This window comes from Lepus europaeus, chromosome X, assembly GCF_033115175.1.
Source record: "Lepus europaeus isolate LE1 chromosome X, mLepTim1.pri, whole genome shotgun sequence".
NCBI lineage: Eukaryota > Metazoa > Chordata > Mammalia > Lagomorpha > Leporidae > Lepus > Lepus europaeus.
In genome coordinates, this window is record NC_084850.1 from 122,012,185 (window position 1) to 122,156,363 (window position 144,179).

At 37.1% G+C, this 144,179-nt stretch overlaps 1 pseudogene; it reads left to right on the forward strand.

Moving 5' to 3' along the window:
- The first annotated feature begins 32,183 nt into the window (after window positions 1-32,183).
- Window positions 32,184-90,458, forward strand: LOC133752857 (G2/mitotic-specific cyclin-B2-like; annotated as a pseudogene).
- Window positions 90,459-144,179: the final 53,721 nt, after the last annotated feature.

Genomic DNA, 144,179 nt, shown 5'->3' on the forward strand with positions numbered 1-144,179 from the left:
CCCATGCAGATGCAGGGCCCAAGCACTTGGGCCATCCTCCACTGCCTTCCCAGGCCACAGCAGAGAGCTGGACTGGGAGAGGAGCAACCGGGACAGAACCCAGTGTCTCAACCGGGAGTAGAACCTGGGGTGCCAGCGCCACAGGCGGAGGATTAGCCAAGTGAGCCACAGTGCCGGCCTAACTTTCATGTATTGTTATTGGATGGATTAAGTTTGCCTTATACTTTTAAAGCAAGAATTAACAAAATTAATTGTTTCACTGTAGACCAATAAGGATAATTTTAAGAAGTTGTAGTAAAAAGAGCTTATTTCAAAATTAGAATAAAAATATAATAAAATATTTTAATTAATAAGAAAGCTGCAGAATCTTTATTGAGAAATCACTCAACTTTGCTGAAAAACTTAAAGGAAGACTTTAAAAATTGAAAACTCTACTCCATTCATTGTAGGAAAAATTAAATGTCATAAAATGCCAGATTTTCTCAAAATAATCTTTACTTTTAAAGCAGAGATATATTTGATTCTGATCCATGCAGTTGAGAAAAAAAATGATTAGGCAAGATGATTTTTTTTTAATTTTTTGACAGGCAGAGTGGACAGTGAGAGAGAGAGAGAGACAGAGAGAAAGGTCTTCCTTTTGCCGTTGGTTCACCCTCCAATGGCCGCCGCGGTAGGCGCGCTGCGGCCGGCGCACCGCGCTGTTCCGATGGCAGGAGCCAGGTGCTTATCCTGGTCTCCCATGGGGTGCAGAGCCCAAACACTTGGGCTGTCCTCCACTGCACTCCCTGGCCACAGCAGAGAGCTGGCCTGGAAGAGGGGCAACCGGGACAGGATCGGTGCCCCGACCGGGACTAGAACTGGGTGTGCCGGCGCCGCAAGGCGGAGGATTAGCCTGTTGAGCCATGGCGCCGGCCGCAAGATGATTTTTATAGATTAGGACTTGTTATCCCAATTACTAAGGTTCAATGGAAGCTATAGTTGGCAAAATAAGGCCCACCCCTCAAGATTGTACATACACCAATCCCAGGAACCTGTGTGTATCTGTGTGTGTGTGCATGTGTGTGTGTGTTATGTTATTTGAATAAAGGGATGTTTCAGATGTGATTAAGTAAAAAATCTTGAAACTGGGAGATTATTTTGGATTATATGTGTGGGCCATGCTGTACAAAATAAGTCTTTTTTTTAAAGGATTTTATTTATTGGCTGGCGCTGTGGCTTTACAGGCTAATCCTCTGCCTTGTGGCGCTGGCACACCAGGTTCTAGTCCCGGTTGGGGTGCCGGATTCTATCCCAGTTGCCCCTCTTCCAGGCCAGCTCTCTGCTATGGCCCAGGAAGGCAGTGGAGGATGGCCCAAGTGCTTGGGCCCTGCACCCGCATGGGAGACCAGGAGAAGCACCTGGCTCCTGGCTTCGGATCAGCGAGATGCTCCAGCCGCAGCGGCCATTGGAGGGTGAACCAACGGCAAAAAGGAAGACCTTTCTCTCTCTCTCTCTCTCTCTCTCTCACTAACTCTGCCTGTCAAAAAAAAAGATTTTATTTATTTATTTGAAAGGTAGAGTTACAGACGGTGAGAGGGAGAGACAGAGAGAAAGGTCTTCCATCCGTTGGTTCACTTCCCAAATGGCCTCAATGGCTAGAGCTGCACCAATCCAAAGCCAGGAGCCAGGAGCTTCTTCCAAGTCACCCATGTGGGTGCAGGGCTCCAAGCACTTGGGCCATCTTCTACTGTTTTCCCAGGCCACAGCAGAGAGATGGATTGGAAGAGGAGCAGCCAGGACTAGAACCGGTGCCCATGTGGGATACTGGTGCCACAGGTGGAGGATTAACCTACTGAGCCATGGTGCCGGCCCCACCATATAAGTCTTCAAGATGATGGAAACTGTGTTGAGTCAAAAGGAAAATGTGGAAAACAAAGGAGGGGAGATTGAAAGAAATCCAAAAATGCATATAAAAAACACAAAAGACACCAAATAGACAGTGATCTTGAAGAAAAAAGAATGAAGTTGGCGGTATTCCCTGATCTCAAAATATGCTACAAAGTCCTGATAATAAGAAGAGCAGGGTACTGGGAATGAAATAGACAAATGGACCATTGGAAGAGAATAGAGAACCAGGAAATAAAAGTCCACATATTATGGTCAATTAATCTTTGACTTATGTACCATAAACATCCAATGTGGAAAGAACAATTTCGTCAATAAAAGATGTTGAGAAGACTAGATATCAACATGTAAAAGAATGAAATTGGAGCCTTCTGACCCCATATGTCATAGTCAACTCAAAATACATTAAAGACTTAAATGCCAGTACTGAGATTATGAAACTCCTGAAAGAAGTCATAGTGAAAAAGCATGTTGGCATTGGTCTTGGATAACTGTATCTGTATTGTCTTTGCCACATTAATTGTTACTTTTTCAATGAAGCATACTCTAACTACTCTATTTAGAATTTTAATCTCTCTTTGGATCACTCTTCCTAATGTACTCTCTTTATCCTGTTCTTTGATTTCATTTTTTTCTCCATAAAACTTATCATCTTTAATATTCCACATTGCCAATGTGTTTTCATCAGCTACATGTGTTTATTTTTTAAAATTTTATTTAAAGTATACATATCATGTATTTCATATATACAGATTTAGTAGTGTAGCGATACTTACCACCCTACCCTCCCTTCCTGCCCATGCTCCCACCCTTCTTCCTCCTCCCTCTCCTATTTCCACTCTTAATTTTTACAACATCTATTTTCAGTTTACTTTATACTCATAAGGTTAACCCTACACAAAGCAAAGAGTTCAACAAATACTAGAAAGAAAAAAAACATTGTTCCTCAACAGTAGAGACAAGGGCTATAAACAATCATCACATCTCAAAATGCTGATTTCACTCCAATATATTACATTTGAGGTGCTCTGTTAGTTACTACATTGGCTATTTAAGTACAGATTTTAATTAACACATTTAGTTGATTAAATTATTTCTTCAGTTTCAGTGTCCAAGTTTCAAGCACTCAATGACCATTGTGTATCAAGTTGAATAATGTAGATATTAAAGATATTTCCAAAATTATAGGAAGTTTTATTGGGCAACACTGTACTATATTATTTATTCTATTCACTGTCTTTCAATTAGAATGCAAACTTCAGAAAGACATGCCCCAGGAACGTAGCAAACATTGAATACATTTTTGTATAGTGGATGAATGTATGAGCATGTGGAGGGCTAGAAACTTAGGACAAACAATTCAGAAAGGGAACGGAGGTGGATAGGAAAGGGTCACTCTTTTCACCTACATGGTTTGCAAACTGAGAAATGACTCCCAGAAATCTGTGAAGATCCTACAGTCCTTAAAAGCAGCTCCAGAGTTAGACTCTTGAACGGTTCAAGATGTTGTGGGGACTATACGGCCTGAGCTACCATAATTGATTGTTCATTTCCATCAGACTGGTATAGTCTGATGAAGAAGATGTGCATAACCATAATACCTCAAATATGTGTTTTATATGTAGTTTTTTCAGCAATATACAGAGGGGTTTGGGATTCTACAGTATCTGTATAGGTGGACTCATTTTAATAAGGTTATTTTATCATTTTGTTTTGGATGACTTAATGGTTATGATACTGTTTATGAGAACAATCTTGTGTTTTCAGTACTTGGAGGTGTCTTGAACATGTGAGATGTAAGGTAACAGGGTTTCTATTTTAATCTACATATCATTTTTACCTGTCCTGTTTTTTTCTACACTTTATTTAATGAAAAAAAGCTTTCAAAATCATCCATTGTATACTTGCAATCAAGAGGTAGTAAACTCGAGTGTTACCAAACAGATCACAGATAATGTGCTTAGGGTCAATTTATTGTTTATTAGGAAATTCTTTGGGTCTTATTTATATTTTTAAAATTTATTCATTGTTTATTCATTTGAAAGCCTGAGTGATGGAGAGACAGAGCTAGAGCGAGAGAGACAGAGAGATCTATCTTCTTGTTCACTCCCCAAACTGCCACAATAGCCAGGGCTAGGCCAGGACAAATCCTGGAGCCAGGAACTCCAACCTGGTCGGTCTCCCACATGGGTGGCAGTGGCCCAAGCACTTGGGCCATCCTCTTCTGCCTTCAGGCACATTAGCAGAGAATAAGATCAAAAGCAAAGTAGGCAGGACTCAGACTGGCGCTATGATATGGGATGCTGGCATCGCAAGCGTCAGCTTATAGCCTGCTACTCCACAACACCAGCCCCTTTGGCTCTTCATATTCAGATGATAGAATATATCCTACAGAAATAAATGCTTAATGTAAAATTATCTTAATTATCTGGGAAGTAGTTATTCTCTTACACTGTTCATTTCTTTCAAAAAGAAGTTATGGGAAGAGTGACAAATTAAACAATCTGGGCCTGATGAGATTGAACACAGTAAGCCCACAGGAAATTTCAGATATTTGGAGTTAATATGAATTCTGAAAAGAAGAATTACTTTTATGAGGTAATTGTAATGGAATGAATATTGAAAAGTCTGATTTGTAAGTCACTCAGAAATAAAGAATTTGTTAAATCTGTCAGGTTGATGCCAGTTTGATTCAGCATTCTTAGTAGTGAGTTGAAGATTGCCAGATTTGGAAATCACGGTAGAGCTTTGACTTACACACCCTGGGGACATGAGCAAATAACAGCATGCTGATGTAAAGCAGAAGAAGGTGAAAACAGACCTTTTGGGAAGTTATTACATACAAGACCTCTCTCTCTCTCTTTTTTTTTTTTTTTGACAGGCAGAGTTAGACAGTGAGAGAGAGACAGAGAGAAAGGTCTTTCTCCTGTTGGTTCACCCCCCAAATGGCCGCCATGGCCGGCGCGCTGCGCTGATCGGAAGCCAGGAGCCAGGAGCCCCAACCGGGACTAGAACCCGGGGTGCTGGTGCCGCAGGTGGAAGATTAGCCTAGTGAGCCGTGGCCTTAATAAAGGATATTTTTCTTTCTGTTTTAAGTAGAAGATTTTGAAAGATCATTTGAAATAAACATCATTTTATTTATTCTATTAATTAGTTCCATTATAAAATGTGACCGCAATAAAAAAAAAGAATAAGACACACTATGCTTCTATTTCAAATGCTTCATAGTTATTGGCTTTGTGTCTTTTTAAAAAATTGTTTACTTATTTATTTATTTTATTATTTATTTGACAGAAAGACATACCAGCTCATCCCTCAAATACCCAAAAATTCCAGGACCGGGCTGGGCTGAAGCCACAGGCCAGGACCTCATTTCTGGTCTCCCACATGCATACTGGGAACCCAATTACTTGAACCACCACTACTACCTTCTAGGATCTGCATTAGCACAAACTGGAGTCTGGAGCCATGGCCTGATGTCCAACCCAAGCACTATTACAGGATATACGGGCATCCTAAATGGCATCTTCATTGCCAGGCTAAGCACCCACCCCACAGTTTGTCTCTTATTGTTAATAACTTATAAAGAAAGGTAAGAAAAAGCTTATCTTTAATTTTATTTGATTAGTCAATAGTTTTAGTTCTGTTTATTCTTATGATCTTATTTGGATCTTAAGCACATTTTTAACAAACCTCCAGTACTTCATCTAGTGTCAGCAATGTGAAAAATAGAGAATATTTTAGTAAACAAGTGTGAGATCTACCTTAAGATCAACACAAAAGAAGCACTTACTTGTTAGTACAGTCTGTTTTTTATTAACATTCGAAGGTATTTTCTGGAGTTAAAGCAAGGGACTATTATCTGGTACATACACTTCATAATAACATAATGCATGCAGAGATCAAAGCTTGGGCAGAGGTTTTGAATAATAATTGAATTGTTCCACTTGAATCTGGCTTACATTCATCAACTGAGGGACAGGATTTGTCATCATCTATTTCTTCAGGGCAATGGAGAATGGTGATTGAGAACTTGACTCCTGGGGCTGGCCTTGTGGTATAGCAGGTAAAGCCGCCACCTGTGCTGCCAGCATCCCATATGGGCACCAGTTCATGTCCCGACTTCTTTGCTTCCAATCCAGCTCCCTGCTGATGTGCCTGGGAAAGTAGCAAATGATGGCACAAGTGCTTGGGCCCCTGCACCCACATGGGAGACCCAGATGAAGCTGCTGGCTCTGGCCTGGCCCAGTGCCAGCCATTGAAGCCATATGAGGAATGAACCAGCAGATGGAAACTCTCTCTCTCTCTCTCTCTCTCTCTCTCTCTAACTTTCAAATAAAAAAAAAAATCTTAAAAAAAAGAACATGGCTTCTGTGGCCACATTATGTGGCTTCAGACCCTGGTTGGTAATTACCAAGCTGTGCAATTCACAGAGGTTACTTCGTGACTTTGTGTTTTGGTTTTCTTATCTATATACAGGAGATCTAAATAAGTACTTTCTAATAAAGCTATTTTAAGGATTATAAATGGCAGAACATTGTCTGGAATACTATATAAACTCTAGATAAATGCTAATCATTTTATCTTGGAACTTCTTTTTTTGAGATTTATTAAGTTGAAAGGCAGAATTATAGAGAGGGAAGGACATACACACATACACACACACACACACACAGAGGGAGAAAGAGAGGAAGAGAGGGATCTATCTGCTGTTTCACTCTCCAAATGGCCACAAGGGCAGGGCTGGGCTATTCTGTAACCAGGAAACTAGGATCTTCTTCTGGGTCTCCTTTGTGGGTGCAGGGGCACAAGAACTTGGGCCATCCTCCACTGATTTCTCAGGTGCATTAGCAGGGAGCTAGATTGGAAGTGGAGCAACCTGGACTTGAACCAGTGTTCATATGGGATGTTGATTTCACAGGTAGTGGCTTAACCTGCTGTGCCATAAGGCTGGCCCCAGGAACTTCTTGTTCTTATCCTCAAACTGGCATTTAGACCCAACCTCCTCCAATCATCTACAGAAATGATTTTTATTCTACTGAACTTTCAAATTCGCATTCTAATTAACAAATAAGCACTTCTACTAAAAAAAACCTCTAGATGCTAAATACACTCTCAGCTATGGTCTAGCTGTATCCTTTATTTAATATCTAAGCTTATAGCTTCATACATGCTTATTTCCTCACTTCATAGCAACTGACTGGCAAAAAACATATCCTCCATCTCCCTACACACTCGCTCTGAATTCATCATTCTTGACTCACTTCTTAAATACCAAACCAAATGAGCACTTTGTTTTTAATTTTATTGAGATTTTACCAGCCTCAATACTCTTTATTTCTATGATATTGCTTCCCCTGTCTGTTTCTTGGTTTTATTAGTAGCTCTTTCTCATTCAGACTTACTGATTTTTCTTTTACTTGTCCCTCACACTCTGGGCCATTCCAGACATATCTTTTAGTTGTATCCTATATAAAAATTCCTGAACAAATGTGTGATGGAGACTCAAATTCAGTTTGCTTCTAGAATGTAAAAGGCAGAACATGTCTGATTTTGATGAGGATGATGAAGAATGAGAACTGTTACACCCTTGTGAAGCAAGTGTACATTAGCACAACCTTTGTGCGAAACTGCATGTGTGACTAATTGCTAACCCATTTTCTGAATTGTAAATACATGTAAAATAGTTTCAGGATTGCTATGCCACACCATTTTAAAAAGTAATTCCCCAATCGAGTTCACTGTCTTTTATCATTCTGTAGGTGTGTGTTGAAATGGACATACCTGGCCGGCGCCATAGCTCACTTGGCTAATCCTCCGCCTGCAGCACCAGCACCCTGAGTTCTAGTCCCGGTTGGGGTGCCAGATTCTGTCCCGGTTGCTCCTCTTCCAGTCTAGCTCTCTGCTGTGGCCAGGGAGTGCAGTGGAGGATGGCCCGGGTGCTTGGGCCCTGCACCCGCATGGGAGACCAGGAGAAGCACCTGGCTCCTGGCTTCGGATCGGCGCAGTGCGCTGGCCGTGGTGGCCATTATGGGGGGTAAACCAACAGAAGGAAGACCTTTCTCTCTGTCTCTCTCTCTCACTGTCTATAACTCTCTCTCTGTCTCTCTGCCTGGCAAAAAAAAAAAAAAAAAAGAAAAGAAAAGAAAGAAAGAAAGAAAAAGAAATGTACATACCTAAGATATAAAACTCTTAACTGTGAGAATGTGAGAATTGATGTTTTGACCAATGCACATACTTGCATACACTGTGAAACCTACACCTACATCAAGAGACATAAGACTTCCATCATTCCACAGATTTTCCTCCTGTCTCTTCCCTGTCAACTTCTTGAACACTATCAATCACTTTTCTGATTTATTTCCCAAATGAATTAGGTTTTTCCTGCTATAGAATTTCATTTCAATAAAATCATATATTTTATGTATTCCTTTGAGTCCAGAGTCTTTCACTTATTGTAATACCCACAATGTTGAGTATATCTGTAATTCATTCATTGTCATGTACCCTTATATCCCTTATATGATATATCAGATTTTATTTATCAATTCTCTTGAAGAAAATTTGAATTACATAAATTTTGTTTTATGAATAGAACTATTACTAACATTCTTACACAAATATTTAGTGAGCATCTTTAAAATTTGCTTTTGGATAGTTAGAATTTTACTTCATACAGTATATGTACATTTAACATTTTTTAGAAATTTTCACACAGTTTCAAAAATAAGTGTGTCATTTTACAAACCAAAAATCTTTGCAGTTGGCTTTATTTAGTTGTTCCACATCATTGCCAGTATTCAGTGATGTCAGTATTTTTTAATTATTATTCATGTATATCTAGCTGTTGTGTGCCAATTCAAGACTTTTGCTTATTTTCTTGAGTTGTTTTGTTGCCGGATTTGTAGAATTCCTTATATATTCTGGATACCAATACTTTTTCACATATATAATTTGCAAATAATTTCTCTAGGTCTATAGCTTATCAATTATGTATCTTAATTGTGTCCTTTGATAAAATATTTTAATTTTGAAGAAATCTAAGGTATAATTTTAAATATATATTATGGTTATTGCTAGTGAACATCTTCTCTTACATTTTCTTCATGAAGTTTTTTATAAAAGATTTATTTATTTATTTGAAAGAGTTACACAGAGAGGAGAGGCAGAGAGAGTCTTCCATCCAGTGGTTCACTCCCAAATTGGCCACAATGGCCAGAGCTGCACCAATCTGAGGCTGGGAGCCAGGAGCTTCCTCCAGGTCTCCCACACAGGTAGGTGCAGGGGCCCAAGGACTTGGGCCATCCTCCACTGCTTTCCCAGGCACTAGCAGAGAGTTAGATCGGAGGTGAAGCAGCCAGGTCTTGAACTGGCACCCACATGGGATTCCAGCACTTCAGGCCAGGGCGTTAACCTGCTGCGCCACAGCACTGGCCCCAGTGAAGTTTTATATTTTTAGCTTTTTTATAGTTAGGCCTATGATCCAGTTTGTATTAATTTTGTGGACGTTGTAAGATAAGGGTAAAAGTTCATTTATTTTCCATATCTTAGTGATTCTGACTCCTTTTGTTGAAAATGTTTTCCTTTTACTATTGTTGGGTATATTTACATGTGTGCCCATGTGCAAATACATATGTGTGCTTTGATCAAAAATCAGTTATCTTCATTAATGAGTGTCCTTTTCTACACTGTCTATTCCATGTCATTGAACGGTTGTCTATCATTATGACATAATTACCATAACTTTATAGTAAGTCTCAAAGTCATAGTTTTACTTTAGAACTACCCTAATAAATTGATTATTCATTTTTTAAATGTTTTAAATTATTTTGTCTGTTCAAATTCCCTGTGCCTTCCTTTGTATCACCCTGAACTTCATAGGAGTGTATTATCCTAGGGGCCAGCATTGTGACGTAGTGGGTAAAGCCACTAACCTGTGACACTGGCATCTCATTGGGGCACCAGTTCATATCCTGCTGCTCGACTTCTGACCCAGCTCCCTGCTAATGGCCTGGGAAAACAGCAGAAGATGGCCCAAGTGCTTGAACGCTTGTCACCCACATGGTAGACCCAGAAGAAGCTCCTGGCTCCTGGCTCCTGGCTCCTGGCTCCTAGCTTCAGCCTGGACCTGCACTGGCCACTGCAGCCTTCTTGACAATGAACCAGTGGATGGAAGACCTCTCTCTCTGTCTCCTTCCTACCTCTCTGTAACTCCGACTTTCAAACAAATCTTCTAAAAAGGGAGTATATTGTCCTATTTAAAAACTAGCTTGAAATGATTAGAAATAGGAAACGTATGTCATTCATATTTTTATGTCATCATACTTGCGATATACATATGATCACTTTACATGTTGGGTATGCTCATTAAATAGATTTTCTTTTTTTTCACTCTCAGAACGTCAATGCTTTCTATCTGACCAATTTTTGATATTATTTCTACCTATCAGAATCACATTCCTTAAGACATAGGTGCACCAGAAAACAATTATATATATCTCAAAATACATACATTATGTATTCATACTTTGTTAAATGAATTTTACTGGGAAATTAATATACTAGTATGTTATCTGTTTTAATATCAACATTAAAGGTTATCCATTTCAACCATTTCATACTCTTTGATTCAGTCTCATTTTCAAAACCTATTACATCCAAAGATAAATTATTACTATCAAAATGTATTCTCAGTGTGTATATTATAATTCAAGTACTGAAATTCAAATTACCCATTGCTTTCTTATGGTTTCATAATCATAACATTTTTTATCTCCAGGTCAAATGCCATTGACTTCAACTCATGAGATTATGAAATGAATTGATTTAATGTGTCGAAGTGAAAGGGAGGGTGGTAATGGATAAAGCTGAGTTACACTGTGAAAATAAAATCATGTCAGAGTGAAGAAGAGTTAAAAATATGTTGAATTCCTTTCCATTTTGGGTTTAATATTAGTTCAGCTCATTAAGTAGAGAATGGATTAGGCTAATCCCAACTGTAATTATACATTCTATCAGGCATATAAAGGTAAACGAGAGAGTGGGTCTGCAATGCCATAAAATTCAGGTTGGAGATAATCAGCACAACAGAATTAAGCTGTCACTGAATGACATTCATTATGCAGCAGAAGTCTAAAGCAGATGGAACTAACTCATTGTTGGCTGTATACTAGATGTCAAGAAACAAATATATTTAGCTAGCTTCTCAAGTTTTAGGAAAATACTTATACGGTAACTCTACTGCTAGTCTTATCGATAATATAAATCAAAATATAGAAACCAGTATTTTCTAACCTCTGGAGGGGACAAGTATAAATCAAGATGATCATATTAGAATACTAGGCTATTTAACAGTATATATTTAAAACTGAACTTTGAATTTCTATCCTTGATTTGATGACTCTTGGGAATGTTTTCCTATTTCTCAAGGTTTGCAGCAGGAATTAGAAAAAATAAAGGAACATTTAATTTTTAGTTGGCTGTAATTTATTTAAAAAATTCTAGATTTATTAGACTGATCAAGATACAAAGTTCAGAAATACTTCAGAGATGCCATTGTGGAGATGCAGCAAGTTAAGCTGCCACTTGCAATGCCAGCATCCCATTTGAGTGCTGGTTTGAATACCGGCTGCTCCACTTTCGATCCAGCTCCCTGATAATAGGCCTGGGGAAAGCAGTGGAGGATGGCCCAAGTACTTGGGCCTGGGCCAGCCATGTAGGAGACCCAGATGGAGTTCCAGGCTCCTGGCTTTGGCCTGACCCAGCCTCAGAAATTGTGGCCATTTGAAGAATGACCCAGCAGATGGAAGATCTCTCTCTTTCTGCAACCCTGCCTATCTTTCAAAAATATAAATAAATCTTTCTGAAAAGCTACAGAAATGTGAAAGTACTTGTTTGACTTTTCTGACCATTTCATATACTAAATCTTTATCACTATAGCAGTTGAGGCAGATAATTTTCTGGTACTTTGATATGAAAATTCCTCTTATTTCAGTGACTACTGCCAGTCCATTCCAAATCCCCAATAACATTATCATATTTCAGATCCTAATTGAAAATGTTACAACTGAATATTTCAGGAAAATTCAATGAAAAAAAGTGAGAAAAATTAAGGGAGCATGTAAGGGAGTTATTGTAATTCTGTATTATATAATCTGAACACGATGGGAAGCAAGGGCATTGTAGTGGGTTAGGAAAAGTGGGAAGAACATATACATTTGGTGACATTAATAGATTATTGGTACTTCTAGGTTCCAAAGAGTTGCTGAAGTTGGTGTTGTGGAATGACTAGTTTTCAGATAGTGAAATGTGAAATACAGGTTATTCAAGGATAGTAACCATGTATAGGAAATGACTAACTTAATGTGTGATCATGGAATGACAGGCTAAGGAGAAGCTTATGGAAGGGAAAGAGGTCCACATAGGAGCCAGGGTTAAGAACTATCCATATTGATATTAAAATGACCAGTAATTGTAAAAGATTTTGTTGACAGTATCATACACATGGCTTATGAATAGACAGATATGTATGTGTGAGTGAATAATTGAATATTTGTATGTGTGTATGTATGTATGTACATGTGTATGTACTCCCATTCAGTATTATCTGGTGCATTTAAAAGTTTGTAAAGGAAATTAAAAGCACAGCCACACTTCAGATACCAACCATATACCGTTTTGTATTTTGGTTAGATGAATACATATTTTAATTTCTCCTGCAAAATAATTATGATGGCTAATTCTTCTTTATATCTCTCACAGCTATTTTATATAAGAAGCACACTCGAGGTGAGAAATTAAATGGTCAGTGAGTGAGTTTTGCAGCGGTAACATTTGTTTTCATGATATATTGACATTTTGGGCAAAAGCTGGTATGCATATGTGAATAGTGGAATAATTTTGATAATACACTATCATCTAAGTCTTCTTGAAATTTCTTCTTTGTGCCTGATATAAAAAAGTGTTTTGCATGCATTGAACAATTCCTATTGTTTTGCCCTATTGTTTTCCCCTATCTTGGTTCCTTATATTTTATTACAATTCAATGATTTTCAGTAACTTTATCAAATGAAGCAATGTTACCATCAATCAGGTTTTTTTTCCTTTTTTTTTTTTTTTTTTGAAAGGCAGAGTTAGACAGTGAGAGAGAGACAGGGAGAAAGGTCTTCCTTTTTCCGTTGGTTCACCGCCCCCAAATGCCCGCTATAGCTGGTGTGTTGTGGCCGGCGCGCTGCGCTGATCTGAAGCCAGGAGCCAGGTGCTTCCTCCTGGTTTCCTATGTGGGTGCAGGGCCCAAGCACCTGGGTCATCCTCCACTGCCTTCTCGGGCCACAGCAGAGAGCTGGACTGGAAGAGGAGCAACCGGGACAGAATCTGGCGCCCCAACCAGGACTAGAACCCAGGATTAGCCAAGTGAGCCATGGCACCGGCCTACCATCAATCAGTTTTAGAACATTCTAATCTCCCCAATATGTTTTCTAATACCCATTTTTAGTTAATGTCCATGATTATCACCAGCCCCAGACAACTGCTAATCCAATTTCCATCTCTGTAAATTTGCCTTTTTTGGGCATTCATACAAATAGAAGTTTACCATATGTGGTCTCTCGTGTCTGGCTTATTTACTTATTTTTTTGCTTAGAATAATGTTTGAGGATCATTCATGTGATTGCATGTATCAAGCTTTCAATTGTACTGCTGAATAGCAATCTATCATATGGCTATTCTGCACTTTGTCTCCATTCAGTGAGTCATGGACATTAGCTACTTCTCAGTTTATGGCTATTATGAATAAAGCTACTATGAACATTATTGTCCAAACCCTTATGTGGACACACGCGTTTATTTATTGTTGATAGATATCTAGGAATAGGCCTCAGATCGCCTTGTTCTTTATTTTGGCTTCACTGGGAAAATGATGCCTAAGTCAATATCAGAATATGAATATGAGTGAGCTAGTTGAAGAGACGATAAGAAGCTCATGTTTAGCGAGAACAGCATGTGAAAGTCCCTTGGTAGAAGGGATCATGAAGATTTGGCGGAACGGGAAGAAATCAATGTGACTGGTGTTTGGTCTACCAAAAAAGCTAATTGAGTCTATACCTCCGAGGTTTGTGTATTATCCCTAAAATCACTGAGAGTCACTGAAGTGCTTGAAGCAGTGAAGTGACAAAATCAAATAATCTTGCCCGCATTGGAAAACTGATTGATGAGGTTCCAAAGTGAATCTGGGAGACTACTTATGATGTAGCTGATTTTTTTTTATTTGAATGTGAGATACTTATCATGTTGTACACTGAGAAAGAAGACACAGTGATGATCATTGGTTTGTTATGTGCCCTGTGCCCAAGGATGTTATAGTTAGAAACTTAGTGAAAAATATCTAAATATTTGACAATGGATCAATTAAGAAAAATGGTTATGCAAATATAAAATAAGTTCCAGAGCATAAAAATAAATATATTAACTTTTTTTGTAAGTCATAAAATTATATGCTTCGCAATGAATAGAAAGAAGCTATATAAGAACTCAGCAAAATATAACATTTTCCTTTGGATAACTTCAATTTACAAACATCATCCAATATTTGTACTGTTTCTAAGCATATTAGTAATATTATTAACTACCAATTATCTAATGTAAACTATTACAGTTTTTTTGAATTACTCTATATAGGTTATCCTCAAATAACACTAGTGAATAGTCATTTTAAACACTGTTCACGAGATGAGAAAATTAAGGTTCAGGAAGACAAAGTGTCTTGCCCAAAGTCTCATGGGTAATAAATAATGGGATGGGTTTTCCAGTAATGTGCCATGTTTAACCACAGGAAGTATGCTTACTGGATGTGCTGTGTCACCTCCTTCCAAGCGCTTTGCAAAGCAGAAGTTATTTATTTCAAAACCTTTGCTATAATAAATGGAATTTAAGTCATAGAGAGGTTTATAAAGTGGCATTTCAAAAGCCTTGCTTTCATCTCACTTTTCTCTGCCAGGCTTTCTACCTTGGATGAAGTAATTCCTACACAGAAAATATAGTAACCTATGCTGTCATTAATGAGTAAATGGACCTTTAGAAGTGAGCAATCTTTTCCCTTCCTTCCTATCAGTTTGACAAGGCCAACTATTTAACGGGCAATTTGTTACATGTCTAAAATTTATCTTAGGGGTATAAAATTGGGAAATGATGAATAGAATCAAAGGAAAATGACGTCAAAAGGAAACAAGACTGAAATATTCAAGTTAAAAAATGAACCTTGTTGGATCCTACAGTTAAAAGGAAATAATTGAATATCTCATGGTCATCTTAACCCTATTGTTATTAAATATTATATTAATGATTACACTTAATGTTACATGATATGCCACTTTTTCTCTTCTTGTTAATATTATTCATTGAAGAAAATATTTCTTGCACTAAAGTAATTCAGATTTTTCTTAGATTTGCCAATGGATTTAATTTTTTCTGTGGTCATCAATAAGGTAATATTCATGATAAGAAAAAAACACACATTTTGTAGCTCTTGGTTCCATTTTTGTGAAAAAATAAAAAAGCCAAATAGTGTTTGAAACAGCTTAATATTGAAGAGGCCGCTTGACCCATTGTTCTACAACACTGGCATCCCCTATGGGTGCTGCTTCCAGTCCCAGCTGCACCAATTCCAATCCAGCTCCCTGCTAATGTGCCTGGGAAAGCAGCAAAAGATAGCCCACCTGGGAGACCCAGATGAAGTCCTAGGCTCCTGGCTTTAGGCTGGCCCAGCCCCAGCCATTGCAGCCATTTAGGGAGTGAACCAGCAGATGGAAGATATCTCTCTCTCCCTCTCTTCCTCTCTCTCTTTCTTCCTCTCTGTTTAACTCTGTTTTTCAAATAAATAAAGCTTTGAAATAAAAACTTAATACGGAAGTTCTATGTTAGATTTTGCCAGTGGACTTTCATGCAAATTGCAAATTGCAGTCATAATGGCTAAATAAGAAATAAAATATTAACAGTTAACTTTAGCAATGTAAATGAATGTTCCTTTTGACAATAAATAATGACAGATGGTTACCTTCTTAGTGACAGTTGCTAACTAAAATGGTCTGACACTTTAAAAGAACACGTCCCTAATGATGTGAGTGCCCTTTTCTGAAAATTATTTGGACATCATCCTCATTATAATAAGACTAATAATGTGTACACTAAATGAGTTATTTTCAAAAAGAGTGTCTCAATTTAACCTCATGATCCTAGGCAATCTATAAGAACTGCTGCAGGACGTGTGTGTCCTGTCCTTACAAAGAGGTCAATGTATGTGTACTTTTGCCCTTATGTCACTGACGTGATAAATTTTAAGGATTCATTCATAAAATTTAAAAAAGAAAACGTCTGATGTATTGCATAAAATCATTAACTAGCTATGAGAGCTGATGATGCCAAGATAAATAGAAGATGAAACATAGACATCATGATTGTGGTTAAGGATCCTTATCCATGCTTCCTCATGTAATTTGTTCACCCATGTTCGTCCACCCCAAATTGGCAGCCTACCAACACTTGTGGTAAGCAATGTACTGTTTATTGGCTGCCTCCTAGATCAGATTGCTCATTTTCTTGTCACCACTCTTCTTGGGACTGGGCCTGCATACTTGCTTTTTATAATGTCATGTGGTCTTACTCATTGGCCTTATAACCCTTTCCACCACTGAGTCTTTTCTGGGTCTCACTGCTTTCTCCTGACAGTTTTCAAAAACTTTCTATCTGACAAGCTTTTTCTGCTAGAGGCACTTGTGTTCCTTATGAAAATTTTCCTAGTTCCTCGCAAAGAATTTTAAAGTCTCATTTTTTTCAGTATACCATCAATCTAAAGAATTTTCGACTGATTAGCACAGAAGAAAATGGCACTGATTAAAGTCAGAATAGAATTTGAGCTGACTCTATAGCTGTCAAAGCACAAATACAGGAACTAAAATTTATTTTAATATTTTCATACTTCCAGGATTACCTATGTTGAAAAGTGAATATATAACTCTAGGGAATTGTTTGCAAGGTGTATATACATCAGTTGGAGATAAATTTAGAAAATGGCCTTAAGTTATCAAATTTATTATGAGAAGTAGTGCCTTTATTTATATACTGAAAGTTATCCTTGATTATAACATTCCCTCCAATAACTGTGTAATTGTATTCTTACAGCAAAGCCATAGTTATTGAAGTAGAAATCATTAGGTTGCAAATAATAAAAAGCTAAGTGAATCCTATCAAATGTAAATATTGTAAAATTTTTGCACAAAAATATTAGTGAGTATAAATAGAGTATAAATGGCTTGAAATTACTTAACTATTAATATCTTGTAAGTTTGAAACTTTTATGAATATTTTAAAAATACGAATGTGACTTTTTGGTGATAAGAGGACTGCTAGATGAATTTTCAAAAGCAAAGATACAATTCTTACATTTCTTTTAAAGTTTTATAGCCAAAATGTTGTGTGTGCACTATGTGCTCATGAATGAATATTTTTTTCAAGTTCATACATGTACGAATTTATAGCCTAGTGCAAGCATAGGACACAGTGGTGAAGCTACCACTCACAGTACCCCCATCCCACAACACAGTGCCTGGGTTGAACTCCTGGCTCTGCTTCCAATCCAGTTTTCAGCTAATGCACAGCCTGGAAGGAAGCAGATGACAGCTCAAGTACTGGAGCCTTGCCACTAATTTGAGAGACCCAATTTGAGATTCCACTTGCTGAGTTTGGCCTGGCTCAACCTGGCTATTGTGGGCATTTGGGGAGTGAGCAGGCAGATGGGAGCCCCCTTCCTTCTCTCTCTTTCCCTCCTTTCCATTCAAATAAGTAAATAATTTTATTTATTTATTTATTTATTTATTTATTTATATAGAGGGAACTGATTTCATATGTACCATTTTAAAAACATAATGATACTTACCACCCTTCCTCCCTCTTCTTTCCTTTTATATTTTTAAGTTTTCCAATGACATTCTTTCAATTTGCTTTAAAATCACAAGCTTAATCTTCCACTAAATAAAGAATTCAGCAAGTAGTGAATAGAAAGATCCCTGTTCCTCAGGAGTATAGACAAGAGCTGTAAACAATAATCAAGGTTCAAGATGTAAGTTTCATTCATATACACCACAGTTTTCTACAAATCATAGAAACAAATCATAGAAAACATATGATATTTGTCTTTTTGGGACTGGCTTATTTCATTGAACATAATGGTCTCCACTTACATCCATTTTATTGCAAAAGACAGGATTTCACTCTTTTTATGACTATCACATATACATATGTTATATGTATATATATACATCTCACATTTTCTTTATCCAGTCATCAGTTGATGGACATTTGGGTTGATTCTATATCTTAGCTATTGTGAATTGAGCTGCAATAAATATGAGGGGGTACAGATAACTCTTGCATGTGCTGATTTCATCTTCTTTGGGTAAATTTCCTGGAGTGGGATGGCTGGGTCATATGGTAGATCTGTTTTCAGATTTCTGAGGAATTTCCCTGTTGTATTTCATATGAGTAAATATTTTAAAATTTTTTAAAAGAACTTAAAGCTTAAATTTATTAATTTTTCATTTTCAATTATCTTTATATACAGAAGATCAATTGAGTATATGTTAAGTAAAGATTTCAACAGTTTGCACCCACACAGAACACAAAGTATAAAATACTGTTTAAGTACTAGTTATAGCATTAGTTCACATTGTACAACACATTAAGGACAGAGATCCTACATGAGGAATAAGTGCACAGTGACTCCTGTTGTTGAATTAATAAATTGACAATCTTGTTTATGGCATCAGTAATCACTGAGGCTCTTGTCATGATTTGCCAAGGCTATGGAAGCCTTTTGAGTTCGCTGACTCCGATCTTATTTAGACAAGGTCACAGTCAAAGTGGAAGTTCTCTCCTCCCTTCAGAGAAAGGTACCTCCTTCTTTGATGGCATGTTCTTTCCACTAGGATCTCACTCACAGAGATCTTTCATTTAGGTGTTTGGTGTTTGTTTTTGTTTGTTTGTTTGTTTTTTTGCCAGAGTGTCTTGGCTTTCCATGCCTAAAATACTCTCATGGGCTTTTTAGCCAGATCTGAATGCCTTAAGGGCCGATTCCAAGGCCAGAGTGCTGTTTAGGACATCTGCCATTCCATGAGTCTGCTGTGTATCCTGCTTCCCATGTTGGATCGTTCTCTCCTTTTTAATTCTATCAGTTAGTATTAACAATGCCATCTCACTAGTCAAAGTGATCAGTTTCAGTTCACAATTGATCATAACAATAGGATTAAGAGTCAAAGGGATCACATAAACAAGACTAGTGTCTGCTAATAGAGATTAAATTTATAACACAATTTAAAGATCACATGGAAATTATTGCAGATAGCAATATTGAGTGTCTTCTTTGTGCCATACAGTTAAAAGCCCTAAGAAATGAAATAAAATAACTGAGATAGATTAAATAAATTCCACTAAGACTCACAGTTCCAAAATTAACTCTGTAGTATAATCCTAGTCATATTTATTTTAGTATTGCAATTTCTTCTTCTGTTAAATATTATGACAACTTATAAAATAAATTTTATTGTGTGTTTTTGAAGTATACAAACATGATGTTGTGATACATATATAGCTTAATGGCTGCTACAGTAAGTCAAATTAACATACTTATTATCTCCTGTATTTTCCCACCATCCGGAACCCCATGACAAGATAGCTATCATTTCATATAGCAAAAATCCTGAATAAAATCTATTATCATCAACTATAGTCCTCGTGTTGTCCATTAGATCCTTTGATTTCCTTATCCTACATATTTTCTCCTTGGGAAGTAGAGGAGGAAAGAAGAATATGTAGGTCAAAATATTGGGAGATTTAAATGAGACAACACAGGCAAAATATTTAGATTAATGACTGATGAAAAAGAAGTGTTTTATAATCTTTTGATGTTATTATGTAGCTCATAATAGCTAGTAGATATCAGAGAACATAAAGTCATTCAAGGTATCACATGCCTATATAGATCTGAGGCTAATTAAACTGATGGTTTTTGCTATAACCACCTTACTAGTCTTTTCCTATTACACTTAACTTGCGTTGGAAGGAGACAAAAGAGTGAATGGTAGGGCCAGCGCTGTGGTGTAGCGGGTAAAGCTGTACCTGCGGTGCCAACATCCCATATGGATGCCGGTTCAAGTCCCAGCTGCCTCACTTCCAATCCAGCTCTCTGCTATGGCCTGGGAAGGCAGTGGAAGATGACCCAAGTCCTTGGGCCCCTGCACCCATGAGGGAGAACTGGAAGAAGCTCCTGGCTCCTGGCTTCAGCTCAGCTCAGCTCCAGCTGCTGCAGCCATCTGGAGAGTGAACCAGTGGATAGAAGACCTCTCTCTTCCTCTTTTTCTGCCTCTGCCTCTCTGTAAGTCTGCCTTTTAAATAAAATAAATAAATGTTGTTTGTTTTTTTTTAAAAAAAAGAATGAATGGATGTTAGACAAGTCCCTCATATATCTCTCCTGCAAGGTGGTCTGGATGTTTAATTTTTATGTGGATTCCTCTGGATATGATTAATTCCTTGGGCATGAATTCTTATTTGTCCAGCCTCTTCTAGATTCACTGAATTTGTATATTTATAGATCTTACAAACACTTGTGATTAGAAGAAATGTCAAGGAAATATTTGGTATGAAATTAGATACTCACTTGAGTGGATAATTCCGTGTCTTATCTTGAACAGTAATAGAAGAAACTAGTTGTCCAATTGTATCTTTCTGTCACATTATTGTTTGAGTGTTTCTGTGAGTGTGGAGAATGCCTGCTCAGCCAAATGAGACTTTCTCTGATGAAGTACAGCCAGTCTCCCTGATGGATCAAGTAGTCTCTTGGCTACTATTAATATTTTTCAACCAGAGACAAGTCCACCCATTTATAAATCTTGAATGTATATATGTTCTGATTTCAAGGAATGTCATGCTTCAATCTCTTTCATGGAAGTTACCAGAAGTCCAAGTCTCTCAAGTCATCCATTCTTCAGTGACTCCAGTCCATATCCTGTTCTTTACGATCCCTAAAATATTCCTATCTCCCGTGCCTTCCACTTCTTCCAAACCATCTACTATTTCCGTAGAAAAGCATGGTCTGCCTTTAGCAAACCCCTCAAGATTTTTCAACCACTTTTCTAAGAAAACTTTCCTCTGCTTTCTTTTGTTCTATGTATAAAGCTACTGCCTGTTGTTCTTTCCATGGCTTTCCTTCAAGTGAAGAGAGTTTTCTCTCTCAGGTTCAGGGGGTGGTGTTGTATATGTCTTGCCCCCCCATTGCCATTTCTTAATAATCTATCCACATTCTTTTTGTTTTGGAGGGAAAAACATTCATTGGAATGTACTATGCATCACCCTTCCTTGCTGTTGATGGTCATAGTATCTCATAGTCTTATCTTTGTCCATGCTTGGTTCTTCAACAACACCTCAGTGCACAATGTGCCCACCCCTCAAAGTCTTGACCTCCTTAGCTCTAATGACCTTACTCTACAACTTCTCTCAGCCACTGTTCCCACTGTGAAACCCTAGATTTGGTTGTGGCCAATAATTACACTGCATATGAAGACTCACTTATAAATATCCTATCCTTTTACTACTGTCTCATTTTCATTAATGATCAGGTCAAAACTCATGATCTGTTGTAAGTGCTCATTTTCTCTAGCACTTTTACATATCTTTAATTTCATCTGTATACATCAGAGTCATTGGCCCAATGAAACAAGTATTGTTCTACAAATACTCTTCATTCTTTTATACCTGCTTCTCTAGCAGAATGCTGACTAAACCTCAAGGTGTGCTAAAAAATCACTTAACTGAAACGAATGGATATGTTTCAAATATATTGACATAAATCTCAAGATATTGTCCACATTAAGCTCATTTCTTCATTTTTTGCAAAATGACAGTTTTATACATTTTCTTGTCTCAGCAAATCTTTTTAACACTTCCTTCACTGACTTCTTCTGATGATCTGACCTAGAAGACATTTGGAAAGTGTTGAGCAATCTAAGAATGATGTCATGATTCCAATATTTTTTATCCTTTGATTTATTTAATTTTTTGATATTTCTTTTCATTGAAACTATGAGCTTAAAAAAAACTAAGCTTTCCTAAAAATCATAAAGATAATGGTTATATTTTAGTCAAAAGAATACTTGTTTTCTGTCAAATATTATTCTGATGGAGGAAATAAGAGTTATGTTACTTTAATAACTACACATTGAAATAAATATGCCATATGCCACTGGAAATGATATAACTGCAGTCATAGCATAGCACATGCAAACTTATTTTCAAATTGCTGAAATACTTTATATGTTGTATTCAATACAAATTATTCTTAAGTTATCAGATAATTTTTTCTTTTTTTTCTTTTTTCAAACTTTTATTTAATAAATATAAATTTCCAAAGTACAGCTTAAGAATTACAGTGGTGGGCCGGCTCCGCGGCTCACTAGGCTAATCCTCCGCCTTGCGGCGCCGGCACCCCAGGTTCTAGTCCCGGTCGGGGCACCGATCCTGTCCCGGTTGCCCCTCTTCCAGGCCAGCTCTCTGCTGTGGCCAGGGAGTGCAGTGGAGGATGGCCCAAGTCTTTGGGCCCTGCACCCCATGGGAGACCAGGAGAAGCACCTGGCTCCTGCCATCGGATCGGCGCGGTGCGCCAGCCGCAGCACGCCTACCGCGGCTGCTGTTGGAGGGTGAACCAATGGCCAAGGAAGACCTTTCTCTCTGTCTCTCTTTCACTGTCCACTCTGTCTGTCAAAAAAAAAAAATTACAGTGGCTTCCCCCCCCATAACTTCCCTCCCACCCAAAACCCTCCCCTCTCCCACTCCCTCTCCCATTCCATTCACATCAAGATTCATTTTCAATTCTCTTTATATACAGAAGGTCAATTTAGCATATATTAAGTAAAGGTTCCAACAGTTTGCACCCACACAGAAACACAAAGTGTAAAATACTGTTTCAGTACTAGTTATAGCATTAAATCACAATGTACAACACTCTGTCCTTAATGATTCCAATATTAATTCAGTACCCGTGCCTGCTTGTCTAACTCACATAAGCCACCATTCTATTTGTCCTTCTCCACATAAGGCTGGCCTACGTCCTGGTGTCCTGATCCTTTCCCCTTTTCTCAGGCGGTTTGAACTGTCCTTTGCATACATTTCTCTCCTATTAAAATATTAAAGAGAATTGCAAAACATGGGCAACAATTCCAGTCTTCCAGCTGACGTACTTTTAAAACAAACTTTATCAAAAAGACAATAATAGCAATTGTTGCTGAAGACATAGAGAAAAGGAAACTCTTGCATGCTGTTGGTGGGAAAGTAACTTAGTATAGCCATTGTAGAAAACAGTATAGGGGTATCTGAAAAAAAGCTAAAAATAAATTTAATATGTGGTCCGGTAATCACATTACTGGGTGTCTATCTAAGGAATATGAAAGAAAAGACATCTATATTTCTATTGTTATTGCTGCAGTATCCACAGTAGCCAAGATTGGAAACAACATAAGTGCCCACCTATTGATGAATAGATAAAGAAAATGTGGTACATATACACTGTGGTATACTATTCAGCCATTAAAAATGATGGCATCTTGTCAAGGGCAAAAACAGATGGAACTGGGAGGTCGTTACATCAAGTGAAATAAGCCAAGTACAGAAAGACGAGTACTACACAGTGGTGTTATGAAAGTCCCAAGTATAATGGTGGTTACCAAAGGCTGGCAAGAGAAGGGAGATAGAGATAGGAAAGACTGATTAACTGATATTAAATTATAACTAGATAAAAATAATAAGTTCTGATATTCTCTTGTACCTTAGGTTTACAAAAGATAATGTACTATATATTTCTCCATTTTAAAAAGCCCAGAAGATAGAATTTTGGATGCTTTCCTCTAAAGAAATGTTAAATACTTGAAAGGATAAATGTATTTACTCTGACTGGATATTACCCAATATTTACATGTAATGAAACATCACATACTACCCATAAATATGCACAATCTTTATATATCTGTTAAAATGTTTTAAAAATTAAAAAAAATGAAAACTCTTTCTATGATGAAGAGATGTTTACTGGAGTCAGGTGGCTCCCTTCAGCATCACTCCTACTCATTTCTTTCATTAATATAAATTAAAATTATATTCAATAAATTGTGTTAAAATTTTCAAGAGGATTCCTACAAAAAAAGGTCCCATCCAGGATACTATTTTAGATACATTTTCTCATCATGTCTCCTTAGTCTCTTCTTGGAAATGAGATAGTTAAGTTTATTTTCATTATTAACTTTAAAACTTACTGTTTTAAACATGTAATGACTTTATTGTTGTTCTTTTTAATGAAGTAATACATATATTTAGATTTTCTCACTTTTAGTTTCTATTTGAAAAATACTAGATATAACTGGTATAAGCAAAAGCTCTCAAATTTCATCAATAATTCCAAGAGAGTAGAGAGTTCTCATATCAAAAATTTAGGAGTATAGCAAGTATAATGCTAGAAATATGTTGGATACCTAAATCAATTTCCCACCAGTCTAGAGTGCTCACACAGTTATATTAGAGCAATACACCTCTGCAAACTATTGGACATGTACGCTTTCTTTGTCAGAGCCACTTACCATTTACCTTTAATAATTAATGACTCATCTTGCCATACAGACTTTCCAACACAGCCAAAGTTATTTTTTGTGTGCCTTCTCTGAGCAAAGCATTCAGCTGAATGAGGGTACAACAAAAGGAATTAATTTCTTGCCCTCAGCACGACTAGATAAAATCAACTATTATTTAAGTGGGTGTGAAAGGAAAAGTACAAATTATGATAGGAACAGAAGTCCAGAGTGCATACTTTTAGCAGCAGAAGAAAAAGCCTCTTGGAGGAAGGGAACTCTGAAATGGGACCCAAAGTTGAGAAGGAATTAGGCCTGAGAACTGAGCTGGCGGAAAGGGTGATGGACATCAGGAAACAAGACAAAGTGGAAGACATTTTTTTCCTGCATTAAGTAGGAAGATGGACATTAGCCTATGTTTGAGAGGGACAAAGGAGGTGGGGGGATAGGAAATTCCTGAGGACTCTTCCTGGTCTGCCTGTACCATAACCCCTAGGAGGAATTTCAGGAACTTCATGCCCAGAAAACCCTTCACTCAGCAATATCCCAGAAAAAGGGAGAGAGGAGGAGTACTGGCGGGAAGAAGTGTGCCCTATACTCATATAAACCCCAATATAAATGCAGATCTGTCTCACATTTGAAATTCTGTTTTTATGGAGACCAAGAACCTCTGTTCCAGCCATGTCTAGTAACACACATATCAAAGTCTATAGGAGAAAAGCATATTTGAGGAATTGTAATAAACATTGTGTTAGGAGGATTGGAAAAAGTAGGATTGGGAGAGATAGCAATGCACAGGTAGAATATGATGCATAGACCTAGTTAATGAAGAAAAGGTTTATTATTAAGAGAAAAAATTCAGTCACAGACATTGCGAACAGGAAAGTGGGACTTTTCAAAGTGTTTCTATAAAAGCTATCTTAACTGAATTTGTGGACAATAGAGGAGAATAGGCCACATGGAAAAATATTCATTAAAAGGCTGCTGTGATAATTAATTTGAAAAACCCAAGGGACCCTTACTCTGGTGTTTGGTGTGCTTTATGGCGAGTGTGGCTAAGAGCTAATTGCAGATCTCTTGCTTCTGTACACATCAGCTTTGCTTGCTAACGCTTGGGGGTAAGAATGTTGCCAAACTAAAAACAAGGAACTAGGCCTGAGAACAAGAAACAGGGCCTGATCCCAGGCAGGTTTCACAGACGCCCTTCCCAGATGTTCCACCAAGATTAACGGGCAGAACATTTCTCGGGTATTCCGAGAAAATAGCCCCCTTACCCCCGCCCGGGGAAGCCACTCCCCATCTAAAAGGACCCAATGAGTACCCATGGTAACCTTTAAACTAGCCAATCAAGCCAAACCCCACAAAATATGTTAATCCTGTGGTTTTTGCCTTTAAAAGATGCTTGTAACTGCTGCTCGGGGCTTCTCTTCGCCTCTGGTGACAGGGAACCTGTTTGCGCAAACGCCTAATAAAAATCCTCTTGCTTTTGCATCTACCGGTCTGGAGTTTGGGTCTTTGGGCAACCACCCAAGCGCATTGGATTCCCAAACTTGGGGTCCATCAAATTCAAATAAGCATTGATTCTAGGCTGAACTTTGCAGTTGCCAGTGAAGATGGAGATAGGCAAGTAGCTTCATTCAGAAACTTGAAATGTAAAACGGTAACTGATGAGATGTGGAGGATGAAATGAAGACAGAAATCAAAAACTTGCTAGAGTTCTGCCTTGAGCAGCTAATTAGATGGTGATGCCATTCACTAAGAGGGAAACATAGGAGTGAGAAGCAGTTTAGGAGAAGAAATATAATGATCTGCCTTCTGAACATGATGAGTTTCATGGGTCAGTAGGACAAGGAGACAAAGCTGTCTGAAAGGAAGTAAATAAACCTGTCTAGAAGAGAAGAGAGATGTAAACTAGAGACATATCAAGATGTGGTCAGCCTAATGATAGAAACTTACCCAGCAGTGAGGAAAATAGACCAGGAGAGTGTGAAAATATAATCAAAACACAGCAGAGAGCTTAGAGGAGCTCCAGCATTGGAGGTCAAGTTGTAAGTGAGCTCTAGAAGTGTTCTTTCTCCCCCGGCACTATCTAGTCTTTTATGCTTATTTTATTTCCTTCATAGTATGTATTATTATTTGGAAGGATATAATTTGTTAGCTTCCAAGATATGACTCTACTACTAGAATGTAAATTCCATGACAACAAGAATTTGCTCAATCATTTTTGTTTCTTCATTGTAGATTCTGGGCCTGGGAAAAATCAGGTATCCATTAAACCTTAATGGTTTCAATAAATGTGGTTTTTCGATATATGAGGGGGAAAGGAGGAAGAGAGGAAGGAATAATAGAAGAAAGGAAAGAAGAAAGGAAAAAAGAAGGAAGATTTGAAAACATTAAAACAAATGGAAAAATTGTGACACCATGGAAGCCAACAGAAGGCATTCGAGAAAGATAGGGCCAATAGCATCCAAAAGCTGCCTGTGTACATTTCTTTATATAGTGAAAGGCATAGAATAGACCCTCTGTAAATATTATGAGTGGCATGAATATAAAAAGTACATATTTATTTAACAGCAATTATTTTAAAATATATATTTCCTAAGTGATTTTCTTCAGTATCTGAAATACATAGAAATACTTTCTCTGGTTTAATAACTGACATACACACATAAATATAAATTATTAGTAATAAAACATCCTGGTCATGTCATTGGGGTACCCATTTATTGATTTTTGTATTTCTATTTTTTGTTACTAATTGTGTTCCAATATTTTTTGAGTTTCTGTATCATGTAATCTTCATACATGTGTAATTCTTGACTCCTTTTCAGTCATAAAATAGGCTTATGGCCCCAGTCAGATCAATTAAGATCTCATTTCTGAGACTCTGAATCTCTACAAACAAAAGTGATGCAAAGATAACACCAACAAAATTTGGAGCTGCTTCATTGAAGTAAGGGTGTCTTTGATAGGACTATGAATTACTTCCTGCTACCTTATTTCTAGAGTATTTCTTGTTTCTGCATCTTTCTTGCTGGCTTTTTGGTACTTTGTCTAATTTAATAACATTCCTCATGCCCTTTCAAATTTTTGCTTATGCTAGCCAGACACTCAAAGCTGTTACTGAAGAAAATAAGCTGAACCATCATAGTTGTGAAAAATGGTAGGAAGAGTTTTCTCCAGTTTAACAAGTGGTAGTATAGCTGGATAATACAAAAAAATCAGAGATAAATTCAAATAAGACAGGCCCACTAGTAGAGAATATTGAGCAAGTATGTTTAAAGCTACATCTCTTACTATTAAAAATAACATTAGATGAATGAATAATCATGGCTCCTCTCTTAGTATTTCCTCTAAAGTCTCTATTCGATGTCTCCAATGAGACAGCATAGAGTTTAGGCAGTATACAAGATAATTTGAATATTGCATGACAACTCCTAAGTTCTTACTAGAAATATTTTCAGAAGTATGATATGTTTTTATCAGTAAATATGGAACAAATGAGTTACAGATTCCAGCCAAATTCTGTCAGTAAATAGAATTCTACAAAATGTCACTTGAAAATATAGTTATTTGTGTGAAATCTTGATACAAACATGTCCTTTGAGAAGATATAAGTTTTACTTAAATGTTATTGAATTAGTTAACATGAGATCCATATAACCATGGAATCCATTGACTCAGGGTGTTGTACACACATACGTACACACAACACACACAATTACATAGAGCAGCTCAGTATGGCATATTGTATAAATAGTATGCTTAAGCTAAGAGTGCAGAAACAAGACTTTTTATACAAAATAGTGAAAGGTAATCCAAAGAATTCAGTACCAGGATGCTTGGGTTTCTGCCCAGGTCTTTCACTAAAATTGAAGTATCTTGAGAATGGGACTTGTCCTTTAACTTTTTCTGAACCTCTTCATTTGTTAAATGTGAGGGTAGAGAAGAGGGTAGTAATTAGAGCATCTAAAAAATCTCTTTTTATTTCTATTATTCTGTATCATTTTCCAAAAAAAAAATCTTTTGTTAAAACTAATTCATAATTGGGAACATCACTTGGTGCCAAGAAAGGGACTTTCAGGGAAAGCTTTAGTTGTCATTACTTTATGGAAAAGAAGGAAGTATATTAAAATGTGTCATATAGTACCTTAAAAGTTTCAATTTAATCATGTTCAGAACACTCCGCTATAAGTGTGACAAACATTACTGTACTCCACATTACAAGTGTAGGCTTTGGATTATTTTACCCAATATTCTGTTTTGTTTTAATATTGTTTTTCTAGTATCATTTTGGGAGCTTATCTAAAGTGATAATTCAGTTTTAGATGTTTTTATTCAAATACAATATTATATGCATGGATAAATGTAAAATATTATGGCATAGTACTTCTTATCTCCTACTACCCAGTTGTGAGTAATGAAAATGTCTGGATAAAAGAATCCATTGAATGTTATAGATAACGAATGCTTAAAATATATTTTGGAGTGATTAAAGTCACTCATTTCAAGCTTTTTTGTCCAATATAGTTATTAATTTGGGTCACCATAACAGAGGCAATGACATGGAATTATTTCCAAAGAATCTAATTTCTCTGAATTCTATGTACTGGGAGAAATTAAATGGAACATTTAAATAAGGACATTTACATACACCTGAACTATCTTCACAATATGGCATTAATAGGTTCCTAATACTTTAAAGAGTAGGGACCTGAGAGAGTTATTGCCATGTTGGGAAAAATAATAGTTACAGTTATCAAACATTAAGTTGCTTATAAGAAAGTCTGACTTCATATAATATAGCTTCATGTTTTAAAAGAAACAAACATAGAATTCATTGACTTTTCTTCTTAATAATTAAACAGTAATCTTTTAGAGTTACTCTTCTGGAATTTACCACAGCAATAGTAGAACAAAAACTACCTTGTGTATGTATAAGTTTTAAAAATAGAATTTTAAACAGCAAACAGTACAGCCCTAAAACATTTTACTAGCTGGGCTTCAGCAAATCCATAATAAAAGCTAAATCAGATTAATTAATATAGTTATAAACTACTTGAACTCAGAATTAAATTTAGCAAATAATTAGCCTGAAACATGCACAAAATATATTTTAAAGAATGTCTGACTATGATCAATCACCAGGTGTCTATTTGCCTGTAAGGACGAAGCACATTCTAACATTTAACTGCCTGTCAGTCAACATTATTTATTGAATACCTGCTGTGTATGGAATAGCTAACCTTAAAACAAATCAATCATACAAAAGTCAAGATTTTAATACTAAATACAAGCAAATGAAAGCAAATTACATCAATTTTTGGCCTACAACTTAATAAAAGGTTGCTCCATCCTTTTTCACTTTTACTCTATAAATACTCTTGGAATGTGTGATTCACCTATACTATGAAGCTAATATTCTTTAATTTAAAAATTGAAATGCATTTTAAGTGTACTGTCAGCAGCTGTCAAGTACCTAGGCTTATTCCACTGTCTCAACACAGCCTTGTAAGTGGAAGAATTTTCCTGAATAGCTGAATAAGTTCTTAATTAAAGGTTTAACAGTGCCCTAAGTAAACATTTATCCTTAAATTAGAAGTGATGTGATAACTTCTCTGTATCACATCTTATTACCAAGATTCTGAGTGACCAATATAGAGAAATCCTTATTTAAGGGTTGTGTTTTTGTTTGCTTCGATGTGGACATAGTATTTTTCTCTGAGGTTTCTAGTAGGGTCTATTAAGAAAAGAGAAAAGTGGAACTATTTTAGTTTTAGCTAGGGTAGGAGAAAGGGTGGAGGAAAGAAAGGAAGAAGACAAGAAGAAATAAAAGGACAGGTAAAAGGAGAAAGGGATGTATGCTTCAAATGTTCAAAGTGCCTCAGAATAGACTTAATATTAAAATCATAGTTTCATATAAGGAAATAATTTTCAAGTAAAGTTTCATCTTATTAACCTTTAAATGAGAAGTATGTGACTTTCAGACGATTTTAACATTCTTATCTACCAAAATTAAATACATCCAGATGACAGAAAAAACATACACTGACAAAAAACACACATTGCCAAAGATCTAGAAGATCAATATGATAATAAATTTATCACATTATGTTTCTGCTTTGTGGCTTCTAGGATTATGGCTTAAAAAGAAAAAAAAAATGGTTAGGTGGATATGTTAGCCATTCTCATAGTTAAAAGTATTTGAGATAATAATCACTTAGAAAGGAGTCATTTTGAAACTTTTCTAAACTTATGCAGAAACTTGTTTTCATGTCATAGATTAGTGATGTTGTCATTTATTGGTCTGTAACTGTTGTTTTTACAGAATTTTTCTCTAAGCTCCTAGAATAGTCATGTTGCATTTTTCACTACATATAAGTTGTAAATAAAGCCAGGCATAAATTGATAAGTTAAAATTTCAATTTAAGAGAATAATACCTTTTATTCTTCTGGATTATTCCAAGAAAGATTGAATCTACACTGATGCAAAAAATCAAAATGAATTATATCCATTTTATTGGGCTCTTTAAATGCTAATTAAGAATTAGTGAGAATATTGTTCAAAACTTCTTTGAATATTCTGAGCTCTTTTTTTTTTATTTGACAGGTAGAGTTATAGACAGTGAGAAAGAGAGAGACAGAGAGAAAGGTATTCCTTCCATTGGTTCACCCCCCAAATGGCTGCTATGGCTGGCACTACACTGATCCAAAGCCAGGAGCCAGGTGCTTCTTCCTGGTCTCTCATGCGGGGGCAGGAGCCCAAGTACTTGGGCCATCCTCCACTGCCCTCCCGGGCCACACCAGAGAGCTGGACTGGAAGAGGAGCAGCTGGGACTAGAACCTGGTGCCCATATGGGATGCCGGCGCTGCAGGTAGAGGATTAACCAAGTGAGCCACGGTACTGGCCCCTTGAGCTCTTTATTTAGTTGGATACACATTTAGAATTACCATGTTTTCTTAATTATTTAATACTGTTAGAGCTTTGAAACACCATCCTTTAATTCTAATAATATTCTATATTTGGAAGTCTACTTTGGTATAAAAGTAACCACTCTGTTTTATGGCTAATATTTTTTTTCTTTTCTTTTCTTTTTTTTGACAGGCAGAGTGGACAGTGAGATACAAAGATCTTCCTTTTCCTTTAGTTCACCCCCCAGTGGCCTCGGCAGCCGGTGCACTGCACTGATCCGAAGCCAGGAGCCAGGTGCCTCTCCTGGTCTCCCATGCTGGTGCAGGGCCCAAGGACTTGGGCCATCCTCCACTGCACTCCTGGGCCACAGCAGAGAGCTGGCCTGGAAGAGGGGCAACCGGGACAGAATCCAGCACCCTGACTGGGGTTAGAACCCGGTGTGCCTACACCGCAGGCGGAGGATTAGCCTGTTGAGCCACGGCGCTGGCCTATGGCTAATATTTGTAAGTATAGCCTCTCCCATTCTTTTAATCTATGTATTAATGTTCAGCTCTTGAATTCTACAGATAGTTATGTCTGTCTCTGTATGCAGTGTAACAACCTAATTTTATAGGAATACTTAGAAGTACTATGGTTTGAACAAGATTTGTCTCTCCAACTTACGCAGACATGTAAACACCAAAGACCTAAGTTAGTGGTGCTGTAAAGGGTGGAGACTTGATCCACTTATGATGTCTGAAGCTGACAGCCTTTACACCCAGGAAAAGCAGATGCTTCAGTCCAAGTTTGATGGGCAGAAAAAACCAAGGTATCTACTGAAGTAGTCAACCAGAAGTTCTCATTTACTCAGCCTTTTTCGTAGGGATCAGGTCTTGAAATGATTGGATAAGGTCCACTTACATCAGAGAGGGTAGTCTGTTTTATTCAGTTATACCTATTCTAATGTTAATCTCATTCACACACACACTCACAAGAGACATGCAGGATAATGTTTCTACAAATGTCAGTACTTTGTGGCATCTTGGCTATTTCCAAATGTAGAAAATTATGAATGAAACTTCTATAAACATTCAAGCATCAAAGTGTTTTCAAACTTTCTTAGGAATGACTGTACAATTTTGCATTCTCACCAGCAATGAATGAGTTTCTGTTGCTCCACATCCTTATCAATGTGTTTTAAATTTTATCCATTATAAAATTAGTGTTTTAATCTATCCATTATGAAAGTGTGTAGTAGTATCTCATGTTGTTTTAATTTATAATTTCTCAATACATATTATGATCACATCTTTTCATATGTTTATTTGCCATCTGTGTATCACCTTTGGTAAGGTATCTGTTCAGATCATTGGCTGATTTTATTTATTTATTTATTTATTTATTTATTTATTTTCAGGGCTGAGCTCAGTTGCCTGGCCGAACGCAGGGCAGAATGCAGGCCGTGGCTTGAGAGAGGCCCATGGTCAGGCCAGCAGGCCTGGCCGTGTTGGGCTTGGTCTGCCTCTCGCCCACCCCAGGGCACGCAAGAGGCAGCCCGGTGCTCCATACGGGCCCCAAGTCCTACCTAGAGGCTGAGGCCAGCCTCTGGAGGCCTCAGGAACACCCATTTGCTGATTTTTAATTGTCTTTTTTTCTTATTGTTGAGATTTAAGAGTTAGAGTATTTTGAATATTCTTTATTATATTTGTGCTTTGAAAATATTTCTCACTCTATAGCTTGTCTTTCAGCCTTTTAACCATGTCAATTGCATTTAATTTTAAGAAAGTCCAACTTATGCATTGTTTTCTTTATGGACTGTGCTTTTGGCATTTGATGTCAGAGTTTTTCTTATGTTATCTTCTAGTTATTTATAGTTTTTGTTCTTTATTTACATTTACATTGGGATTTACATTAAGTCTAAGGTAGTTTTATGAAAGGGGTAAGAACTGTGTTTATATTTGTTAGTTTTTTAATAAATATCTAATTTTTCTAGCACCATTTATTTGAATAACTTTCCTTTATCCACTGAATTGCTTTGTTCCTTTGTCAAAGACTGGTGAACTAAATTTGTGTGTCTATCTCTAGACTATTCTATGACATTGATCTAGTTGTCTATAGTTTTAGCAACACCATGCTGTCTCAATTACTATAGATTGACGATAAACCTTGTAGTTTGGCAGTGTCAGACACCCAACTTTATTACTCTCCAACACCATGGCAGCTATTCTTTGTCCTTTACCTATACATGATTTTAGAATCCATTTGTTGACAGTCACAAAATAATTTACCAGATTTTAATTTGAATTGAGTTGAGCCTCCAGACACTTGAGAAGAATTGACATCTTAACAATATTGAGTCTTATGCATGAATGTGGAATATCTCTCTACTGATTTGCACCTTCTCTGTTTTCCCTCATCAGAGTTTTGTAATTTCCTTCTAAAGTTATTGTATTAGTCTGCTCTCTATTTTTATAACAAAACACTTAAGCCTAGGTAATTTGGAAAGAAAAGAGATGTATTTATTTCACAGTTCTATAGGTTAAAGAGCGTAGTGCTAGCTTCCGCGAGGCCCTCGCGAGGCCCCCATGGTGGATGGCATCACAGTGGTAGGAGTGCATGTAGTTATGTGAAGCCAGAGAATGATACTTAGGGCAGGCTCACTCTTTCATAACAAGCCACTCTCATGGAAACTAACCAGGGTCCCACAAGAACCCCTTGTCACTTCTAAGGGTAGCACCCCCCATGACCTAACCACTTCCCACTAAACTGCACCTCTTGAAGACCTCATCACCTATCTACATCCCCATATTTGGAATTAAGCTTCCAATGCATACATCCTTAAAGAATATAAACTATATCCAAACTACAGCCAACCTTACACATATTTGTTTTATCTATAACTAAGTATAGATGGTCCCTGACTTAATGGATGTTCAACTTATGATTCTTCAATACATAATGGGTTTATCAAGACATAATCCCATTGTAAGTCAAGATGCATCAGTTTTTCAGTTTTGAGTGCTAATATAAATTGTACCTTTTTATTTTAATTTCAAATTCCAGTTGTTTCCTGCTGATATATAAGAAAGCAATTTACTTTTGTATATTAACCTTGTATCCTGAAACCTTACTAAAACTGATTATTAGTTTCAGGAAGTTGATTATTTACATTTTGTCCATAAACAGACATCTAGGAAAAAAAGACAGCTTCATTTCTTTTGTTTCCAAATAGAATATCTTTGATTTGGCTTTCCCACCTTTTGCATTAACTAGAATTACGTGCATGATATTGAATAGTAGTGATGAGAACAGACCTTCTTGTGTTGTTCTTCACCTACTTTGTTCCAAACTCAGTTTATACCTTAAAGAATTTTTAAAAAAATAGTAAATTAAAGCCAAAGGTAGCCAAATTAAGGAAATAATAAAGATTAAAGCAGTGATCAACAAGAGTATAATAACGAAAAAGGAAAAAGTATTGTATTTTTTATGCAAGTAAGTCAACAAAACCATGTTATTTGTTTTTAGCATGTTAATAAACTTAATAACTAAAAACAAATCAGATTTTCTACCTTAAGGTCAGAAGGTGAGAATTCCAATATGTACTTTCCTGGGATAAATTACACAGTTGGCAAGACTGATGTTTTCCTGGAGGATTTAGGCAGCAATCTATTTCTTGCCTTTGCCAGCTTCTAGTGGCTACTTGCATTTCTTAGCAGCTCACGGCCCTCTTGGATCTTCAAAGTCAACAATTTTATCGCTCTAGCCTCTGATTCCAACATCCTCTGACTCCCCTGCTACCCTTTATACTTACAAGGACCATCATGATTACTCTGAACCCACTTGGAAAATCTAGAATGTTCTTTATATAGCTGATTATCAACCTTAATTGCATCTGCAAATCTAATTCTCCTTTGCTCTGTAACCTAACATATTCACTGGTCCCATAAATTAGGATATGGATATCTTTGAGGAAACAGGGGAGGATTATCCTTCCTATCACAGTAACATTGGTGAATTGGAAAGTCTCAAAAGCTAAACTTTCTTTACTTTTTTCCCCAGGTGCACTTGAGCATGTTGTATTTGAATTCCAAAGATAGTATGAATATGCAGACTTAATTAAAAGAAAAGTCTTAAAAAGCTTGAAGGACTCTATAAGAATTTGTTTGTATTTTGTAAGTATTAGTAAACAAAACCAGATATATTTAGATACCTGATATATGATAAAAGTGTCCAGGTGACTAAGCAGACCTAGGGAGATTAAACACATAATTGAAGAGAAACAAGTGAAAGGAATAATTCTCTTCCAAATGAACTTCTTCCAATAGTAGACCTGTAAAACCAAATAGAACTATAATAATTCTCTGAATTAATGTAGATATGGACACTATTGAGCTAATGACCCCACTAACACCATGATATATTATATAAACTATCATGTCATTAATCTAACTTTGTTCCCCAAAAGGCAAAAGTAGAAGAGAAATAGACTTTTTCTTAACCTTTAAAATCTTCTTAAATGCAATTATGCATTTCCCACGACAATGAGAACTTTCATTTTTAAGTCTGTACTTTCCTGCCCATGTCCAGACATAACATTTTCTTATTCCATGCTCTACTCATCTGTGCTTTTTCACCTTGTTAAAGAGTTCTAAATCTTTCTGGGAATTGAAATCCCTAACCCTAGTCATTTGTAATTCATTTTTGCATACTGCCTTCTCGGTAATCTTGCAGATCTTAGTATAGGTAGTCAGTCATTAATACCAATGCCCCTAAGAAGCTAAGTGGCCAATTTACCCCAATTTTATAGAAAAGGGTAGAAGAGAATCTAAATGATTTGATTGAGTTAAGTTGCTATAGTCACAGAAACAGATCCTTATTTCTTTGCCATTTCTATCATAAAATATGCAACTCACAAGAAACTCCTTTTTTTCACATAAAACTAATATAAATATAAATAGAATATTTGACATGGAAAGAAAGGAAAATATGTCATTCTCTTCTTTCATGCTATCTTGCTATCTTGATGAAAGAAATTGGGAGGCAACATGCCTAGTAAGTTACGAGTATAGATTCTAGAAGAAACATAGTACCAGGATTTGATTTATGACCCTTATTTAACAGCAGCATGATTAGTTGAGATAATTCCAGAGACTGAGATTCAATAAATGTGAAGTGGGATTAAGAAAATGACATATGCATTATGGAGTTGCTATGAGAAATAAATAAAATGAGAAATAATTAGCATGTAGTATAGTCTTTATTATAATCTCATAACCCAATTTCTTGCGTTTTGAATTCAACATCAATGAATGATTACTGAGTGTCTAAAATACACCATCCATTCAGATATGTGATTCATAAGCATTTTTAATAAACAACTTTGGTACATTATCTTTGAGCTAAAAAGGGCCAGCAGAAATAGGTTTTTGTGGGCTGGCATTGTAGTATAGTGGGTTAAGCCACTGCCTGCAATGCCAGTATTTCACATGAGTGCCAGTTCCAGTCCCAGCTTCTACTTCTATTCCAGTTCCCTGCCAATGTGCTTGGGAAATTAGCAGCAGATGACCCAAGTACTTGGGCCCCTGATACCCATGTAGAAAACTGGGATGGAGTTCCAGGCTCCTGGATTTGGCTTGAGCCAGAGTGTTGCAGTCATCTAGGGAATGAACCAGCAAATGGAAGATCTCTCTCACTCACTCACTCTTGCTTTCCCTCTCTATCCATAGCTTTGCTTTTCAAATAGATAAAATACATCTTTTTTAAAAAGAAATAGATTTTTTTCATTGAATAAAAAATCACGATGAACCAACCTGACATCTCCAACTGGCCTCAGATAATCTGTCAACCAAAATCTTGTAGAGTTGCAATAGCCCCTTGGATGTTCAATTATTAAATACAAGTAGAGCTTTCATCAAGGCTCATGTTTATCTGACTTTGTAAACTGGTGGACGCCCACTTTTTAAAATAGATATGACTTTACCTTTTACCTTACCCTAATATCTGGCTCATGGCAGGGCAAGTCTCTCCTAAGAATTGCTATATGACAAGTTTCTACAAACAAAAATCTATCATTATTTCAGAAGTGACTAGCTAATCTCTCCCTCATGTACTTTTTCCTATAAACATATCAAGCGACATGATAGATGGGGGTTCTTTCTGCTAAACCATTTTTCATGCTACATCCAGCTATGCCAGATCAAGAATGATGAGAGAACAAGAATTTGTGTACAATGCAGCTTTTCTACCTTTAGGTTTTCCTAATACAGTGCTTTTTATTTTTAGCAACATATTAAATAAATATAAGTATGTGCACTTTATGTGATATGCATCTTATGTTTTGTTTCGACCCTCCAGTAAACACTAAAGCTATCTGTAGGATAATGAAATTAATGAAGTAGTGAAGATAGAATCAGGAACTCATTCCAGGATACTCACATGGGTGGCTGGTGCCCAGGTACTTGAGGCATTATTGCTGCCTCCCAGGCTGTGCATTACCATAAAGTGTTGAATTGGATGCAGAGCTGGGACTTGAACCCAGACACTCTGATATGAGATACAGGCATCACAGCAGTTTCTTAACCACTGTTGAAAACATCTGGCCCTCCATTCTAATATATTTGTCTTTAATGTTACAGGTGCTGTTTTGTCCAGCTACTCTGACAGTGTTTTCCCAAGAATCAAGAGTAGTTGAGCATCCATTGTATTGCTGGCACCTGTAAACTACTTTATCACAGGCTAAGTTGATGATTATATAATATTGGATTCCTATTCATTACCCATAACAGATAATTGCATTTGGAAAGTCTTAAACGTTGCTTATCCTAACATATGGTTTTTGAACACTGACTTGTACCAGACTTTCCTCTAGATACTGTGGAAATCTAAGTGATCAAAAAAAAAAAAAAAAAGCAAAAATGTGTTCTTTCAGACAAGTTACATCCCAGAAAATAAGAGATAAAGTAAACACAATAAAAGTAGATTATATATATATATATATATATATATATAAAAGTAGATGCCCCCTGCCTTTACCTGGCCAGCTCTCCTCCCAGGCCAGCCAAGTAATGTAAGTCAACAGAGTGCCTTCCCCTAGGAGGTTCACACCTCCCTTAGGATATACCCCATGTGAAGAGATAGATAGGTCTGGGCCTCTTAACTTACAAGGCCTAAAGCCCACCAGATTATTATCAAGCCCCTTCTATCAGGTTCTATTTGCCTCTCAATCAGAAAACTTAATTGTAGCTTAGACAGCACCTTTCTTAGCTCCTCTAATAATGACTCTGCCTTTGTTCTAGGCCCTGTCTAGCATACTTGGGCCTCATTCCTCTGTAATCATAACCTCTACTCTACCACCAATGGCTCTACTCCCAACATGTGTGTACTGATGGTCCTCTTCCCCACTTAATGCTGTATAACTGTTCAAACCTGGTAAATGCCACTCTTAGGATCATTGGTTACTATCCTCACTCTGTCTTTTATGACCTTGTCTAAATATGATCAGAGTCGGCAAACTTGGAAGGCTTCCATAGCCTTGGCAACTCATGACAAGAGCCTAGGGTGGTTACTGGCACCATAAACTAGAGTGTCAATTTGTTGGGTCAACAACAAGAGCCACTGTGCACTTGCTCCTCATGTGGGATCTCTGTCCTTAATGTGCTGTACATTTTGATTTAATGCTATAACTAGTACTCAAACAGTATGTTTCACTTTGTGTTTCTATGTGGGTGCAAACTGTTGAAATCTTTATACTAAATTGATCTTCTGTATATAAAGAGAATTGAAAATGAATCTTGATGTGAATGGAAGGGGAGAGGGAGCGGGAGAGGGGAGGGTTGTGGGTGGGAGGGAAGTTATGGGAGGGGGAAGTCATTGTAATCCATAAGCTGTACACTGGAAATTTATATTCATTAAATAAAAGTTAAAAAATAAAAAAAAATTAAAAAAAAGTAGATTATATCATATTGTAGAGGGTGGTAATTACTAAGAACAACTAAAAAGGGTACGAGGAGTGTAAGGGGAAAGGGAAGTGGCAGTGTTGTGGCCTAGTGGGTTAAGCTGCTGCCTGCAAGGCTGGCTTTCCATACAGATCCCAGTTCGAGTCCTGGCTGCACCACTTTCAATCCAGCTCCCTGCTGGTGGGAAGGGAGCAGAAAATGGCCCAAATGCTGGGGCTCTTATACTCATGTGGAAGACCTGAAGAAGCTCTTGGCTCCTGGCTTTGGCTGGGCTGTTGGGGCTATTTGGAGAGTGAACCAGCAGATGGAAGATATATCTCATGCTCACTCTGTCTCTCTCCCCCCTCCCTTTCTCTCTCTCTCTTTCTATAACTCTGCCTTTCAAATTAATACAAATAAAACTTATAGAAAAAAAGGTGGGGAGAAAGGTGTTCAAATTTTAGATAGGATGGGAAAGAAAGTGAAATAGTGACATGTCATGTAGAAGACCTAAAGAAGTTGAGATCTTTAATTATGCAGATAATGATTGTCTGTGGTGGTATTGTTTCAGATGAAAGACAGCAGATTATGATGGACTTTTCAGGAAACAAGGAAGAAATCTGTGACTAAAACAAAGTGAGTTATTCTACATGTCATAGGAGTTGATGTTAAAAGGGGTAATGTATGGAAGGCTAGACCTGATATAGATATGTTGCTTACATGATTGAGAAGAGAATCTAGAAGGTTTTGAGCATAGGGATGGCATGTTTTCATGTACACTTTACAGTGAAGCAAGAATGGCTTCAGAGGGACCTATTGGGATATTATTTTGGTATTGCAGGCAAAAGCTTGCAGCTGCTTAGACTAGGTCTATATCAGACAAAGTGCCATATTACAAGACAGCAAGAATATGTTAATTTTGCAGTATGAATAGTTATGTGAGCAGTTATGTACTGTGCCAATCTAGGACACAACATTTGTAAGGCATGCATATGCACGTGCTCCCTAAATTCATTAACATAGCAGCCTTGAGAAGCAGTAACATTCCAGATATATTTTGAATACAGAAATAATCAAATATGACAGGTTGGATGTGGATGTGAGAGAATGAGAGGTATCAAGGATGAGATCAAATATTTTGGATTATTAACATATGAGAAACTGAGGTGAAGATATGAGGAGAAAAATTAGAACCTCAGTTTTGGACAGTTGTCTATCATGCACAGTGAAAACTGAGTAGGCTATTAGATACACAAGTCCAGCCGTCAGAAGAGAGGTCTGGGCTGTTACATATTTGGTAGCAACTAGCAGTTAAGGCTGTATGACAATGACTTCAAGAGATCATCAAAATAACAAATGTAGGGTGAAAAGATCAGAGGTCACACATCCAAATTCTGGAGCACTCCATTATTTAGAGGTTCAATAGGACAGTAGCAGCCAGCAAAGGAGACTAGAAACAGCTGGTAGAGAATATTACAGAAAATTGTATCACCTCTTAAAATGTTGAGGACTTAATTTTTCATTGTCTTATAGAAGTGCAGAAGTTAGGAGTGACTATATAAACCACCAGGTCACCTTTAGAAATGTTAAATGTATGGATCAGTTATGCCCGTAAATGTATGAGTTAAGCAAAAAATATGTGAAGAATGAAGAAGTATAGAGAAGTACATAGTTATGAAATTTAACTCTAAAATCATAACCGTAGGACTAAGAAGAAAGACTATGTTTCCAAAGCTTGATAAACTTCCATTTTTTAATTTAAAACATTTTTCAAGACGAGATCAACCATAAGTTTCAATTCTATCAGGAATGCCTGATAAGAAGCAAGCACTAGAAGCTTCCATTATAACATGTATATACAGTCCTGAAAATGGTATAGCCTGATGAGTATCAGGCTCATGTCTCCTTTTGTTCATGCTTCTTGAAAAGCAGTGAGTTATCAAGGGTGCAATGGCTATTGTTTTAAAGCAATTCTAAGTGTAATTAATTCTAATTATGTTGACACAATGTTAAGATATTTTGAATCTTTTAAGATTGAAAGATTTGACCTAAAATGATTTTTAGGCCGGCGCTGTGGCTCAACAGGCTAATAATCCTCCACCTAGCGGCGCCGGCACACCAGGTTCTAGTCCCGGTCGGGCGCCGGATTCTGTCCCGGTTGCCCCTCTTCCAGGCCAGCTCTCTGCTATGGCCAGGGAGTGCAGTGGAGGATGGCCCAAGTGCTTGGGCCCTGCACCCCACCCGCATGGGAGACCAGGAGAAGCACCTGGCTCCTGCCATCGGATCAGCGCAGTGCGCCGGCCACAGCGCGCCAGCCACGGCTGCTGTTGGAGGGTGAACCAACGGCAAAGGAAGACCTTTCTCTCTGTCTCTCTCACTGTCCACTCTGCCTGTCAAAAGAAAAAAAAAAAGAAATATTTGACCTAAAATGATTTTGAATACACGGCTTTGTGTCATATGGTAAGAATAGCATGGTAATATACACACATATACAACTTAAAAAAGCAACCGGAGACCAATTATATGAGTTAATTTTGCTAGAGTTTATTCCTGGTCCTATTAAAACTGTCCTGCAATTTTCAAACTCAAAAGCATTCCTAAGCTTCAATGCCTGAGAGAAAAGTAATAAAGACATTGTAGTGGCTGTTTTATTTGGATACTGAAGATTTTGCAGCATGGCACAATGTTCAGGTTAATAGTTCTGAAATCTTCCTGGTGATTGCATAATAAATAATGGGTAGAAAAATATCTTGATTTAGAAAAGGATGCTAATAACGTAGAAGCAAATAGTAGCTTTCAGTTCATGTATAAGGTATAGTACTTTTTTCATAAATATGTTCATTCATTTATGAATTCATTCCAAAAATATTTTTTAGTATCCTGTAAGGCTGGTAATTATTCCTTTAGACAACACACAAGTAAAGTACAGTGACAAAAATCTTTGCTTTCGTGGAGATTATGCGGTAGAAGGAAGGTAAATGATTAATATTTATTTATTTATTTTTTTATTTTTGACAGGCAGAGTGGACAGTGAGAGAGAGAGACAGAGAGAAAGGTCTTCCTTTTTGCCATTGGTACACCCTCCAATGGCCGCTGCAGCTGGTGCACCGCGCTGATCTGAAGGCAGGAGCCAGGTGCTTCTCCTGGTCTCCCATGGGGTGCAGGGCCCAAGGACTTGGGCTATCTTTCACTGCACTCCTGGGCCATAGCAGAGAGCTGGCCTGGAAGAGGGGCAACCGGGATAGAATCTGGTGCCCCAACCGGGACTAGAACCTGGTGTGCCAGCGCCGCAGGCGGTGGATTAGCCTGTTAAGCCACGGCGCCGGCCAGGAAGGTAGATGATTAAAATGTTACATTTACTAAGGGAAAAAATTAAATAAGGGATAGCAATAGTAAGTGACAGGAGTGGGGGTTACAATTTGATGTATGCTGGCCTATGCAAGCGTTGCTGAGATAGTACTTAGATCAAGCCATACGTATATATTGGAGGAAGGATATTTCAGATGAGACCAATATTTTTTGAATGCAAAAGTACTGTGGTAGCAGTTTCAGTGGCCTGTTTGGGGAGTGGATGAAGATCCATCTGATGGCTACAACGGAGGGAACAAGGAGAGCGCAAGGTAAATGGGTACTAGATGACAGAGAACCTTACAGGAATTGTAAGTGCTTTGATTTAGCATATGGGACACAATTAGCATGTTTAAGAAGTGACATTTCTTAACATATATGTTAATAAGATACTGATAGATGCCTATGCTGTTTAAAATGAATTAAAGATTACAACATATTCTCCAAATCTCTGCTTTGGTACATCGTATTCCCTCCATAATCTTATTTTGTCCAATTAATTGATGAAGACTTAATTCACATATTCTCTCTCCTGATAGCACTTGCTGATCTCCGGCTCATGAAGGAAACAGAACAAAGTAGCTTTTAGGCATTTAAAAGTCTTTATTCTGGGTGTATGTACTTGGCACAGCAGTTGAGAGAGACACTGTCTGGGATACCCATATCCCATTCCAGGGTGCCTGGGTTCTAACCCTAGCTTTGCTCCTGATTCCAGCCTCCTGCTAGTGTACACCCTGGGAGGCAGCAGGGGATGGCTGAGACACTTGTGGGAAACCCAGATGAGTTCAATGTTCCTGGATTCAGCCTGGGTCAACTCTGGTGGTTGTGGCCTTTGGTAAGTGAGCCTTCTTTGTCTCTCTGCCTTTCCAATTAAAAAATGTATATGAATGTTCTTATTCTGGAAGTGCATGTGTATAAAATACCTTGGCATAAAAATTATATTGAGAAATTCTCTGTTTAAATTTTTATTAACAAAAAGAACAGATTTCATATATTTCACAGATAGAATTCTAAGAAGATAATCATACTTCCTCCCTCCCTCCCTCCCTTAATCCCTCTCCTTCCTTTCCTTCTTTTTTTTTTTCTGTATAATTTTGTCAATAACATACTTTCGATTTACTTTGCTTATAGGCTTAATGCACTGCTAGCCATATTGTCCAAAAAAAGAGTAGAAAGACCAAATTGCATGCTGTGATTCTGACTACTAAAGCCTTAAAAGAAGCATTTCATTGGCACCAGGTAAATTTTCCCAAATCTGAGAAGAGATGTCAAATCTGGTATTGGCTGTCCCAGTAGCTCTGCTTCCAATCCAGCTCCCTGATAATGTGCCTGGGAAAGCACTGGAAGTTGGCCCAGGTACTTGGGTCCTGCCACACACATGGGAGACCTGAATGGAATTCATGGCTCTGGCTTTGGCCTGGTTCAACCAGTCACTCTGCCTGTCAAATAAATAAATCTTAAAAAAAAAAAAAAAATGGGGCCGGCGCCGTGGCTCACTAGGCCAATCCTCCGCCTTGCGGCACCAGCACACCCAGTTCTAGTCCCGGTCGGGGCACCAGATTCTGTCCCGGTTGCCCCTCTTCCAGGCCAGCTCTCTGCTGTGGCCCAGGAGTGCAGTGGAGGATGGCCCAAGTGCTTGGGCCCTGCACCCCATGGGAGACCAGGAGAAGCACCGGGCTCCTGCCTTCAGATCAGCGCTGTGTGCCGGCCGCAGCGGCCATTGTGGGGTGAACCAACGGCAAAAAGGAAGACCTTTCTCTCTGTCTCTCTCTCTCACTATCCACTCTGCCTGTCAAAAAAAAAAAAAAAAAAAAAAGGGTGAGGTCTTTTAGAATATTTTTTCTACTGGAAAGTTACTTTCAATTACCACTTTGGGATTTACATTTTCAAAAATAATCATAAAATAATAGTTTTTAAGAATTCCTCTGGGGCTGGCGCTGTGGTATAATGGGTAAAGCCACTGCCTGCAATGCCAGAATCCCATATGTGTGCCAGTTCAAGTCCTGGCTGTTCCACTTCTGACCCAGCTCTCTGCTATGGCCTAGGAAACTAGTAGAAGATGGCCCAAGTCCTTGGACCCCTGCACCCACGTAGGAGACCTGGAAGAAGCTCCTGGCTCCTGGCTTTGGATCAGCGCACCTCCTGCCGTTGTGGCCAAGTGGGGAGTGAACCAGCGGGTGAAGACCTCTCTCTCCCTCTTTTCCTCTCTCCCTCTCTCCTTCTTTCCCCCTCTCTCTCTCTCTCTCTCTCTCTGCCTCTCCTTCATGCTCAATGTAACTCTGAAACTCTGACTTTCAAAATAAATCTAAAAAAAAAGAATTCCTCAATTTGATTTAGCAGACTATTACGTGAACATTAATGACTAAGTCCCATAAGACTTCTTTCCAAACTAAATGACTATTAGAAAAACTGAGCCACTCAAGTTTGTCCCTACCAAATTCTCCTAAGGATCTTTGGTTTCTGCCCTTTGATATAGTTTAGTAGCTTTGGTTTTCTTCTAGATTAAAACATTTCAACAAATGGTTTAGGTTAAAGAGTACTAATCACTTTACTGGCATGTGATCAAATTTAAGCCCTAAAATATGCAACCTATGAAACAACTACAAGGAACAAAAGAAAGAAGAGAAAAAAAGAAGAAAAAGAGAATCAGTCAACAGAAATTTTGCCTTTATCTCTCAATTGGTTGAGTGAAATCATGAGCCAATTAGAGCCTTCAGAAGAAGAAAAATTATAATCAGCTGTTCATTTTAACAAGCGAGCTATCACTTCAATTCATTTATGTCTAAATGTAAACTGTCAATTCAATGTCACCATTAAGGAACCCTTCATGTCTTTTAGTCTAGTTTTATTTGTTCATTTATTTTTTTTTAATTTTTATTTATTTATTTTTTGACAGGCAGAGTGGATAGTGAGAGAGAGAGACAGAGAGAAAGGTCTTCCTTTTTGCCGTTGGTTCACCCTCCAATGGCCGCTGCGGCCAGCACATCGTGCTGATCCAAAGGCAGGAGCCAGGTGCTTCTCCTGGTCTCCCATGCGGGTGCAGGGCCCAAGGACTTGGGCCATCCTCCACTGCCTTCCCGGGCCATAGCAGAGAGCTGGCCTGGAAGAGGGGCAACCGGGATAGAATCCGGCGCCCCAACCGGGACTAGAACCCGGTGTGCCGGCGCTGCACGGCGGAGGATTAGCCTGTTAAGCCACGGCGCCGGCTATGTTCATTTATTTTTAAATATCTAGAATACTATTTTCTCTATTTCCCTGCCCTATATGCCAGGTGATCTCAGTAAGAGAAAAAAAGAGCATGACTCTGTTAGCACAATAAAGCACCTGAAATGTATTTTTAAGGTGTTCTAAGGAGAAAAGTTCCTCCTCCCCTATAGTGCTACTGAAAGTGTGTTCTGAGCCGATTGATAACACCTGTACTGTTTTACAAATATGAATTCACAAGCCCCGCCTCAAGACTCGAAAGTTCGGAGGTGGGTTGTCCCAGAAGCAACTCTAAAATTCTCTCGCAGTGTTTGAGAAGCTTTAGTTTGGCAGATATTTTCCTTTGATAAACAGACGTTAAGGACAGCAGTGCTTCTTCATCAAGGAGAAGACCAAATCAGCGAGCTGAATAAGCAGAGGCGAGGCCACCGATGGAAGAGAGCTGAGCAAACAGGCTGGGGCATCGTTACGAAACAGAAGGATAAAAGAAAGTTGGAGACAAGGAATCCCATGGTTCTTAAAGGTAGGCTCTTACAAATTTTTGTGTTCTATGATCTCCTGAGAATGATGCTTTATTTCTGGTTAATGGACTATCTGTAACTCCCTGATATTTCAAATGTTACAGGGACGTCTAAGGTGTTAGTTACTTGTGCATCAACAGTGTTACGATAAAGGGAGTTGTGTGATCCTTTCAACCCTGATTGTTTAAAAGTGTTTCCAGGGGCAGGTATTTGGTCTAGCAGTTAGGACTCCAGTTAAGATACCCACCTCCTACATCAGGGTATCTTGGTTTCATACTCAGCCTCTGACTCGAACTTGGAGCTAATGCAGACCCTGGGAGGCAGTCATGACGGCTCAAGTAGCTGGGTTCCTGCCAGCCACCTGGGAGATCCAGATTGAGTTGCTGGATTCTGGCTTCAACTTTGGTCCTGACCCTTGTGGGCATTTGGGGAGTGCACTAGTGGATGGGATGGATCTCTCTTCCCCAACCCCAAGCCTCAACTAAATTTGAAAGGAAGAGATGCTTGCATTAAAATTTGTTATGTAACATTGTGTTGCCAACACAAAGCATGGGAAAACCTAAATACTAAAGGGATACTATTATCTGCTTTTGTGTTTATGCAAAGATGGTGGTAGAGTTAATAACTAATACATATACAACTATAATTTTGATAAATATATTTGTTAAATGTAAGGCTATTTGTTAGTTGAGAGGCAAAGAGAGTGCTTCAATTCATTGGTTTATTTCCAAATGCCTGTAAGAGCTGGGGCTGAGCCAGCTCAAAGTCAGGAGCTAGAGATTTAATCAAGGTCTCCTACACAGGTGAGGGGAACCCAATTACGTGAGCCATCACTACTGCTTCTCAGGATCTGCAGTAGCAGGAAGCTGGAGTCAGGACACCGAGCTGGTTATCAAACCCAGGCACTCGAATATGCGATGGGGGCATCTGAAACAGCATCTGACTGCTGGGACAAATGCCTGCCCCTAAAATATACTTTTATAAGATTTTTACTTTACAGTATATCATTTTTAAATTAAAATAAGTGCTGTTAACTTTGGGGTAAAATATCCCAAGAATGACTCATTTTTTGTCCAATATCCTAATATAAGCCAAGAATGTGAATTTGTATTTTTAGTATCAGACTTCAGGTTTCTCTTTTGGGGAATGTGGTCCTCAAATTATAGTCAGAAGTCTCCTATGCATCAATGAGACATTTTTAAGTGGTCTGTGAGTTAAAAAAAAAAAATAGAAGTTGTCTTTTGTACTATGTTAGTAATTACAGAGCAGTTGTGAAAACAACAGTGCATATTAATACTGGTAGATTAACACAAATCAAGAAATGATAATAATATATCCACAGTATTAAAAATGGAGCTGGTTTCATTTAAGAATGTCCTGGAAAAAATTGGAGAAAAAAAACCATTAATTTCGTAAAATCTTGATTACATATCTTAACCTTTTGCATGTTGAAATGGGAAGTAAACACAAAGCATTTCTGCTGCGTACAGATATAGAATGGTTGTCTCAAGCAAGCATGTTTATTCAGTTGTGAGTGGAAGTACTTTTGATGGAACATTATTTTTACCTGAAAGAACTACTGACAGATAAGTAACGGTTACTTAGATTCAGGTACTCGGGAAACATTGTCTCAATGATCAAAGTGAGCCTGCCACTCCAAGGAAAACAACTGACAATATTTGTTGCCAGTGAAAATTTTTGAGATTTGATGCAAAAATTAGAATTTTGGAAATCTTGTAAGTGCTTACAAAGCCTTTATAGCTTTCTGATACTTAGCTTTTTTCTGATGAGAATGGTGGTGATATTAATGAATATAATATTCGTATCACATAATGAAATGCCAGTTATCAAATTTAATTTTGTATTACTTAATGAAATGTCAGTGATACAAAGTGTTCCAAAGACCAATGCAAAGTCGTACATGTGTAAAAGATATACTAAAAATGCCAGATGTTTCAATAGACTTTAATTCAACAGAGTACAGGAAGTCCCAGGAGTACAAAAAGATTCTACAGTACTACTTAATTTTATGATACGATCACATGTATAGTTTCAGCATAGTGTTAAAGATGATCCAAAATCACGTTAAATGGCTATTGAAATGCTTGCCTTTTCTGAATACATGTCTATGGTGATATTTTGTTCATATACCTCTACCAAAGCACAACAGGTAGAAGCCTATATGAGAATTCACTTGTCTTCTATTAAGCTAAACATGTACAGCACTGCCATTCTTCTCATTAAATGTTTTGTTCATCGCAATTCATTTTAAGTATTTTAAAGTTTATTTTAATTTCTAATAAGGAAACTATTAGCAGTCATATTCCCACACATAAAAGCAAGCTTTGTGGGGGAGTCTTCACTAATCATCAAGAGTGTAAAATGCTCCTGAGACCGGAATGTGTGAAGAGCAGATGCAGCAAATCAAGCAGTAGCAGGAAAAAGTCGTTTTCTTTTGTGTAGTTCATTTCTAAAGTGTTTTATTGTGAATAAAAAATTGAGATTTTATTTTCAGAATGTTAAGTTAAAACAACCTATTGCTTATAGATAGTATACTGTGGTGGAAATAATGTGGTTGGGATAAATTATAGTTGTGGAGGTTGTCAAGTCATCTGTGCTCTGGGGGTGAATTCCTGTAGGGCTGAAGTTGGCCTGCATCAGTTTGGTGAAGAAACTTAGTTGCTCAATACTGACCAATGGCCAGACCCTGAAACATATTGATGAACAGTGCTGGTTTGTGAACATGGGTCCAAGGCCAGTTTGGGGGCAGCTTACAGGAAATCATCATTGACTGATTAGATATTGATGATTGACACCTGGTTTAGGGAACCACCCCCTCTCCACCTATTCCCCAAGACAGCTCCAGAAGGTTTTGATATTGGAGCTGGTTACATACCAAGAATATATCCTATGTTAACAGCAAAGCATGAAAAACCACAGCTGACACTCCGTTTGGGGCTCCCAGGTTTCAAGATGTTCCAGGCACATGTTGGTGAGTGCTGAAGGACAGTGTATATTGGTATGACCCTCACAGATACAAGAGCATCAATACTGGAAACTTGCCTCTTCAGACTCTTACTGGGAGGCAGTCTTGGGCTGTGATTCACAGCCTGCTTTCAATGCTGTTGCTATGTGGTACCGTTTTTCTTCAGTAGATTCATATACCCTGACATTTTGAGTCCTCTTTAACCAAACCCCTTCTTGTGTCACCATTAGTGCATCAATCAATCAAATACACTTTAAGAATCATGTGTTATTCTTTAGAATATGTACATACATTCACTAATAAAATGTTACTTTAAAGTGCTAGCTATTTGTTAATATTTCTGGGCACTATGTTGAAGTATGTACTCCAGGATATAGCAAGTGATTTGTTATTAGCACATAAATCATCTAGTAAGTCATCAAAGAGATATATATTAGTACCATATCTGTTTGTTAGTGTTAGCATAGTTTTGACAGACAAGAACAACAGTTCTCTCATTTACCACAAAAAGGCTGGAGAAGACTTTCCAGGATTGATTTAGATATTAGTGATGTCATTAAGTACTCAGGGTCTTGCCAAAATTTTCCTCCATATTCAGAGTACTGATTTTTTAATCTCAGGATTATTTTATGATGACATTCATGCAACACAAAGCCACATCTGCACACAACCCTTGCCAAGTACATCAAGGATTTTCTTTGGTTTTCACTCCTGTTTCTATCTCTTAATGAGAGAGGAATTTTTTTTTTCAGAGACCCTAACCTCCTTTCACACAGACTCGCCTTTGGGCAGGATTTGGATACATGGAGATACATAACATTAAGGTAGCTGACACCAGGAAGATGCTGCATTTCTACTTCCATCATAGGAGGTAGGCTTTGCCATCAAGTAGGAGAAGGAGAGAAAGTACCCATAATGATCATATGCACATGATTGTTACAGTGCAGTACACTTGATGGAGTCACTATATTGACATACCAGATGGAGAGAGGGAAAGGTATAGGAGAAGGTACAACAGTACAAAGTCCATCAGATCAACTAAGTGTGTAACCATCCTCTGTTTTAACAGAATCAATGGTAGATTAAAAAAAAAAAATTCTGCCAAATGATGCCTGTTTTCTTTAAACAACTCAATGACTTCTCTTTCAAGTTTCATGTCAAATATTACTTACTCTCTGTAATTTTTGTAGACACCAAAAGTAGAGAATGTTCCCCACCAATATGAATTTACAGCATTGTGCTCAAACCACTGTAATAAAACTGGTTGTTGTTAAATGATTTGTTATTTTTTTTTCTGTCTGGGTAGACTGAGATGTTGTAAAAATACAACTATAATTTATGATTAATGCATTATCAGCTTCCATGTAAAGAATGTATTCTTAAATGTGGATTAGAAGAAAAACCATTGATTTAAGCCATATTTTTTCGAAATATTATAAAATGAGATTGAGGAAAAGAGTAAAAAACACAACTTAATGATCATGCAAAATGCCTTATCGGTATATGACAGACAAAAGGTCTAAGTTAGGCTGTTGGCCAAAATCTCCCCATTTATGAGTTAGGTAGGCTACAAGACAGTAATGATATATGCTGTATGAATAGAAAGGATTGATTTGTTTGTGTGTATCTCCATCCCTTTTGTGTGGAGAATGACCTTCACTTTAACTGCTATAGTAAGCTATTTATATCTTTAAAAAAATATTAACAAGAAAATATCAGGCATCCTTGTTTCTCTGCAAAGTTAAAATAGCTTCTTCAGCTAAAATAACCAGCATTAAAATAAAAGAGCTATAAATATGCATGCTTTACAATATAAACCTGAATGTCCCCTATGGTATAATTAAACCAATCTTTAGCATTTAGAGAGAACTTTTCGTCAATGGATCTCAAAGTGATTCACATATTATTAATTCCACAAAATTGCCTCTATGGTAGAAAAGTTATAGACTAGGAAATTGAGTTTTTGAGTTCATTTGCTAAAGGCTGTAATGCTAAGAACCTTCAGAGATGGAGGTGTAAAGACCAAAGCATGTTTTCTTTATTCTCTTCTCGGGGTGCAAGTTGGCACTATCCCATAAAAACATGTCTTAGTGAGTAGCCACATGTTCATGGTGCAGTGCAAAACATAGAACAAAATGTGGTTAATGAAAACAGCACATGCCTTGGGCTGAAATCTAAGGCAGAAAATGTAGATGTTGACAAATTTCAAAATCAAAACAAGGTGCTTAATTTATTGACAGAACAATTGCTAAAATCAGGTAAATATTTGATCGTATTTTAATGTACCCTACATGGCATATATGTAGTTATAGATAATGAGAATTATGTATGGTGTTAGACGAAAGAGCCATACACTTTTACAGAATGGAGAGAGAGACAATTTTAGATTAAGAATATATTCCAAACATTTTCATATTTTTATTTAAATAAGGTATAGCATGGAAAAAAATGTGGCACAAGACCACTTTAGAAGATTCAAGGGAGAGCTGACAGATGAGATGAGCATGGAAAAGAAAATGTATCAATTAATATCTCTTTATAACCTCACAAAAGTAAAGCTGAACTAACTTAAACTCTGTCTTTTGAAGATAACTCATAATGTATTCCTATATCACCACTGATACAGTCCAAAACAGAAATGGGATTAGCTTTGTGCCAGGAGATAAATTGTACTAAAAATTAAATAAATCATTAGGACCCCATAAAACAAGTTCACGTCTTGAATGGCAATGCTTGAGCAGACTAGCAAGGTAAATCCTTGTTCTCAAAGAATCCTTATATCCAAGGTTACTTCAAAAGGTTCATGAGAAAATGGAATTCAAATATATGTTTACCTTGAGGCAAAAAAAAAAAAAGATGAAATATGTTGCTGTGGATTCGTTCTGAGAGGAGGAGCGTGGTGGGGGCAAGAGGTGCGGAGTCACCACATAGACCCCAGGAGTTGGGTGAAAGCAGGCCTGAGGTGAGCAGCCCGCAGACTTGTTTATTTCAGTTGCTACAGCAGCTTAAATAGCCAAGACAGCCAATCTGGTCAAGGGGCGGTTTATGCTCTAACCAATCACAGCCTGTTGCCAGTCAGGCTCCGTTGCCAGGTGGGTTTCAAAGCCATTCCTGAGTAACTGACACTCGCTTGCCAGCGGCCATCTCGGCATGGCCTTCTCATTCCACCACAGAAATCCATGCGTGTTTCCTCTATAATACACATTTTCCACAAATCTCTTGAAGCCCCTTCATACTTTCCATATATTTCAGAAATGATTTCTTAGCGTTCAAAACTATTCATGTGACTATCTAAAGAGTACTTCACCATCTGAAGTTTTTCTTGATGTTTCAGTCCTTAAACAAAACTTTGCCTTTGCACTAAAATTGTTGTAAAGGTTTATTTATTTGAAAGAGTAACACAGAAAGGAGAGACAGATCTTTGATCTGCTGAATACCTCCGCAAGGGGCCACAGCGTCCCAGGGCTGGGCCAGGCTGAAGCCAGGAGCCAGGGACTTCTTCCAGATCTCCCATGTAGGTGGCAGGGGCTCAAGCACTTGGGCCATCTTCTGCTTTTCCCAGGCCATTTAGCAGGGAGCTGGATATGAGGTAGAGCAGCTGGGACTCAAACTGGCACCCATGTGGGATGCTGGCATCCTAGGCTGCAGCTTTACCTGCTACGTCACCATGCCAGCCCTGCACTGAAACTTCTTAAGAGATAGACCCTTAGGGACCAACTGAGGCCTAGCCTGTCCACTTGGGATTTGGAAAATGCAGCTAATAAAGTAATAGCTTACTCCTAGAAACCACTCTGGAGCCTCAAGAGAAGCATTCAACCTGTCATAAATCTCCAGCACACAACACATCCAACCATTTCACCTCTTGTTCTAACTACTAAGTACCAATCTCCCCAAGGAAAATGAAATCTCAAGGAAGAAAGGCCCAGTTCTGAGGTTCTTAGCATGCACTTGGCAGAACTGATACAATGCTGTCTGTAACTAGGCACTTGTAATTGACCTCCCTCAAAGGGCTGCAGAAAATAGTCCTGACTTAAGGAATCATTGCTTTGTCAAATCGTCATCATCCTATGGTTTGATACATGAAAATGTGTTTAGATCTTAAATGTCTTTCAGAACACTCTATATTATAAGAATTTGTAGAGACAATGCATCTTGTCATGATACCACTTTTCATGAACTTTGTAAAGACCCTTCCTATGCATGGATTCCAAAACTACATTTCACCAAAAAACTTATCTTTTAATTCCATTTTCCACCAAGGTTTTGAAGCATCCTCATATTAGTTTTCTAATTGGGTGGAAAGTTTTCACAGACTTGTGGATGTAAAGTAACACCCATTGTTTAGCTCCTGAACCTGTGAGTTGGAAGTCTGGGCACAGTGTGGCCAGGTGTTCTGCTCTGGGTATCACCAGGGAGAAACCAAGGTGTCTGCTGTCTACATTCTCATACAAGAGCTGGGAGTACTCTTGATGGCACATTCTGGTTGCTAGAAAGTCGTTCCTTCCGGGCTGTATGCTAAGACTTACTCCTAGGGGTCACTCAGAGTTCCTAGAGGCCTTGGCTTTCTCTGCTTGCAGTGAAGCTCCCTCTGTTAAAGCCAGCAGTAACAACAATGGAAAAAGCCCAAGTATATTTAACTCTGTTTTCCACAGACCTTTTGAAGAGTCTGTCTTCATTGTTCAAATTCCTTTGACACTGACCTTCAGACCCACGTGTCTAGGGCTCATGTGATTAGGCCCATATGAATTATCTCGATTTCTTAAAGTCAGCTGTGCCGGACAACAAATCTGATCATAAGCATAAAATACATTGTATCACCAGTCCCAGGGATGACATATGCTATGCGCTCTAGAGAGCTAAGAGTTTGGGGGTTATTTTAGAGTTGAGTACCTGGATTGTTCTTAAATTCTTTAGTGTCTTTAATAGATATAAATCCTTTAGATGTTACACTGGGGTCCTTTTTATATAATTCCCAAATCTCATTAAACCCTTACTAACGTTCATTCAGAAAGAAAATTATGAATGCCAGCATTTAATCATTGTTCTCCATTCTTTGTTCTTAAAGAAGACTAGATGTTAAACTTAACCCATGAATAATATATTTTGATATTTTCATTGTAATCAATCTATAGCTTTTATTTATATAGTATGCCTAAAACCACAATATATGTCTGCAGTGTTACCTTATATAAAGGATACATAAAGTTTTTCTTGACAAAAATTTTTTTCTTCCTATAGAAACAATCAATTTGGCACAGAGTTTGTTTTACAGGTTTTTATAAAAGTAATATTAACTCAGTGTGTGCTGAATGTTGTGGTTTAGGCAAAGATTTTCCTCTCCACTCGAAAAAACTAAACAAAGAAATTAAGCAGCATTTCTCAAATTATAGAAAATGATCACTATCACTTTTAAAATACCATGTCAATGTTATCACCACTTTAAGATTCTACCTAATTGTTATAAGTATAGGAAGAAGTAAATGATTTGTTAATTGTTGAACAAGTGCAAGTTTGTTGCCCTTGCCAATTTAAATCTGATTAAATGAGCTATGTGAAAGAATCACTAAATTATTCCTACTAAGATAAAGTTTTAAACAGCAGTATGGTTTTAAACTTTAAAATTTTTTTTCCTTAAATAGCATGTAATTTAAGGACTTTCAATAAGTATAAAGGACTTACGAAGGTAAATTTATTCTCTGACTTTAAAATATTAGTCATCATCATCTATTGAGTGCTGATTATATACTGAGAAATGTAAATTATCTCACTTAATCTTACAACTCTAAGGTAATGTCTATAACAATGTTATTTTTATAGCTACATATAAGTGCTAGATGTTATCCCACCTAAAATTTTAAAACAGTACTTAATTTCTTAAAGTAACTGCATAACTATTTAGTATTCAAATTTTCCAAATATTTGTATGCAATTTTAACACCTACTTGTTTGGGCCAAATCAAAATAATATCCACAAGTTACAATAATGGATTAAATTTTTAACATTTATTAATATAAAGAAAATAAATTTCATAGATAAGATTCTGAGATTATAAAAATACTTTGCTCCTTGCCTACCTCCTCTTCTTCAAGTTTGCTTCCTTCCTTCCTTGTGTTCCTTTTAATTTTTGTAATAACATGCTTTCAATTTACTTTATAATCACAGGCTTAATGCTCTGCTAAATAAAGAGTTTTACAAGTAAAAAGTAGGAAGATCACTGTTCCACAGAATATAGATAAGTTATAAAGAGTAATCAAATCACAAGATGTCCATTTTGCTCATATACATTAAGTTTTTTCTGTATTCCACCACAAATCAGAGAAAATATGATATGTCTTTTGAGGTCTGGCTTATTTCACTAAGCATAATTGTTTCCAGTTTCATCCATTTTGTTGAAAAAGAAAGGATTTCATTCTTTTTATGGCTGAGTAGTATTCCACAGTGTACATATATCACATTTTCTTTATTCAGTCATCAGTTGATGGACATTTGAGATGATAACATATTTTAGATATTGCAAATAAAAATTAAATCTATAGCCACATTTTCCTTCCATATTTTATGTTGAAAAAAGTTTTTTCCAGGTTTCCACAAGATATATTTGGCTGATTGTATCCACTTTTGTTTAGTCTTCTATATTTCCTAAAAGCTACATTAATTTCAGGATTGACTTTGTTGCAAGACAATTTACAAATGTTGATTCACCTGGCTTCCTTGAACTCACTTGCTTTGAAGCAGCTTTTAGATGTGATGATTTTAGTATATTGTATATCCTATTCATGTAATCAATTATGACTATGTAAGCCATGCCATTTTGGTCTTCCATAGGCTACTGAACTCTGCCACCATTAGAGTACTATCAGTACAAAGAGCGTTCCTTTCACTGTCAGCTTTGTTATCTTAAACAACAGTTCATAAAGGAAGCAGGAAACATGCCCTAGTCTTCCCCTTTACCAGTTTCAAAATAATGACTTTGTTACTTAGCATCTTCCAAGGATGGCCAATGGACTTTATTTTTCGTGAATGCCTTTATAAGTTTTTGTACGTAATGGCACTGCAATCTTTATTTTATTGTTGCTTAAACTGTACTGACTTTGACAAGTGGGAGGCAATTCAGATCGGCTCTTGAGACACTTTGCTATGCTGTCAGTAAATTTGGAAACCTTCTTCACTATCCAGTATAACAAGATGACCCAGATACTCACGTTTCCTGAATCGGATCGAAAATCAGCCATTTCTTCAGAAACTTGCATTCCTAGTCATGGGAAGTGGTAATTGAAGACCACAGTATAGAAAGGCCTATAAATTGTCATGGATTAGTCCTTGATCTTGAGCCTTTTTAGTGAACAGAGCTGTAAAATGCATTTTTTCCATAAATTTATAGCCTGTCAATTCGATTCATAACAATAAGATGGTTTGACATATCTTCATAATCTTATATATCTTTATTATTCTAAGCCACACAAAAAATCCCATTTACCAATGTCACCAATATAATTTTTCACTTTCTTTAGCATATAATACATGCAGAATGAATGAATACAAAACCAGCAATATCAAAAATAATGAAAACAGTTTTGTGGTTTTTCTTTGTTTTTAGTTTTTTATTTGTTTTGATTTTTGTGTGGCTCTTGTTTCTCTAAGAGTACATGCCACTAGATGTGTATAAATTATTGTACATTAAAGTCACTCAACACAGTTTTTCTTGGTGGTGTTAATGCATCAACCCTTTATAGAATTTTACTGTTTCACATAAATTTTGATATTTAAGTATTAGTTTTCATTTACTTTTATTTTATAATTAGATAAAATGTATATATGCTTAAAAATATAAAATTCAAGATTATAATAGAGATGTATACTTTCTGTCAGTTCTTATAAACTATTTTAGGTAAGTATTTTCTTGTATTTTTGTTGAGTGAAACCATAGTATACATACTTTGGGTTTTTTTTTTATTCATTCTTGATTATATGTCCTGGATATAATTCCATAGAAGTATATAAAGATATGCTTTATTTCTTTTTATATCTATGTAGAACTCTCTTGATTGGATTACTATAGTTGATTTGATAAGACATCTAGTAATTAGCTTTTGTAATTTTTTCTTATCTCTTTACCATTAACAAATAGTTCTTTAGTGCATAATATTGCACATGCTTTGCTACTATTATATTTTCCCTGTGTCCTAGGTTTGCATATGTGGTATATGGTTTGCACACATGGTATAGGATTATGGATCTTTGGTTTGGTTTGCATGCGTGGTATATGGATCAATTTACAGATCTTAAATGTTCCCTTCTTACACAACAATTGTGTTTTTTCATTTGACAAAACTTAAAATCAAAATGCATTAGCTTATCCCCTTTTGGACTCTGTCGGTCCAAGCTGGCTTCAGTCTTAGTGGAGGCAATGCTCTAAAGAGACAAGACTGGAATTCGCTGTGTCAGTGCAGGAGTTAGCCTCATATCACAAAAGCAAACTTTTGGCAGTTGTGGAGGCAGACAGTGTGTACAGAAGCACGTAAGTTGTTACGTCTGATCATGTAAACAAGAAGAGGAAGAAATTGGCCTAACTCAATTGCTTTTGGTTAGGAAATCAACTCTGGCTGTGATAGAGAGCAAGTTACCATGGTGGAAGCCACAAAGACACCTTTGCCAGGGTGTTCATTGGCAGAATACAGGTTTTAATTAGTATTATAATATAATTGGAAGTAGGAAAAGAATCCCAGAGTGAGTGTTCAGTGCAGCAGGTAAGATGTCATTTGAGACATCTGTATTCATTTTTGGAAGGCCTGGTTTGAGTCCTACCACCACTGCTTCTGTCCTGGTGTCCTGCTAATGTGTGTCCTGGAAGTCAGCAGATGATGACTCAAGTACTTGGGCCCTGCCATCTATGTGGTAATCCCAGACTGAGTTTGAGCCCCCTGGCTTTGGCCTGCCCAGCCCTGGATGTTGCAGGCATTTGGGAGTGAACCAACAGATTGGAGAACTCTATTTCTCTCTGCCTTTCAAATGAATAAAATTTTTTAAAAGAATCCTATTAAAATCTAGACTAAAAATTGTACATTAAGTGATTTAAACAAAAATGTAGTTAGGTTGCCATCCTAAAATAGGACTCAAATTAAATTCAGTTTATACTTAAAAACAATAAATTGCTACCACATACTAGAATAAGTGAGTAAACCTAGCATTGATTCCTCCAACCCTGTATTGATATGAGTTTGCTTTCCCCTCTGTAGCATTCACAGCTTAATCATGGAGCCATTTGGAGATTGTAATTTCAGGGATTTATTGATTTTCATCATTGATAGCTCTTGATTCTTTGAAATTCAAATAATTGTCTTTTGAAGTAGCATTTTTTTAAGCTTGTCAATTTTTCTTTAATTTTTAACTGATCCCACCCAGTGTTTTAGGGTAGGCTTTAAGCAATTCTTCACCAGCACCTTCCCAGAATTGTCATCTCCTAAATCATTTTCAAGATCTATACATTTCACCTTTTCTACTTTAAATGCAAAGTCAAGTTTTATACTCTTATGATCACCGTATACCAGTACTATCATCATGAATCTGTACCAGACACCTTTTTCCCTACCTGCTTGCCTCCTTGCCTTTTGTTATTTCTCTTCTTTCCTTTTGACCCACTCCTGTTCATTTCAGCCACAGAACAGGTGTTCAGATATATCATGTTTTATCTTGTACATTTTTGAGCTATGCGTTTTATGAGCATCTTTTGTTTGTATGAATATTATTATATGTCATTGTTTTGGCTGTTTGATTTGTTGTCATTTGCTAAGCATGGCATTTCAGATTTTATCTATGTGGCTTTGTAATTCATTGCATTTTACTGTTGCAAAGTAACCACTGGGGCTGTGGCTACTTTTGCCTAACTTCTCTTCCAGGTATAGACAAGCAGATTACCTCATTTCCTTCAAATCCCATCCATTCTCATTATGCTCAATCACCTTAGGTGGAAATGCTGCATTTTTGGATAACATATGCTTAGTTTACTAGGTCAGGTAGCACCATTTTATGCTCCTACTAGTAATGCATGAACCTCATTGCTCTAACAATACTTGGAATAAAAATTATCCAACAGCCACTGCACTTTTGCTTTGTAGCCAGATGACACTGTATTCACATTGTGTGATACTAACCAATTCAGCCTTTGAAGAACAGAACTGGGCTAGATCTGTGAGGAGTATTTGAGATTGGAAAATGTTATATGTAACTATTTTTTGTTTAAAACTACAGTTTCTCAGAGCATTCTCAAAATTGCAATGATCTAAAACTCTTAACACTGAGATAGGGGTACATCCTGGGGACAATAGAGCAGAGAAAGAGTTGCAGGAAGTGGCTGTCAGTACATGGGAGAGCGCTCCTTGTGTTTTCCCTGCCCATGTGTGTGTTTGACCCTGCCTCAGTAGACTCTATAAGAAAACCCATCTTACCCAGACATCATAAATTTAAGAGGGCCAGAGACATTTGTGTAATATTTTAAGACTTCTTGGGTCATTGGAAAATTTTAGAAAAGGAATTCAGGGAAAACATTGGATATCCAGCTAATAAAATATATAGGGGATTCTGCAGGTCCAAATTTATAATACCACTATAGGTAATAAATTTATACCTACAAGAGAATACATGCAGTGGATGAACTAACTAGCATCTTGAGAGCTCATTATGTCCCAGGTACTTTGCCAGGTGTGTTCTAATAGGGACTCTCTTGAATATCAGAACAATCCTTCATCATATTCTATTAATCTCAGAATTGACATCTAGGGCCAGCCAGGTAATTCCTTGATTGGGGCAAAGATTGGGGCTGTCCTGTGCATTATGGAATGTTTAGCAGCAACCATCTCTACCTACTGGATGCCAGTAGCATTCTCTCAGTTTGTGTCCCATATGAGGGAGAATTATACCTAACTGTGACCCACTGCTTCATGGTAGTGACTCCTACCCTTATCTGTCTGGTGAGAACACAAGTTTGAACAATTTGGTCATACAGCAAGCAAATATAGAAGATGAGATTTGAACCCAGTCCATCGTTGCTAAAAGGCCACTGGTATTTTCCTTATTCTACACTATTATCACAAAATAATGTTTTCTATTTATATAGTTCAGTTATTTTTGACAATTTGTTTAATCTTGTATATAAGAAATATATAAAACCATAGCAAAATTGGCAAAAGAGGTGATTTGGAACTTTTTTGTCCCCTCCACACTCGTATCCATTTCCCTGGAGCGTTAGCCTTGTGTGCATGAGTTTCAATGATGATATGTCTTAGTATACTGAATGTTCTCCATATTTTAAGATTGCAAAGTCTGCTGTTGCTTTTCTCACTTTATAAAGAGAAAAAGTGTATCTAATTACACCCAAGATTTCAGCAAAGACTTTAAGTCTTCAGAATCTTGAAACAATGTTCTTCCATTTACAGTTTACTGACTTGGTGGGAAAAACTAACCATAGTATTTGGTATTAAGATAATACCAGAGGGGTCTGCATTATGGTGTGCTGGGTAACGCTGCTGCCTACAATGCCAACATCCCCTATGGGCACTGGTTTGTTCCTAGGTGCTCCACTTCAATCCAGGTCCCTGCTATCAAACTGAGAAAGCAGCAGAAGATATCCCAAGTACTTGGGCCCCTACTAGCCAATTGGAAGACCTGAAAGAAGCTCCTGGCTCCTGGCTTCGGCCTGGCCCAGTAATGGCCATCTGGCGGAGTGAGCCAGAGGATGAAAGATCTCTCTCTCTCTCTCTCTGTCTCTACCTCTCTCTCTTTCTCTAACTTTCAAATAAAAATAACTAAATCTTGAAAAAAACCAAACCAAAAAAGGACAAGACCAGAGAGGTGAGTGTTTGGCCTACCAGTTAAGACACCCATATGCAAGTGCCTGGATTCCAGTCCCATCTACACTCCTTTCTCCAGCGTCCTGCTGATGTACACCCAGGGAGGCAGTAAATGCTCGTTCAAGTAGTTGAGCCCTCTCCTTCGATGTGGGAGACCCAGACTGAGTTCACTGCAGCCTGTCCTAGCCCCAGCTGTTGTGGGCATTTGAGGAGTGAACCAGCATATGGAAGAACTCTGTCTCTATGCCTCTCAAATAAAATAAACAATTTTCATTTTGTAAAATATTTGTACCTGTATTAAACATATATAGATGTTTAAAGAATATACAAGGAAGACCAGTTTTCTACTTTTCAAACAATTATGTTAGCTATATTTTACCATAACCTCCAAAAACCTGAACCATTATACCTGCCAAAAGTTAACATAATCTTGAAGACCTATAAAATGTTATTCTGAAAGATAAAAACACTAAAGCAACGTACTGTAATACAGTCCTGTGACTGTGTATTTAGTATATCTGCTCCAATTCCTTTTTAGTCCTAGGGCACAATTACCACTGTTTATTTCCAGGACAACATTATTTATGGGCTGAACTCCCATCAAGAGGGTCTCCTTTTTCTGTCAGCAATGGCTTACTGAAATAGCCTTTCACCCTTCAAGACAAGCCTTTAAATTCTCTCTGTACAAATGGAAATGCTGTAGGTCATCCTCTTCTAATTGCTTGTGGACAGGGATTGACAAGCCACCACACAATTTAACTTGATGGGCAGATTTTTCTCAGAAGTCATCTAAGCCTGAACCAGAAATTTCAGATTGAGATTTAGATGTCTTATCAGAGTTTGGAAGCACAAATGAGCTTTATTCTGAGTTATCCCAAAGAATTCTGCTTTAAAAAATAAGCAACATTGCATTATTTGACTTTGCGTATATTGCTTTGGATTGACTCTATCATGAAATGATTTTAGCATGTTGTCACTTGGTAGCTACTCCATAATGCTAAAGTGAGAAACATGCAGGGAACAGATTTCTGAGTTGGGATTATTTATCTTTTAAAGGTCTGTTTATTTGAAAGGCTGAGAGAGAGAGTGCATGCAATCTTTTCACCATTTGTCTACTCCCCAAATGGTTTCAACAGCGGGGACTGGGCCAAGCTGAAGCCAGGAGCCAGGAACTTCATTTGGGTCTCCTACATGGGTCTCAGGGGTCCAAGTGCTTGAGGCATCTTCTGTTACATTCCAGGAACATTAAGCAGGGAGCAGCATTGGAAGCAGAGTAACCAAGACTTTAACCAGCACTTTGATATGGGATGTGGGTACCCCAAGCTATAGCTTAACTTCTGCCACAACACTCTGACCAATTATGTTTTTAAAAAAATTTTTTAATCTTAGTATTTTAAGATTAATTTATTTATTTGAAAGGCTGAGTTACAGAGAGGCACAGGCAGAGACAGGTCTTTCATCCACTTATTCACTCCCCAGATGACTGCAATAGCCAGAGCTATGCCAATCTGAAGCCAGGAGCTTCTTGTAGGTCTCCCACGCTGGTGCAGGGGCCCTCTTCTACTGCTTTCCTAGGCCACAGCAGCGAGCTGGGTCAGTAGTGGAGCAGCCGGGACTTGAACCAGTGCCTATATGGAATGCTGGTGCTGCAGGAGGCAACTTTTACCCATTATGCCACAGCACAGGCCCCTAAAAATTTTTAAGTTAAAAATTTGCATATATATAAGAAAGGACTAAGAGTGGTAAGTAAATATATAACATTTTTTTCTCTGACAGAAATGCTTCTGCTCTTTTTATCTTAGTGGTTTTTTTTCTCAGTGTTTCAACCAACATTGCATATTGCCAAGAGTGTTTCTGCTAATTGAACTTCCTATAATAACTCCGGTCACTTTGGATTAAGTCCTCTAAGGCACATTTTAAAAATAATAGAATTAGATATTTGTTTGCCTTAAAAGAAAGAAATTCCTTGACTTGTTTTATCATTTGTTCAAAGTTTTTGTGATAAAAATGAGATAGAAATAGTCATGCATTTAGATCAGCAGTTGAGTAGTTTTTAAACTTTTTTATTTCAGAGACTTCATAATCGAAGAATTTAAATGAATTATCACAAAGCTATGTAGGTGTAATACATTTATAAATATTTAGTGTATTACAAATTGAAAAGAATATGTTGCACACATTGAATTATATTAAAACAACAAAAACTGACCCATTACATATTGTAACTACCATCATTTTGTATTGAAAAACTATTTTCAATAATAAAAATATGGAAGTGTGGCATTGTTTTATATTTTTGCAAGTCTTTAAAATATTTGCCTTTATGAAAAAGCAGTTGATTTCTCACATAAATATTCCTGCTGTAATATATAACTTCTGGTAAAGTCTACCATAATAGTTGTGAGAAAATAAAAAATGGCAAATAATGACTTGATATTATGATGAAAATAGTTTTGCTTACAGATCCCATGGAAAGACATAGAGAATGCCCTGTATGGGTATAAAAATGCCATACTTTTAAAATTCAGCCTTTATACCAAAAATTACATCCATAGAATCAATGTTTTATTTTTCCATGTGAAACTAGTAAAATATTCCCCTTGAGAGTAGCATCAGAACTGTAGGTTTGGTTTCAGTTTGAAACCAAATCTAATTTTATATTGATCAATATTTTTATTTCACTGGCTGTAGAAAGTTGTTACATGTTTGGGCCTATGCTGCCACTGATGTAAGTATTGTGGAATTGGCATGTGTGAAGTAGAGAAGACCTTTTTCTTAAGTCCCCAAAGGCTGCTGAACCACAAAACAATATCCAATTCCATCAAAATCTACTCTCTTAAGAAGAGTAGCATGCCTACAGATGAACCTGATTGCTAGGTGAAATAAGGCTAGAAATCATGGACTGTCATTTTTGTACTGATGGATTAAGTCCATTAGCTTATAAAAGTTTTATATAGGGAGCAGCCATGCCATTGGTAATTTTTTCAATAGAAAATTGCTTCTTTGCCATTTTCTCTTATTATAAACTAATATGAAAACGATTGATCTACACAGTGTACACACATTTAACCCCTAAATGGTGAAACCCCTGACCTTTTCCTAGCTGACCTGGATTATGATAGCCGCGTTAACGGCTTGGCTATGCATTTATACATCTTCTTGCAAGTTTTCAGTTGAAGTTTGCATCAGAATTCCTAAGGACCAGTTTCAACATGTACCTGCTTATGGTCTTTACTAAACTATTAGGTCAGAGTTTGTTTTTCAAAGCCTCAAAACCCTCAGTCAGACATGTTTCCCGATATTAGTGTTGTAGACAACCCCCTCATCTATTTTATACCCACCTTTTGTGCAATCCGTAAGACATGTTAGGTATTACAGTTCTCCTCAGTAGTGTGCTGACACTTATCTGAAACCCCCTGCTTGGGATCTACCAAATCCTTACCACCATCTCTAAGGGAAAGGACTTAAAAAAAAAAAAAAATGATGTATTTATTTATTTGAAAGTGAGAACTACAGAGAAGAGAGGGAGAGACAAAAAGAGAGGGAGTTCTGGTTTATTCCCCAGATGACTGCAACGTCCAGGGCTAGGCCAGGCCAAAGCCAGGAGTTTCATCCACATCTCCCATGTGGGTGGCCAGAGCCATTAGTGGGAAGCTGGACAAGAAATGGAGTAGCCAGGGCTCGAACCAACATCTCTATGGGATGCTGGTACCACAGGTGGCAGCCCTAAGAAAGGACTTTTGCATACATTTCTCGCCAGATAAGATGTCAGTTCTTATTTCCTAAGGGAGTCATTTCTTTGCAGCTAACTAAATTTTTTGTCTTAGGGAAATACCTACGATTACAGGATACGTTTGCTGTTTATCGTATAATAGTGTTACACTGAAACTTGAACAGATTTCTAGGCACTTAAAAGGAACAGGGAGTTTTTTTTTTTTTTTATGTGGCTGATGGGAGAATCCCCTTTAGGAGACTCCCATGTATAATCAGAGGATGTTATAAGACCTGTAATTTGATTGAGAGGGGTTGAGTTAGAATGTAATATTGTGAGTAGCATAATAAGGCCTCTCTCAATATTCTTTCTGACCAAAAAAATCAGTAAATACTATACAAGTTATTAAGAATTTTATTTGATAGATCTGTTTGTTTAATTTGGGAGATGGAAATTAATAAAATTCTAGGAACTGTCCATTAGTGGCTGAGGCCAAATATATAAAGTGCATTGTATAGTCACGATCTGTACAATGAAGTCATAGGACAGACCTCAGAAATCTAGCTTTACATAACAAAGCTTTGAGAAATTACTTCAAATTCCCTGAGACTGCTCTATGATGATCACTACATACATACAAAATTGGGTTTTATAGTTATGAATAGCACCTCCCCCCACCCCATAGAGTGGTATGACCTCCTTTCTCGGTTGGAGCTAAGAATCAGCTGTCAGGTATAAAAAGGAAACCTATGAGACCACCATTGGAGTTCCTCCATTTAATGTGGCAATGCAGATGTTGAATGTTGTTAGAAGAAAAGATTTTCCTTTGATTTGAATCCTTCAAATGTTTTTGACTTTTTTTTACTTCTTTGTTTGAGCTAATTAGGCATATTACCCTTTATCCTTATAAACTCTACATTTTCAATATTGCCATTCATGTTTTACAGATAAATCTGAGATCCACTTGGGTGATAAATGATTGGCTTGGTATTAAAACATTTTTTTTTATTTTTATTTTTTTAGAGATGTTATTTGTTTATATGAAAGGCAATGTTACAGACAGTTATCCATCTGCTGGTTCACTCCCAAATAGCCACAAGGGCCCCATGCTGGGCCAGGCTGAAGTCAAGAGCCAGGACCTTCTTCTAGGTCTCCCACATGGGTGCAGGGGGCAAAGCACTTGGACAATCCTCCACTGCCTTCCTAAGCTTATTAGCAGGGAGCTGAGCTGGATCAAAGGTGGAGCAACCAGGACTCCAACCTGCACCCTATCGGATGTGCCCTGGTACTGAAACACTTCTTAGCATGCATTCTTCCCAACTCCTCCTCCTACAGAACTCTGGCCTTCATTATCTATTTGTGAAAAAGATATCTGAAAAATATTTAACCTTATAAATAAGGTCAATTTAATGATCTTATAATAGCAAGAGAGATCATTTTAGTTACTGCATAAAATTAGCCTTGATTTATAAAGATAATTTAAAATTATTTGAATATTTCATTTAGCAAAAAATATGAATACAAAATAATTGCAGTTGAACACTTTATTTCACTTGGGTATTTTGTGATATTTTAAATGTTTTCATTTTGGTGCAACCATGCTTTCTGGGGAATTTCTTCAGTTCATTTTCCTCTTTTAGCATGAATCAATGTTAATTTTACACACACAGACATCCTATTGTTCTAGAAAAAAATCTCATAAGCATAATTATCTTGCCCTGTAGACAAATTGTTTAGCCTAAATAACAGTGCCATCTGCTGAAAAAGACTAGTGAAACAGGAAAGTTTTCAGAGGGCTTACTTTGGTTGGATACACAAGAACTAATGACTAAAAAAAGATACCAGTGGAGATGAAGTTAAATGCTAAAAAAAAAGAGTGAAAACCTCAGGGTATAGGAAAGTCAGAACATTCCTGAGACTTTGTAAGACAAAAGGCCTTGCTATGTTGTAAAACAGCATCACTTCAGGCATCTTGACAGTTTTAAAATATCTGAATTGAAATAATTATTATGCAAATGAAGCATTTTGGCTAACCAAAGGAGACTTGAGGAAATGGACTGATTTAATTAAAAGTAAACAGGTTAGGGAGAATAGGTTCTTATAATTCTTAAGCCTCCTCAAAAATACTCTGATGGAAGATTTTATATACATGGTATTATTAAGGCATCGAGATTAAGAAAGAAACATTATTTCTCAACAATGCATGGATTTTTGTTTGCAGTTTGCTAAAGCCATATTCAAAAAAAAGCCATTTTCAAAAAGTCTTTAAAATAAGTTTCTTAATTATCGTGTTGTTGCTTTCATATTTCTAATCTCAAATTGTCTGATGTCTAATCCTATCCTCAATGACAATTTAGCAATTAACAAACTAGTGTTCTGAGCATGAATGTAATCACAATGCTGTAATCACAATGAAAGGATTGCCCTAGAATGCTTTTGATCCAAAATGTTACCCCTTTTATTGCTGTTAAAAGAAAATATATTTTAGCCAGTGCCGCGGCTCACTAGGCTAATCCTCCCCCTTGCGGCGCCAGCACACCGGGTTCTAGTCCCAGTCAGAGCACCGGATTCTGTCCCGGTTGCTCCTCTTCCAGGCCAGCTCTCTGCTGTGGCCCGGGAATGCAGTGGAGGATGGCCCAAGTGCTTGGGCCCTGCACCCCATGGGAGACCAGGAGAAGCACCTGGCTCCTGCCATCGGATCAGCGTGGTGTGCCGGCCGTGGCAGCCATTGGAGGGTGAACCAACGGCAAAAAAAGGAAGACCTTTCTCTCTGTCTCTCTCTCACTGTCCACTCTGCCTGTCAAAAATAAATAAATAAATTTTAAAAATAATAATAAAATAATCACTGATTTAAAAAAAAAGAAAATATATTTTGCATCACTATTGATCAATCACTATTGATAAGTCATTTCAAGAATTTTATATTTCCATGTTAGAAGTAATATAATCTTGGAAATAGAATATATGACCTACTCTGTTAAAGGGAGACTACTGCATATGGTTTAACACTGTTAAATGGGTCATTACTATATTTGTCATTGTCTTAATGTATCAAGAATCTTCAGGAAGTTCATATAAGTGTGTATTCTGGAAAAACATCATGCATTTCAAAAATTTTGCATTAAAATACACTTATCTTTTAATTCCATTTTCCATTAACTTTTTGAAGTACCCTCGTATTGCCCTACAAAATTTCATGGTTTTCTGGTGTTATATTATACAATGCCAAATGTCTAAAGGGAAATTGAAAATTCAGAGGATATCTCCTGAATTCTACATTGGTTTTCCTTGTATTTTAATTTTCTATGTTTCTGAAACTATTTTTCACTTGTATGTCAATAATTTAGCATTGTTGGGCAATGTGAACACACATATATGTTTAATAGGTGAATTCAACCCATTTACACCTACTGAAATTGCTCTCTCCCTCTTCCATATCTTGAAAGTTAGGAAGCTTTGGATTTTTGTAATAATATTACCTTTGTGTTAAAACCTGCATATACTCTCCTTAGCCAGCTCTTTCTTTGGTTATTATTTATTGGTTCACAGCTATGTAATTGCTTTTAGTTAATGATATCTACTTCCCAGTCTCCACCAGTTCTCTTGCCATCTAAATGTTACAATTAGGAAGAATTAGTTCTGGTGTTATGTAGCACTGTGGGGTGACAATAGTCAGCATAATGTATCCTCTATCTCAAAATAGCTAGAAAAGATCTCAGATGTTCTGACAAGAAAGAAATGATAAAAAGGTAAGGTAATGAATGTGCTAATTACCCTGATTTGCTCATATTCATCAATAAAAAGTTAAAATTTAAAGATGTTTTTACACTAGTTTTTCTTTTATTTAACATGTATATTCAGTCTACAAATTTATTCCATTTTTATGTGCTCTCCCCATTTTCACTTTCTGTAGTTGAGCTCAATTGCATTTTCAGAACACATAGCCATTATGAAATATATCATCACTTTTATAACTATTTTATGGTCTTAAATATAAGGTAATTTTCACTACCACCCCTTAAGTTGATGTCCTCTTTGCTCATTTGGTATGTATGAAGTTTATTTTCTGGTATGGAGTGTATTTTAAGATAATCTCATGGTATTAATATTTTCTTGTGCTATTGTGTGTTCAAAGGATGAATCTGCACTTCACACTCAAATATTTATTGGCTGGGTATAAAATTCTTAGTTCAGTTCCATATAATATATAATAAATAAGCTCTGCCATTGTCTTCTGACATGGTATATTACTATTAGAAAAATCTAATGACAGTTTATCCTTCCCTTATTTTTGATTTTGAATTTTTGTCTGAAATTGCTTTTTAAAATTCTTCTTGTACTTGAGTAGTTCTACAAAAATGTCTCAATGTTGATAGTCTTTTTTTTTTTTCTGAGTATGTGGTATGCACTGTCAATATAGGATTTCAGGTGTTTTTCTGTTCACTATTTAAGGAAATACTCCCTGCCTAATGGATCATTTTTGTTTGTTTAATTGCTTTAGTTGAAGAGAAGGAAGACTTATATACAAAACGGTTTTCCATCCTATATCCTCCATTTCCATCATTTCTCCATCTTTTTACATCCTTTCTTCACCTTCTTGTGATAAGTCTATTCTTTTCATCGATTATTTTCCGTAAATTTATTTGCTCTTCTTTCTAGTATTTTTTCTCTGAAAATATTTTCCTTTTCTTGTAATTCTTTGCCAAATTTTTCTGCTGCCTTTGTCAGTTTTCATTTTCTCTATTCGTATCAGTACTGAGTTTGTCTATCCCTAATTCATGTTCTTTCACAGCTCCTATCATTGTCTGGATTAATTTTAGATTGAAATATAAGTTGTTTTTTAAAAATCTGGTTTGTGGATGTGTACTGGGATTATGCTTTACGTGTCCCTAGGACATTTTTCTGTTCATTATTATATTTTTATGATAATTTTGTATTACATTTTACCAGTATCCATTTTGTTTCAATTTGTTTTTCATTTTGCATTAAACTTTATTTTTCTATACTTCTAAGAGAGTACATTGGCTGAGAAGCTTTTCTAACTCTGTCATTATGGAGTTGGCTTTCTATTGTTTTCATGAATTGAAAATAAATGCTGCTTCATATACTCTGAGATCTGCCTCCGCTTTTCCACCCCTTAAATTTTATTTGAACCTTTACTTTTCATTGCCCCTATTGCACCTGTACTCCTTAATTTGGATTTACTACCAGAAAATTCCCTTCAGCTATGGGTTTGGTTCTGGAAGAAAGTTTATTTGTTCATTTAAGCAGTTGATAGTTACCACAACACTGCAATACCTTTATTTCTTAACTCAGTCCTTTTATAGTCAGTCATAAAATTATGGTTGTAGAAATATTAATAGATACATAACATATAATATTGTTCCCTTCCAGTATCACTGATAGCTTTTATTATTATATGAATAAAGTAAAAATTTTCTGAAGACAACCTCATTAGTAGCTGTTTTAAAACAGTACATGTAGAAATGAGTCACTCAGGTAATCTTTAAGGATCTAAATATTATTTATTAAAACTTGTAATTTTTTTTTTTTTTTTTTTGACAGGCAGAGTGGACAGTGGGAGAGAGAGACAGAGAGAAAGGTCTTCCTTTGCCGTTGGTTCACCCTCTAATGGCCGCCGCGGTAGCGCGCTGCGGCCGGCGCACCGCGCTGCTCCGATGGCAGGAGCCAGGTGCTTCTCCTGGTCTCCCATGGGGTGCAGAGCCCAAACACTTGGGCCATCCTCCACTGCACTCCCTGGCCACAGCAGAGAGCTGGCCTGGAAGAGGGGCAACCGGGACAGGATCGGTGCCCCGACCGGGACTAGAACCCGGTGTGCCGGCGCCGCAAGGCGGAGGATTAGCCTGTTGAGCCACGGCGCCGGCCTAAAACTTGTAATTTTAAAAACCTTATAAATATTCTTATTTAATAAGTATATGGCCATTGTCTGATTATATGCTAAGGATCACAAATTTTGATAATTCACATATTCTGTATTAGAAAGTTAAAATAAGTCTGATGTAGCTTATATACACTTTGATATTTTTCCTAAGGAATTCTTTAAAATGTTATAAACCAAAATGGGAACTCAGAAAAGTGCTATTTAAAGGTAAAAATGAATAAGTAGGTGATTCTCTGTTTTGGAGATAGGTAAGGCAAGGGTAGAGCGACCAAAGAAGCTGGCAAGTGTAGACTTTCATTGCTTTATAATTATATTTTAACTGAAATTTCCCTTTTCCCAAATGTTCTTTGCAAGGAATAGTGCAATGTCATTGTAATCCATAAAATAATACTTCCTGACAAAATAATACTTTTTGTCTGAAAAAGCAAGTGTTATTTCTATTGTTTTAGTTATGTTTTCTTTTTGTATGTTTTACTTCCATGTATTATTCCTGGGTGTTTATGAATGGGTTTAGGAGTTTATCATGTTTACTTTTTGTAATGTTTCCCAAATGATTTAAGTAGGCAAATTGCCATTTTACTTTTTTTTTTTTAAATTATAAAGAGTCATGCTGTTCCTCTTCCCCTAAGACTAAAAGAACAGCTATGCCTGAGGGTAACAAAGGGGAATATAAGATAATTTAGTGAATCCAACAGAGATGAAAAGTCTAGCTGTAGTACCATTAAGTCCAGGATATGCATTTTTCAGTATACCTCTTGAATCAAAAATACAGATCAAAACTATACTTCACTCTATGAACCAATCTATAATGTAGCCACATTTAGATATACACAAAACATACAATTTTCCTGAATATAATGTTAAAAATAATTATGGATATTTTATATCTATTTGCAATGAGATACACTTACAAACTATAAGATCGATTCAAAAAACAAAACTTAAATATTTTTCCCTTGAAGTAGTTTATCCTGTAAGAAGGTTATTTCAATAATTTTGTCCTCATAAATTTTAATTGTAGCCAAGTTAGTGAATATTACAGATTTGCTTTCTTAATATCCAGAGCTAATAATATCCATGTTATGATATAATGTGAGTACTCAATTACTTTAAGTAGATTAATTACCCTACATGGCACATTTTATATATATATATATATTTTTTTTCATTTATTAAACTTTTATTTAGTGAATACAAATTTCCAAAGTACAGCTTATGGGTTACAATGGCTTCCCCCCTCCCATAACTTCACTCCCACCCCCAACCCTCCCATTTCCCGCTCCCTCTCCCCTTCCATTCACATCAAGATTCATTTTCAATTCTCTTTATATACAGAAGATCAGTTTAGTATATATTAGGTAACGATTTCAACAGTTTGCCCCCATACAGCAACACAAAGTGAAAAAAATACTGTTGGAGTACTAGTTATAGCATTAAATAACAGTGTACAGCACATTAAAGATAGAGATCCTACATAATATTTTTTTAAAAAATTAATTAATTTTCTATGCCATTTCCAATTTAACACCAGGTTTTTTTCATTTCCAATTATCTTTATATACAGAAGATCGATTCAGCATATAATTAGTAAAGATCTCATCAGTTTGTACCCACACAGAGACACAAACTGTAAAAATACTGTTTCAGTACTAGTTATAGCCTCACTGCACATTAGACAACACATTAAGGACAGATCCCACATGGGATGTAAGTACACAGTGACTTCTTTTGCTGACTTAACAATTTGAAACTCCTGTTCATCGCCGACGCCGTGGCTCAGTAAGCTAATCCTCCACCTTGCGGCGCAGGCACACCGGGTTCTAGTCCCGGTCGGGGCACCGATCCTGTCCCGGTTGCCCCTCTTCCAGGCCAGCTCTCTGCTGTGGCCAGGGAGTGCAGTGGAGGATGGCCCAAGTGCTTGGGCCCTGCACCCCATGCGAGACCAGGATAAGAACCTTGCTCCTGGCATCGGAACAGCGCGGTGCGCCGGCCGCAGCGCGCCTACCGTGGCGGCCATTGGAGGGTGAACCAACGGCAAAAAGGAAGACCTTTCTCTCTGTCTCTCTCTCTCTGTACACTCTGCCTGTCAAAAAATTAAAAAAAAAAAAAAAAGAAACTCCTGTTCATGGCGTCAGTAATCTCCCTAGGCTCTATCATGAGTTGCCAAAGCTATGGAAGCCGTTAGATTTCGCCGACTTTGATCTTATTCCGATAGGGTCATAGTCAAAGTGGAAGTTCTCTCCTCCCTTCGGAGAAAGGTACCTCCTCCTTTGATGGCCCTGTTCTTTCCACTGGGATCTCACTAACAGAGATCTTTCATTTAGGTCTTTTTTTTCCATTGTATCTTGGCTTTCCATGCCTACAATACTCTCATGGGCTCTTCAGCCAGATCCGAATGGCTTAAGGGCTGATTCTGAGGCCAGAGTGTTGTTTAGGACATCTGCCATTCTATGAGTCTGCTGTGTATCCCCCTTCCCATGTTGGATCCTTCTCTCCCTTTTTGATTCTATCAGTTAGTATTAGCAGACACTTGTCTTGTTTGTGTGATCCCTTTGACTCTTAGACCTATCAGAGCCATCAATTGTGAACTGAAATTGGTCACTTGGACCAGTGAGATGGCATTGGTACATGCCACCTTGATGGGATTGTATGGGAATCCCCTGGCACGTTTCTAACTCCACCATTTAGGGCAAGTCTGATTGAGCATGTCCCAAATTGTACATCTCCTCCCTCTCTTTTTCCACTCTGAAATTTAACAGGGATCACTTTTCAGTTAAAATTTAAACACCTAAGAATAATTGTGTGTAATTACAGAGTTCAACCACTAGTACTAGAACAACCACTACAATAACAACAACAAATACTAAAAAGGATAAAGTATTACATTGTACATCTAGAGTCAGGACAAGAGCTGATCAGGTCATTGTTTCTTATAGTGACCATTTCACTTCAACAGGTTTCCCCTTTGGTGCTCAGTTGTTGCCGATCAGGAAAAACAAATGATATTTGTCTCTTTGGGACTGGCTTAATTCACTCAGCATGATGTTTTCCAGATTCCTCCATCTTGTTGCAAATGACCGGGTTTCATTGTTTCTTACTGCTGTATAGTATTCTATGGAGTACATGTCCCATAATTTCTTTATCCAGTCTACTGTTGATGGGCATTTGGGTTGGTTCCAGGTCTTAGCTATTGTGAATTGAGCTGCAATAAACATTAATGTGCAGATGGCTTTTTTGTTTGACAAATTAATTTCCTTTGGGTAAATTCCAAGGAGTGGGATGGCTGGGTTGTATGGTAGTGTTATGTTCAGGTTTCTGAGGAATCTCCAGACTGACATCCACAGTGGCTTAACCAGTTTGCATTCCCACCAACAGTGGGTTAGTGTCCATTTTTCCCACATCCTCTCCAGCATCTATTGTTGGTATATTTCTGAATGTGAGCCATTCTCACTGGGGTGAGGTGAAACCTCATTGTGGTTTTGATTTGCATTTCTCTGATGGCTAGTGATCTTGAACATTTTTTCATGTGTCTGTTGGCCATTTGGATTTCCTCTTTTGAAAAATGTCTATTGAGGTCCTTGGCCCATCTCTTCAGTGGGTTGTTTGTTCTGTTGTTGTGGATTTTCTTGATTTCTTTGTAGATTCTGGTTATCAACCCTTTATCTGTAGTATAGTTTGCAAATATTTTTTCCCATTCTGTCGGTTGCCTCTTCACTTTCCTGACTGTTTCTTTTGAAGTACAGAAACTTCTCAATTGGATGCAATCCCAAATGTTAATTTTGGTTTTGACTGCCTGTGCTCCTGGGGTCTTTTCCAAGAAGTCTTTGCCAGTACCTATATCTTGCAGGGTTTCTCCAATGCTCTCTAATAATTTGATGGTGCCTGGTCGTAGATTTAAGTCTTTAATCCGTGTTGAGTGAATTTTTGTGTAAGGTGAAAGGTATGGGTCTTGCTTCAAGCTTCTGCATGTGGAAATCCAATTTTCCCAGCACCATTTATTGAATAGACTGTCCTTACTCCAGGGATTGGTTTTGGATCCTTGATCAAATATGAGTTGGCTGTAGATGTTTGGATTGATTTCTGGTGTTTCTATTCTGTTCCATTGGTCTATCCACCTGTTTTTGTACCAGTACCATGCTGTTTTGATAACAACTGCCCTGTAGTATGTCCTGAAATCTGGTATTGTGATGCCTCCGGCTTTGTTTTTGTTGTACAAGATTCCTTTGGCTATTCGAGGTCTTCTGTGTCTCCATATGAATTTCAGCATCATTTTTTCCAGATCTGAGAAGAAGGTCTTTGGTATCTTGATTGGTATTGCATTGAATATATAAATTGCTTTTGGGAGAATAGACATTTTGATGATATTGATTCTTCCAATCCATTAGCATGGAAGATTTCTCCATTTTTTGGTATCCTCTTCTATTTCTTTCTCTAAGGTTTTGTAGTTTTCATCGTAGAGATCTTTAACGTCCTTGGTTAAGTTTATTCCAAGGTATTTGATTGTTTTTGTAGCTATTGTGAATGGGCTTGATCTTAGAAGTTCTTCCTCAGCTGTGGCATTGCCTGTGTATACAAACACTGTTGATTTTTGTGCATTGATTTTATATCCTGCTGCTTTGCCAAACTCTTCTACATTTTATATATATTTTTGAAATAAAACCTATATACAATTTATAAGCAAAAACAAATTATTAATATGATTCCTTATGTGCCACCTGGAGTAATTCCTCACCAGGCTTTGCTAGAAGAATAAATACCAGTCATGTCATTGATCGTTTTCCCTTCCATATATACCTAAATAAGAAGTTTGGTAAGTCTCATTAAATATTCAAGGGACCAAGCTAGTGTGACATCCCTAAGGGAAAGAAAAGTGTTTAAGTTCCACTTATCAAGAAAATCATAGTGCAAATGTCCTCAGTCTTTAATCTATCAGAGGTAATCCTGCAACTAGGTAACTAATAGCTGACAATTTAAGCTTGGGTGAATGAAGGAATCAGATTTACAGAAAAATGAACTCCATGCATGGTTTGGATATCAGTCCGAGTATTTCCCAAAGACTCATATGGGAGGTCCTTAGACCACTGGAGGCATGTTCTCAGAAAGTAGTTCTCATATGACCTCTTGACTTCTTGGAAGAGGGTTGTTACAAAGACCTAAATTTTAGCTCACCCACTCTGCTTTCTGGCTTGCCGTGTGATCTCTCTCTCTTTTTTTTAACTTTTATTTAATAAATATAAATTTCCAAAGTACAGCTTATGGATTACAGTGGCTTTTTCCCCCTATAACTTCCCTCCCACCCACAACCCTCCTCTCTTCTGCTCCCTCTCCCATTCCATTCAGAACAAGATTCATTTTCAATTATCTTTATATACAGAAGATCAGTTTAGTATATATAAAGTAAAGATTTCAACAGTTTACACCCACACAGAAACACATAGTGTAAAGTACTGTTTGAGTACTAGTTATAGCATTAGTTCACATTGTACAACACATTAAGGACAGAGATCCTACATGAGGAATAAGTGCACAGTGACTCCTGTTGTTGACTTAACAAATTGACACTCTTGTTTATGGCATCAGTAATCACCCGATGCTCTTGTCATGAATTGCCAAGGCTATGGAAGCCTTTAGAGTTCGCTGACTCTGATCTTATTTAGACAAGGTCATAGTCAAAGTGGAAGTTCTCTCCTCCCTTCAGAGAAAGGTACCTCCTTCTTTGATGGCCCGTTCTTTCACTGGGATCTCACTCGCAGAGATCTTTCATTTAGGTTTTGTTTTTTGTTTTTGCCAGAATGTCTTGGCTTTCCATGCCTAAACTACTCTCATAGGCTCTTCAGCCAGATCCGAATACCTTAATGGCTGATTCTGAGGCCAGAGTGCTGTTTAGGACATCTGCCATTCTATGAGTCTGCTGTGTATCCCACTTCCCATGTTAGATCGTTCTCTCCTTTTTAATTCTATCAGTTAGCATTGGCAGACATTAGTCTTGTTTATGTGATCCCTTTTACCCTTAATCCTATCATGATCTATTGTGAATTGAAATTGATCACTTGGACTAGTGAGATGGCATTGGTACATGCCACCTTGATGGGATTGAATTGGAATCCCCTGGCACGTTTCTAACTCCACCATTTGGGGCAAGACCGATTGAGCATGTCCCCAATTGTACATCTCCTCCCTCTCTTATTCCCACTCTTATATTTAACAGGAATCACTTTTCAGTTAAATTTGAACACCTAAGAATAATTGTGTGCTAATTACAGAGTTCAACCAATAGTATTAAATATAAAAAAAAAATACTAAAAGGGATAAAGTATTAAGTTGTTCATCAATAGTCAGGACAAGGGCTGATCAATTCATTGTTTCTCATAGTGTCCATTTCACTTTAACAGGTTTCCTTTTTGGTACTTGGTTAGTTGTCACCGATCAGGTAGAACATACAATATTTGTCCGTTTGGGACTGGCTTAATTCACTCAGCATGATGTTTTCCAGATTCCTTCATTTTGTTGTAAATGACTGGATTTCATTGTATTTGACTGCTGTATACTATAAAGTACATGTCCCATAATTTCTTTATCCAGTCTACTGTTGATGGGCATTTGGGTTGGTTCCAGGTCTTAGCTATTGTGAATTGAGCTACAGTAAACATTAAGGTGCAGACAGCATTTTTGTTTGCCAATTGAATTTCCTTTGGGTAAATTCCAAGGAGTGGGATGGCTGGGTTGTATGGTAGGATTATATTCAGGTTTCTAAGGACTGTGCTATTTACCATGTGCCATGAGACCTTCATTGAACCAAAGCCAACATCATACAACCTGGGCTTTTAGGCTTCAAAACTGTGAATTAAGCAGATCTTTTTTCCTTAGTTAGTTGCTTTTGGCATTTCATTATAGTAATGAAAGCTATCCACTACACTCTATTTATTCAAACCACATTATCTCTTTTGTTCATTAAGACAGATACTAGGTCCAAGTTGGAACCTAAGTCACACAGGAAATGTATCATAGGAGTTAAGTCATTGTAGTCTCAAAAACAAAATTAATGGATGGTTAGATAGGTGTATCTAGAAGGCCAAATAACCATTAAGGAAATTTTTTTTTCTATTTGAAAGGCAGAGTTACAGAGAGAGATGGGGAGAGACAGAGAAAGAGAGATCTTCCATCCACTGGTTCACTCCCCGGATGGCTGCAACAGCCAGGACTGGACCAGACCAAAGCCAGGTGCCAGGAGCTTCTTCTGGGTCTCTACATGGGTGCAGGAGCCCAGGAACTTGGGCCATCCTCCACTGCTTTCCCAGATACATTGACAGAGCTGGATTGGAAGTGGAGCAGCCGGACTTGAACTGGTGCCTATATGGGATACTGGCATCACAGTAGCGGCTACATCTGCTATACTACAATGCTGGGCCTAAGGGGAAATTTTAAAGCATTGATTTACAGTAAGTTCTTGCAGGTCAAAGGAGGTAGATAATAATTATTGGTATAAATTCACTCTAAACATAGTCAGGCAAACCTACTATGCCTTAACCCAATTTGGACAATCCATAAAACCCAACTATGCTATACTTAGAGGGAAAAAGCACATATTTGATTTTAAGATTATTTATTCATTATTTATTGGGATTATTAAGCTTTTGATTATAAATTAAATTGAAAGGATATCATCACAAAAATGAAAGGAAATTAAGAAAGGAAGGAGGAGGGTAAGTGAGAAGGAGAAAGGAAAGTATCATTACGTTCTTTAAACTATATATGAAGCATGAAATCTGTTCTCTTAAATATAAACCAAAAACAAAAAAGTGCTGCTTAATTTATATAGTCCCTTTGTCCACACATATCTGTTGAGTGTTAATTATTTTCCTGGTGTTTTATATAATACCAATGAAATCATTTGGAAACAATGATCAAACCATGAGCATCAGACCAGCTTATCTAATTGGACATCAGAAGGCTTGTAATGACATTGAGACCAAGACTGAGGATCCTCTCAATGCCTGGACAGCATAGGCTATTTTTTTAATATATGTTTGGTGTTAGCAAGAAGGATAATTGGATGGAGGTGTGAGTGAAGCAGAATATAATGACAAGAGAGTCTCAGATGGCCTGATCATATAGAAACTTGTTGAGTAGCAGTTTTGCCTCTATTCTGAGAGAAACGACAAGGCTATGGGAAAAGCAGGTTTGTGAAAGAGGGATATTCAGAACCCAGTTTTCAGTATGTTAAGTATGAAGTGCCTATTAGACATTCAAATCCAGATTTCAAGTGAGTTGTTAAATTAATGGACCTGACGTTTGGAAATGTTTGAAATATTTGAAAACTCTCAACCTCAGTCTAAGATCACCTAGACCAGAATGAAAAGTTAGTCCAAAGTATGAGCATTAAGACACTCCATTGCAAGAGAGTAGCGTTGTGAGAAAGAATTGGTAAGAGCAACTAAGAGTAGGCAGAGGGGAGCAGAAAAACCCAGTGAGCAGTATCCTTGCAGTGAAGAAGGTATAGGGAACAGGTAGATGCCGACAATAGCATTAATGCTACTGATACATCCCATAATTTAAGAACTGAAAAATGACCAACAAATCTGGCAACACTGAGGTCCTTTGTGACCTTGTTAAAAAAATTAGTTTTATTGTAGCAACAGAAAAGCCTATTTGCCATGAAGCCAAAAAAAGAATTGAGTGAAAGGAAGTATATGCAATGGCTATTGACAATTTTTTTGCGAAATTCTGTTATAAGGGTAGGAAAAAAATAGAATAGTTCACCTTAGGGGATATTATAAATATTCAGATATGGTTGAATGACACCATAGAGTGGGAGAAAGGGATGACATGGAATTAAGGGGACTGCAGAAAAAAATGATCCTGAGTAAGGATGAAGAGACAGTTTTATGCAGCGGAAGTCACAGCCCTAGCCAGGACCCCAGCCAACCCATCCACAGTAACAGGAGAGAATGCCAGACACATGGACATTGAAGAACTATGAAGGAAGTAGTTTTGGAGAGAGACAGTCAGCAGCTAAATATGTTAAACAAAATGAGGGATCAATGGTATTTTCCCTCCATGATAAAGTTTCCAGAGAGAGGGAGTAACAGTATAGTTGCTTAAAGGTGGTAATGAGAAACAAGGAAGCCATTTGATCCTACTTCCAGGTCTAGTGGACAGAGAGAAAACTACTTGAGAAGACTACATGAGGATCCATGTTCTCAGTGGAATGTGTGCTTTCAGTTGGAGCAAGGACATTTAGCAAAGGTAGGCGTTCCAGGGGACAGGATGAGAAGGTATTGGGAGTTAGAGAGGGGTTAATAAGGATGTATTACTAGAGGATGTGCAAGACATATGAGAAGAATGGCCTGGTGATGAAGGATACACTAGAAGTCTTGTTTCTTGTAGTTACTGAGATACAGGAACATGCCTGGCATAAGGGTCTGTGCTGTGGTGTAGCAGTTAAAGCCATTGCCTGCAGTGCCGGCATCCCATATGGGCACTGGTTTAAGTCCTGGCTACTCTACTTCTCATCTAGCTCCCTGCTAATGTGTCTGGGAAAGCAGTGGAAAATGGCCAAGTTCTGGGGCCCCTGTACCCACATGAGAGACCTGGAAGAAGCCCCAGGCTCCTGGCTTCTGATCAGCTCAGCTTTGGCTGTTGCAGCCACTTGGGGAGTGAAACAGCCGATAGTAGACCAACCTCTCTATCTCTTTCTCTGCCTCTCTGTAATTGCCTTTGAAGTAAATAAATAAATCTTTAAAAAAAACAGAAAGAAGATGCTTGGGGTAATTTGGAGGACCTTAGTGGTGCTCTTGTTAATGAAATTTAGGATGTTCTGTTGGAGAATGGTAGTTTACCAGAACAAGAAGACTCCAGCCTAAGTTGGTGTGAAAATCAGGGAATTGAGAACAAGATCTGGGACCTTAGCCTCACATCTACTTCCTTGCCGAGGGGGGTGATAGCACGGGAGGCAGGTTGCCTTATTTGAGCTGCATGTGTCTAGAGAGACTTGAAACTGAAGTCTCCATTTTCTTCTTCTTGTGTCTGAAAAAGAAAAAAAGTATGGTTGTTTCTGATGTTAAATGACTTTTTTTCAAAGTGTTTAACACTTAATCTAACCCATAGTTCATTAAGTAGTAGTGTTTCGGTATTGAAATTTTTTAAAGTGATTTTTGAGAACTTGATTTTTACTGAGCTTTTGTTGGTTATTAAAATGTGTAAGTATTTGTGAAGTGGTAGGTTCCGAAAAAGCAAATGGACATCGTTTCAGCACTGATGAATGACACATGCAGCATTAAAAATGTGTGTTTATGGTTTTATTGACTTACCTTCTTGTTAAGGTACTTTTGTCAGCTATTCAGAAAGCATCTCTTTGAAGCAACTGTAATGGGGCTTATAACTTTAATTGATTCTGAATGCCACTGTAGTTAAATCAGTGCATTCAGAAGAGGAAAATAAGTCAGCACTGTGATAGCTAGCAGTCATTTCTGATAGTGGCATACCCTTTGAACCCTAGTGTATGCTTATTGAGTTTTCTTCTTCTGCATGTTTGATTGTATTGACTCAATGGGTTTGCTTTGATCTGTATAGAAATATAGACATGAATTTTCCATTTTACTGATTCTGATCTAAGAATGTGAAGCTTATCAAGGGTAGGAACCTAAAAATAGACTAGTCATCAATTTAGAAACCTCTTGAAGTATGCAATGATATGCTCTGAACAACATATAATTCAGAAATCAATCTCTTTCCCTTGCCCTTTTTAATGTGCTCATTCATGTACTACTAAGCACACAGCTCATGAGAAATAGATATTTAAATTGAGTATGGACAGAAATATTTGGATTATCTCTGCTTTCTTAAACTATAAATGCGTGACAAACTTCTCAAACCTTTTTCTTGAGCAATTTATCATATTTGTCAAGATTGTAGACATGGTTGCCTAGTTTTAGAATCCATTGAAATTACGAAGTTAGGATCATTTAAAAAATATCTTAGCATTTTTAACAAAAGCAAATAAAACTAACAAATATGTGGCTTTTATTAATATTTTAAATCTGAATTTAAGATGAACAATATAGTCATTAATAATCATTAGCATGAAAATATACCATGTCTTATTTCTTATTATACTGCTTGCAATTATGCAAAGCAGCTTTACCTATGCTATTTCTATGGATTCCCATGGCCATCCACTGATGCATATATTCTAAATCTCATATGAAGCTGACAAAAATAATACTCAAAGAATTCAAGTGATATTGCTTAATGTTCCACTGAGACCTGGAAATTAAGACTAGAACTTGATTCAAGGACTTTTTTGAAAATGTATTGCATTTACTGCAGGTGATATAAAACTCCATTATTTATTCTTCAGTCTTGATTGTTTTTTCAGGTTTCTAACATCAAAAAATCAAACCAAAACAAAAAAAACATATAAATTCTTCCTTCATTGCATTTTCCTCTTCATTTCTATTTTTTTTTAAGATTTATTTATTTATTTGAAAGGCAGAGTTACAGAGAAAGAGTGAGAGACAGGGACAGAGATCTTCCATCTGCTTGTTCATTCCCCAAAAGGCCAGGAACTCCATGTGGGGTGACAGTGACCCAAAAACTTGGACCATCTTCCATGTTTTCCCAAGTGCATTCTCTGGGAGCCAGATCACAAGTGGAGCGGCTGGGACGCCAAATGGCACAATGTTGGATGCCGCCATTGCAGGCAGCAACTTAACCCCCTGCACCACAATGCCAGCCCCTCTTCATTTTTAAAATTCACATTTATACTGTTACCACTTTGAGCCTTATCATTTCACAGTCTTACCTGTATGCCTTCTGCAGCCCTGTTTTCCTCAGAACTTTCCTTTATGTTCTCCACCAGATCATTGTTTATATCACATAGCTCTGTTTTAACAAGTCAATTAACTGTTCTTGAAATAATCATCAAAGCTAGAATGGCCTAGACATCTAATCAACTAAAATCTAATGTCTTCAACCTTATCTTCTATAACTCTTATTCTGGGCTTAGAAAGGAAAAAAATGGATAGCAGATATTTACATATTTGAAAGATGTAAATGAAACCATAAAATAAATAAGATTTATATGAGGTTACTTCAAAAATTTCAGGTACAATTGTAATTAAAATTATATTTATTTTGGCGCAAAAAATTCTGAAATTCATGCATAACTTTTCATAATACCCACTTTCCATGAACTTTTTGAAGGCCCCTAATATTTTTACCTTGATATATTTTCATATTACTCAACTTGAAACTATGTGCAAAGCTGTTTTATAAGACATAAAATAACTATTAAGGATGATTGAAAATAATTACTTTGCATATGTGTTGGTGCTCTGATCATGAGATAAGAAGTCTTGGAGTTTTAATTATTACAATGTGATTTAATATAGTTCACTTTCATTTCAGCAAAATCACTAATTAACGCACTGCCAAATATTTTTAAATAATTTCTGTTGGGTAGAAAGTAAATAATATAAAGCTGCGCTGCCCTAGTGGTCAACCACCAACTACACAGGGCTATTAAAATTAAAAGTAATTAAAATTAAAATACAGTTTCTCAGAACAGTCACATTTGAATTGGTTAATAGCCCCATGTATCTGGTAGGTGCTATATGGAGTGACAAGATAGAAAATATTGTTGTGTGGCAGAAAAAACATTTGTCTAAAGGATTCAAAAAGTAAACAATTGTATTCAGAGTTTACATAATTTGAATATAAATTAAAAGCATAAGGGCTGGCGCTGTGGCATAACAGGTAAAGCCACCACCTGCAATACCGGCTTCCTATATGGGCACCGGTTCAAGTCCTGTCTGCTCCACTTCCGATTCAGCTCTCTGCTATGGCCTGGGAAAGCAGTAGAAGACGGCCCAAGTCCTTGGGCTCCTGCACCCACGTGGGAGACATGGAAGAAGCTCCTGGTTCTTGGCTTTGTTTTATTATTTTTTTATTTTTTATTTTTAATTTATTTGACAGAATTATAGACAGTGAGAAAGAGAGAGAGAGAAAGGTTCACTCCCCAAATGGCCGCTACGGCTGGCACTGCACCCATCCAAAGCCAGGAGCCAGGTGATTCTTCCTGTTCTCCCATGCAGGTGCAGGGCCCAAGCACTTGGGCCATCCTCCACTGCCCTCCCAGGCCACAGCAGAGAGCTGGATGGGAAGATGAGCAACTGGGACTAGAACCTGGTGCCCATATGGGATGCCAGTGCTGCAGGTGGAGGATTAACCAAGTGAGCCACTGCGCCAGCACCTGACTCCTGGCTTTGAATCAGTGCAGCTCTGGCCAGTTGAGGCCAACTGGAAAGTGAACCAGTGGATGGAAGACCTCTCTCTCTTTCTGCCTCTCCTTCTCTCTCTGTGTAACTCTGAATTTCAAATAAATAAATAAATCTTTAATAAAAATAAAAAGCATAAAATTTAAAATTTTATTTCATAAAATGTTAGTTTTCTTCCAAAATGTAATAGGATCCATTAAAAATCAGATGAAAAAATATGAGTGTCAGCATATAGATCACAATTATTTAAGTTTTAAATTTAACTTTAAATTTGTTACTAAATCTAAGTATTTTATAAAAAATTGAATTTTTTGGCCGGCGCCGTGGCTCAACAGGCTAATCCTCCGCCTTGCGGCGCCGGCACACCCAGTTCTAGTCCCGGTCGGGGCACCGATCCTGTCCCGGTTGCCCTTCTTCCAGGCCAGCTCTCTGCTGTGGCCAGGGAGTGCAGTGGAGGATGGCCCAAGTACTTGGGTCCTGCACCCCATGGGAGACCAGGAGCAGCACCTGGCTCCTGCCATCGGAACAGCGCGGTGCGCCGGCCGCAGCACGCTACCGCGGCGGCCATTGGAGGGTGAACCAACGGCAAAAGGAAGACCTTTCTCTCTGTCTCTCTCTCACTGTCCACTCTGCCCGTCAGAAAAAAAAAAAAAAAAAAGAATTTTTGTTCTTCTAGTGCTTAACATCCATACACTTGCCTAAGTAAATCATGCTGTGTCTAGTTTACACATGTATAAATCAAAGAGTAATATTGAAAAATATTTCTCATTTGCCATATGCTGCTTTGGAGAATCCCACTCTAATCCACATAGGTCTCTGCATCTACAAGATAGAACATTTAAGGAAGCAAAAATGGAATTCTATGAACTACAACTGGAAGATTGTATTTTTTAAGCAAAAACTACTTAAATATTCTGGGTAAAAACTGGAACAAGCTAATTAATTTATCATTGCTCTAACTTCAATGTTTCTGCTTCTCAAATCTTTCCCAAACTCCGAAGCAGTATTCATTGTCAGTGCTGCAGGATCTTGATGGCATTTGGATTCAGTCATCTTTTGGATAACAAGATCTGGGCAAAGGTTTTTCCCTAGGGCTGGGGCGATGCTGAGATGAGAGCTGATGTGGAGAGTATGTAAATTAATCTGTGCTAACACTGAGCATCAGATACTGGGTAACAGCAATCCAAGGGGCCTTGTGAGGTGGGAGGCCAGCCAGAGGGCTCCTCTTCCTTGTATCTAAGAGTGGTACTAGAAAGTAAACCTTTAAGTACTAAAATAATAGTACCCTTGTCTACACTTTCACTATATGAATCTTTAGATCCCTGTGCTTGTGAAATTCTACGTGAAATCCTTCAGCTGTACAGGAGCATTCCTATTTCTCAAGGTCAGATAGAAACCTCAGCTTTCTTATAAAGCTTTCCTAAGTTAATCCTGAACAGAAGCAATCCTTCCTTCTGAATTCCTGAACCATTCATGTCTCAAAGTTTACAAGGAGTCAGCTTATACCTTGGGAATTCCCAGGTAGCGAAGTTTCAAGAACTTCCCCAGCTACCTTCAGTGAGAAGACTTCTGCTTTTTTGTTGATTTTTTTTTTGGGGGGGGGGGTGTGGGGGTTGGGGTTTTTTTGTTTGTTTTTTTGCCAATCGAGGTATCCATGTAAAATATCAATTAAACAAAACTAAATATAAGGCCGGTGCCGCGGCTCAATAGGCTAATCCTCCGCCATGCGGCGCCGGCACACCGGGTTCTAGTCCTGGTCGGGGCGCCAGATTCTGTCCCAGTTGCCCCTCTTCCTGTCCAGCTCTCTGCTGTGGCCCGGGAGTGCAGTGGAGGATGGCCTAAGTGCTTGGGCCCTGCACCCCATGGGAGACCAGGAGGAGGCACCTGGCTCCTGGCTTCAGATCAGCACGGTGCACCGGCCGCAGTGCACCAGCCACGGTGGCCATTGGAGGGTGAACCAACGGTAAAGGAAGACTTTCTCTCTGTCTCTCTCACTGTCCACTCTGCCTGTCAAAAAAAAAAAAACAAAAAACAAAAAACAAAAACTATAAAACAGAACAACAGATCTCTAGAAGTTAAATGTTCCTGATATAGTAATTAACTCATGTACAAGCACATATCCCATGATCTATAATATTGCTACCCATTAGGGAGAGAACAGTGACATTTTATCAGTTCTTTGCTGAAATATTTATGTTCTCCCTGTTGTGTCATACTGATATCTCCCCATGCAGAAGTCACAGTTTCTCCCATCTTCACAACCAAATCATTTCTTTCTGATCTCTAGGACCCACTGAAAATAGTAATAAAGTAGATAAGAACAAGGCCCTGGATTCTGAGCAACAAAGCCATCCAATTCACGTTCTGTGCTCCAGTGTCTCTTCAGAGAAGGTCTTACTGCCTGGAAAGAATGGGTGGGAAGGGGATCAGTGAGGAGTCAGGGAGAGCATTTTACAACTACATGTTCTGACAAAGCAGATTCAGGCTACTGTTAGAAGGTCAAAGCTGGCTTCCAATTTTATGTTCATGTCTGGCTAGCTGCCTAGATTGCAACTTCTCCCAGCTTCACACTGGTATAACTAGGATATTAGGATGAAACAAAGCCTAACCATATATATATGAAACCTCACGACACCAAAACTAGTACCCACAGTCAAGCTTTCTGCCAAAATCCTCACTTTCCAGACAAGCATGCTCTTCCCTCTTTGTAGAGTGGTTTTAAATCTCAGTTCTACCTCTAATTGTCCATAATGATATAGGCCCTAACCTAACTTTTTCCTAACTGTGTTTTCTTCCCAAGAAACCTGAGACCACCCTTGGGGAAAGGGTTGCCAGGTACAAGAGATTGTGTTAAATTGAAATTTCAGATAAGCAGTGGATACTTTTATAGTTTTAGTCTCAAATGTTGCATAGCACTTAATTTTGCTAAAATTTTAATTATGAACTTTGCAGCTTGCATTGTAATTTTCTAAACCTGGCAATTTCACTTGAGAGTATAGATTTTCACCCTCCCCTCATTCTTTACACATGTTTGTTACCAGGGGGAATGTTGATTTTCTAGTTCTTAGTGTGGGGTAGCTAGAGAAGAGTCTTTGCTCTCTTGCCCAGAGATTTACAATCATGGAAAAGCTGTAAAACGAAGTGTTCTATTGGATGGTAGCTAACTATATTTTAAAATAATGTAGGTTTCAAGATACCTGAAAGAGAAGATCTTAAATGTTATCAACTCAAAGAAATGATAAATGCTTGAGGTAAATGGATCTCCTGATACCCTAAATGTAATCATTACATAATGTATACACATATCAAAATATCACACTGAACTCTATAAATATCTGCAATTATTTTATCAACTAAAAATAGGGATGAGTACTTAACAACAATTAAGATAGCACTTGAGAGGCCTGCATCCCATACCAGAGTGCCTGAGTTCAAGTTCTGGCTCCACTCCTGATTCGAGCTTCCTGCTAATACATACCCTAGTAGGCTACTAGGGTCCCGGCTACCCTAGTTTGGATAGGTTGGGTTTCCAGCTCCTTCTTTTTTTTTTTCTTTTGAAGATTTGATTTAATTTATTTTAGGGGTAGATTTACAGAGAGAGGAAGAGACAGAGAGAAAGCTCTTTCCATTTGCTGGTTCACTCCCCAAATGGCCACAACGACCAGAGCTGGGCAGATCTGAAGCTAGGAGCTTCTGGATCTCCCACGTGGGTGCAGAGGCCCAAGCACTTGGGGCGTCTTCTGCTTTCCCAGGCTGTAGCAGAGAGCTGGATCAAAAGAGGAGCAGCTGGGACATGAATCAGCACCCATATGGGCAACTGGCACCTCAGGCAGAGGCTTAAGCCTACTACACTAGAGTACTGGCTCCTAAGCCCCTCCTTTTATCTTTGTCAGGCTCAATTCTTCTGAACATTTTGAGGATGAAACAGCAGACATAAAATCTGTCCTTCTGCCTTTAAAATCAAAAAATAAATAATTTTTAAAAGATTTTGTTTATTTGACAGGTTAGAGTTACAGACAGTGAGAGAGACAGAGAGAAAGGTCTTCTTTCTATTGGTTCATTCCCCAAATGGCCGCAATGGCTGGAGCTGCACTGATCGGAAGCCAGGAGCCAGGTGATTCTTCCCTGTCTCCCATGGGGTGCAGGGCCCAAGCACTTGGGCCATCCTCCACTGCCTTCCCGGGTCACAGCAGAGAGCTGGACTGGAAGAGGAGCAACTGGGACTACAACCGGTGCCCATATGGGATGCCGGCACCACAGGCAGAGGATTAACTTAGTGCGCCACAGTGCCGGCCCCAAAAATAAATAATTTTTAAAAAAATCTTAAAATGAGTGCCTGCCTGAGATCTGGGATGAGATCCAGGCATTTGAATTTTGGAAAGCTCCCTCGGTTACAGTAAGATGCAGCTATTGTTATTAAGAACTGTTCACAGAAAGGATTGGCATCCTGTGCCCTCCTAAGGCCTGCTAGAAGAGGAATAAAAGGTTGCCTGGCCGGAGTGAGTACTATGGTTACAATTCTAAATATTCCACTGTATAGGAATTGGCCCACACTAACAGCGGGAAACTACTGATAGAGATGTCTTGTCAGAATATAAATTGTTCCTTCCTAGTCTAGCAAAAGAAAGTCATCTCTGTTCCCAGGAGACACTGTACCAGCAGCAGAGAATATTTACTCATCTGTCCCGCCATCTTCATGAGGCTAACTGGGTAGGGGATGTATAAGAGGACAAATTCTATAATCGCACAGAAATTGGCTGATTGTTACAAATTGGGCCACTGCAACACCCAAGGGATAACAGGATATTTACTCACTGGGTTTCCTTAGGCAAAAATAATTTACCAATACTACAAAAATGTGACTCGGAAGAACTTTTATTCCAAACAAGACACTGATGTCTAAATTGAAAACTGCATTATAATCAGGTTGCCTTAGTCTATTTTTTTATCTGGACCCTAAACACACTGGTTACATTAGTAAATGATCTGGTAACTCCAAAAGTAAAATCTTATTACAAAGGTCTATTTGTTTCAAGTATCCTAGAATATGAGTACAGCCAAAGAGGCAGAAGCTAGATGCCATCTGGGCCCTTGTTTGAAATGCAGGACCTCTGGTCCCTCCTCAGACATAGGGGTAAGAAACTGCATTTTAACCAGATCATTAGATTATTTCTAGGTAAATTAAGATCTAAGGAGCATTCATCTAGACTCTTGTGTAGGTCATGACCCAGGGACCTTTACCAAGACAATATTAAGCACAGTATGGTAGCCAAATAATACATTCTAAAATACCAGTTCACAAACCAAAGCAACAAATATCAACAAACACCTGAGGCCTACCGCTTCTGAGAAACCAGTTCAGATGGAAATGTTGGCTCCAAAGGACGCTTCCCATAACTGAGGCTGTCTCCATGAAGGAAGAGAACCTCTGGCAACCTTTCTCTGCTGCTTTGCTCTACAAACTCAAGGATATGGGTATTGAGGTCTGGGAGAACCCACAGCTCCGCAGCGACTACGTTAAGGCTATTTACCAGTATCTAAGGCAGTTTGAGGTTTTGCAATCCATATATACCCGCATTACGTAGATGGAAGAGACATAAGTAGACGTATGTATACTACGCTGGTGGGCTGGCTAGGGTAAGTATACTCCAAGTTTAGACTCCTACAGGAAACCATCTACACATGTGTTGCTGTCATGGATTAGTTTTTACAGGTTCACCCAGTCTCCCACAAGAAGCTTCAACTGGTTGGGATTACTCCTCTGCTGTTGGCTTCTAAGTTCAAGGAAATGTTTTTCCAAATATTGAAGACTTCGTTTATATCACAGACAATGCTTATATCAGTTCCCAAATCCAAGAAATGGTAACTCTAATTTTGAAAGAACTGAAAGTTGAGTTGGGTGCGCCCTTGCCCTTATACTTCTTAAGATGAGTGTCAAAAGCAGGTGAGGTTGGAACAGCACAATTGAGCCAAAGACTTGATGGAGCTGACTGCCACTGACTATGTCTGACATAGTATATTATCACCCTTGTAGGGTAGTGGCAGCTGTTTCCTGCTTGTCTCAGAAGGTTCTAGATCAAGGAAAATGGAACTTAAAGCGGAAGTATTCCACAGGATACATGGAGAACAAAGTGCTGGAAGTCATGCAGCACATGGCCAAAAATGAAGACTTCAATAAATTCATTGCCGTCAAGAAGAAGTGTGCAAGCAGCAAACTCCTGAAGATCAGCATGATCCCTCAGCTGAACTCAAAAGCCATCAAAGAGCTTGCCTCTCCTCTCGTGGGAAGGGCCTAGGCTGCTGCCGTTTCATCCATGCACTTTGTCTAGCTGGTTAAGAACTCTTAGTTTTGTACATAGTAGACTGGTCTATCTCATGAATCTTGGACCAATTTTCTAAGTATATTGAAGAAAAATAAGGCTATTGATTTTTCTTATGATAAAAAATATTTGTCATAATTACACAGAGAGAAGTTGAGGGAGAGAGAGACAGATGCAGAGAGAGATCTTACATTGCTGGTTCACTCCCCAGACACCCACAGCAGCACTGCTGGGGCAGGCTGAAGCCTAAAGCTTCATCAGGGTCTCCCACCTGGCTGACAAGAGCTGAAACACTGGGCTGACTTCTGCTTTTCCCAGGCCACTTGTAAGGAGCTGGATCAGAAGTGGAACAGCTGGGACAGGCACCCATATGTGATTCTGGCATTGTAGGCGACAGCTTTGCCAGATAGACCATGCCAGCCCTTCTCTTCTATGTTAAATTGTGGGATGAAAAACAAAATCACAGGAAGTCCCCAAAGTAGTGGCTTTAGTCTATGGCAATTGAAAGAATAAACAGCAGTAAACAACATCATGATTAATTGGCAATATCCTGTTTTCAAATGGTCCATAAAATACCAGTTATTTTCAATGTACTCAGTCCAATGGTATCTGCATAAAGTAAACTCTATATCAAAGTCATCATGGTTACAGTCTCTTAGAAAAAATTAAAATGTATTTACAATTTATTTTCAGATACATAGAATTTAAGTTATACGGCAGGACTTAGAAGTAATATGATCCAGAGCTTTTATTTTATCAGTAAAATTATTAAACAGAGTCAGTGTTCCTGATGACTAATTCATTGTTCTTGTACAACATACAGACTTTTCCCAAGACCTTGTCATGAAATCCTGTGGACTTGCTCTTATCCTTGACTGAGCAAACTCCTGTATTTACTGTATATAAAGAATTGGTTGGCGGCAATGAAACCAATCCCAAATCTATGGGAGATTATAAATTCATATGGACTTCCTGGAGGGTCATTTTTCCATCAAACATCAAAAAGCTTAGACATTACGCATCTTTTGCCTCAGCAAATCTGTCATTTAGTTAATTATAACAAAAGGGGAAAAATAAGATTTTCTTGTAAGTTTTGTAACCCTTAGGTTATAGACTAGGAAACCTCATAAAGATTAACTGACACTTCTTAGTGCTCAATTAGTTAATGTAGCTTAGAAATATGATATTACCATATAAATCAGAAAGGAAATTGCACACTCAACAATGAACTTGGGAAAGTGCTTTAACTGCTAATTCACAAAAGAAGAAATTTAGGCAGAGGAAGCAATGCTAGTGATGAAATAAATGCCAATTAAAGCAAGAAGAGGACATTATTTTTGCAGAAAGAGCCACCATATAACAGGTACTGCCCTATGTTGTTGGGAAAAGCAGTTATTAAAATGTTCTAGAGGGCTGAATTTTTTCAATAATGATAAAAATCCTTTAAAAATCTATCTTTGGCCCAATTAAATCTGTTAAAAATTTATGCCAAATAATCATGATTGACAAAAAGATAGCATTGGGTATAATTAGAAGTCAGTTTTTACTACTCACCATGAATACCAAAAATCTATATTTGTAAAATGAATTATGATACATCCATAAGAACATAACTTAATGGAGCCATTCAATATGATTATGAAATTACACTGATGGCCGGCGCCGTGGCTCACTAGGCTAATCCTCCACCTGCGGCACCAGTACCCCGGGTTCTAGTCCCAGTCAGAGTGTCGGATTCTGTCCCTGTTGCTCCTCTTCCAGTCCAGCTCTCTGCTGTGGCCCGGGAGGGCAGTGGAGGATGGCCCAGGTCCTTGGGACCTGCACCCACATGGGAGACCAGGAGGAAGCACCTGGTTCCTGGCTTCGGATCGGCACAGCGCGCTGGCCGTAGAGACCATTTGAGGGGTGAACCAACAGAAGGAAGACCTTTCTCTCTGTCTCTCTCTCTCGCTGTCTAACTCTGCCTGTCAAAAAAAAATTACATTGAAAATATTTTCATAGAAATTTACAAAGAAAAAGCAAAGTTTGAAACCTCCAAGATTTAGACACCAAGAGTAAACAGGAATGCACACATTCTGGGATTTGATTACAGATATTTACTTGATCTTTTTTGCTTTTTGAAATCACCTTGATTTTTTAGACTTGCACAAGAATTTCAAAGATAACAAACTATATCTTTGGATAGATTACAATAGGAAAAAAAGCTCCACAAATATGCTTGAAAACATATGTACACACAAGAAATAATGTAGAGAGGGAAGCGGTGTAGCTTTAGGAAAGAGTATCAGCTTTTGTTGTCACACAAGCAAGGCTCAGTACTGCAGGTATTCTACGCCCTCACAGTCTTAACAGCTTGACGTTTTAGCATCTGACCCTCATTTTTTATTCAAAAAAACTTACATAATAAATATATTAGGTAATGTGATTATATTTGTATTCATAAAATAAAGCAAAAAGTATAATTACCTTGCAGTTAAAAGTGAGACAAAATTAAGGCTATTTTTAAAGAAAACCTGACAAATATCTTAGTTCATTACAAATTAGGTAAAATTATATTTACCCCCTTACATAATTATATTTGGTTTAATATAAGAATATTATAAATTACTTAACATCACAGAAAAAGACTTTCTCCCTTGACCTGTTCCATATTAGTTATATGCTGCCACATCCCTACCTATAAAATTTCTTAAACATCTGCCTTCACCCTCCCTTGGTCTCTTTTGCAAATTTGGATGGCTTTAGCGAAGATTGCTATTTTCCCTTTAATTACAGTACTGAAAGTCCTGCTTCTCAGTTGAGTGTATAGTTGAGTTGAGTGCATAGTGAATCGACTCTATTTTGCCTCGGCCATGATAAGGTAGGTGATGCCAGGTGTTTAAGTTCTAGGCAATGGCGTGTGTATTGGGATGGCATGAACAAATTCTAGGAACTGAATTTCAAGGTGGGGTTGGGGAAGGGAGATTTTTTTTTTTTAAAGAGAAATCCTTCTTTGAAGTAGAAATCCCTCTTCTCATTTCTCTTTGCAATTAAAGGCAGTCATGATGTTTGGTATTAGAGCAGTCACCAGATCACAACAAGGAAATCCCATGAGGGCAGCAGCACAACAAAACAGGCTTCTGCAACTGCTATATATCAGGGAATTACAGGAAAAAAAGTTTGTGAAAAATGTAACTAAAAGAGAAGTTTATTTTGGTACTAAATATTTTTGTGATCCATGCCTATGATGAGGTCTTCAGAAAGTTCATGGGAAATGTATATTATGGAAAATTATGTATGGATTTCAAAAATGTTTTGCACCAAAATAAATTTCTCTTTTAATTGTATTTTCCACAGACTCTTTGAAGTACCCTCATACTCTTCGGTGCATCTGCCAGGGCTGCCATTTAAAGGAAAAATAGACTGCTGTCTTGTTTAAACCACTACTATTTTGTACTTGTTGATCACCTGCAGCTAAGCCTGCATTTCCCTCCTATGGTGACCTTTTGGAGTAGGCGGAGGGGGGAAGCAGTAAACCTGAGCCTGCTCTTTCCATTAGCCGTTACCGCAGTTACTGCAGCTCCTCTGGAAACAGGATCAGGCAGACTCTGCCTGAAGAGAGTACCAGAGTGAGCAGCATTTTGTAATTTGCTGATATAGCTCTTCTTGCAGCGTACAAAATAAGTCTCAAGTGTACTTGGGGAAATCAGCTGTAGTTCAAGAGAGTGCGTTTTACAAGGCTTGACAAATACCTAGCACTATTAATTATGCAGTACTCACCTTGGTACTAATTGATAGAAGTTTTTAAAAAATGCTATAATTCCTGAGTAAGCAAAAGAATACTGAGCCAGTTGTATCATACATGGAAATATTGTTACCATGATTTAACAGTTGAACAGATTATCTACTTAGAAATCAAATATTAGACTTTAAAACTGATTAAAACTTCAATTGCTATGAAAATCTGGAGATATTTATGCCCTTTGAATTATGCTTAATAATGATTAATTTCATACTCTTATTTGCAGCACTTTCTATCATCAAATTGGTCTTTGTGCTCTCAGTCTGACAATGTGAAACAGGAAATATTTATTTTTCACTAAGATAACCAAATGATTTAGGCAAAATATGTTATATTAATTTTGATATCTGAATAAAATATATCAAATATATTCATTTTAACAAGTAAATATTATCAGATTCTTGCTGATATGCTTTAATGTGGAGAGATTATCTTTTTTCTTTTTAACAATATTGTACTATATATATTTTTTTAAAGATTTATATATTTGAAAGGTAGAGAGACAGAGAGAGGGAGAGGTTTTCCATCTATTGGTTCACTCCCCAAATGGCTGCAATGGCCGGGGCTGAGGTGATCCAAAGCCAGGAGCCAGGAGCCCCTTCTGGGTCTCCCACACGGGGGCAGGGGCCCAAGCACTTGGGCCATCTTCCACTGCTTTCCCAGACCATAGCAGAGAGCTGGATTGGAAGTGGAGCAGCTAGGACTAGAACCGGCAGCCATATGGGATGCCGGTGCTTCAGGCCAGGGTATTAACCCACTGTGCTACAGCACCAGCCCTGGATTGTCTATTATTTTTAAACAGAACTTGATAAAAAGAAGAGAAAAGAGCACAAAAGTGACAGTTGCAAGATCTTCATGGGAGGCCTACACTTTTAGCTATAAATTGTCCCTGAGCCTTTGTAGGTATAAACTTGTGGAGATCAACAGGATATTAGTCTCTTTCTTTTTAAATAATACATGAGTGAAGAATAAATCCTAATGTTATTGAACATAGTTGAAGAAGCATGTTTGGTCAGTTGATTAGCTACTAAGTCACAAATTCTGATTTGGTTTATCATACTCTTGACAATAAAGACAAATTAACAAGCAATTGCTATCCTGTATTCTTTTGCTCCCAAGAAGACTTTTTGCTTTCAGATAATGGCCAGAGAGCCTCACAGATATTAGACAGTCTATGGATCCCCAGGGGCATTTGCTTGCTAGTATATCCGAGTATTGCTTACTTTATATGCACTTGCTAGAATTCTCCTGTATGTTTCATTAGTTCTTCCTTTTGTGAAGAAGACAGGGAGAAGATTAAAAAATAAGTATAAGCAAATTGAGTTTTCATTTAAGCGTAGCTATTCTGCCAAAGAAGATTGGTCCTTGCTCATATATTTATTTATAATCCTTTAAGTAGACCCTGAAACACACTTCGATGTAAAGATGAAAATGACATCCAAATATGTTCTGTTAGGATTGATTAAGTGTGTTTGGGGCTGGCGCTGTGGCATACATAGCAAGTACAGCTGCCGCTTGCAGTGCCAGCATCCTATATGGGCGCATGTTAGAGTTCCGGCTGCTCCACTTCCGATCCAGCTCTCTGCTATGGCCTGGGAAAGCAGTGGAAGATGGCCCAAGTCCTTGGACCCCTGCACCCACATGGGAGACTCAGAAGAAACTCCTGGCTTTGGATCTGCATAGCTCCAGCGGTTGCAACCATTTGGGGAGTGAACTAGTGGATGGAATACCTCTGCCTCTGCCTCTCTAACTCTGCTTTTCAAATAAATGCATAAATCTTTAAAATATATATAAAAATGTATATAGCGTTAACTATGATTAATGTGGAGATTCTCTACAAAAACCACGGATGAATAATTTTACAGATGGAACATGAGAAAACTATTCTTAAGGTATTCACTGATTGTTCAAATAAGGACTAATGAGGTTTTATTATCTTGCTTTGTTTTAAATTTATGGTACTTTAATAGAAATATCATGTTTGTAGCATAAGAAAAAAAGAAGAAAAAATTCAGATGAAATATAATCACTTATATTATAACCTTAATGAATTTTGAAAAGTTTCCCATATGCAAACACACACATATATTCATGGATAAAGATGGAATTTCAGATTCCATGAACATTTACAATTTTTAATTTATTTGAATGAGAGACAAAGAGAGGCAAGGGCAGAGATCTGTCACCCATTGGCTCTCTCGCTAAATGCCCATGACAGCTCCGTCTGGGCCAAGATAAAGGCAGAAGCTGGGAACTCAATCCAGGTCTCCCCTATGAGTGGCAGGGACCCAAATGTTTTTACCTGCTACCTCCTGGGAAGTGCATTAGCAGGTATCTGGGTTACATAACAGATCTGGGACTTAAACCCAAGCACTATGATATGGGATTCAGTCGTCCCAAGCGATGTCTTTGATGTACCAAATGCCTGTCCTCAAGAACATTTTTATATTACTAAATATATATCTAGAGGCCGGCGCAGTGGCGCAGTAGGTTAATCCTCCGCCTGTGGCGCTGGCATCCCATATGGGTACCAGTTCTAGTCCTAGCTGTTCCTCTTCCTGTCCAGCTCTATGCTCTGGCCTGGGAAGGCAGTAGAAGATGACCCAAGTCCTTGGACCCCTGCGCCCATGTGGAAGACCAGGAAGAAGCTCCTGGTTCCTGGCTTCGGATCGGTGCAGCTCCAGCTGTTGTGGCCATTTGAGGAGTGAACCAGTGGATGGAAGACCTTTCTCTCTGTCTCTCCCTTTCACTGTAACTCTATCTCTCAAATAAATGAAAGTCTTTATAAAAAATAAATATATGTCTAAGCAATAACTTTGATGAATACCAGTAATGAGGCTGGCTGAGACATTGTGGGCAAGAAAAAAAAAAATACCATATCAGAATAGAGAAAATAAGCCACTGGTTCATCTAGGATAGAAGAATCTCCACAGAAAAGCATGCTATTCCAGGGGACTTGGTGTCGGTTTGTCTTGTAGGCTTTCGAAGGCAACAATAGCTACATTGGCCTTGGTAAGTAGGGAGATCATGTTTTAATTACATTGCTACCTTCATCTGTGTCAATGTGAGAACTCCATTCATGTGCCCATCATTAGCTAAAATCAACTGGCTAAATCATTTTGTCTATTTGACTTTTTGTAGTGGCACTTCAGTGGAGGGTGCTTTCTGGCACGTGTTAACATGTATGGGATATAGAGATAAACTCATTGAGTTCCTAATTCCATATCTGTCCACATGCCTTTCTTCCAGACCTCTTTTCTCCAGTATCCCATGGTTTCTGCTTCTATGACCCTTAGCAGCTGACCAGACCGATTGGCCATGATTCTGATTGTCCACAATTCTAATTTCTGGCCACTTCATTTACACGAAATGGATAACCAGGTGTGTTTCTATCAGCTCTGCCCATTGGGAAGATTTTCCCTTCCCATTCTTTCATGGTCATTCTGAAAGTACCTATAATAGGCCCATTACTTCTGTATAAAGTTGTCTAATATTCTGAATTTATATCAGCACATTAAGCTCAGGTATTTCTTCCTCTTTTAGCAGATTATAAAAGACCTCTTATGAAGCATTGTATGTGGGCTGAGAAAACAGTATGGTTGCATGGTAGCAAGTAACAGCATTTGGCTTTCTTGATCAATTGTTTTCTGGGGGCAAAATGAAAAGAGTATGAGTTCAACTCAAAGGGAGGTAGATCCTAAGGGAGCTGACACTTGGAGCCAGTGTGCTAAACCACATTCTTTGCTGCTAGACAGTGAATCCTTTTATGAAACATCTCAGTAGTATATCGCCACGTCTGCCAAGGGTTATAAACTATTATTATTTAGGCTTCTGTCAGGTTGATTCTTAGAGGAAGTTTTTCAAGCACCAAATACTAATGTACTTTAATTATGATTGGAATTTAAATATTGATTACTAATGACTTTTTAATATTGACTCTTTTCAATTAAGATTATGACCTGGTTTTATTTTGCGTTTGTTTTTATTTTTGTGTCTCAACAGCTCTAAAAATTTTCACAGCTATCTACATTTCTTATTTGGTTTATTCCTCTGTTATTATTTATGACCTCTTATGAAATATTTTCTATTGGTTATTGAATTAAAATAAAGTCACTAATTCTATTTTATCAAAAGTTAATTTCATAAATTCTATTCTTATTTACATATTATTTTATCATTTGTCTGGATTTTCCAGATAGTCAATCATATGATTTACAAATGAAGATATTTAAATATTGAAGTATTCTTACATAAATAGTATAAACCATACTTAATCACTGTATCTTATTTACATATATAGTATATAAGTCTATACATACACATACATATATATATATTCTCCTTTGATAAACAACTTCTGTGCCACTCTCTTAAATTTTTCCCTTCTAATTACTGTGTATCTGCATTTTTTGTTTCTTGAGATTAGCTTTGCCAGAGATTGTTTTCAGCACTGCTTGGACTTTTCCAATATTTAGTCCTAGCACATTTAGTGAATTCATGTTCTTGGGTTTTTGCCAAAAGCATAAAGCTTTTCATTAGATTCATGTTTTATTTACAGATCCATATACATTTTGTAAAATACCCTATGATATATGTCTGTTACTTTAAATGTTAAAATAGTTTTTCATTTTTTACCTCTGAATGCTCAAGGAACACCGATAGTTCATGGCCTAAATTCTACTGCCACAAAAGAAACTACTGGATATCTCCTAATTTGAGAGACCTTGGTCTAATTCAGAAGTCTGGCAACTACTGCCAATAGACCAAATCCTATCTATTGTGTGTTTTGTAAAAAAAATATATATATTGGAAAATAGCCATACCAAATCATTTATACTGTCTATAAATGCTTTTTTGTTATGGTGACAGACTTGAGTAGTTGCCAAGGAAATCATATGACTTACCATGCTTAAAATATTTATTATATAAACCATTACAGAGAAAGTTTGCTAATGATGGATATATTGAATTATTCAAAAATTTGTTCTGGATTATTTATCAAAGCATATGGTTTCTGGTTCCTAATGAATTCATTTGTAATTATATTTTATATCATCTCTTATTTTCTTTTGATTATTACTTTCTTTACCAAATTCTTGGAGTTTTTTCATTAATTATTAGACTTTTTCATTAAATAAAATAAAATTCTGACTTTTAATTTTTTAATGAGTACAAATTTAGTTCCAATACAGTTTGTGATATATTATCATTTTAGTTTATGCAAAATCATCCAAGACTTCCATCTTTTTTCTTTTAAACAAAAGTGTAGTTATTTTCCAAAAAAAAATTATTTTTAATTTAAGTTTTTGCTACTATCTTTTATGTTTATTGAACTATGGACCAGCAATAATATCAATAAAAAATTATCCATAGAAATATTCAGGCTCTCCTTATGGCCTCTGATATCATTTTAGGAATATTCTAAGAATATCTGACAAGATTTTGATGTCAACAGGATAAATTTTAAAGTACATCTCTTCAATATTTCTATTTGATTTTACTATTGAAACATCATCAAGCTAAAACTTAATCTTATAGGGGCCAGAATGACAGAGACCAAGGGAAAGAGAAAGACATTACTCATCTGCTGATTATTTCCGCAGATGTTCACAACAGCCAAGGCTGGACTGGGCCAAAGCCAGGAGCCTGGAAATCAATCTGAGAGTCTCTTTTATGTAGGTAGAAGGGACCCAATCAATTGGATCATTGTCTGCTGCCTCCCAGGCTGCACATTAGCAAGAAGCTGGACTCAAACCTAGGCACTCCAGTATGGGACCTGGGTATACCAAGTAGCATCTTAAACACTGACAAACACCTGCCCTGGACTTAATAGGAAAACTTTATGGGGCAGGAATGTGTAGATAAAATGTTAAAACGAGTTTAATGAATTTAACAAATTATATTGTCAAAATCTACGTTAAGACAAATGCACAGTGATGGACACTCCTTATTCTTATAGGGATTTAGGATCCAGTACTCGATAAGGGAATCAGGCTGCCAAGCAAAATATAGTTCTGTCCCTGATTAAAATATTTTAACTAATAGAAGATATAAATCTTGGTATTGAATCTTTGAACCTATTTTCTAGTCTTAACTACATTGGAATTGACCCTATGATTCTCCCTTAATTGATTTAAATAAATGCCAATAACTTCATAGCCAATAGGTAATTTAAATCTATGACACATGAAATAAGGATGGTACTAGGGAATCATTTATTCCCTATTTATTTTTAAACAAAAATTAGAATGGCTATTTGTTTCCTGAGCATAAATTTTTATATTCACTGAATCTAGTTTCTGCAACGTGAGTTTTATGAGAACTTGAACCACCGTATGAGTATATTAACCTTTAATAAGATAACATGTAGATACTTTTATTGTCATTTTTAGCCCTTGTTTATACTCCTGTGGAACTGTGGTCTTCCTACTTTTCACTAGTTTATTATGATTAGTGGTGAATTAAGCCTGTGATTATAGAGTAGGTTAAAATTATGTCTGCAAAAATTAATGAAAAGACTTGGGAAGAAAGGAGGGAGCAGGAGGAGGGAAAGGGAGGAAAGTATGGTTATCTTCTTAGAACTGTATCTATGAAATATTTGAACTTCATTTTCTTCATATCAATAAAGATAAAAACATTAAAAAGTAGAAAAAATTGAAGCTCTCTGAAGCGATGATATAGATTTACATAGTAATGGTTATACATAAATATGCAATACCCAGTGACCACACAACCTTTAGTTTGTTATTTTTGAAATAAAATATAATGAATAGTATAGAATTGATGTCACAAAGGCAAATGTCAACAGAAATTGAGACTTGCCATTGGGGTGAGCATTTAGTATAGTAGTTAAAATACCAGTTGGGACACTCATATCCTATATTAGGTACTTGGTTTCGAGTTCCAGCTCTACTTCTAATTCCAGGTTCCTGATAATGTGCACACTGGGAGGCAGTAGGTGATGATCCAAATACCTGGGTCTCATGTGGCAGTTCTAGGCTTCTGACTTCAGCCTGGCCCAACCTTAGTTACAGTGGGCAGTTGATGAATGAAACTGCAGGTGGATAATCTCTGTCTTTCTATGTCTCTCAGCCTTTCCAGTAAATAAATATTAAAAGAATTGCTATTAGGTAAGAAAAATTGTAACCACAGATACTGGAAATAAATTTCATTTAAAAATGCACAGTAGTATTTATTCAAAGGAAATGACATCAATAGGTGACAGACATACCTGCACTGCCATGTTCATTGCAGCACTGTTCACAATATCTAACATATGGAATCAATGTAGATGTTCACTGATAGATGAATGGAAAAGAAATTGTGGTATACATATATAATGAAATATTATTCTGCCATAAAAAGAATGAAATCTTGACATTTACAGAAAAATGGATGGAACAGGATGGCATTATATTAACTGAAATAAGCCAGACACAGAGACAAATATTGCATTTCCTCTCTCATATGATCTGAATGTAGAATAATTATTACTAGAGTCTGGAAATAGATAGAAGGAGGTTAGATGATGGGGTACCAAACACATATACAAAGAATCAGTTCCATGGCATAGTGGGATGACTCTTGTTCACCATAATATATTATGTACTATATGAATAACTAGAAGAGACAAGTTGAAAAACTCCAAACATTAAGAAATGATAAGGAAACAGAAATGCTAATTACCTTATTGGATCAGTGCATGCTGAGTACATGTGTTGAAATTCTACCCTGTACTCCATAAAAATGTGCAGTTATCACGTTAATCAAAAACGTTGAATACAATTGAAAGAAAAATCTAGTAATAAATTATTTTTTGTATTTCAAAAGAGTTCACAAATATTGCTTCCATTTCAGGAAAGACTTCAAATTCCCTTCATTCAGGGGATGAAGTGTTTAATCACCATTTACTTTTATTTGAAATTAGTGACTAATAATGCTGTATAATTCAGAAAGGCAGTTAAAAAGGAAAATATGCCAAAAATCAGTACAAACAGGAAATCTTGCCAGTAGAAGACAGATGCAATGCAAAATATTTTTATTATTTAAAAAATAAAAAGATTGAAATTAAGGACCAGTCTGTGGACGATCACAACAAATCAGTGCTTGAAGAAATAATTAGTTTCTATGTGTATGCAGCATCTCCTTGCCATCTTACCATGTGATGTATCAGCTACTCCTACAAATATCAGCAATAAATCACAGGGTCTTTTTCTGTTTTTAATTTAATATTAAAAATGTTCTTTTTAAGAAAAAGGACATAGCATATTTTTCCAATTAATGTTTCACAATTTATCACATTCAGGCAGAGTCCTCTTTTCAAGGCATGTTCTACTCTTTGACATAATTTTCAAACATGATTGGTCAAAACTGTGTTAATTACACTTTGTATGCAGACATATTTTCTGCAGATCAGTTTTTTAAAATTCTCTGGTTTAAAATACGTATAATAATTTCTTCAAGAAAAACTGAAGACTAAGCTTCAGTTATTTAGAATACCAGGTCTAGAGTTGGGTGTTTGGCACAGTGATTAAGAGTCCACTTGGGATGCCCACATTGGAGTCCTGCTTCCTGGCAGTAGCTGATAGTTCCAGTACTTGGGCTCCCATCACACATCTGGGAGACCCAGATTGAGTTACAGGCACCTGGCTTCAGCATGCCCCAACCCTGGCTGTTGTGTACATTTGAGAAGGAAAATAGCAAATGGATGATCTTTGTCTTTCCCTGTCTCTCAGATATAAATAAATAAAATACCAAATCTCAATAAATCAAGATAATTGAAGTGACAATAAATTCCTAATCATTTCAAATACCAATAATAATTTCTACTTAATTGTACCTTTTAACCACGTGTTTGCAATATGGATATAATAAATTTTCACTTTCTTCCTACATTGCAATTTAACAGAAGGCTTCACCATAGTTATTGGAATTGTTTGTATTGTCCACTACCAAAAATGCTTCTCAGAACATTAAAATGTAACATTCTGTCCAGGTTTGCAAAGTAGCCAAGAGAATAGACAATAATGAAAGGGCAAATAGAGTAGGAAAAAAAAAATAAAGGAAGTTACATTGGAGGGATTCCTATAGCTCTGAAAAGTGTCATTTTCTTAAGTTGCACAATGCCTTTTCTGCTTTTATGGAGTCATTGAAGTTTTTGTTAACATGTTAATAGATTAGAAGAAAAATATTACTCAGATTGATTGGAACTAGTCATTTAAAGAGCAAACAATCATATGGTTATTTATTCTCCTCTAGACTTAAATTCTTTTCAAATCATGTGCATGAAAGAAATTTGTCCTTAAATAAGCTGCTCCAGAATAATCTGTATGTAGTAGCTTATCCCAAGGGATATGAGTTTTATATATAATACATTGTAATGGTGCTTTTGAGGGTAAATGGTTTTTTAACCTTATGTTTCACACACATGGCTGACCTTATGCATGGACTTAGTTGAATGAAAATGACATTAGTTTTGGTTTGAATTTTTGTGAATTGTTCACATTATGGAGAACCATTTTTGAAATTTTTTAGGTTCAGATAGTACAAATGTGAATTTAAAACTTGTCAAACCAAAAGATCACAGTATATGTCGGTATGTGGAATAAAAATTTTAAAAAGTAGGCAATAGGCAAGACAATTTTCCAAGGACTCCACTTCTGAAATCTGGCATTTAATATAAAATCCTTGCAGAATATAATTTTAAATGAACATTGATTGGCTCCTGATACATACTACATAATGTATAGAATTTCAATTTTTCTTTTTACAATGTTGGCTTTCCTTACACTGAACAAGGTATTTCTTTGTTGGCTTCATGGAATAAAAATCATTAAACATAGAAGATGGGAATGAAAAAGAGCATCTGTTTCCCTTCCAGAACAAAATACAAATCATTACAATGACAATGTTGGACACCCTTGCTATAATTCTTAAAAAGATGTTATTTATTTGAGAGGTAGAGTTACAGACAGAGGGAGGGACAGAGAGAAAGGTCTTCATCCACTGGTTCACTCCCCAAATGGCTGCAACCGCTGGAGCTAGGCCAATCTGAAACCAGGAGCCAGGAGCTTCTTCCGGGTCTCTCCCATGAGTGCAGAAGCCCAAGCACTTGGGGCATCTTCTACTGCCTTCCCAGGCCATGGCAGAGAGCTGGTTTGGAAGAGGAGCAGCTGGGATATGAACTGATGCCCATATGGGATGCTGGATTTGCAGGTGGAGACTTAGCCCACTATGCCACAGTGCTGGCCTCTTGTATAATGTTTATGAATGAACAAGCCTTTTAATAAGTAATGGTATTTAGGGGTGTGTGTAAGTTTGCATATGTGCATGTATATGTATTTCAGAGTATTGGGATGGGATCAAAAGAGGTAGGGTATAAATCATACAGGTTAAGAAATTATTGGAATAGACACTGAATGCAAACAAAGATGAGTAAGATAGTCATGTGTGGAATAGAAATGGAGAACCAAATAACACCTCCAAGTGAGTCACTGAGGGGAGTGACGTTCTCAGGACGTCATCACGTTTATGTGCTTTCAGCTTTCACTCTGTGTGTGTCTGGTAATGCACTTACATATAATATTGACTTCATAGCCATTGTCTGCATCTAGAATTATTCGTAGAGTCCAGGTTCTTAACTAAGGTTAACTGCTACTTCAGAAAAGAGCTCTCTAGCAATACTATGTTCCTATTGCTCTTACAACAACTTATCATAAATTTAGTGACTTAAAATGCTACAGTTTCTTTTCTTACACTTCTGTGGGTCAGAATTCCAACCTGGGTATCAGTGGACTAAAATTAAAGTCAACAGGGCAGTATTCTTTATTTGTTTTAAATTTTGTAGACACAACTTATGTACATACTTCCTGGATTCTATATGTTTTATCACATGTATACCTATTTGATAATCAAATTAGGGTAATTAGTATATACATCAACTTAAATATTTTTCATTTCTTGCCTTTTTCCAGCTTCTGGAGGCTACTTAAAGTGCTTATCACATAACCACTTCCTCCAACTTCAAAGCCATCAGTGTAGCATCTTTCTTTTCTGACCTCCATTTCAGTCTTCATATCTTTTCCTGTGACCCTTCTTCCCTTTTATAAGAACCCACTGGAGCTACTAGGATAATCTTCACATCAAAATCCTTGACTCAATCACTTCTGCAAAGTCCCTTGAGCCATATAATATATCCACAAGTTACAGAGATTAGGAGGTGACATCTTAAAGAAAGGTCTTATTTAACCTATCAAACTTCTACCCACTTTGTTCTCTCATTATTCTCAAAAAAACAGCCCTAATAGCACATAGTATTTTCTCTCTCACATCAGACTCCATGAGAACTGCTGACATTTTGGTTTGGTTCATCATTTTATATCATCACACTGGAGGGTACCGTGCCTACTGTATCTCAAGCACTGAGTAAACATTTATTGACTGGGCAAGCAAGTTTTATCCATATCTGAGATATCTTGGTTCTCAGCCAGAGCTATCCACAGTATGATAATACCACTTTTACAATTGGTACTATCACATTTTACATATGTTATTCTAAATGGTGTTCCAATAGATAGTGTTTATACCTAAACTAAATAAAATGCCTATCTGCTTTAACGGAACTGCATAGTTTCTACACATTCATATATAATCCACATGAAAGACCCTCTGGTTTGCATTTCAGCTGGATCATGCCGCTTGGTAGAGAATTGTCACTTAGCCCTAATTTCACTTCTCATGGTTTAACAGGAATTCAGAAAAGATTCCATGTTAAAGAAAAAGCAATTTTGCTTTCTAAGAAGTATTCTAGAAACTGTGAAAATATGAATTGAAAAAAATCAATTTCTTATACATTTTAACCACTTACACTTAGGCACTATCAAAGCATGCAAAATAATACATTTATAATCTATCTTAAGGTTTGGATATTATGACCCTCTTATGTCTGTAGTGAAATTATTTTTATCTGAAAGAAGACCAATCCAAGAAGATTGAGATCCCTTTAACATAGAAAGAAATGAAATGCACCATCCACAGGTTGCCATGGTTTCAGTTTAGCAGAAAAATGAAATTGGAAGGTCACCAGTAAGTTCTGAGCTTATTCTATTTTACAAAAAGAAATCATATCAATGCAGTGTAAAAACCTAACAAGACTTAGAACAATACAGGCACTTTGAAAATTACAAAACCATTAGTCAATACCATATTAAACTGATTTATTACCATCTAGTGCCACAGCCTTTTAGCTGCTGACGGGGAATCCAGTTAAAAAATGATATTATGACTCCTTTCTTAAGGTTTTCACATACTACTTTCTCAGAAAATAAAGCAAATTAGACAATAAATCATTGTCTGTATCACTTCTCAGCTAGCACTAATCTAAGAGGTGGATATTCTGGTTGAAAATCATTTTATCCTCCACTGTATCAAAATTGTGCACAGTCGCTTTCAACTAAATGATGTAGAAGACTCTTTGAAAAGAGGGAAACCCAATTTGAACTACATTCAAGAGCAAAAAGAAATTATTAGAAGCACAACAATTCCCTAGATCACATTCTAATAGTTTCATGACCAGTCACTAGTATGAAAATTCCAGAGAGTTTTTGATGGACTCATTTCATGTTTTGATCACATGCATACATGGATCATTGCCTTGACAGGATATACGAAGTCTGATGATTGACTTACATTTGTTCAGTTGCCCTCTTGTATATTTCTCTAAATGGATCCGGATGGCATTTATTAACACAAAAGAGTAAATTGTTTATCTATTAGATTATATGGCAAAGAAGAATAAAACTGGCAGATAGAATTAAGGTGTTATCCAGATGACCAGGAAATAAGGAAATACTTCTATATTATCTGAGTATACCCAAAATAGGGAAGTGAACCAGTGAATGGAATAATCCTCCTTCTCCCCTCTATCCCTCCTTATTTCTCTTTATCTCCCACTCCCCTTCAATTAAAATGCAGCAGGAAAGTAGAAGACAAAAGTCAAGGAAACAGGAGTGTTGGTAGAAAGGCCAGAGAGATGTGGCCGGTTTGAAAGTCAAGATGATGAACCATGAGCCAAAAATATGATTGGCCTCTAGAAGCTACGAAAGTCAGAGAAATGCATTTTTCTAGAGATTCCAGAAGGAATGAACACAGCCTGCTGACACCTTGGACTTATCCCACTGAGACCTGCTTTGAGCTTAAAAATCTACCAGATACAAGAATAAATGTGTGGTGTTTCAGGCCGCTCTGTGGTTATTTGTTATAGTGGTGACTGAAAACTAATACAAAGACAGCACACATGTAAGCAAAGAACAATTTTTTTAAGTAGAGTAGTCTCACTTTGCCAGTCCTATATGTTTCTTTACTAAACAAAATTATTATTACTTATATTTTTCATGAGTTTGACATGGGAAGAAACTGGAGCTGCTTAGTGAGTATCTTTCCTCCAGAGACAAGTAGTGTAATTTATATTGCTAAAACTCTTCATTCTCAGGGGAAATTTTGATGCTTAAAAAATTCATTTGTGTCATGTGAATCAAATGATATTCTTTATTTTTTTTTTTGAGAATTGGTATTTAGCTTAGCAATTACAACTCTCCCTGATACAGATATTGTTTCTGCCACTGTAAAGGCCAATATTTTCCATGTTAGTTGCATTAATTTAAAAAACTCAGATAAGATCTTTTATGTTTTATAAATCTGTTCACATTACATAAGGCCATTTAATAATTTCATCTTTCCTGAAAAAAAAATCTCAGTAACTTTTTTTTTTCTTTTTCCTAATTTTTTACTTATAAAAAGGGAACAAATTCAATGTATTTCATATATGCAGGTATTTCTTGCTTTACTTAAGTCATACAAGTTTCATATATTTCATATATGCCCTACCTCCCAGCCACACACTCCCACATTTCTTCCTTCTCCCTCTTCTATTCCCATTATTAATTTTTACAAAGATCTATTTTCAGTTTATACTCATAAGATTAACTCTACACTAAGAGCTCAACAAATAGTATGGAGAAAAAAAACACTACTCCTCAACAGTTGAGACAAGGGCTGTAAACAATCACTGACTCTCAAAATGTCAATTTCACTCTAGTACATTACATTGTTTTTATTTATTTATTTATTTATTTAGACAGAGTGGATAGTGAGAGAGAGACAGAGAGAAAGGTCTTTCTTTTTGCCATTGGTTCACTCTCCAATGGCCACTGCGGCTGGCGCATCGTGCTGATCCAAAGCCAGGAGCCAGGTGCTTCTCCTGATCTCCCATGCGAGTGCAGGGCCCAAGGACTTGAGCCATCCTCCACTGCCTTCTGGGCCATAGCAGAGAGCTGGCCTGGAAGAGGGGCAACTGTTATAGAATCCGGCACCCCAACCAGGACTAGAACCCGGTGTGCTGGTGCCACAAGGTGGAGGATTAGCCTGTTGAGCCATGGTGCTGGCCTAGTACATTACATTGTAAGTACTCTGTTAGCTACCACAGATCAGAGAAAATATATGCTATCTTTTTGGGACTGGCTTATTTCACTAAGTATAATGGTTTCCAGTTGCATTCATTTTATTGCAAAAGACAGGATTACATTTTTTGTGGCTGAATAACATTCCATAGTGTATTTATACCAAATTTTCTTTATCCAGTAATCAGCTGATGGACATCTGGGTTGATTCCCTATCTTAGCCATTGTGAATTGAGCTGCAACAAACATAGGGGTACAAATAATTCTTTGATATGCTGATTTCATTTTGTTTGGGTAAATTCCCAGGAGTGAGATTCTTGGGTCCTATTGTAGATCCATATTCAGCTCTCTGAGATCTCTCCATACTGTCTTCAACAATGGCTATACCAGGTTACATTCCCGCCAACAGTGGATTAGGGTACCTTTTCCCCCACATCCTCACCAGCAATTGTTGTTTGTTAATTTCTAGATGACAGCCATTCTAACTGGGGTGAAGTGAAACCTCATTTTTGTGGTTTTGATTTACATTTATCTGATGGCTAGTGATCCTCAGTAAAGTTTTTTCATGTGTCTGTTGGCTATTTGAATTTCCTCTTTTGAAAAGTGTATGTTCAAGTCTTTTGCCCATTTTTTAACTGGATTTTTTGTTTTGTTTAGTTTCTTGAGCTATTTATAGATTCTGGATATTAATCCTGTATCAGTTTCATAGTTTGTAAATATTTTCTCCAATGCTGTCAGTTGCCTCTTCACTTTGCACAGTGTTTCTTTTGCAGTGCAGAAGCTTCTCAGCTTGATGTAATACCATTTGTCAATTTTGGCTTTGATTTGGAGTGCTTCTTGGTTTTTTCCCAAGAAGTCTTTGCCTACGCCAATGTCTTTCAGAGTTTCCCCAATGTTCTCTAATAATTTGATGGTATTATTTTGTAGATTTAGGACCTTGACCCATTTGCAATGGATTTTTGTAAAATGTGTAAGGTACGGGTGTTGTTTCATACTTCTGTACATGGAGATCCAGTTTTCCAGCACCATTTCTTGTAGAAACTGTCCTTGGTCCAGGGATTGATTTTACCTCCTTTGTCAAAGATAAATTGTTTGGAGATGCATGGATTGATTTATGGAGTTTCTATTCCCATTGGTCTATTTGTCTATTTTTGTGTTAATATCAAGCTGTTTTGATTATAACTACCCTGTAGTGTGTCTTGAACTCTAGTGTGGTGATGCCTCTAGATTTGTTTTTGTTGTATAAAATTGCTTTAGCTATTCAGGGATTTCTTGTGTTTCCATATGAATTTTAAGATCACTTTTGCTAGATCTGAGAAGAAAGTCGTTGGTATTTTGATTGGAATGGCATTGAATCTGCAAATTGCTTTTGCTAGTATGGATATTTTCATATTCTTCCAATCCATCAATATGGAAGATTTTTCTATTTTTTTGTATCTTCTATTTCTTTTTTTAATGTTTTGTAGAAAAGACCATTGTAGATGTCTTTGACCGCCTTAATTAAATTTATGCTAAGGTATTTAAATTTATTTTTGCTACTGTGAATGGGATTGATTTTAGAAGTTCTTCCTCAGCCATTGCATTGTCTGTGCATGCAAAGGCCATTGATTTTGTGTGTTAATTTTATATACTGCCACTTTGACTTTTTCCAAACTCTTGAGTTTGAATAGTATCTTAGTGGAGTCTTTTGGCCCCTACATTTATAGAATCCTGTCATCTACAAATAAAGATAGTTTTAATTCCCCCTTTCTAATTTGTATCTCTTAGATTTCTTTTTCTTGCCTAATGGCTCTGGCTAAAACTTCCAGCACTAAATTGAATAGTAATGGTGAGAGTTGGCATCCTTGTCTGATTCCATATCTTCATGAGAATGCTTCCAACTTTCCCAACTTAATAAGATGCTGGCTATGGTTTTGTCATAAATCACCTTGATTCTGTTGAGTAATGTTCCCTCTATACCCAATTTGCTTAAGGTTTTCATCATGAAAGGGTGTTATATTTTATCAAATGCTTTCTCTGCATATGGTTTTTGTTCTTCAATTTACTAATGTGATGTGTCACACTTATTGATTTGTGAATGTTGAACCATCCCTCCATACCAGGGATAAATACCACTTGGTCCGGGTGAATGTTCTTTCTGATATGTTAGCAGATTTGATTGGCTAGTATTTTGTTGAGGATTTTTGCGTGTATGTTCATCAGGAATATTGGTCTATAATTCTTTTTTCTGTTGTTTATTTTCTAATTTAGGAATTAAGGTGATGCTCATTTCATAGAAGGAATTTGGGAATATTCCCTCCCTTTCAGTTGTTTTGAATATCTTGAGAAAAATTGCTATTAGTTTTTTAAATGTCATAAAATTCAGCAGTGAAGCCACCTGGTCCTGGGCTTTTCTTTGTTGAGAGGGTCTTTACTACTGATTTGATCTCCTTCTTGATTATTGATCTGTTTAGGATTTCTATGTCTTCATGACTCAATTTTGGTAGATTGTATGTGTTCAGGAATTTATCCATGTCATCTAGATTTTATAATTTGTCAGATCGTCATAGTAATTCCTGATGATTCTTTTTATTTCTGAGGTATCTATTGTTAAATTTCTCTTTTCAACTCTAATTCTATTGATTTGGGTCTTCTCTCTCTTTTTTTGGTTAGTTGGACCAATGGTGTGTCAGTTTTGTTTATTTTTTCAAAAACACAGCACTTCATGTCAGTGATCTTTTTTATTTCAATTTTGTTTATTTTTTCTCAGTTTAATTATTTCTTTCCTCCTAATTTTGATTTTGGTTTATTGTAGTTTTTCTAAGTCTGTCTGTACCTTTGTTGGTTAGATGTGTTTCCTATAGGCAGCAAATAGATGGGTCTTGCTTTTTAAACCATTCAGCCACTCTCTGTCTTTTAATTGGAGAGTTTAGGCTATTTACATTACATGTGTCTATTGATAAGTAACAACTTGGCCCTGCCATTTTTCCAGAAATATTTCTGTTGTTTGCTATGAATTTTCTTTGTTTTACTGGGAGATTTTCTGCCTTCACCTTCTTTCGTAATGATGACTCTCTTGCATTTCTGTGTTACACAACCTTAAACATCATTTGTAAGGCTGGATGAGTGGTAAAATTCTTTCAATTTCTGTTTGTTATGGAAGGTCTTTATTTCACCTTCATAAATGAGAGCTTTGTAGGGTACAATATTCTGGGTTGACAGTTTTTTTTCTCTTAAGACTTGTACTATATCTCTCCATTCTCTCCTAACCTCTAGGGTTTCTGATGAAAAGTCAACTATGAGTCTAATTGGAGACCCTCTGAAAATAATCTGGCATATTTCTCATGCATAATTTAGAATCTTTTCTTTATGTTTGACTGTGGAAAGTTTGACTACAGTGAATCGTGGTGAAGATCTTTTCTGGTCATGTCTATAAGGAATTCTATGTGCTTTGTATAGTTGTACATCCTTTTCTTTTTCCATGTTAGGGCAGTTTTCTGTAATTATTTCACTAAAAAGGCCTTCTAATCCATTCTCTATTTCCTTGTCTTCAGGAACTCCTAAGACCTATATATTGGGTTGTTTGATACTATCCCAGAAACCTCCAATACTATTTTTAGTTTTTCTAATTTCTTCTTTTTTGGTCTGACTGTAAAATTTCCAATGATGTGTTTTCTGCTCAGATATTCTTTCTTTTGCCTCACCAATTCTATTGTTAGGGCTTTCCATGTTATTTTTTATTCAGCATTGAATTCTTCACTTCTTGTTTCATTTTGATTTCTCCTCAAAATCTTAATTTCATGGGAAAATGTTTCATTCATGTCATGTATTCATATATTCTTTAATTTGTGAATTTGCATCTCATTGCTTCTGAGTAATCCTATAATAAATCTTTTGAATTCTATTTCAAGTGTTTCATCAATCTCTTCATCTTCACATTCTAATATTGTAGTGTTCCTTTTGTGTGGGTCATGTTGTCTTCCTTATTGATTCTTGAATTTCTGTGTTTATTTTTAGGCATTTGTAGAAATACTGGTTGATTTTTTCCTCTGATGGCTTTTATGTTTGTACTGTTCCTCTGTGGCTTAGTGGAGTCAGGGAATACCCATAAGTGTGTGCTGGGTGTGGCCAGGGAGCTCTGCTTAGTGCTTCCGAGTGGGGCAAGTATCCAGGGTGACATCCAAGTTGGGAGTGGTAGATCTCCTTTTGCTAGAAGAAAGGATGGTATTATGACATTTGTTGTCATAATCACGCCCCCCAGTCTTAAGAGCATTAAAATACCTGATTTTTATATGTAAAAATATTGCATATAGCTATGTAGTTGTCCTCTCTCTGTTTAGAGCCTATGCTTTTCTTGACCCTTGACCTTTTTAGTTTTTAGAGAACAGAAGCTTACAAGCAAAAATTTTATGCAAGTAAGCCTAGAGTGTAAATTAAGACAATATTTACTTTGAAGCAAACTTGGAGTTCTATACAATATACTCAGACTTGACACAGAAATATAGCTTATATCTTATGGAGAATTAGGGGAAAAAACTGTTTCATTAAGAACAGTCTTGTTTTTAAATGTCCCACCACAAAATATAAGTGCATGAGGTAATGCATATGTTAATCTGCTTGTTTTGACCATTCCACAATGATTACATATGTAGGCACTTAAAAAAAGTTCATGGAAGATGGAATTAAATAGTAAGTTTATCTAGGAGCAAAAACTTTTTGAAATCTATGCATAGAAGGGTCTTGAAAAAGTTCATGAAAAAATGCATAATATGAAAAAGTGTGCATAAATTAAAAAAAATTTGCACCAAAAAATTATCCCTTAATTTCATTTCTCTATGATCTGCTTGAAGTCCCATTACATACAAAAATATTATGTTGTACATTGTAAGTGTATACAATTTCTGTCACTAAAACCTTTATTAAAAATTACATTGGCAGGGAAAAAAACACATTTCAGGCAATAGTAAAAATTAAGCACAATAATGACATTAATCACATCCCAATAAATCAATGTACAGTATATGGGGGCTTGAAAGACATCAATCTGTAATAGACTCATCCTTCTGAAAGTCTATGAATCTGCAACAATCCCACTCCAATAATATTTCCATAACTCAAAATCAACCAGTGTCTAAATACTCCTGTTTCTGAAATCTGCCAATCCTTAAGCTCCTTGCTCCCATAATTCCTACAAAGATTAGTACTTTGATTTGTTCAGACAGACTGTGGTACAAACACAGCTTTCCTTAGCTTTACTCATAATATATTCACTTTTTATTTCAAATTACTGAGTGGTGCCCTCTTCCTTTAGTAGTATAATTGGTACTATTTTCCATACAAACATCCTCATTTCTTTTTTTTTATTTAATGAATATAAATTTCCAAAGTACAGCTTATGAATTACAATTGCTTCCCCCCCATAACTTCCCTCCCACCCGCAACACTCCCCTTTCCCATGCCCTCTCCCCTTCCATTCACATCAAGATTCATTTTCAATTCTCTTTATATACAGAAAATCAGTTTAGTATATATTAGGTAAAGATTTCAACAGTTTGCCCTGACATAGCAACACAAAGTGAAAAAATACTGTTGGAGTACTAGTTATAACATTAAATAACAGTGTACAGCACATTAATGACAGAGATCCTGCATGATATTTTTTTAAAAAGATTGATTAATTTTCTATGTAATCTCCAATTTAACACCAAGGTTCTTTTTTTCATTTTCAATTATCTTTATATACAGATCACTTCAGTATATACTAAGCGAAGATTTCATCAGTTTGCACCGACACAGAAACACATAGTGTAAAAATACTGTTTCAGTACTAGCTATATCATTACTTCACATTGGACAACCCATTAAGGACAGATCCCACATGGGACGTAAGTACACAGTGACTCTTGATGTTGATTTAACAATTTAACACTCTTGTTTATGGCGTCAGTAATCTCCCTAGGCTCCAGTCATGAGTTGAGTTGCCGAGGCTATGGAAGCCTTTAGGGTTCGCTGACTTCGATCCTATTCCGACAGGGCCATAGTCAAAGTGGAAGTTCTCTCCTCCCTTCAGAGAAAGGTACCTCCTTCTTTGATGGCCCCGTTCTTTCCACTGGGATCTCACTCACAGAGATCCTTCATTTAGGTCTTCTTTTTTTTTTTTCCAGGGTGTCTTGGCTTTCCATGCCTAAAATACTCTCATGGGCTCTTGAGCCAGGTCCGAATGCCTTAAGGGCTGATTCTGAGGCCAGAGTGCTATTTAGGACATCTGCCATTCTATGAGTCTGCTTCCCATGTTGGATCGTTCTCTCCCTTTTTGATTCTATCAGTTAGTATTAGCAAACACTAGTTTTGTTTGTGTGAGCCCTTTGACTCATAGACCTATCAGTGTGATCAATTGTGAACTGAAGGTGATCACTTGGACTAGTGAGATGGCATTGGTACATGCCACCTTGATGGGATTGTATTGGAATCCCCTGGCACGTTTCTAACTCCATCATTTGGGGCAAGTCTGATTGAGCATGTCCCCAATTGTACATCTCCTCCCTCTCTTTTTCCCCACTCTTATATTTAACAGGGATCATTTTTCAGTTAAACTTTAAACACCTAAGAATAATTGTGTGTTAATTAGAGTTCTCTCTTCTGCTTCACCCATTCCGTTTTTAAGGCTCTCTAATGTGTTTGTCATTTGATCTATTGAATTCTTCATTTCATTATGATTTCTCATCACTATCACAGTTTCTTGTTCTACTAGTTGTTTCATTTCATTTTCATTCCTCCTTAATATTTCATTTTCACGAGAGAGATTTTCTATCTTGTCCATTAAGGATTTCTGTAGTTCAAGAATTTGTTTTTGAGAACTTCTTAATGTTCTTATCAATTTTTTGAGATCCGCTTCTTGCATTTCTTCAATCTCATCATCTTCATAATCTTGAATTGGGGTGTCTTTTTCATTTGGGGCCTCATAGTGTCTTCCTTGCTCTTGTTACCTTGGTTTCCATGTTTGTTTGGCATCTTGGAAGTGTGGCCAAAGAGCTCTGTTTGGTTCTTCAGGGTTGTTCTCTGGCTTGCTCTCTTGCTTTTTTTTTTTTTTTTTTTTTTTTTAGACTCAGTTGGGAAGAAATTCCACACAGCTCACTGGGTTGCCTAGGTTACAGAGTTTGTTTTACGGAGTTTGTTTTACATATGTAAAATGGTGCCTGCTCTTTGTCTTGCTTGGCTTTGTAAGGTGAGTGAAGAGAGAGGCTAGTGACCCTGTGGGTTCCCCTTATTTATTTGTTTTTTTTTTCTCTCCTGCAGTCAGCCTGGTGCAGTTCCCCCCCACCCCTGTGTGAGTTCAGACCACACTCTAACCTTCTGGGCCAATGTCTCAGGTTACCTTTCCTTCCAGTGCTGGGGCTCAAATTCTGTGGCTGAGCTTCTGTGGCTGGGCTCGCTGGGTCCCCTGCTCCCGTGGCTCGCACGGCTCCCGCGGTGTGGCTCGGTGTGGCTCGGCGCGGCAGTGGGCCACCTTGCTCTCCCCGTAGTTCTTCTGTGTCACATCCACTAGATCCAGAAGAGTTTCCTCTGCAGTTTTTTTTTCTGTGTCTCTTCCTGAGGGTACAGTAACTCCACTTTTGTTAATCTATCTTTTCCTGGACTGTTGGTGCGTGCCCTCACTCTTCCGCCATCTTGGCTCCACCCCCCCATTTCTTTTTTTTAAAGATTTATTTATTTTACTTGAAAGTCAGAGTTACACAGAGAGAGGAGAGGCAGCGCGCGCGCGCGCGAGAGAGAGGTCTTACATCTGATGGTTCACTCCCCAATTGGCTGCAACGGCTGGAGCTGTGCTGATGCGAAGCCAGGAGCCAGGAGCCTCCTTGGGGTCTCCTACATGGGTGCAGAGGCCCAAGGACTTGGGCCATCTTCTACTTCTTTCCCAGGCCATAGCAGAGAGCTGGACAGGAAGTGCAGCAACTGGGTCTCAAACAGGCGCCCATATGGGATGCCAGCAATTCAGGCCAGGGCATTAACCCACTGCACCACAGCGCCAGCCCTCATCCTCATTTCATCTAATCTCTCACTAAGAAATGACTGCATACACATTATACACTAGGGTTAAGAGTCATTTTAAAATTTGCAATGTAAGTTTTCTGTTTACCTTTTATTTTCCTTATAAATAAATCTTATTTGAGTAAAGATCTGTCTTCTAATTTCTCTTCTGAGCCACAAGGAGCCTTGGCGTTGAGTTGGGCTTTAGTGCCTCTTATGGGAAAAAAAAGGAACTCTGAATTAAAGTGTATGGATGTATAGATAATTTGTTCTTCTAGAATCCAGAGAGAGAAAGAGTTGCAGTTTGATTATTTCCCTGTATATTTCTCTGGTCTCATAGGTGCAGTGGCTAGTCTGTTCTAGTTTTTGGATTGATGGCCATGTTTAATAAGCAAATCTACCTCTGACATCCAGAATCCATAATACCAGCCACTTTTGTCTACCTTGGGATCTACTGGTTCTCTTTGTCCTTTTGATTGTTATCCTTAAGTCACTTTTTGCCCACCCAGCTGTGGGAAAGCAAGGTTGCACCAGCACCTTAGGCTCATTTATCTAGCAATAGCCCTTTACCACCCCTGTACTGCCGCTCTTCAGATTGCTGAACCTGGTCTAGAGAGAAGCTTTTTAGCTGTGCCCTGGCTTTCAGGTCCCTGCAAGCTTTATCTAGGAGATTATACTTCTTATGCCTCTGATGTTTTCAAATCTCCCTCACTTATCTTGATGCTTGTAAAGCCCCGCTTCCCTGTGTAACCTTTTCCTACTACCTTTCCCCTCCACTTCTCAAGCCTCATGGATTTTTCTAGATTGTATCTTGCTTCCTCTATATAGAAAGTAAAATTCAAAGTTCAGTTAGGTAAAAGAGTTATCATTTCTAAAATATTGGACAACTCTATGATCTGCCAAGTCTGCCTCTCAATTTTATTGGAACCTAAGGCAAGTTTAGAAAATCCTTTCTCGTTTGATAAAATCTGTCTTTTAAGGTTATTAACATATTTTTAACACAGAGTCAATTTTGGATTTCAAAAACTGCCTATTGATCCCCCCTCCCCCAGTTTGTATTCCTGTTCCAGTAATCCTTATCTTTCCCAAATCAAATGAATGCCTCTGACTGAATAAGGGGGCAGTCATAAGCACAGGAATGTAAAAGATAAATGAAGGTGTACATACATTCTTGAATACATTTTCTCTGAGATGTATAGGTAAAAAGTTTTTGCCAAAACACATCAAACCTTTTCAAAATATATTATCTGTTAGTTGTAGTTTGAATCACTCAAAGTATTACTCCATTAACCCAAAGGTCACATATGCTTCACCTCCATATGCCATGAATATATAATGAACGTGTTGTCTCCTGTGAAAAGAAAAACTGGGAGGACCTTTAACCTAATTAAACATGTGGATATTTTCGATAGTGAGTTAGTGGGGTAAGAAAGAGGCAGTGACAAGGGGACAATCAGCAACCAAGAAAAAAACAATGGAGAGAAAAGTGGAGACAGTTTCAGAAGGGAAATGTTTTCTGCTGAACAATATTGAGGAAATATTATAAAGTCTTGTACATTGAAAAACTCACTGAAAAGAGTAGAATCGAGTAAATTGTTTTGGTCACATTCTTAATCATTAAATGTAAGATGTCCATGTAAAATACTAAGTCTTACCTGATACAGTCTTAGGTTATTCAGTTAGTTTAGGGTACAAATAAGAACTCTAAACTACATTGAATTCTTATACTATGCTTATACTTTTCCAAGTGTTATTTATGAATTAGCATTTTAATATTCATGACAACCCTATGAAGTAGTTATTATTATCATCTCTGTTTTCTAGACTATAAAAATTTAAAAATAGATGAAAAGGTTTTTACAAGGACACACAGATAATTGGTGTGAAGTTTGACTTTTGACCCATGCACTATGACTCTGTGCTCTTCTATGTAAGTCAGGATAATTTTCTAGAGTCATAATCTTACAGATGAGAATGGTGGACTTACTAATGGAGAATTTGCCTAGTGAGGGCCTCAGGATTATGCATGGAGCATGACATTAATATCTCTGGATATTTCCTTTAATTTTTATTCCACGGAACCCTTAATTCTCCCTCATTTAGACACACAGAATCTGCAATTACACAATGATTATCATGTTGAGAATATGACAGTTTGCAAATCATGGTGTTATGAACAAAAAGAGAAAGCTGCAAGGATACAATCTAGAACTTAATGAACCACAGTAAGATACAGTAGAGAACTTCTCTGTCCAAAGCCTTAGTCATCCAAGAGAACTAATTGTTTCCCTTTTGGGAATACTAACTGGTAATAAACTTGTGATACCTCCCAATTTCATTGTTACTGTAGAAAGTTACCAAGTTTTTGAAGCCAGGCTTAGAGCTTCTGCCAGTCTACACCTGACCCAAATAAGTTTGGGTACATAGAAAATAAGGCTCTGCTACACTTCAAGTTTATACCCTGAGTCTTGAAGCACTGGAGGGTGTCTTAGTCCATTTTCTGTTGCTGTAACAGAATACCACAGACTGAGTAATTTACAAAGAATAGAGATATATTTAACTCATGGTTCTGGAAGCTGGGAAGTCCGAGAGTATGGCAATAGCATCTGCTTGGCTATTGGTGAGGCCTTCTTTGCTGCCTCATAACATGACAAAAGACAAGAGAGAGCTGAGGGAGTCAAACTCAGTTTTAAACCCACCCCTGCAAGAATAGCATTAACCCACTGATAAAGGTGACACCTCACCTTGGGCCCTGCTCTTCAGCACTGTATCATTGGGAATTAAATGTCCACACGTTAACTTTTGAGGGACATATTTAAACCATAGCAAGAGACAAGGGGGAAGACACATGCTGTGGCTGAGAACAATCTGGATTCCAGGATTCCCAATAGTGAAAATTTTATGAATAAATTTATCCACTATTGATGGCTTTTCCTTTTCATAGAATAGGGCATTCTGAATATCATAACAAATCTAAAACAAAATAACAATAAAAACAAAACTACAAAAGAGCAAAAACATCTGAAGAGAAAAACCATTTTGCCTCACAATGAGTTTATAAATAGAAGTTCTACACATGAACAGATAAATATCACAAGTATATCTTACTTGGGTCATTTAAATTAATTACAAATAAGCATATTCAAAAACACATGAAATAGCAAACATGGAATAATTTACTTGAAATTTTCTGTAGAAGTTTATAATTATAGTCTCAATTAGCACTTAGATTATAACCTTATTTCTAAAGTCATTATATAAACTAGTATAAAGTTGTGATGAAAATCATTTGAATAATTGTAAATGTTTTACAAATAAATTATTCATCTGTCAATTCAAGTTGTATTTGTGAATTTAATAAATTAAAGGAGTGATCTGTATAAATAATTTCTGTTGTTCATTTAGAGTGCATTGAGTGCCAAGGCATTACAATTACCTTCTTAATCCTTCCAAGGATTCTAAGATGACATTATCCATTCAGTTCTGCGGAGAAGCAAACTGAGGCCCAGATAGACGGAGTAGCTTCTCTCGGATGAAAGTCAATGAAATAATTGACAGAGCCAGGACAAAAACTCAATCTCACCTGACTCAGTACTATTAGTATTGGAAAGTGACTTAGTATATATAGATGAGGAAGAAGCATTGATTAGTTCAAAAAGTAAAACATTTCACTAAAAGCAAGAGGACTGAAACTATATTCTTTCCGATGAAAGATTTCTGAATAACATGACCCAGATAGCACGGCCCACAGGACTAAATCCAGACAAAACCGAGAAGAAAGATGAAGAGAAGAGGGAGGTCTTCAGCCAGCCAAACAAGATTTTGGCATCACACCCCTCACCAATTACATTCAACCTGAGAAAGAGCGTTAGGATGAAAGAAGGTCCTTCCTTGGGGCCTTGATCCGAGGAAGGGGCCTGAAATACATGAAGTAATTCAAAATGTTATGTTATTTTTGTTGGTGGTGCCATTTTCTCTTATTATTGTTACTATTTTCAGAGAGGACTGAAGCCAGGGAATGAAAAAACAAGATGTACAAATGTTACCCCATCACTCTTATGTTTTAGTTTTGTTTTCATTCACAACCCATTGAGTTTTAAAAGCTCTTTTGAAACTGTGTATTGCTTCATATTAATTTCATGCTAATAATAGAATGAGGGGACATGAATAATTTCAAAAAGAAAATCCTTAGTGAGTTACTTAAGCTAGTTGAAAAGACATTGAAAGACAGGAAGAATGTTGGGTAGAAAGTGTCACCTGCAGAATGTAACGATACCAGAAGGAATTTAAAAATGTGTAAGAATGAAAGTGACATCTCATGATTTGATTATTATTTATAGCCCTTGTCTATATTCCTGTGAAACAGTGGTCTTTACACTTTTTACTTGCTGCGGATTATAATTAATGGTGCTTTAACCCTGTAATTATAAAGTAAATTGAAATTATGTTATTGCAAAAATTAAAGGGAAAAAGAGAGGTGGGATTGAGGGAGGGAGGCAGAGAATGGAAGTATGATTATCTTCTTAGAATTGTTTCTATGACATACATGAAATGTGTTCTCTTTATATCAATATATTTTTTTTAAATTACCTGGTCTCTTAACATGAAGTAAAGCTATTTTCATCTTTTAAGAAAATGAATGAATCTGTTTTTGTTTCCATTAAGATATAATTAAAGGAATTTAGGTGAGTTCTTAAAAATATGATTTCCACATTTTATATTTAACCTAGATATCCATATATAATATTTAAAGTATTTTGCTCCTATTTTTTTCAATTTTCCGCTGGCATGTAATACTTCTATACTTTTTCACTTTCAAAGATTTATTTATTTTTAATTTTTATTTATACAAAGAGAACAAACTTCATGTATTTCACATATATAGAGTTTTAAGAACATAATCATATTTACCACACTAGCCTTCCTCCCTCCCTCCCACACTCCTATCTTCCTTCTCCTTCCTTTGTTATTTTTCTTTTAATTTTTGCAATGACATACTTTCAATTTCCTTTATACTCAAAAACTTAACCCTCCACTAAATAAAAATTCAACAAGTAGTAAGTAAGAAACCACTGATCCTCAGAAGACAAGGCCTATAAACAATAATCCTATTTCAAAATGTGAATTTCACTCATATATATTGCTTTTTTTTGTATTCTGTATATTGATTACCGAAAATCAGGGAAAACATGATATTTGCCTTTTGGAGACTGGCTTATTTCACTAAGCATAATTGCCTCTAGTCTCATCCATTTTGTTGCAAAAGACAAGATTTCACTCATTTTTATGTCTGAGTAGTATTCCATCATATATATACCACAGTTTGTATATCTAGTCATTAGCTGATGAACATCTAGGTTGATTCCATATCTTAGCTATTGTGAATTGAGCTGCAATGAACGTAATGGTACAGATAACTCTTTCATATGTTGATTTAATTTCCTTTGGGTAAATTCCTATGAATTGGATGGCTGAGTCATATGGTAGGTCTATTTTCAGACTTCTGGGGAATCTCCATACTGTCTTCCATGATGGTTGTACTAGTTTATGTTCCTATGAACAGTGTATTAGGATAATACTTGGACATTTTTGTGATGTTCTGTAAATATTTCAACACACACACACATATAAGGTAAACTGATCTAATCAGGTAATTAGCATTTTCAATCTTTTCTTTGTGTTTGATACTTACCGGCTCCTCCCTTCTAGTTCTCTATACAATATATAAGGCACTATTGTGAATTATAATCACCCCATTGTGCTATGGATTACGAGAAGCTAGTATTTTTATCCCATTGTGTTTTGGTACCCATTATCCAATATCCCTCTGTTCTCCCTTCCTCGAACACTCTTTGGAATCACTATTGTAAGTTGAGATAGACATTTTTTTAAAACTTCCATACATGAAAGAGAACATACAGTATTTGTATTTCTATATCTGCCTTACTTCACTTAATACATTGATCTCCATGTCTATGCATTTTACAGAAAATGTCAGAACTTTATTCTTAATATGCTGACTAAATTTATTTTAGATGTACACCCAGAAGAAAGATAACTGGATCATATGATAGATGGCTTTGAGATTTTTAAGGAACCTTCCTACTGTTTTCATAAAGACTGTTACGAATTTGCATTCCTACCAACAATTTGTATTTCTACCAACCGTGTATAAGGGTTCACTTTTCTCCAATCCTGGCAAGCATTTGTTACTTCTGCCTTTCTGATAATAGCCATTCTAACAGGAGTGAGATTATATCTCATTGTGGTTTTGATTTGCATTTCCCTGATGGCTAGTGATTTGCTACTTTTTTCATTAATATATGAAGCTGACAGGCTTGGTATCCTTCCACATGGCTAGTGCATTCTATCCTTACGCATTTGTATAGTCATCCATTTTTTTATCCATATTTTATCCATGGACAAAAGTATACAGAGATCAAAGACAGAACCTCTGTGTATGGGAGAAATAGCATCTAAATGTATTAATTCATGATAAATGTCCATACAAGGTGAGGAGGGGTTCACAGAGGTGTAGGACCTGATTTTAAGAAAAAATAAAAGAGTTAGAAAATGAATGCTAAATGAGATGACACAGATAAAAGCATACAGAATCAGAGGGAGTTAGAATAAAGCAGACTAATATTCCAGAGGGAATGAAATTAAGTGCATAAAAGCACTTTGACGAGGTACTCTTTTCCACTTCCTACTGGATTAATATAATTATGATGTCACCCCTCATGTCAAACCCCAATCTATTCTCTCAAAACTTAATGGAATAATTTTTCAATAATAATATTTGATAGTATTACCACAATGGTTACAAATTTGTGGTAGGTTACCATAGATATTGTGATAAAATGCAGCGTTCATCACTTCGGTTATGATTTTGACCTACATTTTTATTAGCCCCTTTTGTACACAGTTTTTACATACTTGAAATTTCATTTAATGGCGTTTACTTATATTGATGAACTACAAAGAAATATTCCTATAAACTCAGTAGATGCACTTGTAGGAATGTTGAATACTAGTATGAATTCAACAACTGTGTTTGCCAGAGGAATGCTGGTATTCTTTCTATGAAGACTCTTGAAAGACAGCTCTCTCTTGTCTGAGTCAGGATAGCTGTATTTCTTCCGAGGAAGTATTTCACTGCTTATGTACATTCTGTATCATGTAACTATTAATTCCACTCTTCTACTGTTGTAATGGGATGCTTAGAATCCAGAAAATGTTATTTCCCATGAGGAAATCTTTAGAGTTTGAAGACATTTTAAAAATTAGCATTAATACATCTTATTTCTTCATTTTGATTTATCTTGACCTCCTTGGTTTTAACCTGTTTTGCTTTATTTAATATATATATAACATTCATGTATTTGAAATTCATATTGTATTTTCTTAAATAAAATATAAAAGTGGAAAGAAGGGAGGGAATGAGAGAGGGAGCATGGAAGGAGGGGTAGCGAGGGAAAAAAGGGAAGTAAAGAGAGAAATAAAAGTACACAGTTCTCTCAACTTTATAACTTAAAAAGGATAGAAGCAAATAGGAAAGAAGAAAAGTGGTTATTCTGTATTAGGCTTATAAAAATATATACTAAATATCTGTTTTTAAAATGAATCTTCTTATAAGACAACTTTTAATGAACAAAAGAACATTTATAGTTGAAAGATTTACAACAGAAATATGTTGTCTGCTCAAATTATATTGGGGGTCATGAATTCCACATTCACAGTCCAGCTGATTCAAGAGTAGCTCATCAAATTACAAAGATCCAGATGAAAGTATATAATCTGACTCTAGCTGATTAGAATATACTTTTCCCCAAGAGAAATGGTTGGTTCAAAATAGACTCATGAAACAAAGCCAGCAAATCAGCTTCCTTTCTGAGACTTTTGATGGAACTAGTATTACAAACAAGGATGAAGGAAGCTGTATTAGTCAGCTTCTAATCACTACTACTAAAATACCTGGGTAAAACTACTTAGGACGGAAAATGGTTCATTTTGACTTATCCTTTTGAAGTTCACAGTCCAAGTTCAGATAATCCTATTGGTTCAGACATCTGGTGAGGCCAGAGGATGGCAGAGTGATGACCACATGGTGATACAAGAAGCAGAGAGGGAAACCAGACCAAATTTGGCTTTAAATAACCAACACTCTTCATAGAACTACTTTCTGAGGGCAAGCCCCTCACGACCTAAAGTCCTCCTACTATGCCCACCTCCCAGACACCATAATTAGATCAAGCCTCCACCCTTAATCTGTTGACATTAATCTATTAACTATTCATGTAGAACTTTGGGGACTGAACCCTCAATTCATGGGCCTTGGAAGCACAACCAAACTATTACCCAAATTGTAGCAGTAACATAGAATTACTGAGGATTCTCATGCTTCCATTGACAGAAGCCTCAGAATTAGGCCACCACTGAAAGGTAAAGGGCTTAAAGTAGTAATAAAAAGAAAAGCTAAGCTAATGCAATTATATTTTCTGGTTACATAAGCCAATGATTTTCTTCATTGCTTAAAATAGCTTGAATTGGATCTTTGTCACTTGCAAGCTAGTGTCACAACTAACAAAACAGGGTATATAGGTCAATGATTCAAGCAGAGGGATTTTATAAGCTAATAATAATAGTAATACCCAATGTTTAGAAGACACTTTTCTCATCTGTGTTCAATGTATACTCTATCTTTCACAACCTTGATGTATGAACTTATACATCCCTTTTTCACAATCCATCAAATAAAGGCTTGAAAACTCAATGTACCTGTAACTCTGATATCTTTTATTCATGTATCTAGTCCATGAAAGGAAAGAAATGTAACTGCCTTTTGAAATAAAAACTTTGATTTGAAACAGTAATAAAACTGGCACTACCACAAAAGATAAGATATCCAACTCTCAACAAAAACATAGGCCAATGTTACTTAAAAGAGGGAGCCAAACCCACTATATTACAACATAAAGACATGAAATTCTAAACTACAAATATCCTATTTAATGGCTTCTCTCTATATATGTCTTGATACTATTATCCAAATTTAAGGTCTGATCCTATATGACAGTGGTCATTATAAACTCATATATTATCTGTCTTTCTTTCCAGTAGAGAAATAATTTACCCGCTATGGTCATGTTCAGTGACAAGGACAAAAAACTACAAAATTCATTTTGGGAATCATTCTATTCCATTTTTCTAGGTCTTTAACAGCACATATAAATAAAAAGAAATAAATGCAAGTTATACCTTTGTTATGAACACATGTTTTTTAATTCCTTATTTTTTCATTTTTAATTAAAATAGAGAAAAACTGTTTTTCATCTATGTAGACTGAGGACAGAGAGAAGAAATATGCCATTTCTGATCTATAACAAGGTTCTGCTTTGTCTAATGGGATTATTGAGAAGAAAAATACATGTGTGAAAAAAGTACATGAGGCTATACTTTTAGTTTTAATCAAATAGTTACTAGGAAAATTATTTTCTTGTTCTTTTATTCCTTCTCTGCCCCATCCACCCACAGTCTGTTCTGTATGCATTATAGTACATCTTTCTAAATGGAAAAAAGGGAAATAAAATAATTGACAATTTCAAGTGCTGTGAGAGTTAAATGAGTAATTTACAACTCAGCGAAATCCCACTGGGATTAAACATCAATGCTGTCTTGTGCTTCTAGGTGATTTTCACAGCCATATTGAATTACTTCCTGACTCCTGCAACAATATGCCCTTGTCCCTTTCTCTCTCAAACTCACACAACCCATTAACTCAAACATCCCCTTTTAACATTCCCAGTGATTTAGACCTAGGCTCTTCTACTTTTCAAGAACTGTTTCTCTCTGCAACATATTTTCTCCAGAAGGCCTCCAATCCTACCCCACTTTTATCTTATTTTATAATTAGACACTGTTTAATATGCAATACTCCATCTACAGTTTCCCTTCTCAAATGTAGCATTTACATTACCACAAAGGATTTAATTATTAAATTGGGCTCACACTAACAATGATTCTTATCTAGCACCAAGCTACACTAATAATTCAAAACAATCTTTAGAAAAGATGGAATGTTCTTTCCTTGGCATATTCAGCCTAAAGTATTCAGTTGTCCATTTTCTAGCAAATGGTGATAAATTTTGCTTCTTTATTTAAAAAATAATTGTTAACAAAATTTACTTACTTATTTTCATGATACTTAAAAGGCAAAGAGACAAAGATAATGATTGTTCATCAGCCGGTTCACTCCCCAAATGTCTGCAGCAGCCAGGGCTGGACCAGGCTGAGACTAGGAACCTGGAATTCAACCCAGGTCTCCCACATAAAGGTAGAGTCCCAAGTACTTGAACCATCATCTGTTGCCCCCTACAATGTGCATTAGCAAGAAGCTGGATTCAAAAGTGGAGCTAGGACTCAAACCCAGTCACTATGATATGGATTGTAGGCATCCCAAGTGTCTCCTTAACCGCTGCATCAAACATCTATCCTCAAATGAATTTTTAGAGTTTTGGCAATTCTTTTATACAATGATAATGCCCAAAATGGGAAAGTTCTCACTTCACTACCCCTATTCTCCAGTCAACAATACTTACTGTTTGTTTACAATAAGAAGTCTAGATCAGAGGCATGTTTATAAGACAAGCATGTAGAAGTCCTACGTCATGCACCCTTTGTTGTCCAGGTATGAAGATAATAAGTTACCCAGGCATATGGTTAACTCCAAGCACCTAAAATAAATTCCCAAGGATATGTTTGTATTCATAGCAATATTATTTGTGGAGTATCAACAATTTGTTCTGTGTATGCCATAAATAGAGGCTTGCGAACACCCAAAGTATGGCTGCTGGCATTTCTAGAACTCTAGTCTATTGTAAACGATATATAAATAAACAGCACATTCTGACAAGAGCTGAAGTTTATGCCAACTTACTAGTGTAACAAAAAGAGGAATAACTAAATCAGATTGGGAGATTAATAACAGTGCCTTGTAGACAGGGTACTTGAACTGAGTCTTGAAAGATAATAGTAATGTGATTAAGAAAAGGAGTGAAGATGATTTTTCCAGACTTGCAATATAATGAGGACAAAGGAAGCAATATTTGAATAAACCAAATGACTTGTGCTATAAATACTTGGTCATGATGAGAGCAAAATGTTTGTGAGAGTGTGGTGAGACAGGGAACCAGTAAAGGAGGCTTTTATCTTCATTTTGAACCAGTGGGGAACCAATGAAGAATTTTAGTCAGAAGGGACAGATCTACTTTTCTAAACAGTCTATTATTACTTTTTGTGCAACTATTTGTATTTTCAACAAATATTTATTGAGAAACAAGCACTGTCATAGTGATGATTTTGCGATGAGGGAATGGGACAGAGTCCTTTCTCACTTTGTCTTTGTTCTTAACCACTTATTTATAAAAACCAAAGTAACAGATACTCATTATTATAAAAGCTGAAGTTTATTGCAAGCACATACAAGGGTCTCCAAGAATAAAAGCACCAGGTCACAGCTAACAAGAAGGGCTTGTCAGCAAAGGCCTTTCTGTGGAAGCAGCATTAAAACTGATGTATGAACAGGGGAGGAAGCCAGTTTGTGTGTGACAGAGGATTCCATGAACTTCTGATCAAGGAAATAATCAGGCGTGTTTAAGGAACTTAGAGGAACCAAGTGCAGAGCTAGGAGCAAGTAGGAAATGTTTTCATAGTAAATGAGGTAAAACGGAGTAATGAGGCTCTTGATAATAAAATTTAAAATTTCTTGGGACTGGTGTTGTGGTGTAGCAGGTAAAGCCACTGCTTGCAACACCAGCATCCCATATGGTTGCCAGTTCACCTCCCAGCTGTTCCACTTCCTAGTAAGTTCCCTGCTAATTGTCTAGGAAAAACAGTGGAAGATGTTTCAAGCATTTGAGCTCCTGCCACCCATGTGATAGCCCAGAAGAGGCTCCTGGTTCCTGGCTTTGGCCTGGCCCACTGCTGGCCATTGCAACCATCTGGGGAGTGAATCAGCAGATGGAATCTCTCTAACTCTGCCTTTCAAAATACATAAATAAATCTTTAAAAAAAGTATTGAATACATAGTTTTAATCACAGAAAACTAATAATATAAAACCATCTAACCTACCAAAATGACATATGCTTCAATCTATGTTAGATGTTACACCAAGCACTTTAATTTTTGGAAGAAATTAAATATTAAATAAATATTCCCACAAAAATGTTTATGAAAGAAATATAAGACTATTATTTAGCAATGAGAAAACTGAGGCTTATTGAAATATTAATAAATTACCCAGAGTCACATGGCTAGTAAGGGGATAGATTTATCAAGTTCCAAGAGGAAGAAGCTGACACCTGCAAACAGAATAGTGTCAGAAATTCTTCATATAGGCACTATTTACAAAGGTGTTAACAGCATTCAATGAAAAAAAAAATATTGTGGAGACACAGAAACAGCACTAGCTATCAGCTGTTACCAGTGCAAACCCTGATGGGACAAGTGGAGTAAGTGTGCCCGAGAGGTAACTGTGTGGAAAGAATTCTTGACAGGTGCTATGACTTCTAGTAGGCATGAGGCTGATCTGTGGAGTCTCAGTGAGGATATAAATGAAATAATAAATACACTAGAGCTGAATGTCCATATGATTCCAGTCTCCTTTCTGAGCCTCCTATGTTACAAACCCATCCAGAAGCCAGAGGGCAAGGAAAACCATGGATATAACCCATAAAGGCCCATCCCATAGAGCACAAAGCAAAATGGAATGTAGGGGTGAATCTGGTGGGGGTGATAAAACAGAAGACATCCATCCTGGCCATGGAGTGAGGTGTTGAATTGAGCTCACAGTAAAATTGAGCTCATGGCGCCGTGGCTTAACAGGCTAATCCTCCACCTTGCAGCGCCGGCACACCGGGTTCTAGTCCTGGTTGGGGCGCCGGATTCTGTCCCGGTTGCCCCTCTTGCAGGCCAGCTCTCTGCTATGGCCCGGGAAGGCAGTGGAGGATGGCCCAAGTCCCTGGGCCCTGCACCCACATGGGAGACCGGGAGAAGCGCCTGGCTCCTGGCTTTGGATCAGCGCAGTTCCGGCCATTGCGGCCAATTAGGAAGTGAACCATCAGATGGAAGACCTCTCTCTCCTCTCTCTCTCTCTCTCTCTCTCCTCTCCTGTCTCTCTTTCCTCTCTCTCTCTCTGCTCTCTCTCCGCCTCTCTCCTCTCCTCTCTATGTGTAACTTTGACTTTCAAATAAATAAATCTTAAAAAAATGTGTACAGAGTGAGGAAAGGAGGATTCCAGAGTGAATCCAAAGCCTTTGGTTCAGGTGACTGGGCTTAAGAGAAATAAGAGCAAAAGGAAAAAGAGACAAGGTTGGATGAATGCTCAGGTGTAGTGTGTGTACAGCCTTGAGGACAGATGGGTGGACATAGATGAGATTTTGTAGGTAATTTTGAATTATTGATTAAAATATGGACGTCATTAGCCTGGAGTCTTAGTTGCTGAGATTTTGGACTTTATTAGTTTACCTGTTAGGAACATGTGGAAAGAAATGCATAGAGCACTAAGGTAGAAAAATGTCTCTATAGTGGTTCTCAGGGAGATAAATGAAGGAAGAAGATCCACTAAAAATCATTGTTCAACTGAATAACCAAAAATAAACTGGATAAAATACTATTACCAAAAAAAGCAAAGAATTATTAAACGATAATTCACTTTCAATTCAAGCAACATTGCAGAAATATCTATAGCAAAGAGAATCAGTTAAAATAATGCATATGAACACTACTTGTGATGCCTGCATCCCGTATTAGAATGCATGTGTTCGGATCCTGGCTCTGCTTCCACTTCCAGCTTCCTGCTGGTGTGTACCCTGGGAAGCTGCAGGTAATTGAATCTCTGCCACCTGTGTGGGAGACCCAGATGGAGTTACAGACCCTGGCTGTTAGGGGCATTTGGCCAGTGAGCCAGCAGATAGGTGAGGGATCTGTCTCTTTTTCTCTCTGTGTATCTCTCTTCTTTTCAAATAAAAATAAATAAATAAAAGAGAAAGAAGCTTTTATTTTTTAATTTAAAAAAGAGTAGAATAGGCAGATGAGCTACATTTTAGTGTTTTTCTTAAAAATTATGTTTATTCATTTTGATTTATTTGAAAGGTAGAGCAAGAGAGAGAGCGAGCGAGCGAGAGTGAGAGCGAGCCATCTTTAGTCCACTGTTTCACTCTCCAAAGGCCTGCAATACCCAGGCCTGGGTGAGACCAAAGCCAGGAGCCAGGAACTCCATCTGGGTCTTCCATGTGGGTGATGAGGACCCAAGTACCGGAGCCATCAGGAAGCTGGATTAGAACAGAGATGGGAATCAACCGCACACAGTCTGATTTCATACGCAGGTGTCCCAAGTGGTGGCTTAACCTACTGTGCCACAACGCCCACTTGAACTAGATTTTAAACCATGATTTTCCTCTTAGCTCATGAGAACACATGTCTCATTTGGTAATATTTGATTTTCTATTGATGAAATGGAAGTACTGTGTTTATAATAATATAAAAGAAGTGAACTTAAAGGAAGAATACTTTCTAAGGAAATTAGCTTTGCTTTTATTTAGTGAATGACAAAATAATACAATGCTATTTTATAATCTTTTTGCCTAGGATGTCCTGAAGATTGAAACTTACAAATATTATTATATGTTACAAGTATTACTGGCATGGAGGGCTTTTCGTGTAGCAGTTAAGATGAAAGTTAAGATTCGTACATTCAGGGACCAGCACTGTGGCGCAGCGGGTAGAGCTGCTGCCTGCAGTGCTGGCATCCCATATGGGCACCAGTTCGAGTCCCAGGTGCTCCACTTCCTATGCAGCTCTCTACTATGGGCTGGGAAAGTAGTAGAAGATGGCCCAAGTCCTTGGACCCCTGCACCCACGTGGGAGACCCAGAGGAAGCTCCTGGCTCCTGACTTCAGATCAGCTCAGCTCCATTTGGGGAGTGAACCAGCAGGTGGAAGATGGCTTTCTCTCTCTGCCTCTGCCTATCTGTAACTCTGCCTTTCAAATAAATAATCAATCAATCAATCCCACATCCCACATTGTAGTGCCTCTGTGTGATTCCCAGCTCTGGGATCCTGAATCCAGTTTCCTACTAATGCAGATCCTGGGATGCAGCAATAATGGCATAAGTAATTAGGTTCCTGCACCCACTTGGTAGGTCTCAATTAAGTTCCTGGCTCTTGGCTTCAGTCTTGGTCCAACTCCAGTCATGTGGGCATCTGGGGAGTGAACCAGTGGATGGAGTTTCTAACTCTTTGCCTTCAAAATAAATGAATAAAAATGTAACAGACTAACCTTATTTTTTTAAAAGAATGTTATTAGGCAAGATCCCAGAGACTGATATGATATTTAATGCATATTATTACTGTTGAGCAACACTGTTATTTTTTTTTCCCATTAACTGGATACCACCATGAAATATCAAAGTATCCAATTTTAGAATACAGAGAACATTTCCAGCCAATCTAACATATATTCAAAAACACTAAATATAACTTCCTAAAATAGACCTACTTGGTACCTATATAGAAAAAGATGTTATTTGTTGCATTCCAACAAAACTTTTTGCAATGCAAAGATACATTCTCTTCTCAAAGACTGTAATTGGCCATTATACTGAATTCTCAGGAAGTTTTTTTAAAAAGCAATTTCTTGAAAAAATATTTGAATAGTTTCTCTTTTTTATATTGCTGACTGCAATTGTGATTATGGTTTTTATTTGCCTTTTCAAAGACAGTAATTATCATCCTTAGACACAAATATAAGTGACCATTTCCATTTCATTTATAACAATTTTTCACCCAAACTAATACTTTATATGATATTCTTTTTTGAGGCTTCTAATTTTTAATAAAAGTCACAAGACACAAAATTTGGCTTAAATAACTATAATAATCAAAGTTTTTATCTTTGAATTGGTATTTACCACTAGATAAATAAGTTATATAATGAATGTCAATATTCAGAGAATCAAACATAATGCATACTTTAGCTGAGATCCATTTTATTAAGGTTGGCTGCTGTATATTATATCATTGTTCAGTTAATTTTCATTCCTTCCTCTCCCCACACTTCCAAGGACAGTACTTTCCTGTCCTTTCATTTTGGACATAGCCAGTGCACTTGCTTTAGACAATGGAAAGTAGGCAGGAGTGACAGTATGTGAGTTCTAAATAAAAAATAAAGAATCCTCACAAGTTCTGCTTACTATGCAGAATCTAATGATTACAATCATAATAAAAATATTTCCCTGATAGCAATTACCCATTAGAATGAGAAAAACTTTAATTCAAAGTAGAGCCTGAAATTCCAGATGAACCACAGACCTAAACGCTGAAACAAATTTGCACACACCAATAGTTACACATAAAAATGAACAATAATATATTGTAAGTTACTGAGTTCAGGGGTATTTTGTTATGGTACATAATCAAAGAAATTACTGATTAAAAATTAGGAAATTAAAATTTATAATTGTCATTTACAGTATGATTTAATGAAATTCTATAGAATGTTTTTAAACTTTGCAAAATAAACTTTGACGACTTTAAAAAGAAAACTTGGACCATTGTAGACAAATAGTGTCAATTACTAGGTGATAAGCCGCAATGCATTTCTTTGTATCTCTTCTTTCTCAATTATAGCTTTTGCCACAATCCGCTATTGTGCCAAATGTGTAAAAATTCAAAAGTTCAAAGTGCAAACTGCTCTACTTCTAAGACTGAAACTGAATTTGAAAGCTTTTCTTTGAGTCCTTTCTAGGTCTCTGTTGCTCCCTTTTGACACCATGCATTAGTTTTCTTTCACTGTATAACATTCCCACAAACTTGCTCAAGGCACCACAAATTATCTTATAGTTATGTAGTTGAGAATTATTCAGTGGATCTTATTTGGTTAATATAAAAAATCAGCAGTTCTGTTCTCCTTTCTAGGGACCCTAGAAACCTATTTCCTCATGTTTTACAGCTTCCAGGGGCCACAGTGGCCACTCACATTCCTTGGCTCATGGCCTTCTCCCTCCGCATTCTACTAACCCAAAAATACTAGGTCAAGTCAGTCTCCCAAGGCCATCTGGTTGGTTCTCAGCCTTTTGCCTCCCACTTCTATTCAGAAGGATCCTTGAGGGTAGACATTCAGCATACTGCTAAAATGCTACTTGGGATACCTCCATTCCATATCAGAATGCCTAGGTTCAATTCCCAGCTTCACTTCCTATTCCAGCTTCCTGCTAAAGCAGACCAGAGAGGCAAAAGGTGATATAGTTCAAATACTTGGGTCCCTGTCACCTACATGGGAAACTTGGATTGAGTTCCTAGGTTTCTAGCTTCAGTCTGGCCCAGCTGTTAGGAGTCTTTGGAGAGTGAACCACTGCCCGGCACAGGAGATATCTCTCACTCTCCTTCTCTTGCTCTCTCCCTTCCAAATAAGTAAAAATAAATAAATAAATAAAAAATAAAGTATCCACTTAGAAGAATCCTTATGATTGCATGGAATTCACCCAGGTAATCCAGGATAACCTCCTGGATTATCTGAATGTCTGTTGATAACCTCAATTCCTTCTATAGATTTAATTCCCCTCTATAGTATAACCTATTGTATTCATAGATTCTGAGGATTAGGATTTGGACATCTTTGTGAGTTCATTATTTTGCCTATCACAGCTAGAATCACTGCAAGATGATATGTGCTGTTAGTGATGTTAGGACAAGATGATACACACACACAAATGGATTTATATCTCACATTCTGCAATTATTTTCCTAATGTTGCTTCTTCATTTTTAAAGCTGCCCACATTTTAGGCAAGATATCACAACTCCCTACACTTTAATTTTCTTATCTATATATATTGGAGTAATGGTATAATCTACTTTTTTTTGTTGTGAAGATTAAGCACAATAGTATACATAAAAGTCATAGCCAGTATCTGATTTATATTGACTGTTTAATAAACATTATTTATTAATAGTTATACTAAACTATTTGTGAATCTTATGTAGCTGTATATTAGGTATTATGTGTAGTTACAATAATTTATTCTCTGATATCATATTGAATACTGTTTCTTGAAGTAAAAATGAAAACTATGTATCAGGCTGTATAAAAAAGCATGCAAGCCAAAAATGAAGCCCATAATATTTACATGCTGAATCAACATTTACCTGAATCATTGTAGAATCAAAACAGAATACATAATCATGTAATAAGAAAAATACTATTTTCCAGTTGCATTTCTCTCTAACCTCCAAATAGATATCTAGTATTAAAGTGTTGACAAGCAAACTACATTTTGTGGATTTGAAAAGACTTTTTAAGGTACTGGTGTTGCTTGATAAAAATGATCATTCTTTACAGAAGAACCAATTGAATTTCAATTCCAAATTAAACTATAATTACACCTACAGCATTAATAAGGTTATCAGTCTTGGTTAATGACAACTTCCTTCAGATAAAATTCTGACCACTTATTTTCATAACTGGTGTGATAAACAGATTATTTACAGTACCCAAAGAAACTAAGTTAAAACCTAGCTTTTTACATCAGCATAGAATCTGAGAGTTAAGTGACTCTGGAAAGTGTATTTTTCTTTATTTCTTTATATTAGATAAAATTTTAAGTAGAGTAAATCCTGTAGCATTAGGCATTTGAGAACTCTATGCTGAGTGATCTTCAAAGTTCTTAAAGAATTGGAAATAATAAAGATCTATTGTAGGCAACTTGTCTCAAAGATAAAGAAGGCAGGATTGGTATTATTTATTCTTCTATCCTAAAAGTTTATAAAAAAAATTCTGTGAACATTTTTTGAAAGACAAGTTGAATAGTGCAAGGTGTCAGAAGGAAGGAAATAAGAAAAACTTTCAGGCATTGGTTCTCTTAAATTTTCTATACCAAAATAATGCATACTTCATTTGAAGCTACTTTTGTGTATATTGTTAGTAAACATTTCAAATATAATAGCACAATATCTGTGTTAAGATGAAAACTTTCACTGAATTATTATAATTATGATAATATTTGTACATTGAAGATACATGCACACTGAAGGGAATAGATTTTTTTAAGTTTTTTTTTTAATTTCAAAGTTACAGAGAGAGTGAGGGAGAGATGCAGAGAGAAATCTTCTACCTGCTGGTTCACTCCCCAAATGGCTGCAATGGCCAGAGCTGGGCCAATCCGAAGCCAGGAGCCAGGATCTCCTTCCAGGTCTCCCACATAGGTGGCAAAGGCCCAAACATTTGGGTCATCTTCTGCTTTTCCCAGGCCATTAGCAGGCAGCTGGATTAGAAGTGGAGCAGCCAGGTCTCGAATAGGCGCCCAGATGGGATGCCAGCGCTGCTGGTGACAACTGAACTCACTTTTGCCATCACACGGGTCCTGGCAATAGATTTTTTAAATCAAAGGAAAGCAAAAAGAAAAATAAAAAGCAATCTGTGAAGCAGGCAGATTTGTAATAACTAATTTGTCAAAATGATTGGATCACAGAACTATCTCCTTAATGGGGTCAATGGCAGAATGTTACCATTCAGACGAGACTGGAGAGTTTTTTAGGGAACTGAATAGCTCAAAAGGAAAAACCTAAAGATGTTCCCACCATGATTTCCCCAAGAACTCCTCATTCAGTTCCACCTAAAATCAAGCTTAAATTGGTTAAGCTTGTCCCACATGTTCAGAGTTTTAGTCACCCAATCATAATTATAGGCAGGTGCCAACTATGCCTGGAAAGTCTCCAACATAGAATATAATAAATGACAAGATGGAAAAAGACAAGAGTAAAATAACAATAGAGAAAACATAATTTGTAATAATAAAAAATATGCAAAGAGAAGAAAATTTCAGTATCAACGGAGAGATAAGGGAGAATGTTATATCCATGACATTAAGCCAACTGTTATTTTGGAAAATGATATGTTCAGAAAATCAGGGCAGTTTTTAAATGGGTGTTGTTCAGCTCAAAACCTAGCCTGCCTCAGTCTGTTTTATGTTGCTGCAACAGGGACTCTGCAAACCCTCTCTATGCTTTGCTAGTTGCTCCCTGTTCTGTTCTATCACCAGCAAGTCAGAGAGGGAGACTGTGAAGATGAAGAGAGAACAGAGAATTTAGTTACTTCCATTTTTCTTACCAACAATTCTTCTTCTCCCCAGCAGTGGCACGGTCTTCTAATAGTAGCAGCTGAATCAAGTTTACAAATTTTTCCTGTACTGGTATATGTAGCTTCCCTCTGCCCTCTGCCATCAGAGTTAATAGCATGAGGACTAATCCAGCCATTTCCCCTAACAGCCTAGGTCACAGGCCCCTGGGGCCCTTCCTGTTAACTCAGTGACAGCCACACCAACTGATGAGTGTGTGTCCTCCTCAGAGGTCATGGTGAATTTCTCCTGTGTATTTTCTAGGTTCTATTTCATCCTACTACCTTTGTTCCTTTACTCCTAGGAGTGGGATTACTGACTTGTGTGTGTTTTTTTTTTCCATGCTTTTACTAGTCAATATCTTTATGGCTAGCTAACATTTTTTTTCCATTAGATTCTCTCTTCAAAATGGGTACAATTTCTATCTCCTCAAAGAATTTTGCCTGAGACTGCTTCATAGGAAAAATGAACATCTTAGTGGAAAGGTTGGAAAATAAAGTTGGGCAAATCTCCAGGAATAGAAAAAAAAAATTAAAGAAATGTAGAAAGTTAACAGACTGTTCCAGGAAGCCTAATAGCTGCATAATAAACACCCTAGAAAGAGCATAGAGAAGGAATGCTTGAGAGGAAACAAGCAAATATTTCATGAGTTTTTCCCAGAATTGAAACCCATACATTTCCAGATTGAACAGGTCCGCTGAGTGCCCGACACAATAGATTAAAATAGATTCGTTCGGAACAGCATCATGATGAAATTTCAGAACACTGAGAACGAAAAGAAGTTCCTGTGCAATTCCCCCAAAATCAAAATGAAGGTCATGTACAGTGAAGTTGTAATCAGAATGCTTTAGGACGTATCAACAGTTATACAAAAACAAAGGAGACATCAGAGCAATGTGTTAAAGCATAACTTCAATCAAGTATGCGAGGGGAAAATAAAGATATTTCTCAGGTACTCAAATGTCTTAAAAATATATTCCACGTGTGCCTTTTAAAAATAATTTCCCAAAAAACGCCCTGCAGCAACACAAGCCAGTAAGTGAGGAGAGAGGAAGAAAGGCAGCGAGAAAATGGGAGCCCTGAAACAGGAAAGACAAAGGGAATTTCCAGGAAGACGATTAAGGGAAGTTACAGGGTACCGAGTGTGCAGTAGACATAATGAGCACCAGGCTCAAGTGAAAGCATGAGAATGTGTACTCAGTAGTGCTTGCACTAAAACGTGTGCAGTAACAGCAGAGGGCATTCCAAAGAAGGCAAATGTTGGATTGGCACCAGAAGCTAATCTGTCACCAGAAGCTGAAGGCAATCCGTGTGATAAATGGAAGCACTCCTCATGTTTGACATGTACATACATGTGTGCATGGATATGTGTATGTTTTCTTTGTATCTATCGCTATATTTTTAAGAACAGATAAGAAGGTTTCGAACTAACTGACCACCAGGTTTCTGCTGAAATTTGAAGTTTGATAATAACTGCTATAAATACAAATAGCCTGGGGCTGGCGCTGTGGCGCAGTGGGTTAATGCCCTGGCCTGAAGTGCCAGCATCCCATATGGGCACTGGTTCGAGATCTGGCTGCTCTACTCCCGATCCAGATCTCTGCTGTGGCCTGGGAAAGCAGTAGAAGATGGCCCAAGTCCTCGGACTCCTGCACCCGCGTGGGAGACCCGAAAGAAGCTCCTGGCTTCTGATCAGTGCAGCTCCAGCTGTTGTGGCCAATTGGGGAGTGAACTAACAGATGCAAGACCTTTCTCTCTCTCTCTCTCTCTCTCTCTCTCTCTCTGCTTCTCTCTCTGTGTAACTCTGACTTTCAAATAAATAAATCTTTAAAAAGTAAGTAAATATAAATAGCCTTATGTATATATTATGTGGAATTATGGAGACATATAAATGACAGATTAATTATTTGAAAGATTCAAAAGTATTTGCCTCCAGGAGAGAAGAATGGGGAAAAATCCGAGAGGGATAAGCAATATCACTATATTTTTGTATTAAACTTTGCAATTACATTTACCCTATTAAACTAAGTATGTCAGTGATAATATAAAATTACCATAAAATTAACACTTCCAGGGCCAACATTGTAGTGCACCAAGTGGGTTAAGCCACTCCTTGCAACACCAACATCCCATATCTGAGTGCCGATTTGAGTCTGGGCTAACTCTGCTTCTTTACCAGCTCCCTGCTAAAGCACCCAGGAAAAGCAGCAGAAGATAGCCCAAGGACTTAGACCCCTGCCACCCACATGGGAGTCCAGGACAGAGCTCCTGGCTCCTCACAGAATTCCCTTGACCCACCCCTGGCTGTTGTAGCCATTTGGGGGACTGAACCAGTGGATTGAAAACCTCTGTCTCTCCTTCTCTCTATGTCACTCAGCGTTTCAAATAAATAAATAGACCTTTAAAAAAGTAACAGTCTCAATCTGTTTTATCTAGTTGATTTACTTTACTACCCTGTAATATATTTTATATATTTATTAAAAATATATGTGTATGCTTTCTTAAGCAAAATTTTCTTTAGCAAAATTCATAGGGCTTTCCTACAGGTTTTCAAAATTTCCAAGTGAACAGGCTGGCATTGTGGTGCAGCAGATAAAGCCGCTGCCTACAACACAGGCATCCCATATGAGTGTCAGTTTGAGTCCTGGCTGCTTCACTTCTGATCCAAGTATTTGGGACCCTGCCACCCATGTGCGAGATCTAGATAAAGCTCCTGGCTCCTGGCTTCTGCCTGGCCCAGCTCTGGCCATTGTGGCCATTTGGGGAGTAAATCAGCAAATGGACAACCTCTCCCTCTCCCTCTCCCTCCACCCCTCCCCCTTTGTAACTCTGACTTTCACAATAAATAAATTTTAACAATTTTTTATTGAAAATATTAACTACCAAGAGGCTTTATCTGTCTAAAGATGAACAGAGAAATTTCCAAATGTCTAAGACATAGGAAAAAAATACTTTAGAATACTTACTGACATAATGTATAAGGAAAGTAGTCAGGTTTAAGTTTAAAGTTTAAGTTTAAAGTAATGCTACTCATTGGCCGGCGCCGTGGCTTAACAGGCTAATCCTCCACCTTGCGGCGCCAGCATACCGAGTTCTAGTCCAGGTTGGGGCGCCGGATTCTATCCCAGTTGCCCCTCTTCCAGGCCAGCTCTCTGCTATGGTCCGGGAAGGCAGTGGAGGATGGCCCAGGTCCTTGGGCCCTGCACCCGCATGGGAGACCAGGAGAAGCACCTGGCTCCTGGCTTTGGATCAGCGAGATGCGCCGGCTGCAGCAACCATTGGAGGGTGAACCAACGGCCAAAAGGAAGACCTTTCTCTCTGTCTCTCTCTCACTATCCACTCTGCCTGTCAAAAAAATAAATAAATAAATAAATAAAAAATAAAGTAACGCTACTCATTATGCACAGCCTTTGTTAGTGTTGGAGAATACTTACGGCTTAATCATTGCTTATTTCAGTTTGATGTACCTTTAGAAAGTAGCAACAGAGTTTATTAAGTGCCTACCAAACAATACTTACTCTCAATTCAGTAAGATTCATTGTGTTTAAAATTGTATATTATGAAGACATAAAATAGACACATTAAGATTCATTAGTTTACTCACTTTTCAGAGTAAATAGATTGACTACTTTAGTAGACATTATTCTAAAATGAAAGGATGAAAAGAAACTTAAATAAAAATCCCTGCTTTCTAATAATTAATATTATGTTTAACAACAAATAAATACATGACATTTGCTTTATGTAAAGTAATTCCATCATCTTCACTTCATAATCAACAGAATACACAGATTTAAAAATGTCAAAAGTCAAATATTTTAAGTGACAACATTGATTTTTATACTTAAATTAACGTTACTCCAAGGTATACTTTCAGCTCTTGCAGATTGCCTGTAATGTTCTCAGAAATAATTATTTCAAAATGTATCAAGTGTTGCAGACGCTGGGTTTTTTTTGTATGTGTGGGGTATAGTATGATATTTCATTGCATGTATACAATCATAATGGTTGAACATTTTATAATATTTTATTTTCATTTTCTTAATCCTTTTTTTGAAAATCATTGATCAATATGCGATAATGCACAAGCCTCTAGGTACGTGTGATACTTTAATTCACATATGACTATATAAATGTGTACTGATCAAATCACATCAATAGAATTAACAAAAACCATATGGTCATCTCAATAGATGCAGAGAAAGCATTTGGTAAGATTCAACATCCCTTTATGATTAAAATAAAAAACCCTCCACAAATTAGGTATAGAAGGAGCATACCTCAAAATTATAAAAAATTATATTTGATAAACCAACAGCCAATGTCATACTGAATGGGGAGAAGCTGAAATCATTTCCCCTCAGATTTGGACAAAGAAAAGGATGCCTACTTTCATCACTGTAGTTCAATGTTGTACTGACCCAATCAGAGCAATCAACATCTTTCTAATCCCATCATCTCTCTATGTTCAGAGCCTTCAAACTTCTCCCTCCTGCCATTTATAAAATAGGGATCATTTTGAACTATAGGCTCACCCATCCCCCCACTGTGCCATAGAATACCAGAAATTATTCATTCCATTGAGCTGCATTTTGGTGCCTCTTACCAAAATCCATCTATCTTCTTTCTCTTCCCAGTCTCTAGTAATTACCATTCTAAAGTTCATGCTGACTTTTTAGTAGCATCCATATATATGAGACAGAAATGCAATATTTTTACTTTATCTGTCTCACCTCATTTAACAAAATGTCAGCCTTGTTGCAAATGATAGGCTATTGTTCAATAGCTGAATAATATCCCGTTGCGTATATATACCACATTTTCTTTATCCATTGATCTCTGATGGACATCTAGATTGATTCCATACCCTGGCTATTGTGAATAGTGCAGCAATGAACAAGCATGTGCAGATTTCTCTGTGATATGATGATTTCATTTCCTTGGGATGTGTACCCAGAAATGAGACAGCTGGATCATGCAGTAGTCTATTTTTAGCTTTTAAAGGAATTTCCATATAGAATTCTCTGTAACAACAGCAATGATTTATATTCCCTTCAGTAGTATATTAGTTCCCTTTCTCCACATCCTCGCCAACATTTGTTGTAGTCTTTTTGATAATAATATTTCTAATTGGGATGAGATTATATGTCATAGATTTGATTTGTATTTCCCTGACAACAAATTATATTAAGCATTTTTCATAATTTTATCAGCAATTTGAATTTCTTTTTTTTGAAAAATAGTTATTCATATATTTTGATTGGGTTATTTGGTGTTTTGCTATTGGATTTTTAGTTCCTGACATATTCTGGATATTAATACTTTATCAGATGAAGAGTTTGTGAATATTTTCTCCAAAACTGTCAGTTGTTGCCTTTTTTTTGCAGAAGCTTCTGAGTTTGATGTAATCCCTTTCACCTAGTTTTGCTTTTGTTGCCTTGCTTTTGAGATATTAGTCCCCCTTGCTCCAATATACACACAAAAATCATTGCCTATACCAGTGTCTTCAAGGGTTTCCTGAATGCTTTTTTTTTTCTAGTAGTTTCAGGTCTCATATTTAGTTTTTTGATCCATTTTGAGTTGGTTTTTGTATAGGGTGAAAAGGGGGAACCAAGTATAAATCTTCTGCATGTGGATATCCATTTTCCTTAGCACTATTTGTTGAAGAGTTTGTAATTTCTCCAAAGTGTATTTTTGGTGCCTTTGTCTAGATTCACTTGACTGTGGATATGTAGACTTATTCCTGGAGTTTCCATTCTGCTCCATTAGTCTATGTGTCTGTTTTTAAGCTCTTGCCATGCTATTTTGATAACTATAGCCCTATATTATGTCTTGAAATCAGGTGTTGTGATGCCTCCAGCTTTGTTCTTTGTCCTCAGTATTGCTTTGACTGTTCAAGGTTTTTTGTACTTCTATGTGAACTTTGGGATTTTTCCCCTATTTCTGCAAAGGATATCACTGGAATTTTGATAGGGATTGCATTGACTCAGTAAATCATTTTTAGTAGTGTAGACATTTTAATAACACTAATTTTCCTATCCATGAACATGGGAAATCTTTGCATTTTGTGTATATCTTCTTCAGTTTCTTTAATAAGTGTACAATTCATTGGAGAAGACTTTCACTTCCTTGTTTAATTTATTACAAAATATTCTATATTTTTGTAACTATTGTAATGAGATTGCTTATGTTTTTTTTCTCAGCAAGTTCATTACTGACATATAGAAATGTTACTGGATTTTGCATGCTGATTTTGTATCCTATAGTTTTACTGAATTCAGTTGTTTTCCCAGTCTTTTGGTGGCAGCTTTAGTTTTTTTTTTTTTTTTTTGTCTAGAATCGTATCATCTGCAAATAGGCATAATTTGTTTTTCTCTTTTCTATTTGTATATCTTTGTTTTCTTTCTCCTGCCTAATTACTCTGGTTAATACTTCAGTACTGTGTTGAATACAGTGGCAAGAGTGGATATCAAAATCTTTTGTATAATCTCAGTATGATATTGGATGTGGGTTTGTCATATATGACCTTTATTATGTTGATCTATGTCTCTTCTATACATAACTTTTTCTGAGTTTTTTTTTTATCATGAACAAGTGTTGAATTTTTTGTAATACCTTTTCTGCATTTAATGAGATGATCGTATGATTTTTGTCCTTTATTTTGTTGATGTGATCTAATTTTGTCACTGTTTAACATATTCAACAAGTTTAATACAATTAAGTGCTTAAGTGCATAAATAAAGGCTTTATCATCCTTGACATTCAAAATGGTTCTTCTTGACATCTTTTTTTTTTTGACAGGCAGAGTGGACAGTGAGAGAGAGAGACAGAGAGAAAGGTCTTCCTTTTTGCCATTGGTTCACCCTCCAATGGCCGCTGTGGCCGGTGCATCTCGCTGATCCGAAGCCAGGAGCCAGGTGCTTCTCCTGGTCTCCCATGCGGGTGCAGGGCCCAAGGACTTGGGCCATCCTCCACTGTCTTCCCGGGCCATAGCAGAGAGCTGGCCTGGAAGAGGGGCAACTGGGATAGAATCCGGCTCCCCAACCGGGACTAGAACCCGGTGTGCCGGTGCCACAAGGCGGAGGATTAGCCTGTTAAGCCATGGCGCCGGCCTCTTCTTGACATTTTTCTACAAAGAATACAATTAATGCTGATAGAGCACACTGCAGTCCCTGTGTTCATGTTTAAAACATCATTAGACAAAAATTCTAATTTAGAGTTATTCCAAACAATGTAGAATAGCCTAGAATTTTAGAACCTAAAAATTTAATATTAAAAAACCC